General features: G+C 38.2%; 1 protein-coding gene across 2 annotated transcripts; it reads left to right on the top strand.

The window, feature by feature from the left end:
• Window positions 1–10,280: 10,280 nt before the first annotated feature.
• A1CF (APOBEC1 complementation factor) lies at window positions 10,281–97,794 on the top strand. 2 transcript variants are annotated; one of them, XM_012552519.3, is made up of 12 exons: window positions 10,281–10,367; window positions 40,244–40,387; window positions 64,913–65,047; window positions 67,653–67,783; window positions 68,509–68,747; window positions 76,827–76,991; window positions 80,762–80,859; window positions 82,147–82,420; window positions 84,951–85,159; window positions 90,011–90,147; window positions 90,823–90,965; window positions 94,479–97,794. In XM_012552519.3, exons 2-12 carry the CDS (start codon window positions 40,289–40,291, stop codon window positions 94,628–94,630), a joined length of 1,782 nt encoding a protein of 593 aa, XP_012407973.1. In that variant the 5' UTR covers window positions 10,281–10,367; window positions 40,244–40,288; the 3' UTR covers window positions 94,631–97,794. The 2 variants fall into 2 exon arrangements, with proteins under 2 accessions (XP_012407973.1, XP_012408010.1); XM_012552556.3 differs by having other exon boundaries at window positions 84,975–85,159.
• Window positions 97,795–123,914: the final 26,120 nt, after the last annotated feature.

The raw sequence follows: 123,914 nt of genomic DNA on the forward strand, positions 1-123,914 counted from the left end.
TAGAGAAAATAATTGTTTAAACAGCAGTTGTGACTGTGTAGGAAGAACATAGGACCTGGCTTTATAAAAATCTGGGTTTGAATTTTAGGCAGCATAGACAGAAAAATCAACTGAGAAAATACTAAAATCATAAAAGAAGATGAGTAATGTGGCATTTGAAAGATCACAAACAACTCTATATAAATGTAGTAAGACAAAGGAAATTAATCCCACATCTGATTGAACAGAGAATCTTGTAAATTCTCAAGACATGATGAAACTACAGCAGGATGTTCCAGAATAGTTCAAGAAACAAATTGGAATCTTGAGAAGAATTTATATGTGAACATATGGTAAAATGTATGGTCTGCACAACTGAAGCAATTTACAAAATTAAAAAAAAAATGAAGTTGTGTCAAGTCTTTCAAAGGAAGCAAAGAAAGAGCTATAGAGCTTTGGAATACAAATACACTGAACGTAAAACAATCTAGAAGGAAAGAAGTGGGAAAAAGCAATAATATTAAAAGAAGATATCTCTATATATGCAAAACACTTTTGAAGGTGGCATGTGAAGAGGCAACTTAAGAATCATAGGCCTCCACTACTAGGTCTCTAGCCCAAGGAAATCATAAAGGAGGGGAAAGGATCCACGTATCAAAAATGTTTGCAGCAGTTTTTTGTGGTAGCACAAAATTGAAAAATGAATAGATGCCCATCAGCTGGGAAATGGCTGAACCAGTTGTGGTATATGAAGGTAATGGAATATTATTGTTCTATTAAAAAAGATAAACAATTTGATTTTAGAAAGAGCTGGAAAATTTACATGAACTGATGCTGCTTGAAACAAGTAGAATCAAGAATACATTATACACAATAACAGAAAGATTGTGTGATGATTAACTATGAAAGACTTGGTTCTTCTCAGGGTTCAGTGATCCAAGATAATTCCAATAGCTTTGGATAGATAACTCTATCTAAATTCAGAAAGAGAACTATGGATATTGAATGTAAATGAACACATGCTATGTTTACTTCCTTTTGATCTCTGGCTTTTCCCTTTTGTTCTGATTTTTCTTTCCCAACATGATTCATAAAGAAATGTGTATTTAAAAAGTTAATATACATGTATAATCAGCAAAAATAAAACAATTAATAAAAAAGTATCATAGAACTCCTAGTGGAACCCAAGTCAAGAAACCTAAACTCTAATGCAATAAATCATGAGGAAAGGTGCCTAGAACTTCTGGGAACAGAAAACAAAGCACAGATCAAAAGAATCTACACATAATCTCCAGGGGAAAAAAATCCTATACGACAAACTCCAAGACAGTTATTAAATTTAACAATTTGAAAATCAGCAACAAATTCTGCAATCAGAAAAAAAAGCCTTAAAATATAAAGGAAGAATAATTCTAATAATGTAATACTATTCTGAGCCCACTTGAAATTGCAAAAAGAAAAAAAAAGTAATAACATTAACTAAAAATCAAAGGAACTCAAGATGCAAGCCAAAATGATATATCTTACCAACCTGAGTCTAATTATCCATGAAGAAAGATGAACATTCAATAAAAGAGAGGCATTTAAAGCATTCATACAAAATAAATCTAAGATATGAGCTCTGAGTCTGGAGTGCATCATATTTTCAGATGACAGGAAGCCGAGCAGGATAGCTAATACGATGAATGACAGAGTCAAGATCTAAAAGGTTTCTGCATTGGATTTAATCTAATAAGATGAAATTCACTAGCAATAAGTGTAAAATCTTGCTCTTAGCTGCCAAAAAAGTCAGTTTTATAAATAGAAAATAGCAGAAGTATGGATAGATCGCAGTTATTCTGAAAAAGATCTGTGGGTTTTAGTGGACTCAATTTAAATCTTCAGTATGTGAGATAGCCAAAATTTGAATGCAACTTTGTGCTGCATTGAGGGAATTTAACTCCTAGAAAGTGACAGATGATAATCTCTTTTTATTCTGACTGTGCCAGACTGATTTGACGTAAAGTATTCAATTCTTGGTGCCATAGCTAAAAAATGACATTGACTAAACTAGAGGATGTCTAGAAGGTTATCAGGATAATATAGGGTCTTATGTCCATGATAATATGAGAACTGATGGAAGAAACTGTCTGTATTAACATGGAGAAGAAAGATTCAAGGATGCTATAATAAATGTCTTCTGGGTGGCAGGTGAAAGATGAAGTAGCCGAAGAAATCAAGGTTTGACCATTACATTGAATTCCCAATCCCTATATTTATGCCCACATGCATTTTTTGATTTCCTTCACAAGCTAATTGTACAATATTTCAGAGTCTGATTCTTTTTGTACAGCAAAATAACATTTTGGTCATGTATACTTATTGTGTATCTAATTTATATTTTAATATATTTAACATCTACTGGTCATCCTGCCATCTGGGGGAGGGGGTGGGGGGGTAAGAGGTGAAAAATTGGAACAAGAGGTTTGGCAATTGTTAATGCTGTAAAGTTACCCATGTATATATCCTGTAAATAAAAGGTTATTAAATAAAAAAAAAAAGAAATCAAGGTTTGAGCTTCGGAGCATTTTGATTTATTAAACAATGCATATCAAATTCCAAACAAATCAAGACTTTCTCAGTCGAAACCCAGACTCTGAATACAGGAGGAAACAGACCATCGTACATTAAAAACAATCAAATAAGACCAATTAATTAAAAGAAAACAATACAATATTAGATAATTTGATTTTTAATTGGATGAAAGATTAGGAACTTTCCAAGTTGGGATGAGGAGAGCAACCAAGGGCAATTTTGTGTAATCAGAAAAAGAGAATGTGGTCTCAGCCACTTAACACTTCCTAGCTGTATGATCCTGGGCAAGTCACTTAATCTCAATTGCCTCAGCAAAAAAAGAAAGAAAGAAAGAAAGAAAGAAAGAAAGAAAGAAAGAAAGAAAGAAAGAAAGAAAGAAAGAAAGAGAGAAAGAAAGAAAGAAAGCCATCTTATTTTCCCATTTTCACATGTCTGTAAACATGGAATCAATAAAAGGACATGGAAACAACATTTGATTGATCAGTATGGGGCCAGTTTTCAGATAAGACATAAGTATTGTAAAGATTTATAACTGAGAAAACTCTTTACATCAGTCTTTGGATCTGACTGAGTTTCTGATAATTTGGGTCCTTCATCAAGAGTATCTAAGCTGTAGGAATAAGTGGTCCAGTTTCCCAACCACACAATGCAATGAAGTTTTCTCACAATTCTCATAATTCAATAAAGTTGTGGTTTTGGTCCACTTTCTGACTTGTGGGAAAATACTATTCCACAGGTGGACACCAAATGTGGCTAAACAGCACTTAAAAGGGCTCAGCAAATCCTCACACCAGAGGCACTCATTCTTTTTGAACACCCTCGATTCACTTTTGGTGAATCGTCACCCAAATCACATTCACAGGGGAATTCACAGGGGGGTCACAGCTTAGTTAAAATAAAGATCTTGGCAAATGGGCTAAACCAACAAGCCTCAAATCTGCTACCTGTGAAGCTGAGAAGACTTATCTTAGTGGAACAGACAGATGAGAACTATTTGTTCCAGTGGCCATGAAGATGGCTAAACCAGGTACCATGGAGAACATAGAACTTAATGAGACATCAAAGTTGCCAAGGTCATCCATCACCAATTGTCTCAAATTTAGTCCTGCCATTGGACTTCAGCAACTCTAGAAAAAAGAGGGAAGCTGATGAGTTTGTGGAACTCTGTCTCACTTAAATCCAATTCATGTGCAAGTCAAGACATCACCCATGATGTCATTGGTCCCCTTCAAAAATGAAGGATGAACAACAGAAAAAGAAGATAATCTCTTCATGTTGGAGCAGTTTAAATCTCCCTGGATTCAGAGAAATGGCTGGGATGATCAGAGAGTTCCAATTCTGACTTTGCAACTTTATTGGCCATCTGACTTTGAATAAATTCACCTAACTTATCTTCAGTTCTTCCCTTGTAAACTAAAGCAGAATGGTACAAGGGAGTCAGAGGATCTGACTTGCAATTCTATCTCTGGGTTTACTATTTGGGTGACCTATATCAAGACATTTAACTTACATGGTCTTCAGTTTCTCCATTTGTAAAATGAACAAATTGGGCAAAATAAACTTTGACATCCTATTTCAGCTCTAGAGCTATGATCCTGTGACTCTAAGACCTCCAAGCCTCTTTATGATGTGGTCCTGCCTTTTATTTTGAAGAGTGAATATGCTACTTCCAATTCTTATTACTAGATCATTTCCTGATCTCCCAAATTTCTTTGTAGACAATGACAACAGTTCTCATCCTTCTCTAAAGTCTACCTAAGAACGCCACTCAACTCTGTGTACTTTTTCCTTTAGCATAGCCCATCCCCAAAAACTTCTAATTGCTGATGGTTTAATTTGTGGGAACAATATTCCTCTAACACAAAGCTGTCACAGTGAAGACGTTCTTTCCTGTCTCATCACCACCACTAGCTAATATGAATGATTATAAGAGGCAGAAATAAGTCCAAAGAGTAAGTTTGGAAATTTAAAAAAAAAAAGTCAAATCAAATCAAAAAAGATGAGATTAGATTTGAACTGAATGACTTCTCCAGGTTTCTTCTAGCTCTAGCTACCATTGTATGATTTTTACAGGGTCAGATCAGGTTACCTTTAGAACCAAATCAGAATTTTGTCTGCATATTGTGGGTTTTTTTTTAAATCAACTTAACACTAGATGGCTCCAGTTACAAAATCAACACATTTTTAAAGTGCAGCAAGCCCTTCCTAGTTTTGTATGTAAGCTTAGACCTGAGCACATGGGGTCTGGGCTACTGAGTGTTGTCTGCCGCCAGGCTGCCAAGAAGTGATGGCTGATGGGAGCATTGTTACCTGCAGTGCCACCACAAAATAGCCTCGCCTTATAAACAATACAGCCCAGGCAGACACACAGTAGACTCTACAACACATCACTGAAGGTTGAAAAAGTTTTGCACCTGCTAAATCCCTCCCAATACAGGAGCAAGTGGCTACAATTATACATAAGCAGCTTTTATGGACTGACAGGTGACCAAATCTATGTACTACAAATATTTATCTATATTATCCCAGAGAACTCAGCCAATAAATAGTCCTAGAAATGGATCGTTATCACAGACCTAATTACTGCCCACAACCACCTAATGATTTCTAAAAATTTAAGAACATTCCTAATAGATTTACAGGAACTGATGCTGAGTGAAATGAGCAGAACCAGGAGATCATTATACACGGTAACAAGATTATACGATGATCAATTCTGATGGACGGGGCTCTCTTCAACAGTGAGATGATTCAAACCAGTTCCAGTTGTTCAGTGATAAAGAGAGCAATCTACACCCAGAGAGAGGACTGTGGGAACTAAATGTGGTTTACAACATAACATTTTCACTCTTTTCATTGTTGCTTGTTTGCATTTTATTCTGCTTCTTCCTTTTTATACCGGTTTGATTTGATTTTTCTTGTGCAGCACAATAATTGTATGATTGTGTATGCATATATTGGATTTCGCAAATTTTACCATGTTTAATATATATTGGATTACTTGCCCTCTAGGGGAGAGTGTGGAGGAAAGGAGGGAAAATTGGAATACAGAGTTTTGCAAAGAATTGTCCATGCATATGTTTTGAAAATTAAAAAGCTTTAATAAAAAAACTCATTTCTAATAAATATTACCCTAAAACATTTTAATCTCCTATCCATATTTTCTTCCTTCCTTTTTTTTCTTCTGCTTCTTTCTCTCCTTTTTTTCACTCATGATATATGGTGATATAAATATGGAGAGCTTGTAGAAGAGATCAAACATACATAGGAGCAAGACAAGTTGTAGATCTTTCCTTGTCCATTACTGGAATTGTTCCAAAGATACGTTCATGGCCCTACAAAGAAAAAGATGATATCCTAATACTTGATGATAAAAAGCAGTCATTTCATGCACCTGTGCAATAGTGTTAAACAGAAAAGAATAATAGTGGGACAAAGACTTGTCTTTGGACTATTACCAGCATGAGATGAAAGGAGATGGTGATTATGGATTACAGAGTTTGCCAGTTGAAAGGGATCTTGGTGACTATCTAGTCCAATCTAAATGAATGATAAATGTTCAATTTGAGGTCAGAGGTCCTGGGTTCAAGTTCTTGCTCTTCCCCTTGGTAGCGATGTGACCTTAGACGGCTCATTCTTCCATCATTCCAGCTGCCCTCCCCAAGCTTCATATTCCTAGTTTGTAGACTGGGAACCTTGTGCCAGAATGATCTCTAAGGTCCTTCTTAGATTATGGTTCTCATAATAATAGATGGAATTGTCAAAAAGTTTACAAAATTCTTTAGATGCATCAAATGCACATTTACCAGCTACACTGAGGCAAGATGGTGTCATTTAGCTTATTTCCACAAATGTTTATGAGGAGTTCATTCATGATAGCAGTAGCCCATATTGAATTTGCGATGCTTTAAAGTCTACATCTCACCCTGATCACTTTTGCCCTTCCCATATCCCTGTGAGGTAGGGACGAGGGATATTAGTTGTCCCCATTTCAAAAAGGAAGAAACAGCCCAGAGTGGTAGTTATTTGCTCAAGATCACACAATTAGTGTCAAAGGCAGGATCCAAACTCGGGTCTTTCTGACTCCTCCCTATCTACCATCCCAGCCTGCCTCCAACTTGAAATCATTTCTCTCCTGACTCTGCTTCTGACTCTCTGGATTTTACCATCATGCCTCATGTTGGAAGATCCCTATGCCCTTGCAGCTCCCTTCTCTCACTAACACATTCCTCCTGGGACACCCATTTTGTGGAAGGAGCCAAGCCAGCCATCCTTCATTACAGGCCAAGTTCTTCTGACTCTCCAGACTTTTCCACTGTGCCCCTGAAGTTTCCCCACCCTACTGCTGTCTATGGGTTGACTTCTCCCATTAGAGTGTAAGCTTCTTAAGAGTAGACATTGCCATTCTTCCTTAGTGTATTTGTATCCCCAGCACTTTGCACAGTGTCTGGCCTGTAACAAGTGCTTAATAAATGCTTTGACTATTTATAGGAAACCTTTCCCAAACTCTTATAATCCTAGGACCTTCCCTTTTCCAATGATTTCCTATTAATCTTGTATATAGCTTGCTTTATCAATATCTATTTGCATATTGTTTCTTTTATTAGACTGTAAGTTCCTCCAGAGCAGGGATGATCTTCTTTTGTTTCCTCAGTTACTTAGCACAGTGCCTGGCACACTGTTGGTGCTCAATAAATGTTTGTTAGTTGATCATTCTACTTGAATTAGCTTAGATCTCTTGTCCAACTTTCAGATTCTAGCATCTGGGGTGCTTTTTCTGGCTTTGTCGCTACAACCTGCCTGGAGGATGAGGATCATGTGCATGGAGAATAGCTGAGAAACCATATTGACCACATATTTCCATGAGCAAGGGCCTCCAGCCAAATCAGCACTCTTTAGCCTAGCGTACATGTACCAGGCAGTGCCTCAACAAACTGCACCATGATGATTCCCTCTGATATTTTAAAAAATTTATTAGGGGCAGCTAGATGGCAGAGTGGATAGAGAATCAGTCCTGAAGTCAGGAGGACCTGAGTTCAAATCTAGTCTCAGACACTTAACACTTCCTAGCTGTGAGACTCTGGGCAAGTCACTTAACCCCAAATGCCTCAGTTAAAATATATATATATATATATATATATATATATATATATATATATATATATATATATATATATATATATTATGTAATATAATATTATATATTTAATATTATATTGTATAATGTTATATATATATATATATATATTTTTTTTTTTTAGAGCAGGCTGACTCACCATGTGATCCCTCTCCCCAGGGAAGGAGACTTCCTTGAGGATTGGCTTACAGAGAATAAACTCTGACTCTTGAAAGGAAAATCATTCAAGGTAGGACTCGAACCCAAGTGGCACAGTCAGCCTGAGTGGGAACCTCAATTTTCTAGGAACTCTATCAGAAATTTCCAGAGATGATTAGGGGAAAAGGGGGAGAAAAAAATCTCTGTGTCCTAAAATGTTTATAACAATTCTCTTTGCTCGCCAGCTGGGGATTAGCTGAACAAGTTGTAGTGTATGATTATGATAGAATATCACTGTGCTTTAAGAAAGAATGAGCTCACTGATTTTAGAGAAGACTTGCGTGAAATAACGAATAGCAAAATGAACAAAAGTAAGAGAACATTTTAGACAGTAACAGCAATGTTGTTTCAAGAATGACTTTGAGCAAGTAAATTCTTTTGGCTATTAACTACAACAGACCTAGGAAGAAAAACACTCTCAATATCCAGAGAAAGAACTGATAAATAAAAGGATGTACAGAATGATAGTATCCCTACATAACTATTTGTATCTAGGGGTAGCCATCTCTAGGCAGGAGAAGAGGAAAGAAAAGAAAGTGGGAAAAAAAAAGAAATCTACATGATAATTGTGTTATATATTTGAAAGGAATAGGAAATTGTACAACAATAGTAAATTTGCAATTTAGTGTACAATCATCTTTTTTCTTCTACTGTGGTTTAGAAATGCTTATTTTATTCCATAAATTTTAAAAAGTAAGAAAAAGAAATGGGCTTTGTTTCACAGGGAGGCAAACTGAAGATATAGACTGGGGCTCAGATATCAAGGAGTTTAGAAACTGCAGCTTCCCTTCTTAACAATGGAATGGTTTTGTTTTGTTTTGTTTTCCTACAAGAGAGCAAACCTCTCCAGTCAAACTGGCTCCCTGGCTATTCCCCTAAATGTGACATTTGATCTCTGATTTCCTGCTTCTCTACTTTGGAAAAAGAAGAATTGAAGGTCCTTGAGAGAAGGGCTTGGTTTATTCTTCTCTGGGAATCTCTAGTGCCCAGCCTGACATTTTAATAACTATAGTTTTTGCATAGAAATGAATTGAAAGTGGGAAATAAACAGCTCTGGTTCAGTGAGAGAGATGCATTTTGGGAGAGAAGACATAAGTTCAAATTCTCACTTTGTCACTAACTCATTGTATGAGTCTGGATGTCAATTACCTTACCTATAATATTAGAGATGGGGCTAGGATGTTCCCTCTAGCTCTAGACCCTAGGACCAAATGGCCCCCTGTGCGTAAGTACTCTATATCCCCCCTCTCCTACATGATGGCTTTCCTGACTCCCTCTCCACCAATTATTAGCCCTCCCTTCTATCAACATTATTTGTATACCCTTCATATTTATGTATTTTTGTGATGCTGTATCTCCCACAATAGAAGTTTCTTGAGGGCAGAAGCTGTTTTATTTTGTCTTTCTATCCCCAGTGTTCACTTAGGTAATAGGCACATTGTAGGTCCTTAATTAATATTTGTTGATCATAATATCATAAAGCTAGAAGGGATTTTGGAGGCCATTATAATATAATCCTTTACTTTACATATAAAAAACTGAGGCAAAGAGCAATGGAATGACTTGTTCAGTGTCCAAATGAATTTTGAACTAAACACTTAGCACAGAGGTTTGGGGAAGTATTGAACGAGGGTCTCTGGTCTCACATCCTGACTTTCCCAGTAGGGAGTGGTCTGCTCTGTTCACACAGAGACCTCTCCAAGGATAAACATCATCCACTTCATAAGAAGGCAGAAAAAGGACGCCTTTCTTTGTTTGCAACTGGCCTCACAGATCACCTCACATTCACCCATGCGTCTTACCCCATCATCAGCTACATTTAGCACACTTTACTTAGAAAATGTTTAAGAAATGGGCAATCTGGACAAGACAAGGGTCCTTCTTGTTGTAAAATGTGTAAAAATTCAGTGCTTGGATTTAGAAAAGCCTGAGCTAAAATCCTGCCTCATCTTCAAGAGAGTTGTGTGATTTTAGATAATGCTGAACTCCTAGCCTCAGTTTCCCCTTATATAAAATAAGAGACTGGACTAGTTAGCATTGCAAATCCCTTTTGGCTCTCAATCTGTGATCCTCTATTAGTTTGTAGTAAGAAAGTTTGTTTGTAAGTATCGTTCCTCAAAGTTACCATGGATTCCCAAGAAGAAATTTAGGGTTCTCTGTGTTGAGACAGGTGGACTTCAAAATGATATTATTTGGGATGACTTGTTTTTTGAACAAAATTCAGCAGCTTCTGTAAACAATGGTGGCTTCGTAGCTTCTGTCTGGCTCTAGTGACCTGGTGAGCTGGTCAAAGGGCTGCCGGGCCAGGGGAGATAGGCCGGGTTAACGTTTAACTTCCTGAGATTCTAAACCAAACTCAGAGGCACTGAACCTTTGGAGTTTGATATGATGAATAGGGGATAAGCAGAGTGACACGTTGCTGCCAATTCTCCATAACCAAGGAACGAGTTTCCGGGTGGGGATCGCTGGAAGGGCTCAGGTATGGTACCTGGGCTTTACTTCTTGTATTTGAATTCTTTGAATCTAAAAAGTGGGTGAGCAGTGGGTGCTGGGTGAGGGCATCTCTGAACCTCATTTGGACTAAAAAGGGCCGTGGATCAAGCAATCATTGAGTCTTGCTTCTCCCTGAAGGAAAAGGAGACACTGGACATACTGTATCACTAGGTAATGGGATGACTGGCCCTTTAACTGAAAATGTGGAGCACATTTCTGAGAAGGGAAGATACGGTTGACTTGGCATTCTGGGATCTGGCCCACTCGTAGTGATGGACAGGAAGGTAGGACAGACTGGTTTTCTTGGAAGTATCAAACAAGTGAGGATTCAAGAGACTGGACATTGTAGATCCCCATAAGTCCCAGTTCCCATGCTCTGTCTCCAATTATCAGTAATCATTGGCTCCTTGATGCTTCCCTCCTCACTCTGGGGCATTCTTATTAACTTTACTGGCATCACAGAGTCAAGCACATGAGGTGCTTAATCAAGGGTTGGTGGTTAACAGATAGTACTAGATTTAAAGTCAAAAAAAACAAAACAAAAAAAAAAAAAAACCTGGGTTTGAATCCTGGCTCTGAGACTTCTTAGTTTTGTAACCTCTGGAAAATAATTTTATCATACCTCTAAGCCTCCATTTCTCCACCTGAAAATGGGATGTTAAAACCTATAGCACTTATACAATTATTGTGAGGCTGTTCTGTAGAGGCTTTGAAAACCCTGCGCATAAGCTTCTAGACATAAGTTGTTGTTGTTCTTATTGTTGTTGTTGTTCTATTACTTCTCATTGAGGTAAGGAGGTAGCAATTTTGTGAGGCAATTAGAATTGCTCCATTTTATAAATGAGAATACTAAAACCTAGGGAGATTTAATAACTTACCTAAAGTCACACAATCAATATGTGACAAAACCCAAACCTTGAATGAATCCGGTTCCCAGGTTGCCAAGCCAATTGTACCATGCTAAGTTGTTATTATTACTGACAATAATTATCATTTTATTATCATCATTATTATGAAAATGCTGCCAAAATCTCCTTTGCACAAGGGAGTGAACGTCCTTAAGTGAAACATTTTCTATTCACCCCCTGCCAAATGAATGAATTGGACAGTGGGGTGTGGTGGGAGAAAGTTTGCTCTGGACTTGTTTAAGCTTAGGTGGGTCAGGCTAATCATTAGATGGTCCTCTTCCAGAGTGACCTTGCTCGCGGTGTCATCCCAGAGAGCTTGCTTAGAATATTCTCCCTTTCCCTTTGCTCACTTGGGGAAAAAAAGGCTTAATTCACCAATGTCCTTGATGAAAGTCAGGTCATACTTTTAAAAATTGGCATTATTAGTATGAAAAAAGAGAGCCATCTATTTGGGCACCTTATTTCAGGAAGCACAGAAGTGCCCAGCTTGACAGTTGCTCATTGGGCAGCTTTGAGGCTGTTGATCATTCATAAACAGTTCACTTCCCTCTGGCCTAACAGGAAGTGAGCTTTCAAGCACAGGTTCATCAAACTTAAGGGGATCTACTAAGCATGTTGGAGGCCTGTCACTTCAAGGCTGAGTTAGAGTTTATGGGTATAATTAAAACACTTTAGCTGCCTAATTTATGAACACATTTCAGACATATTGAAGTTCCTTGAGCGTAGGAGTTGTTGTTTCATTCTTTGCATGTGTATCCCTGGAGACTTTCTCGTGGTAGAAAGTCAATAATTGATTGATTGATTAAAGTAATACAGAAAATATTTCTCCAAGTGTACAAGTTATTGTTCAATTGTTTCAGTCAGTAACAACCCAGCATGATCCAATTTGGTGTTTTTTTGCAAAGACATTGAAATGATTGACATTTCCTTCTCCGGCTCTTTTTATAGATAAGGAAACTGAGGCAAACAGGGTTAAGTAATTCGACCAGGGTCACACATTTTTTATGTTTCTGAGGCCAGAATTGAACTCGGGTCTTTCTACTCTAAATCCAGTGTTCATCAGTACCCACTGTGCCATCTCGTTACAAACCTCAGGTCTATTTTATAGGACTGTAATTTTTGGAGAGCTATCCATAATGTCTGGATATTACTAATGGGCTCCTCCCCCTGCTCATTATCCAGCAAGATGAGGAAGAAAGAAGGGATCTGGTAGATATAAAAACAAATGGGAACATTTTGCTCTTTGTAACGCTAACTCTTCATGGGGCAGTGTGGTTTAATGGATAGAAAAATCCTCTGGTAGTCAGGAAAAACTGAGTTCAAATCCTTTTTAAAAAATCTGTTTTATTTTTGGCTTTGTATCTTCAATGCCAAATACAGTGCTTGGCACATAGTAGGTACTTAATAAATGCTTGCTGGATTGATTGATTAGCTATACGGATAAGTCAATCTTCAGTGAGTAAATCAGCTCTCTAAGGTTATGAATTAGAGAAAAGTTTCTGATCTGCATCAGTGGAAGATTATACCTTAGTAGAATCTTTTAGGTTCCCACATCCACCCTACTCTCTCTGCCCCTCACTCATCCTGAACTCCCAAAACAATCCTTAAGCATTTGTTTAGGGGAATTATTTTTGTGATTCTTTTATTTTGTGTTGATTTCATTGGAATACATTATACACAAAAATGTGTGTGTGTGTGTGTGTGTGTGTGTGTGTGTGTGTGTGTGTATATATAAATAATATAGTCACATATATTCTTTTGTGTCTGGGTGTACTATCTCCCCCAATATAATTTAAGATTCTTGAGGATAAGGACTGTGTTACTTTGGTCTTTTTATCCTTGGCACTTATTAGAGAGGTGGACACATACTAAGATCTTAAATGTTGTTTATTGATTGCTCAATCAAGTGAGATAATATATGCAAAATGTTTTGTAAATTTAATGAATTATATAAATGTTAGCTATCGTTATTGACATGGTAACCTTATTTCTCTTAACTATTTGAATACAAGAAAAAATTATTTTCAAAGCAACTCAGATGTACATATATAGCATTTAACACAAAATGACATTGTTATGTAGGACTCCTGCTGAATCTCAGCACGGTGCAGTTGGCTTGGCATCCAGAGAACCATGTTCACTCAATTTGGGTTTTTCATATACTAGCTATGTGACTCTGGGCAAGTAACTTAACTTTCCTCCAGTGTTTTTCTGTAAAATGGGATAATAATATTTGACTCATAAAATTTTCTTAATCTTGCCTCAAGGAATTATTGTAAGGGAAGCATTTTGCAAACCAAAGGTACTATGGGAATATCATCTGCTATCCTGGTTGTTGCTTCTGAAGCAGTTTTTGTTGGTGTTCACACCCTTTTCACTAATGCAGATGGCAGTCCATTCATGGTTGAGAAGGGTGTCTTCTTCAGTTGCTTCAGCTCAAGAAATTTACATTATCCTTCAGAACTTCAGGTTTTCCCTTCCCTTAGTATACATTGGAAACTATCTATATTTTCTGATATAATTCTTAGTCACATTCTCCCTTTGATACTCCAAAGAAGATCCCTCCAAAATGGTAAAAATCTTCCTCTAGAAGTCCTCACATCCCATGGGAACCAGAGAACTACTCAGTTATCCTTCCATCATCATTCTCTCTTGTTACGTGACTGGATCATTTCCCTTTCTGGTCCATTTTTCTGGGTCATTATTTCCTCTCACAGGAGCCACCTGCCAGTGGCTTCTGGAGGTCTAACTCAGACCTGTAGAATGGATCTCTTCATGTGAGAGGATTATGATGATGATACAATGTTCTCTGACCTCTCCACTAAGAGGCAGTTGCATTGTCTGAGCTCCCTTCTCTTCCCCCTGCCTCTAATTTATTTCATTTCCAATCCACAAAGAACATGCATAAGTAAAGGCTGCTTTGCAACTCCTTCAAGTGTTTTGATCCACAACTAAGGAGGCTCTTGGAGAATTGACCTGCCCCTTCACTTAGACATGGTCCTAAACAAGTTCCTTTTTTCTGAGGCAATTGGGGTTCAGTGACTTGCCTAGGGTCACACAGCTAGGAAGTGTTAAGTGTCTGAGGTCACATTTGAACTCAGGTCCTCCTGACTTCAGGGCTAATGCTTTATCCACTGCACCAACTAGCTTTCCCTATATTAGCTCCTTTTTAACAGAATCATTTCATTTTTTTATCTTCTTACTCTAAACCAGGGCAGTACCAAGCACATTGTAGATACTTAATAAATGCTTATTTAAGGAACTAATGAGATAGACAATAATTAAATAGATGTAGAATAGATGTACAATTTTTTGTCTTAATACTCTAAGCACCAAGGACAGTACCAAGCACATTGTAGGTGCTTAATAACTGCTTATTTAAGAAACCAATAAATTAGATGAGAATTATATAGATGTAGAACAGATTAGCAATAAGTTGGACCAGAATTAAAAAGGAGGCAAAAAGTACATTGGATTGAATTTGGCAACCTGACCATTGCTTTCAATGATCCCTACCAGTTCCCTGGCACAAGGACCCATCTCTTTAACACACATATTCCCTTAATAAAACAGCACAGCTGCAAACCTTACAACACCTTAATCATCAAAGAATCAAAGTTAAAGGTGACCTATAGAGCAATGGTGATCTCACACCATTGGCATAGGATATAGCCAAAATACCCTTTGTCCTGATCAAAAAGAACCTTTATTGATATAGTCAGGTTATTCCCACATCTGGGCAATCAAAAGTGATCTCTTTCAAAAATTATCTAAATAAATTCAGATAGCATAACAGCCTATAATAACATCATAGCATGTACTAATAGTGAAGCATGTCTCCCAACTCTAAATAAAGATGATGGACTCTAGATATGAAATAACACAAATACTGTCAAGATATGGACAATATATTAGGGGTTTTTTTTTTTTAGCTTAACTCAGCTTCTTTGCTCCAAAAGTCCACTTAATACATTTTCCTCTGATGAAAGATATAGCAGACACAACCAGGCATCTTGTACAATGGATAAAGAACTAGCCTTAAAACCAGGAAGACCAAGTTCCAGTACCCATCTCTGACCCATACTGGTTGTATGCTACTTAATATCTCTGTTTTCTAGACTACTCTCTAAGACTATAAACTGGGGGGGAATGTATTGAACTGCACTGGTGAAGGAAATCTACCTAGAAGTTCTCTATGCTACTAAAATAATAGTTCAAGTCCCTCTACTTGTTTGTTGAGAAGTTTTCTGTTGAGTCAAGAAGTCATTGGGAAGTGACAATTATATGTAGTTTTTAAGGCATGAAAAAAAAAGTGTTTTCTTTAAGAAAAGATGAAATCAAAAAGTTATTGAAGTTTTAAAGAGAGGGAAGGAGACATTACTGTCCTTCCTGGAGATTAGCACTGTTGCCAAATGGTTTGCATTACCTTTTGTGTTTCTGAATAATCCCATCAGCTCAAACAAGGTAGTACTCATAGGCAAAGGATAATCATTTGTTATCTAATACATAGAAATAGTAACCAGTTTCCTGTAAAGAGTAGCTCTATTACTCATAAGTCTTCCCAGGAAAAGCAAACAGAAAGGGGGATCTTACTTTCCCTTCTCTATATTAAATCAAACTCTCATCTTCTCTTTAAAAGATGCTTTTACTCCAATATTAACTTTTCTGTCATGATGCAGAATAGAAAGGGAAATTGGTTAATCCAGGTAGAGGGTCTCAATCCCATAGAGCTTCTTGGTCCCTCTGGTAAAATTCTCTTAGAATGAGCTCTTTTCCAGACTTTAGGTAAATGTATTCTGTGAATAGGAGCCACACAGTTCAGAATTTTGCTGAATTTTAAAATGGGTAGATGCTATTGTTATCCAAGATTTTCCTTGTAATTTTGGATGGTACGGGAGAGATACTGTAGGATTTTCAATATTTGTTCATCCATTTCCCTAATCTGAATTAATGTTCCAAAATATACAAAGTTATTATAACTAAATTGAGAGATTTAGAGCTAAAAGGAACCTTAGAGATGATCTAGTTTAACACTTATAATTTATAAATGAGAAAACCAAAGTCCATAGCGAGGAAGGGTCTTATCCAAGATAATAATTGGTATTCCAATTCATGAGGTTCAATTTTTTAAAAACATCACTTTGTATAGTTGGGATGTTTTTACATTTTATCGGACCCACCACAAACTAATTTGAAAACCATTTGCCATCTTTAGTTTTTGCCACAACATAAATCAGCATGTGAATTAGACAGAATGGACAGAAACTAGTCTTCCCATCAGAAATCCAAGTCCAAAACTGTGTTCACTCATTATTTAATGTTTATTATGTGGCAACCATTGTGCTAAATGTTAGAGAGAAGACCAAGAACTCTTCGGTACTTGCCCCTCAAAATCCTGCCTTCTTTTGGGAGGGGAAAATATATATACCTATAATCCTGCATAGTATAAAAATATGAAGTCATTTGTGTAGAGGGCTGATAGAAATTGTGCTACCAAGGAAGGTTTCATATAGGAGGGGATGCTTGAATGATCTTGAAGAAAACAGAGGATGTTAAGAGCTAAAGGTAGAGAGCACCAGTTTTGGAGGACAGTGTTGGAAAAGCCTGGAGAAAGGAGATAGAATGCTAAGTATAGGGCACAGAAAGCTGTCCAATTTGACTGGGATGAAAGGAAGAATGGAGAGTAATGGGCAATATAACTGCAAGTTTTGAAAAACTTGAAATGTCAAACAGAGACTTCTGTACATTGTCCTTAAGGCAAAGGAGAGTCAGTAGAATTTTTGAGCAGAGAAGTGATATGACTGGGCCTTTATAAATACTATTTTGGAAGCTATGGGATTGAAGAGAAACATTAGGTATCAATAGATATTAGGAAGCTATTGCAATAATCCAAGTGAGAGATAAGGAAAGCCTGAACTAAGGTGGTGACCATGTGAATGAGAAGGGGATGGATTCAAGAGGGGTTATGGAGAGAGAATTTGCAAGAGTTATATATTGATTGACTATTGGGATGAATGCGTAGAAGGTTTAGTTGTCTCTGAGTCTATGAACATGAGAAACTAGAAACTCCTTGTCCATCTATCCCATATCTACATACTGAAATGCTAATTAATTCATTTAATAAGCATTTGTTGCTTATTTAATTAATAAGCATGCTTTCCCACATACTGAGGATTCAAAGCCAAAATATCATAAGAAAAGGGAAGTAGTAAGAGGAATGAGTTAAGAGGAAAAGGTGATGTATTCTGCTTTGAATATTTTGAAATGTCGGGGATATATGGTTAGGAAATCCCAATAAGCATTAAGTGATGCAGGATCAGAGCTCAAGAGAGATTGGAGCTGGATAAAAGGTGTCTGAGTCATGAGCGTTAAGATAATCATTGAAATCACAGAGCCTCAATGAAATGAGAGAGGAGGAAGAGGGAGGGAAAGGGGAAAAGACACGGGTCAGAGGGATGGAGAGAGAGGGGAAGGGAAGAGAAAGGCAGAGGGGGGGGGAGAAAGGGGAAAGGAGGATAAAGAGAGGGAAAAGGAAGAAAGAAAGAAGAAAAGAGGACAGGAGGAAAAGAAAGGGGAAAGGAATGGAGAGATAGAAGAGGGGGAGATGGTAGAAAGGAGAGGGAAAGGTAGAAGAGAGAAAGAGGAAGAGGAGAAGATAGAGCTTTAGGTAAGACCCGCAGTTGAGCGAGGGGAATCATCCAGCAAAGGAGACTGAGATGGAACGGTCAGATACAAAAGAAGAAAATCAAGAGAAAACAGTCTCATGAAAACCCATGGAGGTAAAGATTCAGAAGGAGAGTATGGAAACAAATTACCAGATAATATAGATTGGTCAAGAAGGATGACTAAGAAAATACTATCAGATTGGTGATCAAGAAATCATTGGTAATTTTGGAGAGCGATTTCAGTGAAAGGATAGAGACAGAAACCAGAAAGCCAAACAGACTTCTATTTGGACCCTAGTTTCTTCATCTAAAAAAATGGGAGAAAGGATTGACCCAAATGATCTAATTTTAGTAGCTTGAATGTTTTTTTTAATCTGTCAGAATTGAAAATATTTTCCTATTCTTATATTTGTTCAGAAAAAAATAGATAAGGCATTGATTGTGGAATTCTTTTAATGTAGCAAACATTACTGAAATATGGCTGCTAATTCTTGTTTCGATCATTCAAGTCAGCATCCCCAACTAAATTCTTTGCTTTGCTCCCAGTAAAAGGACTATAGTGTCTGTTACCACTAAATGAGAAAGCCATCAGGAAGGTTACTCATATTATTCTGCCCTCTGCAATGACTGTAGCAAGTTTTCTATCACCAAGAGAAAACTCTGCTAGAATTTTGTACAAGACAACATTCACTGGGGCTTAATCTTTCCAACTTGAAAAACAAAAGCAAGTCCATTTCCAGGTCCCTTGACAGATTTTGAAGATTATAGCTTGGGATAATAGAAATCAAAGAGCTAAATATCCAGATCCTGAGACAGGCTAGCCCAGAAACTTCTCACTAAAGCTAATTAGGAGGTATAGGGCCAGATAGCTAAATCAGGGGCTTCATCCTTTATTGGTGTACTTTCTGAGAGGTTTGCCAGATATTCCTGGAGTGAAGAGATATCCATGTGTTACTCCCTTAGTGTTTATTCTCCATGGTGAATGAATAAGAAAAAATGTGTTAACTATGGGAGTCTCATATATCCTTCTAATTTAATTCAACCTTTCTCCTTTCCCCTTATTTCCCAACACTTAACATTCATTCATTCAATAAGGATTTATTTAAAACTCACCATGTGCAAAATGAGAAGCTTTCTAAATGGAGAGGATGTCAGTCGCTAAATCAAAAAGACCTAAATTTAAGTCTCACCTCTAACACGTACTGAGTGTGTGACACAGGACAAATAATTTAATTGGCCTAGGCAACTCTCTCAGGCTATAAGTTTTTAGAGTAGGTATTGATTTTTCATTGAGAAAGGGAGTCAAAAGTTCTTCCAAATATTGTGATCGACATTGGCAAAAGTAAAAAGATAAATAAGACTATCCCCTGGCCCTGTTGGAGTTTATAATATATTAGGGATCCATTACACACATAGGAAGATGCATATGATACCAAAACTAGACAGAAATTCTAGTACAGGATAGAAGAGAAAAAAGAGCCCAAGATGACTGCAAAGCATTGTGTGAAACTGGAGGAAGAAAATATACTACCTGGAAGAATTCAGAAAGGTTCCTGCAGGAGGAGGTACTTAGAGGGATCTTGAAGATTGAAAAGGATTTGTAAAGGATGAGATCCTTTGAGCATCTTGTGTATGGAGAACAGCATTAGCAAAGGATGGAGACTGGACAAATGCAAGAAATGGTAAATACTTCAGTTTAGGTGGAAACAATGCAAATGAACTGCCATATTCTTAGGTAAGACTGCAAGGAAAGGCAGAGTGGTTCAAGGTTTTAGAATGTCTTATAAACTGGACTGAGAAGTAGACTTATTTACTAGTTAGTAGAGAAGCATTGAAGGGTCTGAACAGAGGAGTAGCTGCTCGATCCTGTTGATGGCAAAGAGGAAGTTGGTAGCTGTATATGTGGAGTCGAGAGAAATTGGAGGTGAGGAACCAATTGGAGATGGTTGCAAGAGTCTTGGGAGGTAAAGGACAATAAAGATGTAAGCAAAAGTCAAAGTGTAACATTCATTTTGGCGAAGACAAGCAACATGAAAGCAACTCAAACCCAATTTTAGAATTTAGGGAGTAAAAATAACGGACAAAGCAAATTTAGTTGCTCAAGAGCAGAAAATAATTTCTATAAAGACTCACAATGGATATTATTATTATTATCTAGTAGTTTCCTAATTTAACTATCCTTGCTAACCAAGTACTATAATAGAGAGAGGGCTGCTCTTGCAGGTAGAAAGACTGACATGGATTCCAATCCTACCTCAGAAAGCCAAAGTTATATAACTGTGGGCAAGAAGATTCACCTCTTAAGACTTAGATTAACGCTTCTTAAATAAACTCCATATGGGGTCATGTAACTGAATATGGGAGCTGTGAAATTGTGATTTAATATCAGTAAATATTTGATTTGTATACCTATTTTATATATCTATATATCTGGGATCATGTAAAAATTTCTCAAGTAAAAAGGGGTCACAAATGGAAAAAGTTTAAGAAGCCTTGAGACAACTGTCTAAGGTTATAAATTATAGGACATTACCATTCTGAATCTTAGATTTCCCCACACTGATGAAATTACATGGTCCTCTTATTTCTAAGGCCCACCTTTCCCCCATCAAACCTTGATAGTGCTTTAATATTATGGTAACCCATGAAATGGATAAAATCATTAATTGCAAAAAAACTGGTAGAGACTTAGATTCCCCAAAATGTCCACTTTCTAATAATAAAAATTAGGATTTTTATGGTTATTAAAATTAAATTGTTACCTTCAGACTAGCTTTCTGGAGGTACCTCAGACAAGCCTTGGTCTCAGCAGGATAGACACCACGAGAATGGTCAGGAATAGAGTCTAGTGTCTTTATTGTGGCCCAGTCTTGATCTTAGAGCAGGAGGCAGAAGAACGACCGGGAGGATGATCAAAAATGAAATGCTTCATTTCCAGTCCTCTCAGGCCTTAAATACCTTATTGTAATTACATCATTACAGCACACTGAGCTTGTGTGAACTAGAGAACTATTACATCACTATGCTAAATACTAAGTGTATGTGAACTAGAGAACCATCATCTCATCAGTTACACTAAGTTAACACCTTGTTGTAAGTATCCTTGTTTCAAGGATACTTCTCCAAAGTTCTGGCCCTCTACAAAATTGGAATAGGAGAATTAGATAAAATGGGGTCATTGAACTTTTATTTTCAATTAGTTTGACTTTCTGCTTCAGTTTTTATAAAGTTAATTCTTTGTAGCATCTTTATAGATCCCCCATGAATATGGACTGGTTGACATAGAACAATGGAAAATGGTAGAGCTAAGAACAGGAGGGAGAAAGGGTTGGAGAAGGAAACTTAGAAGCCAGGTCCAACCAGGATCCTTAAGAAGGAAGTTTCACAGAATCATGGTACCTCTGAGCTGTAATAAAGTCTAGAATGTATCTGGATCAATCTGTGACTGTTATTTAGACATATACAGGTTCACAGAATCTCACCATTGGATGGGACCTCAGAGGCTATCTGATTTAACTAGTACCTGTCTCAGCATCTCCTCTGCAATAGCCTCAACAAGTGCTCATTAGCCTTTGATTGGAGACCTCCCTAATGAAAAATTCACTCCCTTTGAATACAACTAATTTCACTTTGGGGCAGCTCTCCTTATTTGGAAGTTTTTCCTGATATCAATCCTAAGTTTGTCCCTTTGAAATATCCAATAATCAATAAACACTTGTTAAGTACCTACTATGTGCCAGAAACTGTGCTGAGCACTGTAAATATAATTAATTTTTTTAAAGACAGTTTTGTTCTCTGGGAGTTTACAATTGAAAGGGAAAGAACAGATACAGTAGGCCGGGAAATGGAAGTTGGATCCAAGGGGACCTGATATGTGGACATCTTATTCTGTGGAGTTGAAACCAGGCAGAAAATCAGGAGCAAAGTGGAGAGATCTGAGAATTCGATTCCTGCTGCCTACAAAAGAAGGCATCCCTCCTATCAAAAGGGAAAGGAGGCTGAGGGAGATGGTGTCAATCAAGGTTAAAGTTAATAGCATGGTGATGAATTGAGAAATGCTGAGATTCTGGGAGGGGCATCTTGTTCCTCGGAGTTGAAACAAGGCAGAGCAGAGATACAAAGTGTAATTTCTGTTCAGTTCTCCTGGTTCTGCTCTCTGGAGCTAAACTGAACAAGCCAATCCCTTCTTCACTTAGCATCACTTCTAATTCTTGAAAACTATTATGTGTTTCCTGAGTCTTTCCTTCTTCAGGTTAAGCATCCCCAGCTTTCTTAACTGTACCCCACAGGGCAGGGACAGGAGGCCTTTCACTGTGCTTTGATATTTGAGCTGATCCTAACCAGAGGAGTTTAAAAAAAAAAGTGGAGAGTGAGTGAATTAAATCATTGTTTTCTGAGGAATAGGAAGTCCTTTGGAGATAACCTCCCATTACACCTTGGAAGAATCCCCATGGCAAGCTAGAAAGTGAATGCTTTTAACCAGTGAACCACTTAGATTTGTCTTCTCTAACCAGCTTGTGAATTCCTCTAGCTTGCTTTTCTATCCATGGCATGTTTCTAAATGTATTTGTCTTTCATCAGAGGTCTTTCTCTTCAGAAGACATGAGCTTATTGGTCATTTTGTGTATGTGAAATGGGAGACAGAAAGACATTCTGCTGAGTCTGTAGAAGGAAACAGCTGCAATGATATTATTAGCCATAAGGACATGGGACAGGACTTGAATGGGACTTCCAACTTGTCTCATAGAACTTGCTAAGTCCTGAGAGAAGGAAGCCTCCCAGGGAGGGGAAATATCACCCTTTCCATCTCCCTTCAGGATTATTTTCCTGAATAATCATGGTTCTGGCCAGAATCCAAGAATAGCATTTCAAGGCTTCAAGGCCATCGAATCCCACCTGTAATGGAAGAAAACTCCCCTTAACAATATTCCCAGTGAGTCAGCATCTAGCTTTTGTTTGTCATCCTCTAATAAGCAGGACCCTATTACCTCCAGAGGTTACCCAGACCAATTTTAAGTGATTCAAAGAATTAAGAATTCTTTCCTCCCATCAAACTCATTTTCTTCTTTATTGTCTCCCCCTCATTCCTTCTAGGGTCAAGCAGGAAGAGCCTGATCCTTTTCCCATGTGAGATGGGAATTAAATTTTGAAAACAACTTTTATATATCACATCAATCTTTTCTTTTTCAGGCCAAACCACCCCTTTTCCTTCCATTGGTTCTCTACTATATGAACTTTAGCCACCCTATGTTCTATCAATAGCTTTCCAAGAAAGGTGTTGCCAAAACCAAACACAATGTGCTAGATGTGGCCTCCCCAGAGCAGGTTAAATTAAAACACTCATCTTTCTAGTCTTGCATGCAACGTTACTTTTAGCACAGCCCAAGATCATAGCTAGGATCATTAGCTATTTTTTAACTGCCATATTATACCTTTGGAGAAAGGGGACAAATACCTGCCTTAATAGTCAGGAAGATCTGGGCCCAAGTTCCAACTTTGATACCTACTGACTGTATGACCCTGAGAAAGTCCCTCACTTTTCAGTGTCCCAGGTTACTTCTAAAGCTACAAGTTGCAGAGGAGCTGCTGACCTGCATTGGGAAAGAGAGAATGTTCATGTAGAAATATCCAGGAAATCTCAAGTTCATTTGCTAAATCCCTAAGATCTTTTTTCTGACCCATTTCCACTTAGCCATAAGTTCCCCATCTTGTCAGTAGTAGCCAGAAAGTAAGCTGTCTTCTGGATGAAAGGAAATGTATTGTGGGACTCCAGACAGACTCCAGACTCCTGAATATATAAAATGTACATGGAGGCAATGTCTATTGAGGTGAAATGGACAATATATTGTCTGTGTAGCAGCAAATATCCATTGGTCAGGGGACCTGAATTCAGAGCAAGGCAGTAAATCAAGATATAAATTATAGGAAATTATCATCTCTCTGTAGAAAATTGGCTTTTCCCATAGTGAAAGGGCCAATCAGGCATATTAGTTCATTTCTGTGATATAACTATGTCTTCAGAAGTGTGATATGAGGCAAGTTCAAAGGTCTACCTGGATCCCTATTCAATTGACCCAATGCCCAGAATCCTACCCCCCCATTAGAGTCACTCCATTTGGCTAAGGCATTGTGTCTTTAAAAGCCCCCCCCCCATTAAAATGTTAATACTTAGGTAATGCATTAAATCATTATGGCCCATTGACAGCTCAGCACAACTCAGTTCCCCATAGGACCACAGATATGGTGCTGATCTTGCATGTAGCAACTGTGTCCTACTGTCTTTTGTTCTAATTCATGGTCAGAATGTCAATATTGACATCCTCCAGTTATTCCAGATATATACTGAATAAATGGTTGTTGGGAAAGGATCTTGCTTTGAAAGTACCAACTGCTAAAACAATGCTTAAGAGTAGTCTTAAAAAACCTCTGAAGTTTAGCCCCCTCTGCCACATTTTCCAAGATTTGATCATGGTCACTGCAGAAGAAGCAGGGGGCTGCCCAGAACTTGGGGCCATTTTGTATTGCTCAGACTTGGCTTCCACTAGCCTGGTCTTCAAGAACTCAGAGTTCCTGCCATGGCTTGAGGAGATAGAAGAAGAGGAGTTTGTACAAAGTTAATCTTATCTTTATTATGACTCTTATTCTGATCTGCCTGGAATATCTTAGGAAGTCTGGTTTCCTATATGAATCATGAAAAAAGGAACAGAACTTAAGGCACAAAGCTGAAGGAACATCCTTACCACATAATGAGGAGCACATATCCCATAAGCTCCCCAGCAACCTGAAAAGCTGACAAATATGATGAATACAGAGAAGCATAGGATGATCTACATCACTTGATGCAGAGTAAAGGAAGCAGAGCCTGAAAATAGGATTCACGATGACAATAGAAATTTAAATCAAACACCAAAAAAAAAATTTAAAAGACTATAAGAAAAATTATAAAGAACAAATATGGCTTAAGAGATAGGAGAAGACCTCTACACACTCACCCCATCCCTCTGCAGAGATGAAAAAGTCTATAATGTGGAACATAGCCTATATTTTCAGACTTTTTCAATGCTAATTAATTTTGCTCATTTCCTCTTTTCTTTTTTTTTTTTTGTCTTTAAAATTATTATCCATTATAAGGAATGGTTCTTTATAAGGGAATGGAAAAGGGAAACTGGGAGAAATTGTGGTGATATTTTAAAAAAGAAAATAATAAATACTTATTTAAAACAAAAGAAATTAATATAGCTCTTTAATGTGGCTGTGGTATACCATGAAGGTCACAATATGCAACTTCAAAGGATATAAGATATAAGATAAGAGAGCAGAAGATGGAGTACTATGATTTTATAATGACCATACTTGAACCTAAAAAATTACAAGGAAACACCTCTATCTGCTTGGACTATAGGTATACAACACTGCAGATAGTAACTCATTTTCAGTCTGTTGATGAGTTTTCCTGAATTCTTTTTTCCTCTTTTTTTTGATGTGAGAGATGGCTCTTGAGTAGAGAAATGGAGGGAGGAAAACACTGGAAAGTGTAAATGACATGAAAATTAAAATACATTTTTAAATAGACCTGGGAGTTAGCTATATCTGCCTAGACCAATACAAAGAGTTTCACATTTTTGGATGTCAAAGTAGAATCTGCTTTTCTTTTGGAACGTAATCCACAGCATATCATCTGAACTGCCTTGTATAGAAAAAAACACATGAAAGGCCATTTGGAAGAGATTCAAAAGAAAAGAATCTACCAAACTAAAAATTGGAGAGGGGAATCATTAGCATTTCCTTTGATGATACTATTATATGAAAGAAAGCTAATGTTTAAAAGTTCAATATGAAAAAGCGTATCACAATTGCTGAGGAACTGAAAGATTAAACAGACAGATAGATGCAGGGATTGACGGATGGATGGATGGATAGATAGATAGATGATAGATAGATGGATGGATAGATAGAGAGATAGAATATTTTTTCTGGTAAACTTCGGCAGCTCAAATTAATAGAAAATGCTAAGTTGTCAATTATTTGGATAATTAAATAACATTTCATGTAGCTATTTTTTAAGGAAATTCCTTTTCAAAGTGTCAGATTTAATGAATTATATCTCCATGGAGGTTTTCAAGAAAAGATTGCATGATGGCTTCCCAATTATGCTTTTGAACATGGTTTGAACTAAATATACCCAGAGGACCAACTCCAAAAAACTTCAATTCTACAATTCCATATCTTTCCATTAGTTTATCAAGTTGATATTGCCAAGAAAAGATTAGTACCAAGATCCCAAGAATCATGGTATTTATTTATGAATTCACTACCTGAAAAAAAAATGAGGTCATGGCCCAGAAATAAATTTTAGTGAAAATATACCAAGTGGTATTAGTAACAATTTTCTTTAGACCCTGGGAAGGTCATAGCATCAAATACACACTATGGCACCAAGATGCCTTGCCTGCACCTGCCTCCATAAATAGCTATTTCATTGTGTTCCAACCATTCCAAACATCCTCTCTGACTAACTAGAGTGCCACAAACTTTGCCTTGCTTGCTCCTGGGAATTCTCTATGGTCACTTTTCTCCATACTTTACTCTCTTGATCATATCCCATGACATTGGTCTCCTTGATTTTCCTTATACAAAACACTCCATGTTCTAATTGCAAGCATTTTCCTGGGCTTTCTTCCATGTCTGAAAATCTTTCTCCTCATCTCTGCCTTCTCACTTCCTTCCTTCATATTTCAGCTAAAATCCAATCTGTAGCCAGAATCCTTTCCAATCCCTCCTAAATTTTAGGTCTTACTTCTGACACTTCAATATATCTTGTTTATGTCTCATTTTTCATGGTAATTTGTATATGATATCCCCCAATAAACTGTCAGGGACAGCTAGGTGGTTCAGTGTTCTGAGCACTGGGCCTAGAGTCAAGACGAATCATCTCTCCAGCATCTCTACCAAGAAAACCTCAACTGAGATCAGAAGGAGTTTGACACAACTGAAACATTTGAACAACAATAACAAGAGCAAGCCATGATCTCTTTGAGAGTAAAGACTGTTCTTTGCCTTTCTTTATATTCCTTACATTTAGCACAGTATACTTAATAGGCATTTTAATAGGCTTAATAGGCACTTAATAGGCATTTTAAAATGTTAATTGTTCATCTGACTGACCTGAAGAAATACAGAAAATATTATTTATCTCTATCCATACTTTCTTTCTAGTGGAGGGATTTTTGATAATTTGTTTTAGATACTTGTGAAACAAATACTCTGGGCATTAGAACCAGTCTAATTCTTCCTATCATGATATCTTTAGGTCACATCAAATAAGATTTGAATGAAGGCACTGGGAATCCCTAGACTATCAAAGAGAAGATTCAGGGAGATGTAGGAGCTTTTGCCCCCCAGCATTTGAAGAGTGATTGTGTGGAGGAGAGGGTAGCTTTGCTCTGCTTGGACTCAGAAAAGAGTGGACACGATAGGGAAATTGCTAAGAAGCGAATTTAATTTTCTTGATGTAAAGGAAAACTTCTTAAAAATTCAAGCCATCCTCAAGTCTAGAGGGCTATGTCAAGAGATAGTTATTTCTACCTTACAAGAAGGCATCAAGAAAACCCAGGGTGGGGAAATATGGGATAGGGGATTCTTATTGAGTTGAATATAAATGAACATGTCTCCTATGACTCCCATTGATCCATAAGTGATCCGGTTCTTCTCAAAGGGTCTCAACTCTTAAACCCAGAAGCTCACTGGGATAGCATTAGGAGCATTAAGATTTACCATTTATCTGATCCTGGGGGAGACATTCAATAAGAAAAAGGGAGACCAAGTGGGAAGGAGAATCTAATGGGTTCTGAGGCACAATACTGGTTGCTCTGGCTAATGTGCAAAAGCATGTTCTTGATTAGAGAAATAGCTCTGAGACATTAGATATGTCCCAAAAATACGCTTTGAAGATATATATAGATATAATTGGAAATGAGAGAAGCAAATGTGTCCATCAGGAAATGACTGGAATACAATCTTGATAACTTACAAAATGACTCTACTCTTTGTCATAATTGATCCCAGGGCTATGGACAATATGTTGTCTATGAACAAGTTAAGATATTTGCATCATATGCGGCAATGCCCCCAGGAAACTACTAGCTAATACATTGAACATATTTGAGAAGTGTACATGCTTTCCTGCGTCATCACTCTAGCATTTCCTAATCCATTCCAGTTCTCCTCCCTGGAGGGTAGGAGGATGGGAAGATTGAGAAAGGATGGGCTATTTGTGTGCTCACTTCATTTCCTCATCTGTTTTTGAGTTCCTGGCATGGACTGGTGTGTGTGTGTGTCTGTGTGTGTGTGTGTGTTTTTTTTTTTTTTTTGGGGGGGGGGTTGTGGTAAAAGCTGTTCTTGAACCAGGGTACTTTTAGCTTATTTTGTTCTGTGCAGGAGTTAAGGACCTTATTACTTGATCTGAGAGAATCTAGACATGTGTTGGAACAAAGGTTTGTTTTATTTTAGAAATTTCTTGGAATAACACTCTGGCAACAAGTCAGAGAGAGAAATCAAACCTCACTGGGGTCAGGCCTCCAGGACTAAATTCAGGCCACGTGAGCTCAGAATCCTGGGAAGGCTTGGGTCCTTGCCTTAAAATTGATTTGTACTTAATTTGTATGTTTTTTTAATTGGCTTCTCTATATACATGTTGGCCCTTACTTTGGGGACAGGGACTCTATTTTGTTTTTACTAATACCCATATAGGGAGATATGGGTACTATATAGAGCTTGTAGTGTGTGTGTGTGTGTATATATATATATATATATATATATATATATATATCCACATACATACATACATATATATATAGAGAGAGATACCAAACCCTTGTGCCCCCCATACAGAATGTACTAACAAATGGTTGCTAGATTGATAGGATAGGATAGATTTGGGTTGGTCTATATAAAGTAGGTGGAATGGGCTTGTACTAGATGGAATGAGATGGGTTTGGGCTGAAGGACAATTTGACACAAACTTCCTCCAACTTGAATACATAATTGCTAATCTTATACCACAAATGCCAGGGCATATTTTCAATCAGACCAGCCTTACACACATTTCCATGTCTTCTTTGAAAATACTGTAGTCCTTCACGGTAGCTACATAGACTCATTTCTGCTTGATTTCAGACTATTTAATTCAATTTAAAATATTTATTAAGTGCCTCTTATATAGAAGTCAATTTAATAAGCAACAAAGACCAAGGCTGTGTTCTACATTTGGTTATAATCTACCAAAAAATGTATCCAAGAAAATATTCACAGTATTATGCCTGGTACTCATTGGATATCACTTATGATGAGATCACACTTGATTCCTCAGTTTACAAATTAATATTTAAATGTCCTCAAGAAGTTTCTTCTGTATATTCAAAATGTCCAAATTAAGCCAAAGAGAAGAGCCTTTTCTCTAATCTTTATTGCATTCGACAGGTAATTCTGGGTCTCAGTTTCTTCAAATATAATATTGAACTAGAAGCTTTTTAAGGTATTTTCAGGACCTATGATGGCTTGTGGAAAGTATCTTTGGTCTGTAAAATCTGGGTTAGGGACTATGAAAATCCAGAATGTCTCTTTGAGAAGACTGCATCTGGAGAGGGTTTCACACTCAACAAAGTCAGGCTACATCTGGACAATCACTAGGTGGAAAAGCCTTGTTGTTCTGGCCTAGGGTGGACTCAGTGATCTCTGAGATTTTTTTATGTCTAAGATTCTGTGATTTCAAATGCAGGACTCTTAATTATACCACAGTAATTATTGTCTGTGTTATTATTTGGTCTTACATTAGTCACAAATGCAAGGTTTTTCCAATACTGAGTCTATAGCACATCTCTTCCATCAGGTAAATCTTAAGTAAAATGATTGTCACATATTGATGTATATAAACAAAATTCTTAATGTAGATGGGCAAAGCTAGACCACAAAATCTGATGCTACAAGACAAGACTAGAGTCAGACATTGATCCAAAGGACTTCCCATAACCCTTGTCCGAGGCATGGGATCTCAGATAATGGGAGCTGCAGGCTTGTCAAGAAAGGGTACACTGGCTACTTGGAAAGTCAGAGAAAGATCAGCTCCTTGAAACTCTGCATATGTTCACTCTCAATTGCCACACAACCCCTGGTCGCTCGATGTAGATAATTCAACAAGTATTTATTGAGCTCCACAACCCATAACCCATAATCCATGCAACTGGCATTGGGTTAGACATTGGGTCCACAAGCACAAAAATAGAAGTCAGGCCCTGCTCTCAGAAAACTAAGATTCTGAGCAACTGGTGCTTTTGAAAGAGTAATTTTAACTATTTCCTTGAAACTCTCAATTCTGTTCTTTGATTTAAAAGAGAAAAAAATACATGTTACCCTGCCTTTTTATTGAGGCAGCCTGAAATCATAGAAATGCTCTGGATCTATAGTCAGAAGACCTGGGTTTGAATTCTGGACTAATGTGATCCTGAACCAATATGATCTTGGACACGTTATTTCAATTCAGTCTATGCTACTTCCCCTGTAAGATAACAGAGTTGAACTAGAGGACCTCTCAAGTCCATTCTAAGTTCCAAGAACACAGTAATCCCCTGTTTTCCCTCTTTCTCATAAATTAATGATAACTAATCTCTATGAAATATATTATCCCCTTTGATCTTGATAACATGCCTGAAAGGCATTGTTATGTGCATTATACAGATGCAGAAACTGAGACTCAAAGGAATAAAGTGGCTTGTTCTCAATCACAGATACTGTGGTGTGCATAGAGTCAAAGGAAAAATTCCTAGCTAGTCCCGTGACTGGTAGTTCAGAATATTTCATTGTTATTCTTTGTCCTGCATTCTCAAAGAGGGCCATGATGTCAGGGACGATGCCATGATAGTCAAGCAAATTAGATTGAAATGAGAAAGGGCTGTGCAAGGTCCCCTGCCTCGCTTTCCCCTCCAGAGACATCTGAGTCCAGTGGCCAGAGATAGTTCGAGACAACTGGAGATGGCTCTGGATGAAATGGGAAACCTTGGCCTTTGGTCTTCCACAGGTCTCAGTTTGCCTCAATTGCTACCTAGCCCAGTACTAGATGGAAGTGGGGTGGGCTCCATACTAATAATAGCAACCTAGCTCCCATTTCTCTAATGCTTCAAGGTTATACTTTCCTCACATGCATTTCCCAGTTGAGCAGAATACATGCTCTTTGAAGGCAGGAATTATTACTTTTATCTTTCTATCCTTAGCACCTAAATTCCTGCCTGGCAGTGGTGGGATAGGGGCTAGAAAACTAGCCTCAGAGCCAGGGAAAATACGGTTCTGGTTCTGCTTCTGATGTTTCTGTGACATTGAATGAGTTCCTTAACTTCCCATTATCCAGGAAACTCTTGAAGATGATCAATTGTAGAGAGGATGCTGACCTGAACTGGAAGAGGGAATTTCCTTTCCTGAAAGTTTCCTATCCCAGATCTAGTCCCCATCTCTATCCCCAGCATACAGTAGGCATTTAATAAATGTTTATTGATTGATGAGAAAACCAAAACTAATATGATTTAACAGACCAGTCTCAGTCTCAGGATTGGGCTGCAATCCTGCCTTCAAGAAATTTATATAGGAGACAATAAGTGGGATGTGGTTGAGAGAGAGAGAGAGAGAGAGAGAGAGAGAAAGAGAAAGAGAGAGAGAGAGAGAGAGAGAGAGAGAGAGAGAGAGAGAGAGAGAGAGCGCGTCTTGGTTCTGGAGGTAGCAGTGGCTTCCCAACTTCTTGGGTCTGTGAGAAACCTTAAATAGATATTCCAATAGATAGACCAAGAGCCATGTCTTTATCAGATGGTACGTTTTAACATGAAAATGGCCAAATAAAAAGAGATTCAAAATAAAAAAAAAATAATAATCTTCTGAAATCCAATAAAAATTACCTACTGTCTTTTTGAAGAGAACTTAGTGACTATCCAGCCCAACTCACCCATTTTACAAATAAATAAACTGCAGCCCTGAAAAGGGAAATAATTTACCTAAGGTCAACCAATCAGGAAACAGCAATCCAGAATTCAAACCTACACGTTCTCACTACGGCTCTTCCTTCTTTTGTAGTATCATGAGGAAAGTATTTTATAAACTGTAAAGTGTCCTGCACCCATGAACTAGCTGAAAAATGGATAGTGATTGCTAGACACCCCCCACCCCGATATTCCAACAGTTAACATTCTAATAGCACAATGTGCTTTTCATGGAAATATTTTCCAGCATTGATTAACCTTTATGCCTTTTATCAACAACTCTCAAATATTGTTGACTTAATACTATCAGGTAATGAACAAAGGTTGGCCATAAATTCCCCACAATATAACTATATACGATATGGCTCTTCTCCCTCAAAATTTAGAGGAGACTCCTTAGAGAAAATTGTTTGAAATACCAGATGCTCCAATTTGCCTTCTGCAGCTCCCCAGGGGAGGCAGTCATGGGAGGCCAGAAGGAGATGCCAACTTTTCTTGGCCCTCTCTGTACCAGACTTTAGGAAATGAGTTGTCCTATATCAAGAAGGTGCCAAGAGATATGGCACCCTCAGAAGAAAGCAAGATTTCTGGGAGTCAAGTCAACATGTATTTAGATTAGAGCTATAAGAGCCTTCGAGGCCCTTCTCTGAGTCCCATCTGGTCTAACTCCCACATCTTATAGATAAGAACTTTGAGGGTTAGAGGGGTCATGTGATTTTCTGATAGTTAAACAGGTAGTGAGAGGTAGGATTTGAACTCAGATCTTTTGGCACTGAGAGCAACAACTCTTGGTACTTAACTTCGTTGCCATGTATTTTATGTGTATGTAAACATGTACTCATATATTCTTAGACCTTTGTCACAATCCAGCAATCTTGCTTCTTTGAATAAATAATAGAAATAATTTCCTCATACAATGAAAATATAGTAGAGATCCTTCCCATGGGAACCTGATCCTTCCTTCTCCCCCAATTAACATAATGTCACTCAAAGAGGAGCTTTGCTCTCTGCTGCCCATGCCTTTATTGGCATCTCAGAGCACCAGGCCCTCCACTGTGCTGTTCTCATGGGGAACCATATAGTATCTTGATCATAACTTTCAGGGAATCCACCAATTCTTACATTGCCTTTTCTCAATCTGTTTTCCAGATCAGTTGTTTTTCTTTTTTATATAGAATAATAGATCTTTATTTTTCAAAATACATGCAAAGATAGTTTTCAACATTCACTCCTGAAAAGTCTTGTGTTGCATGTTTCTCCCTCTCTCCTCCCCTCTCCCCTTCCCCAGATAGCAAGTAATCCAATATAGGTTAAACATGTGCAGTTCATCTAAACATATTCCCACATGTGTCATGCTGAACAAAAAACAATCAGACCAAGAGGAAAAAATGAAAAAGAAAGAAAAGCAAACAAACAACAAAAAAGGTAAAATATATATATATATATATATATTCCACATTCAGTTCTCATAGTACTCTCTGGATGCAGATGGCTCTCTCCATCACAAGCCTATTGAAATTAGCCTAAATCACCTCATTGTTGAAAAGAGCCACATCCATTAGAGTTGATCATCATATAATCTTCTTGTTGAGTGTTCTCTTGGTTTTACTCATTTCACTTAACATCAATTCATGTAAGTCTCTCCAGGTCTTTCTGAAATCATCCTGATGATTGTTTCTTATAGAAAAATAATATTCCATTGTTTCCATGTATCAAAACTTATTCAGCCATTCCCCATATGATGGGCATCCACTCAGTACCCAGTTCCTTGCTATTTCAAAAAGGACTGCTATAAACATTTTTGCACTGTATGGGTTCTTTTCCCTTTTTTATTGTAGATCAGTTATTTTTCTCCTGAGATGTTTCATATTCTCTTCTATTTTTTCAAGTTTTATAATTTCTTGGTGTCTTATAATATCATTCAATTCTACTTGTCCAATTTTAGTTTTCAAGGAGTTGAAGTTCAAGGAGTTTTCAAGGAGTTGAAAAAAAATCTTATTTAAGATTTTATACCTCTTTTTCCAATTGGTTAGCTTTTCTTTTCACAAATTTATTGGATTGCTTTATTTTTTCCCTAACTTTTCCTAAACCTCTCTTATTTGGTTTTTGGATTCTTTTTTTAAAATTCTCCCAAGAGCTCTTTTTTGGACTTGTGGCCATTTGACATTTACTCATTTTTATTTTGTTTTAATTTTAGTTTAGCAGCTTTTTTCTAATCAATTTTTAATTCTGACTTGTGGTAACAGTATCCATCTCTAGGGCAGGGGAGGGAAGTGAAGAGAGGAGTAAAAAATAAAAGAAAAAAATTACATATTAACTTTATTATATATTTTAAAGGAACAGCAAGTTGTACATAATAGATTTGCACTTTCATAGGCAATCCTATTTTTATTATATGATGCTATAAAAATGCTTGTTTTGTTCCATAACTTAAAAATAAAATAAATAAACAAATGGGGGGGAGAGACACATGGTGCTTTAGATTTGACCATGACAACCTAATATTTGCATATATATATACTGGGAACTGCCCATTCCCATTGGTCAGATTTGGGGTTGGGGGAAGTAAGTTTAGCTTTTTAAAAGAAATTCTCGCTTGTGGGGAGGAGGGAGTTTTCCAGTGTAGAGGAAAGAAGGGAGTCTCATTTGGAGACAAAATCTGGGTCTGAAGTTCTCAAACTATCATAGATTTAAAGCTAAAGGAGATCAAACTCTTCTTTTTATAGAAAAGGGAAATGAGGCCCAAGTAAGTTAAGAGAACTGCCTAAAGTCACACAGCCAAGAAATATCAGAGGACTTGAACCCAAGTGCTCTGACTTCTAGGCCAGTGCTCTTCCTGAAATATTACCCTCAGATGTGACCTAAGAACCTCAACTGGGAGTGACTCCTTCATCCTCCGCCCTTGTCTCTAATGATTAACTGAAAGGAGAAGCAGATTTTGCAAACATGGACTTGTCACTTTAGCATCATCTGTTGTGACCTTATGATTGAAGGGTAGGCTTTAGCAAAAACAAAATAATCCCCAAAGGACATGTGCTGTTGCTTTTGGATCCAAACAGTCCTAAGGCAGTCACTGGTAATTTCCAAGGCTCTGATCCTTTCTACCTTCATCTCACTAATATTGGGAGGGGATCTTCTAGAAGGAGAATTGAGTCATTATACCCATCAACAAGAATATTCTTGAGGATCTTGGGGAAAAGCATAAGAATTAGCTTATTTCAGGCAGGTTTTCATAGCAACTATTTCTTACATCTCTTATAGCTTTTTGACACAATATCATTTTGTTTCTGATTGACTATTGGGCAGGGCAGCCCATGGTGCATAGATGTTGCATGGACACTGTAGTACATAAGTTTCATGAAGGCAAGGGCTATTGATGGTTTTGTCTTTGTAAATCTAGCACTGGGTACTCTGCATATACTAATAGCTTGATAATTGGTTATAGAATGTCATAACAATAGAAAATAAACTTATTACTGTCAAAGACACTACTCTACTTGATCCCCATCTACATTCTTTCTTCTATGCTTCTAAGCAAAGGGATGACATGATTAAAATAGGGCTTTTGATTAATGAGTCCAAGAATAGCCATGTCAAATGGATTAAAGAGACAGAAGTAGGAAAAACAGTTAAAAAGCAATTGCAAGTATTGGAGATAGCAATGTAGGATAAAAGGAGGTATGCAAATTGACAAGGTTTGGGCTTTAAGCTTTGGGGTTTGAAATAGAAAGCAAATCAAGGGGAATGGATGAAAAGTCTAGAGTACATAGAAGAAGCTCAAAAAATCAAAGTTGTTTGGAAAGGACCTGCTTTTGAAGCAGCTAGATAATGCAGTGGAAGGAGCCCTAATCTTAGGATCAAGAAAGATCTCAAACTCAACTTTAGATATAATAGCTGTGTGACCCTGAGCCAACCGTTTAACTACTTTCACCTTAATTCCTTATCTGTAAAATGTGGATAAGAGCATTTACCTCCTATGGCTGTCATGAGGATCATATGAGATAACTTGTGTAAAGTGCTTGATAAACCTTGAAGCTTTATGTAAATACACCATCATCATCATCATCATCATCGTTTATTATTAATCAACCAATCGAATCCATTATCCCATGGTTTCCATGTAAAAATCTCCACCAAGGGAAGAACAATTCCAATTTGGGATTTTCCACTCCCATCCATCATACTTGAATTTGCCTCTTAGCCACTTTGTCCTTTTGCTTGCAGTTCTGACCTTTGGGAACACAAGCCTGATCCCTCCTCCAGATGAGGGCCCTTCAAATAGCTATACCCCACCTCCAAGTTCTCCCTAAATCTTCCTATCTCCAGCGAAAAGTCCCAGTTCTTTTCATCTATTCTCATGCTATGACCTTGATGATCTTCACCATTTTTGTGCCCCTCCAGTTCACCAATCAATGCCCTTCCTAAAATGTCTCACTGGGTTTAAATACAATCCTCTTGACACGATCTGCCCTGGGGAATATCAGCCTCCTTTTCCTGGATGCTATACCAAAAGCTTATTGACTGAATTATTTCCAAATAATAGTATTGATAACGTTACTAATCATCTATTATGTGCTAAGCTTGGTGACCAGCTTCAAAGAATTTAATGGAAATAGTGCTAGACTGGGTATCACTTGAAATTCAGTCTTGATACTTTTTACTATGAGATTTTATGATGTCATTTATCTCAGTTTTCTCATCTATCAATTGGGGTTAATGATAGTGACACCTCCCAGGGTTGCTACAAGGTTTATATGAGATCATAAGGCCATAGGTTTAGAGCTGGAAGAGACTTTAGAGGGCATTGAACCTGTTTCCCTCCATTAGAAATCAAGGCCTTAAGAGACAGAGGGATTAAATTTTTATGGTAACAATATGGTGGAACACAAACCCAGCTTTTCTTGCCTGAAAGTCTGGTGCCAAATGTACTACAGCATTTTGCTTCTGAGCAAGACTCTTGTGAAGTGCTTTGTCTAAGGTTATATAGATAGAAGTGAGATAATATATTTCAGGTACTCTCTAAACTTTGAAATGCTATATAAATGTTATCTATCACTCCTTATCTTCATCACTTTCACTAATAACCTGGAAGAGAACACCAAAAATCATATATGAAAAGAACAGGAATTTGACATCTCTACATATGATTTCAGAACACAATACACATTTCTGGAGTACTTTGAGGAATAGAAAATTTTTTTCTGCCCACAATTCTGTAAAGTAAAAAAGAAAATTTCTTATGATTTGCTAGTGTGGTCATGTGAGACATAGTGCCTTGGGATCCCTGTAAGGGCCATACAAGTACAAAACTTTGCCTAATGGAAGCTATGGATGTCAACAAGAGTTAATTATTTGAAACCTTTCAAAATGCTCACAACACAGTATCATCCAAATGAAAATCATCAGGATCATGTTGATCCTTTATGTCATTACCTAAGCAATTCCAGGGCTGAGTGATCCTGTCTCTACCCTCTGTGTTCTGTTCTATTCTAAGGGAAAAGATAACATTTTCCTTTTTTATAGTTCAATGAGAACTTCCCTCTGTGATGCCGGGGAAAACATCCTTCTATGAGAAATGAGCAGACCTGTTCCTTTCTGGTTTTATAAGTTGCATTTTTTAAAAATTGTTTCTTAATAATTATCTTTTTTAGCTAAGGGTCTTTTCTTCCATATTTAAAAAAAAGTTTTTATATCTTAAAATTTTGACTTTTTGAAATTATAATCCCAATTAGAAGATTTTCCTCTGTTTATCAATCCCTGAAATCAATCTGAACCAATGAGAGAGACAGAATTGTGGCTAGAACACTAGATGCAAAATTGGACAATGGGGGTTAAGATGATCATTTTGTACTTAGCTTGTGATCCTGGGTCTCACAGTACTTCAGCTCTGTGTAAAAAAGAGAGAATCTGACCAGATGACCTCAAAAGTCTTTATAGTTCTAGATGCTATGTATTCTTTACCCATGGTTTCCACATTTCCACAGATCAATTCATTTAAACAATACCCCAACAGAGGTCTACAAAGTTTCATAAAGAACATAATCCTTTTCTGTCATTTCATGGTGTCATCTGTGTAACCTGGCATTCTTAATGGCTGCGTCATATAGAATGTAAACTTTGAGTTCTATTAATCCAATGACATCCAGTAAATAATTATTAAGTACCTACTATGTGTACAAATCTGTATGGGGAACCAGGGAACAAATCTGAAAAATGAAAGTCTCTGATCTTGACAAGGTTATATACTATCCAGGGAATAGAAAACATTAAAAGAAAAAATTCACTCAGAAAGCTAATCAAAAAAGCTTCTTCCTATGGGAGTTGGTACCTAATCTGAATTTTGAAAGGAGCTAAAGAATTTAAGAAGCCAAAGTGAGGGAGACAAACATACCAGGAATGGGGGACAGTCTAGGTAAAAGGGATGGGAGAAAAGATGGGGGAGGTGGGACGTAGAATTCAGGAAATAGAAAGTAAATCAGCTTGGTTGGAATATTACCAAAATGGAATGATTTCAATTATGGGCCTGGTGATGTGCTATTTGGATGCGAGGTCAACCTAGGTACTAGAGGCTCATCACAAAACTTTTGGCCTCTAGGTCATGACTTTTTTGGTCACAGTAAATCATGAATTGAGAAAGATAGTTGGAGTAAGAATAAAGAAAACAGACTGAAAGAACTTATTTTCTAAGGGAATTGTGTTTAAACCTTATCTTATGATGATATAAAGTCATAAAGAGAATGCCTAAGAAAAATCAGTTTTGTCTTTTGCAAAAAAAAATATATATATTCTTTTGTCTTTAAAAATATTAGAGAGGTTAGATAATTAGTTATTGTGTCTCAGTTGATATGTATCCTGAGATTCCCTTAATTTAAATCCTTTCAAAAATTAACTTTTGGTGTTTTGACATGGATTGAGATCAAATGCCAAAGGAAACAGAAGGAAGATGCTGAAAAAGCTTCTAACTGCTCTGGATGAATTCAACTCCTCCCAACAATGCTGTGGAGTAGGTAGCTATTATTATGCCCATTTTACAGATGGGGATTTTGAGGGTATGACTCATCCAAGATCACACAACTAGAAAGGGTCTGAGACAAAATTTGAACTGGGGTATTCTATCCACTTCAGCACTGAAGTTCTCATGGTATTCCTATGCAAAAGATAGAGGAGTGTGATTGAACGTAAGGCTAGATGAATTCTGAAGCGAATAAATAACTAGATTCAAAGTAATTACACTGATGGTTCCTTGGCCCTTCAGAAGTGAGTCTCCAGTAGAGATCTCAAGGATCTATGCTTGCTGCAGAGCTCTTTCACATTTTAACAGTGACTTCAAAGTGTAGATAGCATATTCATTAGATTTTCAGATGACCCAAAGCTGAGATGGGATAGTTAGCCCATTGAGTGACAGAATATGGGACTGAAATCATCTTGACAAGCTAGATATAGAAGATAAAATTTAATAATGTTCAGAGTGTACTGTGGGTTGAATTTTTTCACAAAAACAAAGCAGGTGTGATATTGGGGCAGCTCAGGGCAGCTGTAAGGCCATCCATCTATCCATCATTCAGAGAAGGGGCTCTCCATAAAATTAAACAGAATCTATGTGAAGTAATTTTAGGGGGCACTAGAGTTTAGAAAGCTCAGTAAAGTCCTCCTGCCAAAGAAGGGGCTAGAGCCTTGAAGGACATCAGTGGCTCTAAGAAGGAGACAAAAGGAGCAGGAAGGGAAGGTTAGGCAAAGCCACAAGAGACAGATCACCACCACTGAGGAAGCGGGAGCTGGCCAGTTGATCTGAAATGTTGGTGAAGGAGTAATTTGCAATAAGCCTTCAAAAGCAAGCAGGAGCCAGGTTGTAAAATCTACAAAAGGAAGTTTGCATTTGGTCCTAAGACAAAGAGAAGTCACAAAGGGGACTGACAAAGCCAGGCTGTGCTTCAGGAATATTCATTTGGCAGCTATGGGAAGGCTACCATTTGTGTGATTTGGGGCAAGTAATTTAGTTTCTGTGGGCCTCAGTTTTCTCTACCTTAGAATGGGAAGAGGGGACAGCGATAATATTCAGTTTTTAAATGATCAAAGATCTGTGAATCCAGTTTGCACCTAGGAAATGTTTCACAATGGTAATGGTGTGATGTTTAAAGGACTTTGTGCATTAGTTAATTAAACCATGAATGACTGATTTATTTTAAATGGTTGATTAAAAATACCCTCCACAAAAATATTTGTCACCTTGGCAATATTAATTTTCTTAATTTATCTTAAATTTGATTGCAGTGAGCACCCCTAATTAACCTGATTTTTTGCTGATAATCACTCTCAATGGAATCAAATCAAAAATCCGGGGATGGATTGAGCGGCACTCAGAAAGAAGCAGCCCTCCGTGCACTCATTCAGCGCACAGGATATAGCTTGGTCCAGGTAGGAACTCTCAGTGATGTGCTGCCGAGCTCTTGTCTCAGCAACCTTGCATGTTGTCTGGTCTTGGTGGGGTCATGGCCTCACGAGGTCAACATTCGCTTATCTGACTCCACAGAAGGGTGATCACCTTCAAGGTAAGAAGTCCCTGGTGGGAAAGGTACTAAGCTTTTTATCCTTCAGCTGGAAAGATGATTTTGTTTTCCTTGGGCAGAATTAGGTCACAGATTCTGAGATGGAAAGGAACCTGAAGAACTTCTGGCCCAGTTCCTCTATTTTACGGATGATTGGAGAATATATTCTCTAGTCAAGATTTGAACCCAGATCTCCTGAGTCCAAGGCTAGTTCTTTTTCTCCTATCCATCCACAGTGCTGCTCCTGGCCTGAGGAATCAGCCTTGCATAATTACAATTTCAATTCAACAACCATTTATTAAGCATCTACTAAGTACAAGTCACTGTATCAAAAGTTTGAGAGACAAAACTGAAATCAAATGCAATCACTGCTCTCATGGGGTTTACATTCTACAGGGATCTTTTTTTTTTTCTTTTTTGGAACAGACATGATTTCATCCACACAGGAAGCTCCCTGGTGAGAAAACTAGAACTGTCCTCAGAGCTAGGGTCACAGACCTCACCTGTCACATGCTGTCTATGTGACCTTGGTGGAGTCATATAACTTCCATTTCTGCTGACAACTCTCAGGGACTGTTAAGTTGCAAACTGCCAACATTGGTAGATTTGGGAGTATATAACATATGAACTCTTGTTGAATTAAATAGAACACATAAGCAGAAATGTAGATGCATTGTAATTTGATTCTATTGAATAAATGTCCTTGCAACACTATACTTGTTAGAGTTTTTAAGAAACATAAGGGGGGAAAGAAGGAAGGAAGGAAGGAAGGAAGGAAGGAAGGAAGGAAAGAGACAGAGAGAGGGGGGAGGAAGGGAGGGAGGGAGGGAGTGAGAGAGAGGGAGGGAGGAAGGAAGGAAGGAAGGAAGGAAGGAAGGAAGGAAGGAAGGAAGAAAGAAAGGAAGGAAGGAAGGAAGGAAGGAAGGAAGGAAGGAAGGAAGGAAGGAAGGAAGGAAGGAAGGAAGGAAGGAAGGAAGGAAGGAAGGAAGAAAAGATGAGGACTGGGTCTGGTTGAAGGCTATCTTCTTCATCTCTTGATGCAATCATGTGTATGCAAATGAAAAGAGCCCAGAAAGAGTTCCCTTTCACAAGAATTGGAAGGTTAGGGAGTGGGAAGAGAATTTAGAAATAAAGAAGAGATGGAGAAAGGAGGGAATATGGTGCAGTGATATGAACATAGGATCTGCAGTTAAAGGAAGTGGACTGGAATCTCAGTTCTGCCTCTTCTTTATTGGTGTCCATTTAAACACATCACTTAATCCCTCTAGGTCTATTTCCCCAGGCACAAAATGAGCACGTACGGGGTTGGACTATGTGACAAAGCTCATTCTTTCTCCAAGTCTATAAGATGATAGGTTAGGATATGAAATAAAAACACAAAAGGCAAAATAGATGATTTCAATTTCATAAAATTAAGAATTATTTCCATAAAAATGCAACTAGGATAAGAAAATAGCCATTGAATGGTGGGGAAGGGGCTATATTTGCAGCAAACACTTGTGATAAAAAGACACTCTCACCTCATGAGTCCTCCCAACTCTATTAGCATCTGATTTTGATTCATGACTACATATCTGGCTCCTCAAGCTTCTACAGGAAAGAACATTAGATGCTCAGCCTGGGAATCTTAGCATCAGAAAAGACATTGGGGACCATCTAATCCAATGTGTAACTAAGCAAACCCCACCCCCAACTAGCCTCCAACATGGTGGTAACTCTCATGTCTTTGCTTGGAGACCTCCAGTGACATAGAGCCCACCATTTTCAAAGCAGCTTGTAATATTCTGGGTTCATTCCAATTTTTAGGGACTTTTTGCTTACAGTGCAGAGCAGAAATCTGCCTCTCAGCAACCTCCATCATTATGTAACCTTGATTAAGACTGGGTAATAATGAAGACTTTCTTTTTAATAGGGCTTTCAGGGAAGTAAAGTACTCTCATTTGGTTTTCATAATCTGTGAGGTAGATGCTATTATTATCCCATTTTACAGGGGAGGAGACTGATTTATAGGTATTAAATGATTTTTACAAGATCACACAGCTGATAAGTGTCTGAGGAGGTATTTAAATTCACCTCTTTCTGACTCCAAGGACACCACACTCTCCACTACAACCTCTTGCCTCTTGTTTGGTCCTTAGTGGCAAAGCAGAACCAATCCAATCCCTCATGTGCAAGCTAACTTTTCAATCAATCAACATTTATTAAGCACTTACTATGTTCCAGACACTAACTACTTAAATAAATCAAACAAGCCTAAGAGATCCAATATAAGAGTACTAAATGACCTTAACAATACATGATAACCTCTCGGTGACTCAGTTTCTTCATTTGAGTTCCCTTCCACTTCCAAATTCTATGAAATCTATGAATCTCAGACATCCTGAGATCCTAGGGATCAAAAAAAATATTTCTGGGAATTGAATGAGGCTGTACCTCTTCTTTGGCTTCTGGTATAGCCATGGAACATCATCCACAACTGGGTACCCAACAGACCACCTCATGGGTGCACTCTTACTTCTCTTCCCCAGCCTATAAAATCAGGACCAAATGAACCCAGAGTAAGGGAGCAACTGCTTAGGAGAATGGCCAAGCCAAATGGCCTTAGTATTCACCACTTCATTTTTTTCAGGGGGTAAAGACTCTCCCACCTTAAATCTATATATCCCCAAATTCTAATCATTGTTTTTGCCATCAGCACCAGTATCATGCAGCTGTTAATCATCTCTTTGGAGGGTACACTGAAAAGAAGCACATTTAGATATAAATTAAACTAATTACTTGGTGAGCCAATGTTCCTGTTATTCTAACAAAAGAGCACTGTTCTTTAATTCACCAAGTGTCTTAATTCTCCCATGTGCTTTTCCAACTCCCGAGCCATAGTTCTAATCTTGCTATAAACTAATTCATGGGTAGTTAACAAACCTCCCAAATGTGTCTGTTTTCTTATCAGACATTTATTTGTTTCGGTTTCTCTTCACTGTTGACTTTCCAACCATTCTGAAGGTGCATTGGCCCTTGGAGAAAGAAATATAATAAATGGTTATAAAATCACCTCCAAGGGATCTCCAAGCTACTTAGTGCAATTTCTATTTGGGAAAGGAAGGGAATGCCCCTACTCCAATATATACAAATGGTGGTCCAGGGTCTGTTGGAAGAGACCAAAGGAAAGGGAGCCCGCTAGCTTCCAATGCATCTCATTCCATTAGGACGTATTGTTAGGCAATTTTTCCAGATATTAATCCTAAATCAGCTTTTGTATAACTTTCAATTATTGTATCTGGGTAGTCTGTCCTCTAAGTTTAAGAGTCTAAATCCCTCAGGTACCTGAAGACAGCTTATCATATCTCCCTTGAGTCTTCTCATAGATATAAATATAGATGTATACATAGGAATATATGCATGTACATATATGTATGTCTTATATATATATTGTATAACATGTATGCCTGTGTTGACACTATCAATTTGGCTTTTTAGGAAAATCCCCCTGGTCCCTTCAGAATATGAACTGGAGTGGGCTGAGACTCAAATGAACATGTCCAAAACAAAACAAATTTTCTTCCCCCTCCCTCTCAACCCACCCTGTCTTAAATCTCAGCCCACTCCATACTCTGAAGGGACCAAAGGGATTTTCCTAAGATAACAAAAACTGATAGTGTCAGCACCTATATTCAATAAACTCCAATGGCTCCCCATTACCTCTGGGGTCAAATATAATTTATGTGGCATTTAAAATCCCTTCATAACTTGACTCTAACCTACCTTTCTAACCTTACTCCATATTATTCTTCTCTACAAACTCTATATATCAGCCACTCTGGCTCACTATTGGGGGCATAGATGGTGCTCCATCTCTAAGCCATTATACTGACCATTCCTCAGGCCTAGAATATACCCCTCCTCACCTTTCTGCCTCAGGAAACTCTTCATTTCCTTCAAGGCTCAACTCAAGAATCATGTTATGTCTGAAGTCTTTCCTAGGGCCCCAACTAGTGGTGCTTCCTCTCCCCTGCCCACCCAAATCAGCATTTGCTTTGCCTCTGTTTTGCTTATCTTGCTGCATATGCACGCTCTGCCCCCTCTGCGATGTATTTAGGGTTAGTGTAGGTTCCTGAGGGCACTAATACTTTTGCTACTGATTAGAGCTCCCCAGATCCTAGCACAATTATCTGCCACATATAGGAAGTCTTTTTTTTTTTTTTAACTTAGATTTTCAAGGGTTTTTTTTTTTCCTTAATTTAGATTTTCAAGTGTTCATTTCAGCTAGGAGAGTTTGTGTTAATTTTTCAGTGCTATTTAAAATTTTAATACAGACCTTCAAGATGTTTTCAACTGAGGAGATACTGAATACAGAACATAGTCCCCACTCAGACAAGTAATCTATACAAGTCTCCAAAGTGATTGATGATAAAATTCTGCAAAGCTTCCCACTGAGAAAAGAAGAGGCACTTTTCCAGTTCTAGAGGGAAATTTAAAGTCATCAAATCCAGTTAGTAGAGAACCAAGACATTCAGCATAAGGAACACGTTTCTATGTGTGTGGGGATGGGAACTGCTGAATGGGGAGAAACTATTTTCTTTTTTGTTATTATTTGTAAGAAGGCTCTGAGGATTAAAAAATTAGGACTGAAAAAAATCAGTGTTCATTCTGTATATTTATCTTATTTTATTCCATTAAATGTTAATAATGCTGCAAAGTTGCTAGTATAACAACTATTACCATGAGAAGAGAAACACTGTGACAAAAGTTACTGTTACACCATAAAACCAAATAAGTCAAGTAAATATTAAGGTTTGTGACATTACAGATGTAACACATCACACTGTTGTTACAAGAGTAACAACTGTTGATGCTACAAGTGGCGCAAATGTCAACAAAGGAAGCTGAGGTTTACAAGTGTACATGACAGGACAGTCTCATTTCTTGTTCCATGCGTTGGAAGAGAAAGAAGGCAGAGTTGTGATCTTGATAGCAGCAGGTTTAGCTATTCGTGTGCTGAGATATAGCAAGAGAACATTTTACTTTGGGATTTCAGCTTAGTAACTATTTTTTTTTTCCTAGCACAGTATTATTTATTTATTTAAAACAAATACAAAATAGAAAAAAAAAAAAAAAAAACCATGTGCACAGCAGACCATAAGAGAGGTTTCAAAATAAAAAAACAATATTTTTTTTATTTCAAGAAAGCCTATATTATAAATACTACACATTGTATTCAGAGCTGTACATCTTTTCTTTGATCCCTTGTGAGTTTTCTTTTGTTCTCTGCTCTATGTCTATGTTTTTAGTTTATTCTTTTTTCTCTTCCCTTTCCCCAATTCCCTCAAGAAAGCTCTAATTAAGCAGAGAAATAGATAGATAGTAGATAGATATAGATAGGTATGCATGTATGTATCAATATACACACAGTGTATATTTAATTTGTATGCATATGGACATATATTTAGATATCTATAATCCTACACATGTATACATTCATAGACATCCATATAAGATTGTCTAAGCTTGCTTATCCTGTTTCCCTGAAGTGGATAACATTAGCCTTCATAAGTCTTAAGTCTTTCCATATTTTTTTCTAAATCTATCAAGTCACCTTTCCCTCCATCACAGCAATATTCCAACCTATCCAGTTATTTTAAATACTCTAAAACAATGTTAAGATGGCTTTCATGTCATGTAGTTTCCCTATTTTCTCTTTTAATTGAATCTGTTAGTTTTAATTTAGTCTGAGATCAATGATTACTACTCCTGGTTTTCCCCATAAATTCCATTCCTGCTCATTATTATATTTGTATGTATATCATTTCCTATCCCTGCTGACTCGTCTGCTTTACTTCTACCCATTACTTTCCCTTGCTACCCCCCTAGTCTTCTTCCCTTATCCTCTCCTCCATTCTTCTTCCTCTTTATTCCATTCCCATTGATCTATACATCCTTCTATAAACCCCTTATCCTCTTCCCTCCCCCTCTTATTTCTTTATAAATTTAGACTTTTATATCCTTCTAAATATATATGTATTGTTCTCTTTTTAACCCATTCCCAATGTGAGTGGGATTCTAGTACAACCATGCTTCCTCTCACACCTCATTTGTATAACATGATTATTCCTCTTACTTTTTCTTGTACAGTTTTGCTCTTTAGAATCACATCATATTCAGCTCTGTCCCAATCTTTCCTTTGAACTTCCCAATTACTAATGACAATCTTAGAGATATAGTTCACATTTTCACTTATAAAAAATAGTTTGTTGAGTCCCTTCAAAGTAGTTATTGATATTTACATAATTGGCATTAATTTTAGATGAGTTCTTTTTTCCTGATCTTCAAGTTCCTCATGCATAAATTAAAGGAATTATATGATGGTCCCTTTCCATTTTCAGTCCTGTAAATTTATGACACTTCTTTCTGGACTCAGTTTCCTTATCTTTAAATTGGAAGTTTGGGAGTGGCTATTGAGTGGCTATTGATATTTACCTTCTATTTCTCTTGATGGCACAGTGTTTTACAGGACTGATCTAATTCTTTATGCATCCTTTCAACTAATTGAAGTCCCAAGAAGCATAGAGAACTGTCACAGCAACTGGGATTCAGATTCAATGGACCTAAATTTGAATTTTAGCTCTGCTCCTTTACTTCCTGAATGATCTGACTTCCTTAGCTCTCAGTTTCACAGAGTAGTTGCCAGTTGGAAAGAACCAGAGACACTGTCTGGTCCAAGATATACCCAACTGGAATGATCCCAACAATTGAACCACAAGTCATGTCATCTTAGCCTGAAATCTTCCAATCAGGACAGACTCCCTCACTCCCAAAATGGTCCATTGCATTCTGGGATAGTTCTCATTGTTCCTAAACTGACCTTTTGGCTGTTTGTACCCATTGTTCTCAGTTCCCTCCTCTGGGGTTGAGCAGTATATTCTAAGCTATCTTCCACATGACAGTCAATGAAATACTTGAAGATGACCATCATGTTCTAGCACATGTAGGGGACAGATTGGCTCTGTAGTTAAATGATATTAACAACTCACAGGAAAAAACTCCCTCTACCAATGAAGAAGCCCAATTGTTTTGGCCCTTGCCTGAGCATTGAATTAAAAGTTGAATTAATTGTCCCAAAAACAATATGTCAGAATCAGCATTTGAAAGCAAGTCTTCCTGATGCAAGGCTGGCTCTCTATTCTATATGCCATGCTGCCTCTCACCTAACATAGCTAGCACTTGATTGATTGAAATAAATCCATCATGTGCTAGGAGCATTTCACTTTACTTATGGTTTAGAGTGGATGGTCTTCAGCCAGTGATCCAATGCTAGACTGAAAGAGAGGTCATTTGTGGGGTAAGGAGTTGTATGGTGAAAAGAGTTCTAGCATATATCAAAGAACCTGGGTTCAAATCCTGCTTTGCTTCTATCTACAAGCCACTTAAATCCTTGAACCTCCTCAGATTGCTCAACTAGAAAATGATTTGAACTTGATGGCCTCCAAGGACCCTTTCACCAGTAACTCTATGGCCCTAAAGTCATTGTCTTTCTGAGGTCAAGTTAAATAATTTAACATTGCACCAGGTCACTCTCACCCAGAGGGAAGATTGAAATTGGGACAAGGTTGGAGGAACCGTATTACCTGAATGTTTCTATTTCTGGGCTCCTTTTCTTATTACCTTGAAGGACAAACACAATTGTCTGTGATGGAGTGTTGTAGGTTATTTGATAACAATGACCAATCAGCTCTCCACCCACCAGCCAAGCCAAGTGCCCACAGGAGTTTCAAGAAACTCTGTTGTATGATGTTGTTTTTACCTTGGAATGCTGATTCTAAAAAATCCAAGGAGATACTGGGAGAAATGCCTGAAACAAATAGCACACCTGTGTTTTGTGGGCATTTCATTCCTGTGGGTTAATTGGGACCTGAGTTTTGAGCATGAGTAAAAAAACTTGTTTAAGTAGTATTAACCCAATTGAGAAGAAATTGAATCCCTTATAGAGATCAGTTTCATCAGAGGAAGGCTAGAGCCCAGAAACACTCTAGAATAGGCTTCTACTTTTATTTGAGGCATGGTAGGTTGAGTGTAGACATAGAGGCAGAATAATGGGCTTGGATCCTGTTTCTAATACGGATTAACTCTGGGAAAGACCCTTAAGCTCTCTCAGTTTTGGTTTGTTCACCATAAAATGGGTATAATAACAATGATACATTTATAGCATGGTGGAATACTATATGAAGCAAAAGATGCAGCAAGGCAGCATAGTGTGTGGAGTGCTGGACTTAGATTCAAGAAGAGTTGGGTTCAAATGTTGCTTTGGATAAGTATTATCTGTGTCCAGTCATTTAACATCTCTGAATCTCAGTTTCCTCATATGTAAAGTGAGAGTGCTGGTCTTGAAGGCCTCAAAAGTCCTCTCCAGCTCTTACTCTTTCATTCTAGTAGCACAGGAAGAATTTCAATTTGAAGTATATGAGTTAAATTCCAGCTCTGCTTCTTATCATTGGCATAATTTTAGATGAGTTCTTTTTTCCTGATCTTCAAGTTCCTCATGCATAAATTAAAGGAATTATATGATGGTCCCTTTCCATTTTCAGTCCTGTAAATTTATGACACTTCTTTCTGGACTCAGTTTCCTTATCTTTAAATTGGAAGTTTGGGAGTGGCTAGCCTATATAATCTCTGGAGTCTCTTGCAGCTCCAAACTTTTGAATCCAAGTCAGCTTGGTGGTAAAGTAGATAGAGCACCAAATCTAGAATCAGGAAAATCTGAGTTCAAATCCAGATTCAGACACTTTCTAGCTATGTGACCCTGGCCGGGTCACTTAATTCTGTTTGTCTCAATTTCCCTAACTGTAAAATGAACTGGAGAAGGAAAGGGCAAACCACTCCCTTCTGTTTGCCAAGAAAAATGCAAATGGGATTATGAAGAGTCAAACATGGCTGAAATGACTAAACATTTCTTCTCATTGTGACTCAGCTTTTTCCACTGAAAGAGGACCTTCTATCTAGGGTTATTTCTAACTTTAAATCATTTAGCCTGTTTGACTATACAGAGAGAGAAAAATAGAGAGACAGAGAGACAGACAGAGAAAGACAGAGACAGAGACAAAGAGAGAGACAGAGAGAGTAAATGGGAAGTGATCTCAGAACAATGGAGGTTGAGGTAAAGGGAAATGTCTCTTGCATAAGGTGAGATTAGAACAGAGTCTCTAAGGAAGACAGGGAAGTCATGAAGAGAAGGTGAGGAGAACAAGCATTCTCAGCATGGCGGCAGCCAGCACAAATGCACAGAACTGGGGTATGGGGTATCATATTTGAGTCCAAGCAAGGAGGTCAGCATCACTGGATCATAGAGTGCATGCAGGGAACTGGGATATAAGTAGACTAGAAAGCTAGGAGGGGACCAAGTTTGTGAAGACTTTAAGAACTAAGAGGTTTTTCTATTGGATCCTGGAAGTAAGAAGTTTCTAGAGAGTCTTCAGTGATGAGGTGACATGGTAGGCCCTGCACTTTGGTAGATGAGTGAGTAGGATAGACGAGCACTGTGACTTGGTGAATAATGAAAGTTGAAGCCTGCAGAGGGCTCTGATTGCCACACTAAGGAGCCTGAATGTTTCTGGGGAGCTGTTCTACTTTTTGACTTGAGGGATGGAGTTAGATGTGGAATATATGAGAAATAATCAGGATCATGGATGATATTATAGAAATCCAGAAATTTTTAAACTATGAAGAGACCTTATTTGTGATCTACTTTAATCCCAAAAAGAATCCCACAGAAAGTCTGCAGTGGATCTGTTGAAGCCTGCCCATGAGAGACTGCCCATTAATGAATAAGACAGAGCACACAAATGTCTGAAATGGAGCCCAGTTTACTTTTTGGTAACTGAGTTTTAGAAAGTTTATCAAGCCCAAATTTGCCTCTTTACAATTTTGATGTTTTCAGATAATAGGGCCAGGTGTAAATTCTATTGATTAGCATTTAAACCTCTTCCAGTCTGATCCCTTCATATCATTTCCCACTTTAACAACTCCCACCCCAATATACCCACACCGCTCCCTGCACTCTATGACCCAGCTATTCTGGTCTGCTTATTCCTCACACAGGACATTATCTCCCACTTCCATGCCTTTGTACTGGTTGTCCTCCAACTTGCAATGTTCTCTCTCTCTCCATTTCCTAGATCCTTTGATGTATTTCAGGCTTCAGGTCTAATGTCAACTTCTACAACATATTTTCCCCAGTCCCTTCCCTTACAGGAATAAATCTTGAGATAAATCATCTGATTCCTGGCTTATATTTATCTATATATTGTATTCCCCATTAGAATATAAACTCCTAAAGAACAGAGATACATTTTGCCTTAGAGAGCATCTCATCTAAAAAAAAAGTGAGGGAGGCTTGGAAAGATGAAATGGTCACACATCTAGTTCAAAGAAGATCCCAAGTCTTAGGGAAGCATAGAGCTGAAATGAATGTCATTGAAGGTCACTTAGTCCAATGCCCATAAATGAGGAGTCCCAGAGAAATTAATTGAGTTAGTTAAGAGCCCAGAGGTTGAACATTTTCTACTGTAAAATGAACTGATTACTAGCCTATTTCTCTGTCAGCCAGGAATCAGATGATTTATCCCAAGACATATTCTTTTTTAAGGAAATCTCTTAACAATGGATTTCACATCCCTTGAGAAGGAGTAGGCCTACCGTGGGATATAGTCAGAAATTCCCCTCTAACTCTAGGATTCTGTGAGATGATAATTGACTTGCCTAAGGCAAATAGAAACTAGAGGAGCCAAGATTTGAACTCAGCTTTTCTAACTGCAAATCGCAGGTTCTTTTGACCAGACCATCTCTGTCCCTACACTGACTTCTTCCCCAAGAAACAATCGCGAACTCACTGTAATCAGTTGGTTGTTGTCCTTCATTCTCGAAGAGGATCAATTAGTACCACTATGTTAGAATAGAGTTATGGGGTGCCCTACTGTGGCTGATCAGACCAATAGGAGCTCAGAACACTCTGCCACAGGTTGGACACAAAGAGTCCCCATGACCATGTGGGACGGCTTCTCTAATTTGGCACAACTCACATTGCCTTTGGGCTAATTCACTTCTGCTGTGCTTGGAGCATGGAACCTTTTCTGATGAGGGCATGCCATGTTGGGTGGTCCTGTGCCAGGGTCTCCCATGTCAAATAATCGATTCTAAAGTTCTTAAGAGAGGCCTTAATAGTGTCTTTGTATTGCTTTTTCTAATCACATTTTGAGAGCTTGCCCTGTGTGAGTTCTCCATAAATAGCTCCTTTGGCAAATGTACATTTGGTTTTTGAGCAATGTGGCCAACCCAATGGAGTTGTGCACTCTGCAGTAGAGGCTTCCCTGAACATTCCACACACACACACACACACACACACACACAGAGAGAGAGAGAGAGAGAGAGAGAGAGAGAGAGAGAGAGAGAGCCCTGATTCATTATAATTACAGCTTTTTAAAAGCAGATTTTGCAAAGTATAAATGAAGGGATGAGTTAGCAAGGACTTTGATAAGTCATCAATTGAAAAATCTAGTAAAAACCTTAGGGGAGGAGGGGAGAAAACAATTCCTTTATCTTCCTGGGAAGCAATGCAACATGGTGGAAAGAGTTTGATTTGGAGCCAGAAGTCTCAGATTGGGATCTTTATTATGACCAGTGTGACCTTGGTCTTGTTACATAACCTCTTACTAGAAAGGATCTCAGCAGCCATCTAGTCCCACCCAAATCTGAAGGAATTATCACTTTCACAAAGTCAACAAGGGGTTCACCAGCTTTTGCTTGAAGACTTCCATGGAGAGAGATCTCTGTAGAGAGCACCAATCACTTCCAGAGGCAACTTATTCCGCTTAAAATTAGTTGTAATGGTTAGCAGGTTTCATTTCTGTTTTTGCTTTCCTTACTGCAAGCCTCTGTTCTGTCCCTTGCTCTTGTTTTAGTTTTAGTTATTCCTGAGAAAAGTTAAGAAAGTGCTTTCAGATAAAAGTTAAAAGGAAATAAAAAACTTAGATTTTGTGGGAAAGTTCACCTTACTTTAAATTATATAAAATTGCACAGAATCGTTCCTTGCCAGGGGATAAAGACCTCTGGAGTCCTCTTCCACTGGCAGCCCTTTTAAGAAGTGAGTATGGATATCTTGCACCTTCCCCAGGATTTATCTTTTCTAAGGTAAATAGCCCATTTTTTTCAAGTAATGATGGCCTTTCTCTGGATGCTTTTCAGCTTATCCATGCTTCTCCCTGAATCCAGGTTTCCAGAACTGCCCAACAAACTGAACATAGTTCCCCATGTGAAGTCTAATGAAAAGGGGACAATGAAGTTTCTCGGTCCTGGAAGCTAACTAACTGTGTGACCTTGAACAGATCATACTCTCCCAATTATGGCTGTTTCATCTGTATGGGGATTAGAGGGACTATAGTGCCCCCTTCATGGGGTTGTGATAAGGCTCCAACTGAGTCCTCTGTCAACTTGAAAATCCTATAATAATGTCAATCATTGCTATCTTTTTATTTGGGACAGAACCAGACTTGGGGTTGTACTTGGTATAAGATCTGACAGCTGACAGCTCCGGAACCTAGAGAGTCAACTAGAATACTGAAAGATCGTGCCCATTGTCACATGCTCAGGATTTTTTCAAAGATAAGATTAAATTCCTGTCTCCCTGACTTGAGGATTGGTCCCCTATACCCTACACCAGGCTGCCTCTCCCTTATTATTTCCATTAATTTCTATTATTTCCATTAATATTCCAATATTTTGATGGATCCATTATATCTTCAATACGAGTGGTCCCTCTAATGATGCAGATTTCAGCTCTTTTTTGCTTGTCCACCCTGTGCAACTTTGTCCTCATCCTTCCATTTACACTGTGTATAGTTTGTTTATACTTGATCGATCTGTATTTTGTCTCCCCACTAGAATGTGAGCTCTTGAGGGGAAAGAGCTCCACTGTTTAGCACAGTGTTCAGCAAATAGAAGGCACTTAATAAATGCTTGATGATATTGTAGTTGAGGATGATGATATGATCATGATGACACCTTTCTATAAGATCACCCCAATGGTAGTAGATAGAGCATTAGCCCTGAATTCAAGAGGACTTGAGTTCAAATGTGATCTCAGACACTTAACACTTCCTAGCTGTGTGACCCTTAACCCCAATACCCTCAGTAAAAAAAAAAATCACCCCAATGGGTACTCCATCACCACCACCATACCATTTGTGTCTAGAAATGACCAAATAAAAATTCCCAAAACCCAGATGAGAATCGTGGACCTAGATTTGTCTCCTCCACAATAGAGTGAGCAGAAAAATACTTTGGTATTTATACTCATCCCCAACCACTGGGCAAAACTGCCAGTGACCAAAATAGTCATCTTCCTGGAAGATAAGATCGAAGCCCTAAGACTTCCTTCTTCACTTGATTGTCAGTTGCTTCCCATCTCAGGACATTAGCTCATGTATACAATGTATGCCCATCGATGTCTTAAATAGGTAGCAAAAGTCTTAGAGGCCAGATTGGGCAGCGGAGCACTAAGACACCCCCTCAGCCCACATGTTTCCCTAAGCTCTTGTGTCCCAGCCGCCCACACCCCTGGGCTATTTTCAGGCTCAGAAGAATCCCTGTGTCCATTGGCCGGACATGCCAGAGCGTGATGTGGATGTGTCTAAATGGGTGAGCAATTTAAAGTCATTAAAATAGGTAGACGGCATGTACACAGCCTGATGAAGCAAGGAGCTCACACAAGGGAAATATATCCATGAGGTTATTTTCACATACTAATAATATTAAGTCACTAACCATTCCTGGCCTCCTCTAGGTGACCTTTAAGGGCTGGCTCTGAAACTTCATGAACTAGGGGTCCTTGTGGCCCTCAGAAAAAAAAAAGAGAAAGATCTTTGCTGTTTGTTCTGATTTGACTTACCTGAATTCCATGGCCTCCAGGATTGGGGAGCAGAGAGACCATTAGGGCCAGTGCGCTGCTCACTGGAAGCTTCTGGATTTTTAGAAAGGAAAAAAAAAGCAGCAAATGATCCTGTGTACTTGTTAATTATGGATCAGTCAAAAATAAGCTCCACCCCACCCTTAAGTCTTAATAGCTTCTTGGTGCTAATATGTAACAAGATGGACTGAGGGGAGAAAGAGAGAATAAAAGTTTAAAGTCAGGAACTTATTTGAATGAGAAAAGGTTAGATCCAGAGAAGCCCTTAGAACGTAGAAAATTAAGGTTGAGAGGAGCCCCAGAACCTAGAACACAGAATATTGGACTCAGGAGTAAGGTCAGAAAATAGATTGTCAGAGATGGGCAGAGCTTCAGAACTTGGTATAGCAGAACGGGGAGGGATGGGGAAGTCAGCATGTCAGATCTGGGAGGGATTTTAGAACAGAAAATGGAAAATGGCAGAGAAGGGAGGCACATGTGAACATAGAATATAGAAATCTGAAGGGACTTTAGAACATGGGATATCAGAGGTGGAAAAGGTTCTAGAATGGAGAAGATGGAACTTGAGAGTTTGGAGGACCTACAGAACCCTGGACATGAAATGTCAGAACCAGCAGAGCAACAGAACATAGAACGTGGACATTAGAAAGCAGAGGAACTTAGAGTGCATAGACTGTTAGAGCTAAGGCAACACGCTCCCCTCAGTTATATACCAATGCTTTCTCTTCCAAGGTTACTTTGCTACCCATAGCTGTCTAGGGGATTATAAACACACGTGTGTGTATACATGTAAACATATTCATGTGTGTATGTTTGCTCACAAACCTATGCTTATATATGCATAGTGGATGTGTTTCCTTCCCCTTTAGAAGTCAACTCTTTGAGGACAGTTGATTTTTTTGTCTTTGTCACTCTAAAACTTAGCCCACAGTAAGTATTTAATAAATACTTGATTGATTTGAGAAGATACAGAACATAAAACATAAAAAGTCAGAGTGATAAGGAATTCTAAAGAGCATGTGAGTTATAGATAAGAAATTGGCTCAGAGGGGCAATGATTTGCCCAAATTCACATAATTATTTACCAAAAAATCAGTGACAGAAGGCAGATGAGAGCTTTACAATAGCTCTGTAACATGTAACTGAGGGATGCTACATTATCCCCATTTTATAGATGAAGAAACTAAGAGTGAAGGGGACAGCAAGTCACCCAAGTGGCTTAAGTATGAGTGTTTATCTGTTAAGTGCAGAGGCAGGATTTATCTCAACCCTTGTTAACCTCAAGTTCTGGGCCCTTTCTATTCTGTCCCTCAGGTTTTCAGCAAAACTTAGAATTTATTCATGCTCCACTTTCACTGAGAGCTCATTCTCAAAATGTGAAAGGTGGTCCTTGACCTATTAGCTCACTCAGGAATGAGCCCAAGCCTAGCAAGCTCCAATCAGGCCAAAACCAACATTTTCCCCCAGAGTACGTCACACTGTGACCTTCTGTTGCAAAGTAAAGAGAGCCTTGGTCCTGAGTTGGTATCATTCCAATTATTGATCAACCAAGAACAGTATCCTGGAGTCCTTTATGTTTGGGAGACTCCCTACTGAAAACAACAAACCCAACTAACAATCCCTAGAATATGGCCATAAATTTCAGCTGTAGGAAGGTTTTGCTAGTTGTAAAGGTCAAGAACATATCCATTCTGACCCCTGGAAGTCTTCAACAATGAGAGTAAATGATTATTTAATGGAGCTTTTGCAATAATGCAACAAACAATAGTGAAGAAAAATACCAAAAGTCCATGCTGATGAACACATCGGTTCAACACCAGAATCGCCAAGACCCAAAAACCAGCACAGTTGATGCTGATGAAAATATCCCAGAGGAAGAGCAGGAAGGTAACTACTCAGTCCCCCATCAATTCAGCCACTGATAAATGACATTCATTGTAGGGCAAGAACATTTCTGAACATGCCCTTCTCATTTTGCCCAAGTTCACATAGTTAGTTTTTAAAAAGCAGTGATAGAAGGCACTTTATACATACAAGCTTTATAATAGCTCTGTAATATGTAACTGAGGAAGACTCCATTATCCCCATTTTATAGATGAAGAAACTGAGACTGGGGGAGTGAAGGGGACAGCATCTCCTACTGGATAGTGCTTAGTCTGGTGTCCTGAACATCTGGGTCCATTCCTCACCTCTGAAAAGTAAAGAGATGTGTGATCATGCTTCATCTCTCTGAAGGATTCTGATCCCCATTTTACAGATGAGTTAATTGAGGCTTAATGCAGGGGATTGCCTCCTGTCCTACAGGTCAGTAAGTGGCAAAGTTGGAATGCTGGCTGGATATTCTGCATGCTAATAAAACACTCTTTTTACTATTTCTGATTTCAAAGCCAATTTGAGTTACCATCTTAGCACTTCAGATGAAGGGAAAAGGTCTAAAACAGTGAGCCTTTTTAAATGTAAAATAATCCTAATGATTCATTTTCCTCATGCTCTTCTTCATCACAGAACCATAGCAAGGGTTAAATGATTTTCCCTGGGATTTCAAACTAGAAGGGAGCTTAGTTGATGTTCCTAAAACCTAAATCTGAAACTGGCCATCCCCTTTCCCCAAATCTGCAATGACTCTATTGCCTCTAAGATACAATATTGAATTCTCACTCTGGCTTCTAAATCTCTCCAAAACCTAGTTCCAACTAACCTTTCCAGGCTAATGTCCATGTTGCTTCTCCTCGGTTGATTGACTCCTTAGTTGTTTCCTGTACCTATCTCATTTCTCGCCCAAGTAGCTCCCATACCTAGAATAATTGCCTTCCTTGGATCCACCTAAAAATCTCCTTTGTCTTTTTCAAAATATGGCTCTAAGATCTCCCCCAAATGCCTCCCCCAGTCTCTAGTGTTCTTCCCCTCTTGAAATCACTTTGCATCTAATGACTTTTGTCCATTTTGTTTCCCCAGTAAAATATAAGTTCTTTGAGGACAGGGATCATTTTGTGTTTGTGTCCATCTCTACCACTGAGCACAGTACCTGGAACATAGTAGGAATATCACAATCCTCTGTTGAATTTAGTCCAGTTCCTTCATTTTACTTATGAGAAGGTTGAGGTCCGGTGATAAGAAGGGACAAAAGGGCAAGATGGCCTAGAAGAGCTAGAGAAGTGGTTAGGAATGCCTGGATTCAAAACTCACTTCAGACTCTTTGTAGCTTTTTGCAAACAATCCATCTGAGCCTCTGTTTTCCCCACTTTGAAATGGGGGAGGTGATAAAAGCACCTCTATGAAAAGATGGCCATGAAAATAAAATATTACTAGTTTTTGTAACATCTTACAATTTGCAAAGTACTTGACAGATGTTACTTCATTTGATTTTCACAGTAATTCTGTGAAATAAAAGCCATTTTACAAAGAAGGAAACTTGAAGTTACCCAAGGTCACACAGCTAGTGTCTGAGACAGGATTTGAACTCAGATCTCTCTGCTTCCAAATCCAGTGTTCCATCTACTGCAGCAGTTCCATGAAATGACTGTATATATGTAAGGTACTTAAAAAAAATAAAAACAACCTTCCATTCCATTATAAATATCATGCAATCTTGTTATTCTAGTTCATTAGAGGTGAATTCTAGGTCATTAGAGGAGTCCTTAGTGAGGATCTTGTCTAACACCATTAGAAACTGAGATCCAGAGAGAGGAAGGAATTAATATAATAGGATATTATCGACTTGGAACTGGTAAGGACCTTAGAAACTGGCTAGCCCAATCTCCTCATGGGAAAGATGTTAAAACACAGCTTGCCTTAGCTTGCTCTTGGGTAGTAAGTGTCCAAATCAAATTTGAACCCCATTCAGTGACTCAAGATACTCTACCACGTTTGATCCTGGGATGTTAGGTTGTCTGTCCATCTCAAACTATCAGACAAAGAAGCTAAAAGGGGCCAGGAGGTGGCTGGAAATTTACCTAGATTTCCAGGGCCAGCTAAATGACAAAGCCAGGGCTAATGTCCACATACCTTGACTTCCTTACCCATGTGCCTTCTATTGCACTATGTGAGATTCAGTATGAAGACTTTATAGAACATAGATCCAGCTAAAACGTGTTCCTGTTTGATCTGTGTAGAGTTATAGATTTGGAGGTGGAAGGGACCTGAGAGATAATTAAGTCCACCTTTTGATTGTGCAGATGAAGTAACTGAAGTCACCTAAGTCCAAATTTCTTTCACAAGATCCCACAAATGAGGGGTCAGAAGCAGACATCAGAATGCTACAGAAGTCCAGGCTCTTCTACTTCACCAGACTGCCCCTTAGAGGTCATAATCAACTGCATCTCTCTTAGCCCTTTAATACTCCCAAAGCTTCCTAGTCAAATCAGCCAACATGATAGCTCATGACTTCTGCCTTCCTCACCAGTCTCTGTCTCCTTCCATCCTTGCCTTTATTCTTAAATCCCTGAATTCCACTTTTCTTTTTATGCTTCAATTCATCTGCCTCTCCTTTTTTGGAAAGTCATGGATGCCATTTATACCATACATTCAAGGCTCCAGTCCCACTGGTACCTATGCTCTTGCCAATATGGATGATTCCTGCAGTGAGGATGATTATATCCCACCTCTGCAATTCTCATCCCTGCTCTCTCTCCACTTCACCATAAGGGGTGCACCCAACTTTCTGTGATCTTCTTCACTTCCTCTTTGCAGGAATGCCAGGGAAGCATGAGCATTGTCTTACTGGTTATCTCATGCTAGGACCACAGCTCTTTTAGTTTTCATTTTACATCTCTTTTCTAATTAAGATCATCACCATCCCAAGTATTTATGCACCACAGAATTTGTATTTTGTAGAATATCACAATCTTCAGAGAAGACAATCCTAAGAGTCACAGAAGGTAACAGAAAGGCATAAGATGTCTGTAGTCTACAATGGATTAGAAAAAAATGACATGAATAATATACAAAAATTATCACAGGCATAAAGGGGAAGAAAAGGAAAAAGGGACAGAAAACCTTCATCAAGGGAGAAGTTACTGGTTACTGGACCCAGAGCTATACTGGTTTCCCAAAAACATAAAAAGAATAAGAGAGAGACTTCCCATGTATTGAAAGCCTGTGGAAGAAATTTTTTAAAAGATACCTACATAATTTTTTTCACAACATGACCAAAACGAAAATATGTTTAAATCATTGTATGGATAACCTATATCAGGTTGCTTGCTATCTTGGTGGCGAAGAGGGAGAAAAAATTTTGGAACTCACAATCTTACAAAAGTGAATGGTGGAAGCTATCTTTACATGTATTTGGAAAAAACAAAATAATATTCAATGAAAAAAAGACAAAATACATAATTTCATAAGATCACAGAATTTCAGAGCTGAAATGTACTTTGTATATGATTTGTATGAATTTATCCATGACAATTTTGTTTCACCATCCCCTTCTAGAATGTAAATCTCAAGGGTAAGCACTTTCTCCTTTCTTCACTGCATATCGACAGTGTCTCTGACACACAGTATCTTGCCAATAGTCACTGCACAGCAAATACTATTGAATGAGGGCGTGTACTATAGACAATACCTGGGGGAAAAAACTCCTCTAAAAGAACATAGGGACAAATCAGAGGATGGTGGGAAGAGTCCTTGCTGGCTTCCAGACCAGAGGACCTATTACTTGCTAATCTTAGAGGGCTATATAAATTCTGTTAATATTGTTACCAGTATTATTATTATTCTCTAACATCTAAACCATTTCCTAATAAGTTGAACATTTCAATTTTATTTAGAAAGAATCTCTAATTTTAAAGATAGCAGACGCTTGAGGGTGTGGTGAGGAACATTGAGAGGGAGCCTCGGATTTTTGATGTTTAACCCATTTGGAGAAAAAGAGCTTACTGTCGCTTATTTGACTGGAGAGGTCCAAGGCTTTCTTGGACCCATCAGAGTGCTCAATGAACATTCCTGCCTTAAAAACAAGATATCTGTTTTTCTTTGAGCACTGCTAGGCTCTCCTGACCTGGGACTATGTTATCCGAGAAGGACTTTAACTAGTAAAAAGTAGTTTTAAACTGCCTTTGGCTATTTCCATCTCCTGGCTTATAAAAATAGGGCCCAAAGATCCAAAGTTCCTGGCCCCATCTGTCACTAATGGGCAATGGAAGGCTATTCTCTGTCCTCGTGTGACTCACTTTCTACACCTGTCTTCCGTAGGCCTTGGCAAATTCCAAATGGCAGGGAGGGCAGGGTCCACGTGGCACAGCGCTCCCTCCATGTATTGAGTTAACAGCATCTCTGGGCCTGCCAGGGGCTTTACCGACCTCAAAGGATCCCCTGGTCTTTTCCTGGTGGCAAAAGAAGTCACATCAAGACTTAATGGGGAGGAGACAGCAGGAGGCTTCCCATCCAATCATTTCTTTTCTTAAGGAAACCAAGCCTTCTATGTCCATGTACTGGGCTGGCAGGGGCCCAGCAAGGGCAAGGGACTTTCCCAGACGTGCATGACACCATTTTGGTAATGCAGTTTTTAGCAGTTGGGGCAAGTTGAGAACGGCCCAGCTTGTTGATTGCCTCTCTATTTTAGACAATCAGAAGAAATAAATCAAGTTAGATGACAATTCTGGAAAATCAATGTTACCTACCAGGGGATGGAATGCTGGTATCTAGGCTGAAGAAAGGCAGAGGACAGTGGGGGAGGAGGGAGATTGAGAGAATGGAAAGAAGAAAAAGGATAGGAAAAGGAAAGTTTTTTTAAAAAATTTTCCAAACCCATACTCAATTTATCTCAATACTTCAATGAACACCCAAATTCAACTCAATTCTTCCTCCACTTATTAAGTCCCTACTATATGTTCTCAGGCACTATGTTAGATTTAGGGAATACAAGGACAAAAAAAGAAACAATTCTTGTACCAAAGGAACATATATTCCACTGGAGTGGGAGGTGGGAGAGTTGAAGATTCAACATAGCTGAGTCTAATAACAAAAGAAGAAAGTGAAAAGGAAGAAAATATTAAGTTTTGGGGAATCAGGAAAGATTTCATTGACAAAGCCATGCTTTTACTGAGCCTGGAAATACTGAAGGAATGCACAAGGAATACAAGGACAAAAAAAACAGTTCTTGTACCTAAAGAACATAGATTTCACTGGAGTGAGGGGTAGGAGGGTTGAAGATTCAACATGGCAAAGTCTAATACAAAAAAAAAAGAATATGAATTTTGGGGGAATCAGGAAAGATTTCATAGACAAAGCAATGTTTTTGCTGTGCTTTGACAAATGATTTGTAAAACAATGTGTTCAGAAGGAAAGATTATTCTCTGAATTAAGAGAAATGTTTGTTGAGTATATGTGTGTGCTTCAATTGTGCACCCTGAGTACATGTATTGCCCCAAAAGTCTGTGACTATCACAGAATAAATTGATGTGACTTTGGGCTTGCTTCCCTTTCCTTACATGTAAATTGAGGAGGCGAAGACCCAGAGTAGAGAACCCCTGAGATCTTTTCTAAGTCATGATTTACATAGATCCAATTTAAAATGTCCTAAGAGGCTGATAACTTTAAGAAATATGTGCTGTTTCATAAAGTAGACAGATCTTTCGTAACATAAACATGCTAACTCTATCTCTGCTTCTTCATGTAAATATTAGGGATACATGTGGACTGTATCTAGAAATGTCAAATAGATGTGAAAATCCTTTAAAGAGAAGATGTTTGGGGCTAGAGGAATAACATAGTGGATGAGGCATTGGGCTTGCAGTCAGGAAGGTCTGGATTCAAATATTGCTTCTTCTATTTACTAATTATGATCCTGAACAAATGACTTCATTTTCGGAATTTCAGTTTCTTCTTCTGTAAAATGGGGTATCAGCATCTATAACCTGCCTCGCAAGGTTGTGGAACTCACATGAGATCACCCTAATGTGAATTTTAAAGCACTCTGGAAACATCATTTGTGATTAATTATCATACAAGTCTAGGTTTTTAAACACCAGGAGTGTTCTGTTATCATAAAATAAATCACTTCTCCTAATACCAAAAGGGAGATTTGTAATTAGGCCCAAATATAAAGAACGAATGAAAGCCTAGAATTCTGCAAGCAAACTTAAATATTTGATGTAGCAGAAATAAATCCAGCTTCATCGAAGTCAAAAGTTAAAATTAAAACATGAGAAACACTTCCATCTCCGTTTCCCACTATATTTGAAATAATTACATCATAGGATATTTTAAAATCATAATTAGTTCTCACCATTAGCATCATTCAAACCACATTAACCCACTATTTCATAAAGCATCAATCTGAATAAGAAAACTGGGCAAGTCAATAGAATGAAAACAAGTCCTAGAATGATTTAGGAGCTAGAGGACCTTGGTTTGTAAGTTTCATACAGTCATCATGGCAGAATGGTAGGATATTAACCTTAGATTCAGGAAGACTGGCTTTCAAAAAGCCCAGAGTCTGAGGGTTGGGGAGGAGCACTATGGTCCAACCCAGGTCTGAAAGGAATGACCCCTGTAAGACCCCTGGCCAATGGTTAAATAGTCTTAACTTAAAGATCCCCAAAGACAAGCTCAAATTCAAATGCTGTTTTTGACATCCACTACTCACATAACACTGGAAAAGTCCATTTTTTCTCTAAAGACTTTAGAAACTTTCAGTGTCATTTAGATGACCTCAGAGATCTTTTCTAGGTCCAAATTTATAATCTATAGATGCTATTTTAAATGTCCTAGGAGGCTAGTAGTTTTAAGAAATGGATTGAGATCAGTCAGAGATGGACTGAGATCTCCCTGGAGGAAGTTCTCGTGCTGGAAGATTACCCCACTGATGAAATCACAGATGAAAAACTTAAAAAATAACTAATAATGGGAGTCAACTGTGATTTTCAAAAGGAAAATTTAACCATTCAGCACCCTACTTTTGTTTTAAAGAATCCAGAAGGGTCTAGAGTATATTTAGTCCAACCTCCACATTTTATAATTGAGAAAATTGAGGTCCACAGCACAGAAATGGCTTGGTCAAAATTACTCAGGCATTAAGTGGCAGGGTTTGCATTAAAAACTCAATCTCTCTCACTCACTACAGTTGCAATGGACTACACATATTGTGAGTCCATGGTTCAACTCTGGGGGAATCTGGGACATGGAAGCAAGATTGTTGTTAGGGAAGTTGCTATGAGGAAATTGGGCATCGAAAGAGCTTCATCTTTCTACTTTTCCTGTGAATGCCATCTTTAAATGTATTTGCTGCCTCTCTAAATGTATTTGTTTCTATACTTCAGAACTGAAGTTGCAGGAAGAAGCCTTTAAAGTATCAGTCAATTTCTGTCTTGGGATAGTGTCCAGTTACTCCCCTCTAGTTATATCCCTACTTATTTCTAATATAGAAAAATTGAAAGGGGAGATGTTTTTTCCCCTGTATTAGCCTATAAATCATATGAGGGCAGGAACTTTACTGCAATAAAACTTTACATTTGGCTGAACACCTAATGCAGATACTTTTTAAATGTTTGTTGATTAACTGAATAAATATTACATAATAGCTCTTTCTGCGGTGGCAAAGAATGGGAAACTTAATGCCCACCTATCAAAGGGAGAATGGCTTTAAGAAATATATAGATGTGATGGAATACCATTTTATCATAAGAAAGATTGAAGGTGATGGTTTCAGAGAATCCTGGGAAGACTTTTATAGACTGACATAGAAGTGATCAGAACCAGGAGAATAATTTACACAAAAACAATAGTAATTCCAGTCAACACAATGACCCGTCACAATTCCAGAGGACTCAACATGAAGCACATTGCCTAGCACTCTGAGGGCAGACTCAGATATATGGAGAGGGAGCAAGGGAAATAGGGCCAGTATAGGAATTTGTTTTCCTTGACAGTACATGTTTATAATTGGGGCAATTTTTTTTCTTCTTATCCTTCTTGTTTTTATTTCTCAGTGGGCAGTAAAGGTAGCGGCAGAAAGAAAAAGTGGAACTTTGTGAAAAATAAAATAAAATATAATTTTAAAAGTTGCAATAGCAAAAAAATAGCAAGATACATTGGAAAGAACACCAAATATAGAACTGGAAGATTTAAATTCAAATCTGACTTCTGCCATTTACTCCCTGAGAGACATTAAAGAAGTCACTTAACATCTCTAGGACTTTGTTTCCATATCTAAAAAATGAAGTGATGGTGCCCATATCCCAGCTAACTCTAAATCTATTTTCTTGTAATCCTAAAATCCTAAATATCAAACATGCTGAAGTCTCCATTAAAATGCCTTCACATATCTAGAAACCAAAGCTCAAAGAATAAGTATTACTATTATTACTATATCATTTATATGGAATTTTAAAGTTTAAAATAGTATAGCAAATGGTTTTATCATCTCATTTTATCGGCAAAACTCCTATGGGACATGAAGTGTCTTATAGTATCTTTCTTTTCTCTTCCTCCCTCCCCTTGCAGGAAAATGGACAAAGAAAATATGGCGGACCTCCCCCTGGCTGGGATGCTGCACCCCCCGAACGAGGCTGTGAAATTTTTATTGGAAAACTCCCCCGAGACCTTTTTGAGGATGAACTCATTCCACTTTGTGAAAAAGTGAGTAGTGGTCCCTCTTATAATCTACCCAAGCTCATCTAACTTCTGAGCCAACCAGTTTCCTCAAAGCCCTTCTCTGGCCCATTCTAAGTCTATTGCTTTTCCAATCACCCTCTATACAGCAAGCAGAGTGATCTTCCTGATTCATAGATGTGACTGTGTCACTGTCCTACTAAGGAAACTCCTGTGGTTTTCTATTAGTTCTAGAATAAAATACAAACTTCCTAGTTTGGTCTTTCTCCATTGGAAGGTAAGCTCCTTAGGATTAGAGATTTCTTTCCTTTCTTTGTATTTCTATAGGTTAGCAAACAAGGCCAGCACACACAAAAAATTAAAAATTTGTAAATTTTCCTTTTTTAATGTACCATATTATAGAAATGCGTGTTTTATTACATACATCCAATAAATTAATTTTAATTTTAAAAGAGAATAAAATGAACAAAACCAGAAAAATAAACAAATGGTTTTTGATTGAATGAATGCTTTGAAAAGAAATTTTTATTAAACAAATAGGACAACAGAAAGAACAAATTATATGGAACATAAAGACAAATCAAAGGTTTGGGGAAATATCTGTGGCAATCATAAGAGCAAATTTGACATTAAATTATGCAAAGAATCAATCTTATTTCAGGAAAACACAAAATGACTAGTTCAAAGGTATAAAAGGCAATTAACAAAATAATAAATTATAAAGATTTATAAAACTCTTCAAGCTCCCTAATAAAAAATGCAGGTTCAAAGCATTTCAAATATCAGCTCATACCAATCAAATTGATTCCCTCTGTCCCCTCCTCCTACAATAGCTAAATCCAATGTAGGCAGGGCTGAGGAAAAACACAGTAGAGTGGAATAGAAAGATCACTGGGTTGCAGTCTGGGAACCCTGGGCTCTAAGTTCTTACCCATGTGATCTGGAAAAACCATTTAATTTCTCTAAGATTTAGTTTTGTGATTAGCAAATTTTGGATTTTTACCTAATGATCTCTATGACTCTTTCTATTTCTAATATTCCATGAATTTGTACATTCAAAGTATATATTTATACTTTATTTATTTATTATATTTATAATTTCTGGTAAAATTTCAAATTGGTGGAATTGTTCTGGAGAATAATCTGCTTAAGCCTCCAAATGGTTACCTTTTGATCTAATAATCTTATTCAGAGAAAACATACCCTTAAAAATTGTCCAAATTATCCAAAAGAGCCTTCAATTCTAATATGTTTATTAATATTATTTGTAACTGGGGGAAATGAATTTTGGGAGGTTTATTTATTTTGAACTTAAGAAATGAGACAATTATTATTTGTGGAATGGCTAAACAATCTAGTTTTTCAATATATTCAACTACTACTACGACAACGACGACGACTATGACTATGACTAGTACCTAAAGACATGGGAAACATACAAAATAATATGAAGAAAGCAAACTTGAATCAGTATATGGATCATTTGAATTTATGTAAAAGGAAATATACATATATATTTATATACATTTAGGTATTCATGCAAATTGGTTGGAATGTAAGTTTAATTTAGTTTGTTGTTTAAAGTTACATTCATATAACATTGCTTTAAAAAAAAGATGACAGTGTCTTATTCCCAGCTGTTTCTCTGACAGCTGTCTTCATCAAGTAGCAACTTCACTTTATATGGAAATGAGGATAGAAATAGGTCAGAGAAAGAAGTCACCACAACTATAACTAAGAATGCTTGTGCGTGGGGCAAGTGCCACAGACTGACTGTTGTGAGGGTGCTGGGATCAAGAGACTTAGAAGAGGCAGACACAAAGAAATATCAACATAGGAGGGCTGCTATAGAGAGCTGAAGTTGAGATAGGGAGATGCTCACTTTGTAGGACCTCAAATGTCTGTAAGGATCATTAACAATTTCAAAATTTGGCAATCTCTGGTTAAGTCCTGATAGCACTACCCCAGTTCCATTTCTGGTTGGTATGCTCAAAATTGGTGTCTCTTTCTCTAAGTTTATGGTTAGTTAATACTTTCTATTCATTATTACCTTTCACAGAGGAGAAAATTATAGGATCACAAGATTTAGACCTGGGAGGAACCTTTGAGGTAGTCTAATCCAAACTATTTTCCCGCTGAGGAAATTGAAGTCCCAAGCAGTGCTGTGACTTACCAGTCATACAGGTCATTAGTGACATTGCAAGGATCTGAGTCTAGAAGTTCTAACTCTGAAATCCAGTGCTTTTTTTCTGAAAAAAAAAAAAAAAGGAAAAAGTGAGTCAATGTCTCCAGAGATTCAAATTCTGTCTTTAAGGGGAAGGACTCAGTCATTTCCTGGAAGCAGGACTTTTGTTGCTGATGAATACTTTTTTGGATCCATACAGCATTCTGAAAATGTATCTGGGTCCTCCCTCCACCCCACCTTCACCCCCATTCCCACCATCTCCTGATAAAAAATGCTTCAGCCCAGGTATAGAAGGAATGAGGAACCAGGGAGAAAGCAGAACTGAACCCAGAACTAATCCCCCTGGAACAGGGATGCCAAGTTGAAAATGGAAAATTTGGGGGATCCCACGGGATCCCATTCCACTATTGAAAGATTAAGGCTTCTGTCTGTTTTGTATTTTTATAGTTTGGTAAAATCTACGAAATGCGGATGATGATGGACTTTAATGGAAATAACCGAGGCTACGCTTTTGTCACATTCTCCAACAAGCAGGAGGCCAAAAATGCCATCAAGCAACTGAATAACTATGAGATTAGGTAAGACTGCTCTTGATGCACATCATCATAACCACATCCTCAGGGGTTTCCATCGATTTACCTTCTTTTGGACATTCTTCAGCCCAACATTGGTCTTTCAAAAATGTAGCTTCCAGAAATGTACACAAATCACTCCCTTATTCCTGAAAAATGTGTATCTCTTAAAGCAACCTAAGATCACACTGGGGAGGTTTGACCTTTATATTATTCTATTGCTAGGCAATGGGCAAATAGAGCTGGGCTTAAAGTCAGAAAAATCTGGATTCAAGTCCTTTCCTGAGTGATTAGCAAGTCATTTATCATCTTACTGCCTCGAGAAACTCACTAAGATCATGCATTGCTGAGGAGGTGCTGACCTGCTCTGGTAGAGAGAGTTACCTCTCTTGGGAGTTACCTATTTCAATGAAATTCCAGGTCTAATTCCTCTTAGCTTTTGAAACTAGAATTGCCTGGGACTGTCTGCCTTTCATATGGAAACAGTGATGGTAATGAAATAAACTCTATATGAGGGACCAGAATCCCAGAGTCTAAGCCTGTGTTCACCACATCATTCAATAAATCATCATCCAATCTCACCCAAAATATGAAGAGGTTTCAATGTCAGTGTCTCCAAGGAGCCTCCCTCCTTCACCGGGGTATAGATGAGTAGGGATCTGGCAAAGGTTCTGGAGGGTGTTTAAAACTTGGAAGAGTCGAGCTTCTCACCAACAACCGTTTTCTTGCAGGAACGGACGTCTCCTTGGGGTTTGTCCCAGTGTAGACAACTGTCGATTATTTGTGGGGGGAATCCCCAAGACCAAAAAGAGGGAAGAGATCTTGTCAGAGATGAAAAAGGTCACAGAAGGAGTGGTGGATGTCATCGTCTACCCCAGTGCTGCAGACAAAACCAAGAACCGGGGCTTTGCTTTTGTGGAGTACGAAAGTCACCGAGCTGCAGCCATGGGCAGGAGAAAACTACTCCCAGGTTTGCAGCTTTCCCCAGCCCTCCCCCCACCAAGGGAAAGAATTAACTGTTCCCTTCTCTACAGCTGTCACTGAGAATGTGAGAAATCAGGTTTTGTTCCTTTCCCATTCAAAATCCAATATTCTCTCCTTTCGGCCTTCTTGTGCCTTAAACACCCAATAAATGGGGTGTGTAAGAAAAAAATATGGAATCAGAAGACATTGGCTTAAGGTCCTTGATCTGCTTGTGATACTTTAGGCAAGGTCTTCCTCTCCTCCTACCCAAGAAAAAGGTAGAATTGATCTCTGTGATCCCTGGACTCTCTTCTAGCTTCAGGTCCCAGGATCTTAAAATGGATGCATCATCTAGCTTTTCTATCATAAGTTATACTTAGAAACAGAAACATATTAAATTGATCTGGTAACAATTTCCAAATAGACACACACATATGTGTTTCTGTGTATATGTATGCATGAATTTATGTATACATATGGGTATTCTATAAGTATAGCCATACATGCATGTATGTATATGTATACATGTGTGTATACATATGTACACATGTATGTAACTAAATGTTGCCCAACAAAGACTTTAAGTTTCTCAGTCCTTTCTTGGAAATGGATCATTTTGAAATTCCTGCTAACAATAATCAGGACATTCCTCATTTCAAATCAAGTTATACTGCTGCTCATCTGAGTATGGGATGATGATGATGATGATGATGATGATGATGATGATGATGATATTCTTAAACCTTTACAGATCTTACAAATTAGAGACAAGGGCTTCAAACTGCTTTTTGTCAATGGTACTTTCGGCTCTAAATCACACAACGATGAATTACAGACCTCTAAGAGCAATCATAAAATATTATTTCCTTCCTAGGCCTGTGGTAGTTGAAATAAGAGTATAGTGTGAACACACTTAAATCAAAAGAGGGAAAAGCACAGAAGCTGAAAGCATTGAAACACAACATTAACTCCCCCAATTCCACCTTGACAAAAAAGAATCCTGCTGTCTGAAGGTATTTTGAAGAGGAGATGGAAATACTTAAACTCATATCTCAAGAAAGCCTTTTGGGAGTTTATTGGCACCCATCTGACCAGTAGAAAGAATAACCAGACCAAAACAGCCATTGAATGTAGCTGTAATCTGTAATAACGTTCATAAACAAGCACAGCTTCCCAAATATTTGACTAAAGTGTAAAAATAGTTTGGAAGCTACACACAAAATTTGGTGCATGACTTCTTAGTAGCGAGCACTTATATAGTCCTTGAAGGTGCTCTACAATCATCATCTCATTTGATCTTCACAAAACCATGAGAATTAGATAGATATTATTATTATACCTATTTTACAGATAAGGAAACTGAGGTATTCAAGATTACATAACTTAGTCCTAATGATTGGGTTCTTATCAACCATTACCCATTATTTTTAAGTGTACCACTTTGGTAGAATTAACTCTAGAGGTGGCTACCAAAGATATGTGAAAAGATTTTATCAAAAACTATCCAGTATTCACGGTAGAAAACTTGAATTCCATTTGTCTCAATTAAAGGAAAGAGAAAAAGAAAGAGACAGGAGGGATAGAGGAAGAGGGGGGAAGACAGGGAAGAGAGGAAGGGAGGAAGGGAGGAAGGGAGGAAGGAAGGAAGAGAGGGAGGGAGGGAGGAAGGAAGGAAGGAAGGGAAAGGGAAAGAGGGAAAGGGAAAGGAAAAGGGAAGGAAGGAAAGGGAAAGGGATGGAGGAAAAGAGAAAGGGAAGGAGGAAAAGAGAAAGGGAAGGAGGAAAAGAGAAAGGGAAGGAGGAAGGAAAAGAAGAAAGGAAGGAAACATTTAGAAAACAAAAGTACATCAAAAACTCCAAATTCTCTTTCTCAGCAACTAAAAGCAAACATCTAAATGTTGAGGTGTTGCAATATGTTGCAGGAAACAAAATAAACAATTCATATCTGATCACAAACTCTACTAGAACAACAATTAAAGGAGACAGAGAATCTCTGGAGATTGGGGCATGAGGGCTCTCTACAAGATCACAAAACATCCCAAATGACAAAATGACTCAAAGGAGATATGGAAAGCTAGACCAGCATTAATAATGATAGTGCTATTATATTACAAGAAGTGGCTGAAACTCCAAATCCTCTGCATAACTAAAAAGAATAAAATAATACACCAAAGAGACCCAGGAATAGGAGGATATAAGTTTTGTAATCAATGAATTAACTGCCTAAATTATGACATTTATTAATTACCATGACTTTTGAATCTGTTTGCTATTCATTGTTTGCTTATGTACTAAAATAATATAAAATAGAACCAAAGATAGTTAAAATGTCAGGGGATTTAATATCTTCATGGAAAGCATCTCTATTTAAAGTATGCCATCCTTGGGCAATAGGAATGGCAACATAAAGTAGGAATGAACATTTAAAATTATCTAGGGCAATTTCCTCTTATTATACTTGAAGTAACTAGAACTGAAAGTACTTGGCTCAGTCACACGTATAATAAGAGAAAGAGTCAGAGCTTGAATTTTAGTTCCATTCAAAAAATCAAGAACAACTGATATATATACACAATATTTTTCAAGGAAATCATTAAGCCCATTGCGGTTCTTCCCACCTTTCACTTGTCAAAAACAAAACCAGAGTGTGGCTTCCATGTTAAAAAGCCTCCCCTGAAGCTCCTGAAGAGTCTCACCTCAAAAACAAAATGAAGAACAATATAGATAATAATGACCGTGACCAGAGCTGACCTCAAAAAGTACTTTAAGATTGACAAGACTTTTCAATTTGAATCTCACAATGACCCTTTGAAGCAGAGACTACCAGGCATTGCCCCACAATAACATTACCCAACAGGCGTCTGTTCTCAGAGGAGGAAGCTTGGGCTCAGAGAGCTAAAGGATCTCTCCCAGGATCATATAGCCAAGAAATATCAGACAATGGTATTTGAACTCAGCTCTCCCTGTTTCCAAGTTCACTCAGAAGTAATTTCTGTGAAGGATTTAGGCAAGCTGCAGTCTCAGTCAGACCAAGTTGCAAGAAGTCAAAGTCCACTCCATCACTGAGTTCAGGAAAGGAGGATGAAATGAATTCTTCCTGTAAGGTTTCATGGAGAACAGATTAAACTAATCAGAAGTAACTAACCACAACTGAGGCTTCAAGTATAATATGGTAGATAGAGCACTGGACTTGGAATCAGGAGGATCTGAATTTGAATTCTGCCCAGATATTTACTACCTGTGTGACCCTGGGCAAGTCACAGTTTTTCTAGTCTCAGTTTCATTACCTATAAAATAGAATATCAGTAACACCCACATTACAAAGTTGTTGTAAGAAATATAAAATTATAGCACTTTGTAAGTCTTAAAAAACAATAAAATGGAGGCCATTATGCTCTCAGAGTTTCATTTTCACTGAAACTTGGGAATAGTCATAACACTAGAAATTCTGTTCTCTGCCTAGTTAAGAAACAGAGAGAAGATACAGGCTTCTGCACCCCTCACCCCAGCAACAGGGTCAGAGCACTTTGCTTGAGTTCTCACGCCATCCCTGCAATGATCAGACATTCTCAGATGAGGATGACTAAGGCTGCCTCACGAAGTCTTTGGAATCACAGACATGAGCTGAGAAGCTACAGGAGACGAGTGGAGAAGGACCAAAAACAGCCACGGCACATGTGGCCATCCAGGAGAGGCAAAACACATGAGGTCCTGCTGCCCTGACCACTCTCCATATGCCACACAAGATGGGGACAAATTAGCACATGACTTCATTACAAATGAGCATCCCACTAAGGTCGAGAGAGACATAGCCAGAGCAGGGAAATCTGGGAGCCTGCAAAGTGCAGTCCCAAGTTATCTCAACCAAAAAGGCTGACCTGGGTCTGAAACACTCTGCATGCAACCTCAAGGCTTCATAATAGCAACAGCAATTAAAATAGAATCAATCACAGGATCCCAATGTGGGAGGCAGCCATGGGATCCATCTTGTCCACCTCACCCATGAATAAGAATTTTCTCTAGAACATATTCTTAAAGCTTTTCCTGAACATCTCCAACTACTCCCTGAGAGATCCCACTCCATATTTAGATATTTCTTGATGTCAACTATTTTTCTTTCTTTGACCTCAAGCCTAAACTCTCTAATTTCTACCCATTGCTCCTACTTCTGTTCTGGAGCCAAACACAGTTGGTCAAATCTCTTCCCTCCTTCAATACTTGAAGACAAACATCTTTTTAAGACCCCTTTAAACCCTCCACTACATTTCATCCTCCTCCCTTTTCCATAATGTTCCTGTGGCAAAACTGATGGCTGTCTAGAAACACTGTTTGCCAGGATGCTGACTCAGATCCCCCCCTCAGGTTTGTCACTGTCCCTGGCCAGGGTGCTGATACAGCTAGAAATGGAACTCTGTGGCTACAAAGTACAAAGTTGGCACGGGATGCATTTTTCTTAGGTCAAGGCTGTTTTCTTACTTGAAAGGTAGAAGGGGAAGAAGAACAAAATCCTCCAGCTCCCCTTTGGATGACTGGGGGTATATTTGGCTTTCTCTTCTCCTTTTGTTATACTCTCATCTTGGCAAATCATGGATACTTTGAAGCTAACTTATGCTAGTCCTGAACTTCTATTTGCAATGAATCTGACCCTGACAGAATGAGGATAAATGTGATCCCCTAAGCAGAGGTGCTCAGGAAAAAGCATTTATTAAAAGAGTTTAACTTGGCCAAAGTAAAATCATACCAGTATACCTCACATAGGTATTATCCATAATAAAAGAAGAAACTCAATCTTATCTATATTTACATCCTTGTGATAAATGAAATAACAGACAAATAGAGCTTGCAGCTAAGTGGAATGATTACTCAAAAGTATTCATAGAGAAACAACATGGAAGAATTAATTTTTATGCTGCTTTTTAGAAAAATAATGAAGATGGGTGGTTCGATGGATAGAGTACCAGGCCTAGAGTCAAGAAAATCTGAGTTTGAATCCAATCTTAGACACTTACTAGCTGTGTTACCTGGGACAAGTTACTTAATTCTGCTGGCCTGAGTTACCTCATCTATAAAATGAACTGGAGAAAGAAATGGCAAATGATTCCAGTAACTGCTAAGAAAATCCTAAATGGGGTCATGGACAGTCAGACACAACTATACAACAACAACAAGGAAAATGACAAAATTTTTAGTAGTTTACATGTTCTTCTCATGGTATAACAATTGTAAAAAAAAAAAAAAAGAAAGAAAGAAAAGAAAAGAAGAAGAAAAAAAAAAGGTCACCATGAGGATAGTTGTGGAATCTATGTCAAAAATGAAAATGTAGAGATATTCTATTGAAAACTCAATAATTCCCTGCAAATCAGATCAATACATAATATTTTTTGAATTCAATGCAAGCTGGACATAAAGGGTGGCTTAAAAGAAAATATGATAGAAAATATGGTTTAGGATTAAGAAACGAAAGAGGCCCCAAAGTTTCTAGATTATGTGAATAAATTAGGCCTATGTATTATGAAATCTTTAATGGAAAAAGTTATCAGGTGGCACCGGATGTGAAAGTATTCAAATGGCATCACAAAAATGAAATTGCTTCTAATTTAACAGACAGGAAATGACTAGCAACTGAGGCAGTGACCACTTTCAAAACATTATCTTTGTACACTCAGACAAATGGTTTTTCAGAGTAATGATCAAACGAATGTTAAATGAGAGAAAAAAATTAAACCAAAAAGAAATCACAGAGAGAATAATAAGTTTATAGTCAGATTGATATATTTTTTAAAAGGCTCAATTAAGACAAATCAACAGGAATATGGAAAGTTCATATTGGAAAGACAATAAATGGACAAAAACGGTAAAGTTCTGTCAAGATTTCTCTCACAGTTTCTCCTTTGGCGATTGTGAAACCCCAACACGCAGCAGTGGGCTGCATGAAAATGTAGAATTCCAACTAGGGGGCCCAGTCATCTATGACTATGACAGTGAGAAACAAGTAACCAGTTTTCCAGATGTTTTAGATAAACTACACATGGAAAAAAAAGAGGATTCTCTGTAGAAAGAAGTTGTCCATTTTTCCTTCCTTCCATGTCCAGAAAGCTTCTGCCATTTTCCAAAACAAACAAAAATAGTTTTTGAATGGAGATCATAGTTTCCCATATGTTTTAATTAAGCAATCCCAAAATTTACATCTAGATCTGTTACATTTACTTTGACATGTTATTTCTTGCTTGTGAAATACATCCTGTTTTACAATCATAACAGCTGAAATGTACCTAGTCTTCTTACAAAGACAAAACGGTTCATATATGTTGCCTAATGTAAATCTCACAACACCGTGGTAAGGGCAATTTTTTAGAAGATTTGTTGTTCATTGGGAACTTTTTTGTAAGGAAACTTCCTCTACAGATTCAGAAAAGCACTGATACTATAACTTATTGTCTAAGAAAGTTTCCCAGAGTGTTGAATAAATAAAGGAATTGATGAATGGGTGAGTAAATGAAAAAGAATTAATAAGCAGAGTTCCAAATGCTGTAGTAATCTTGAGGATGCAAATGCAAAAGGGAAAGTAATGATTGCCTCCCAAAGGGAGGGACAACACATTTAATGATATGGTTGACAGCAAGGGATAGTCTGGTTTAGAAAATTACTGGAAACATCAAAGGAGCCCCTGAGGTAGACACTGATAATATTTTTACCTAAAGCCAGGATAAAGCAGATTTCATACTGGTTCCATAGTTGGAGAGGTCATGAAGGTTTTGAGGACCTGTGAACAGCTAACAAGGTAGCTGGCAAGAAGATGATTGGGGGAGGGCAGAGAGAGAGGTGAGGCAAGGTAATCAGGTTTCCACAGCTGTAGAACTAAGGTCTTCTTCACTTTGAGGTCAGATCCCAATGCCATGTTTTCCTTTCCTGTAACACACTCTACCATGCTACTGTTATCATCTCCATTTTATGGGTGAAGAAGCAAGAGTTGGAGAGCAGTTTTGAGTCTTGCCCAGGGCCACATAGCCAGCCATTGCCAGATGCAGGTTTAAAACCCAGGTCATCTTAATTCCAGCATTCTATCGATTACTTCACCTGCCTGGGAAAAAGAAACTAATGCTCTCTTAATCTTTTTTTTTCTTCAAATGACCTGCCTCTCTTTCTTTCAATAGAAGTGTGCCCTATATCCAACATGTGAATGGAGATGTGAGACCATGTTTAGCCATGAACGCTAAGTTCATATATGTTGCATTTTAGCCAAGAACACTAAGTCCCTCACAGACATCTCCCTTCTGTTACATAATCCCATACTGTGAGCATCTTTTCTATTATCAAGGGAGATCAGAGTCCCAAGGACACAGATCATAAACTAGGACTTTGCAGACAACTGTGTATATCTTTGGCTGAGCACCCATTGATCAATTTGGTAATAAGCATCTCCAAACTCAGCAAAGTGAATCTAATGGGATATAATATATTATTGGATAATAAATAATATATTTATATATATTATATATATAAATAATAAATAATATATTATTTTCATTTTTTCAGCAAAATTAGATATATTAGACTTTGTGCTTTATTCCAACCCTATCTTCTCTGCTCACCTCTAGTCTCACATCTCCAACTGCCTCTTAAATATCTCAAATTGGCTTAAGATTGGACATCTTAAGTCTAACATGTCCAAAATTGAACTCATCTTTTCCTGGCCTCCAAACCCTCTGCATCTTAGACAATTCATTTTTACCTTACTTCAGTTTCTACATCTGTAAAATGTAGGAGCTGAACTGGACGATTACTAATTTTTCCTTGAGACCTAAATTCCTGACCCTATAATTAGCAACAATATAAAATGAAAGAATTGATGAATAAATGAGTAAATGAAAAAGCATTAACAAGCGGAGATTAAGTTCTAAATACTGTATTAATCTTGAGGTTGCATATATAAAAGGGGAAGCAATAATTGCCTTCCAAAGGTAGGGATAACACATTTAAGGATATAATTGGCAGCAAGGGATACTCTGATTTAGAGTCCTATCAAGGACCAATCTGCTATCTCAATTACTACTTTTCTTAATCATTCTTCTGCTCTTTCTTACCAGGGAGAATTCAGTTGTGGGGACATCCCATTGCAGTAGACTGGGCAGAACCAGAAGTAGAAGTTGATGAAGACACAATGTCTTCTGTGAAAATCCTTTATGTGAGAAACCTAATGCTGTCTACCTCTGAAGAAACCATCGAAAAGGAATTCGACAGTATCAAACCAGGTAGGGACTTCGTGGGAGATGACTTCCATTTTGAGAGTGGGAGGTTCATGCATTTGGCCTTGATACAAGTCTTTAAAGCATTGCTTAGGGCTACCTTTATTTAGATAGTTCTATAGTTGAATATTTAGTGAGCGAATTAAAAGGTGAAATAATCTTTACATAGTTAAACTCGGTCTTGGAATTAAGGCAAAGAGGAATTCATCAGAAAAAGATCTATGGGATAGGGGGACTGTAATCTCAATGAGTCAACAGGGAGATGTGGAGTCCTATCTTATAACTGATTAGTGGCTGCAGTAAGAGTTCCCAATGTGCAGAACTAGCAAGGTGATAACATCCTGCATTTCCTCCTGGGCAGATCAGTCTAGAATATTATGTTCAGGTCAGGGCATGACAGTTCAAAAATGTCATTGGCAACCAAGATGGTGAAACTGCTGGAGAGCATGCCATATAAGGACTGATTGAAGAAGGATACTTAGTATAAATAAAAGAACTAGGGCAATATGGCAGTAATACTTAGGTTGTGTTAGGAAAGGCCCCAGAAAAAAAGAAAGAGGAACCATGGGTGGGAAGCTAACGATTTAAACTGCTCCCAATCAGAATGGCTGCTTAGAACTGAATCAACCCATATAATAACAATAATAATAATCACAAAACAAAAAGCAAAAGCAACTAATAGAGCAACCACATCTGGCAGTGTTACAACATTGTGCCCCCATAGTCTACCACCTTTCCACTGAGAGGAACGAGGAATAGGATCTTCTCCAGGGTCATTCTATTGACTCAGAATTTGGCTTTTCTTTTGTGCTCAAGCCATTTTTTTCCTCTATTCCCGACTATTATACCACCCACCAGGAGTGAGCGATACTTATAATGTTTAATGGTTACAACTGAACTTTTGAAGAACATTAACAAGAACAAGAGGACATTCCAAAGACAATATTGAAAGGCTAGTCATTTATCAGCACTTCCTCCCAACCTGTCCTGGTAAGCCAGGGCTGAATCTAGGCCCCATTAGTTGGAACAAGAATGATAAAAAAAAAATTAAAAAAAAATAAAAATAAATCACCAATTCACTTTTCTCTATACTTCTGCTCTGGACTAATATTGTGTATGTGTTCCTTAATTTGTTGCCTAGACTCCTAAATTCCCTAGTGATGCCCATGATACTTATTCTTTTTCATGCTCTGGGAGAGAATAAATAGTAAAGTGTTAATGGAAGGGAATGAAAGTCTGTATAGAAGGGGAAGTATGGCTTCCAAAGAAAAGATCCCAAAGCACCACAAGGTCCTATCAAGGAGCTAAGTTCTACTCTATTAGGACTTCACTTTTCTTACAGTCTAAAAAAGGAAATGAACAGCAAAGACAGATTAAGGAAACTTTCAACTTTATTTTCAATTCTCAGTTCCTGGCAGACATCTAAAACCTCATAGCTCTCTAACAATAACACCTTGAAAATATTGCCAAAACCTCCTAGAGGAAATATTGTTATCATTATAGGAACTAATAATTTTAATCCCTTTTTAAACTGGTTCTTCTTTACTTACCTAATGCTCACCTGAATACACAGGTGTGTTTTGTTTTTTTCAACCATAGTTTTCCTAAAAAGGTAGTTAGAAGCCAAAAAAGGAGGCAGCATAGGGCAATTGAAAAAAGGATAGAATTGGAGGGAGATGGTCCCATTTGAAATCCCAGCTCTGCTACCATATTACCTGTGAAATCTTAGGCAATTGAAGAATCTCCTTAGACTTCAATTCCTTATCTATAAAAGGAAGAATGTGGCCAAAGATTTCAACAATCAGAATAAGGACTCACTATCGGACAAGAACTGCCTGGAAAATTGAAAAGGTTTCTGGCAAAAACTAAGTATAGAAAGTATATCATAATACATATCAAGATGAGCTTCAAAGAAATCTATAACTTAGACATAAAAGGTCGTGCTATAAACAAATTAGAGGAACAAGGAGAAAAATACTCTTCTGAACAGAAGAGCAGGGGAAACACCAAACAAGGGATGCAGGAGGTCATACAACATAAAATAGGCTCCTGATTATAAAGTTTTCATGCAAACAAACCAATAAAATTCAAATTAGAAGAGAAATATATAACTATCAGGAAAATCTTTGCAATAAATTTCTGAATAATCTCTGATATGCAAAATGTATAGGGAACTGATTCAAACTTTTAAGAATAAAAGCCATTCTCCAGTTTAATATATATATATATAAACATATGTTTTTCAAAGGAAGAAATCCAAAAAACTATATGAAAGGTGCTCCAAATTATTAACAATTAGAGAAAGATGAATTAAAGTAACTCTGGCTTTCTACTTCATATTCATCAGAGTGATTAAAAAAACAACAACAATAAATGATTGTAAGTGGGAGAAGCACATTAACTAATCAATAGTTGACAGAGCTATAAATTGGTCCAGCAATTCGGGAAAGAAATTTGGAACTCTGTCTACAAAGTCACACAACTATATGTATATATGTGTATCTATATGCATTTATACATATAAATACACATATAGATACATATAGATACACATGTATATACATATATATGCAAAAAAGATCAAATAAAGAAGAAAAGGACTCATGTAGCAGTAAATTAGTATATGGTATATGAGTATAATGGAATATTAATATTTCCTCAGAGATGAAAGGGATAGAAAATCTGAAAAAAAAACTTGAACTGAAACCATGAGAACAACCAAACAACAATAATGACTGGAGAAAAACTTTGGAAGACTGAAGAAGGCTTATCAATAAAATAACCAACTTCATATCTAGAGCTTGAATTATAAACGCATATGCCTCGTTTTCTTATAAAGATATGAGGAATTCAAGTTATAGCATGAGAAAAACATGAGAATATATATAATGTATGTAAATATATGTGCATTGCCTGGATATATTCATGTGATGATTAGAAACATATATTAATTTTATATATTTAAAACCTTCCAAAAATATTGATAGCTAAGTAAAACAAACAATGACTGCATCATATGTAAATATCTATATCTGTATATCTATTCAGATAGCTATAGATATCTATAAATATCTAAATAAGCATCAGATACAAATATCTAAATAAATAAGTAGATAAATATATACATATCTATGTATGATATTATTTCATTGTATAAAGAAACTGGACCTGGAGGTCCTTCCATTGTTATACCACCCATCACTAACATACCCCTGAACAACCTTTCAATATTCAATTATCACTAGTAGGTAGATAAATAGGTAAGCAGATATCTAGAAAAACACAAATACATATACATGTATATGTACATTACATATTAATAGTCTATATAACAATACTACATATAATATCATCTATGCATATTTAATATATACACACTATCAATATTTCAGATTTTTGTTTTCATTTCAAATGGGCAGGAGAGAAGAACAGGGCAGGGTATGCTCCCCTTGCTCCTTTCCAAACAGGAAACAGAAAGAACATCAGAAGAAAACCTAGATAAGCAAGATTGCTTTGAAATTACCATGTTTTATTTATTGTCACATAAAAGGTCTATGTAGTAGGGATTTGCAGTTTCGAATGCCATCCTTTCCTACAGGACTATAATGTGTATCAAAATGCCATTTGGTTTGGTATTTGTTAATATAAGAAAAATTTTAAAAGCACATTCTAAAATAACATAAAAAGAGAATATTGTTCTGTTATTCAAGTTGCCCAAGAAGTTACTTGTGAAATCAGCCTGGTAATAGCCTCATTTCCCCCTAATTCCTTTGTAGGTTCTGTGGAGAGAGTGAAGAAAATTCGAGACTACGCTTTTGTGCACTTCAATAACCGTGAAGATGCAGTGAATGCCATGAAGGCTTTAAATGGGAAGGTAATGCAACAATGCGAGCCAACAAGTGGCTCCCAAACATAGGGAGGGAAAAGAGCCACCTGTCTACGAAATGACCAGAATCCAATTTTGGAGTTTGATATGGATACTTAGTTGGCCCCATGATGTCAAGGTTTCATATGTAGAACTAGAATTGGGGGAGACCTTCAAAGATATCTAGTCCAGGAACCTCTCTTGATGGATGAAGAAGCTGAGATCTGTAGGGGTTAAATTCCTTACCCAACATCACCCAGGAAGTAAGCCAACGATCAGGATTTGAAACCAGGGCCTTTGATTTCCAAAGTAGCCCATTTTTCACTGTACTTCACTAACAGTCTTTTGGCTCTTTCCCTTTCTCCTCCTTATCATTTCTATATTGCAGAGGCAAACATGAAGTAATTAAGATGATTTCTACATATTGCTTCTGGGAACATTTTCATTATATTTTGGTCCCATGTCAACAATCAGTTGATCATGGAGTTACACCTACCTTGCTTTGGCAGTGGGCTGAAGAGGACGAAAACCCCACTCATCCCACGTCTAGGATGGGAGCTTCTGATTCTCCATCCAAATCCGCCTTAGGGAAAAAGGCAAATTTTAAGCTAATTCTGCACTGCCTTTGGGGCTGGTGTGCATACCACTGTCAGACTGGCCCATGTCCTTTAAGAGTCACGTGTAATGTCCATGTAAATGGGGACATGAACTAAAAGGGAAGAAAAGAAGTAAGGTTTCATTGGAAGAGAAGTTTCTATCTCACGCAGGAGACTATGTTACCTATTATTCTGACATGTCTAGATAAAGAAGTAGAGATCCTTGAGGGGATTTGTATAGAGTCCAAATAAGGATGGGAGCATTTGGAAGTCCATAAGCTAGGTTGGCACAGGATTTGTTCAGATGTAACATTTTATTCAAAATATTGAGATGACAGGTTCAGAATTATGGGTTTAGAGCTATGTGAACTCAAGAAACTGATTTTCAGCCCATAGAATGGGCTACAGATGAGGAAGCAAGAGTATGGGGGGAGGCTTGTTTTTTTCTTACTCAACCCATTTCCCCAAAGGTTTGGCCTTTTATTGGAGTTACACATCTTTTTTGCCATCTCCTCAAGCTGCCATATTGTTGTTCCCACCATTTTCCCCCTGCTCTTGACTTAGTGACTATGTAAGGTCACGGGACAAACAGTATGTTAAACCTAGAAAGTGAGAGCAAACAATAGGTAGGACAGACATTATCTGAACTGAGTAGCCTTTCTTGTCCCTCACTTTGTTTTTCCTTTTTTTATTATAAAAGGTATTGGATGGGTCTCCTATTGAAGTGACGTTGGCCAAGCCAGTAGATAAAGACAGCTACGTGAGATACACTCGAGGTACAGGAGGCCGGGGTGCCGTCCTGCAAGGGGAACACCCTTACCCACTGGGACATGTTTATGAGCCAGCCACAGCGTATCTGGGAGCACCCGTCTTCTACGCCCCGCAAGCCTACACAGCCATTCCAAACCTCCACTTTCCAGTGGCCAAGGGACACCTGAGCAACAGAACCATCATCCGGCCCCCTTCTATTAGAGGTAACAGCCGCTAGTTAGAAATGTCAAAGATTTCAAATGATTTGTTTTCAATAGCCTTAGATGCATTAGAAGGGAGATGTTATAGCTACAGAGAGTAGAAATTGTTCATTGAAAATCACAATTGTACACTCTATTAAGCAAGGAATTTTTTCTTTAGTCACATTACAATTGGGGAAAGTTTTTACATTTTCACTAGAGATTTAGAGATGTAGAAAATCAATTAAATATGGATAAATTACTTGTTCTGAGCCGAGTCATTTGGTTACAGCATGGTGGAAAGCTCAAATCCCAGTCTGGATCCTAATCCCAACAGTAATTGTCATTATTATTAAAAGCATCAAGCATCTGTGGTTTCATCAGGATAGATTGCAGGTTACAATTCTCTTCTTTCCTCCTAACCCCCATCACCATGCTAATGGACAGTTTTTATGAGTTTCTAAATAGAGATAGAAGCTCACAAAGGCACTTCCTTTGTCAATGGAGATAGGAATCATCTGAAGTTGAGGTTTGGCAGGGATGATAGGGAAATGGGCAAAATACTAATTAAAAAGGACATTGTAGAGTTGACTTGACTCATTAAGGTGTCAAGATGGGAAAGGGAAGAGAGTAGAGCTGCTTCAGGAGTGATGGCCTGGGAAAGAGCAGAGGTGAAAGAATTGGAGTTCCCAATGAGGGCCAAGAATAGGGTTTGGGAGTTGTAGGGCAGAGGGGAAGGCAAAATGACAATAGATTATGAACAGAAAAGGGAATTTCAGGGTTCCAGCCATGTAAGTGGAAAATTACAGGTATTCTACTTGAGAGTAAAGGCACGATCAAGGTTATGATTAAGAGCATTTCTGTATATAACTGAAGGGAGAGATGGAGTAATAAATATATGCCATGAAGTATAAGGGAACCTTGCTATTTTTTTTACCCATGAGACCCTGCTTCAGCCACTTCCTCTCTCTTGGCCCTAGTTTTTTCCTCTGTAAAAATAAGAAGATAGGACTAGAATCCATCTTCTTCGATCCAATAAACATTTATTAAGTGCCTAATATATGTGAGGCATTGTGCTAAGTGCTATGGTTACAAATCCTTCCCTGTTCGACATCCTATGACCCAAAGAGACTGAATTTGAACATGAATAGCTCAGCATAATCCACTCACCACTAATGGAGAAACAATTCAGAATACGCTTTCTGTGGATAGTGGGTTAAAGTATCATCTTTGTCCCCGAACAGCATATTGTTATTAATCTGATAACACCTAATATAGTGGGATGCTCTCATCTTCCGTCCATTTAGAAATACAGTTTGCATATTCTCGTGAGGATGTGAGTAAGGAAATTAACTTGTTTCTGATTGATATTAGAGAAGGAGGAATTAAATTTCAATCAGAAAAGGAAACAATCAGTCTGGCTGCCAGATAATTTCTATTTCCTGTTATAAAACATCTAATGAAGACGGAGGGAAAAAACCACACATCTGTAGATTTCCAGGTCCTGGATCTTTTGAGCAGAGAGGACGACTACTAAGATACTAATTCAAGATACTAATTGTATCTTGAATCAAACATCGCAAAGAGCCACAGTCTCAGAATGGAAAGGGACCTCAGAGCTAAATACTGTCCAACTACCCTCCCCCTAACCTCCTTTCCAGTGTAACTGATGTGGTCATACAGCCTTTGTTTAACGACCTCCTTTGTCTCCAGAAGCAGCCCTCTACACTTTTCTGTGGGGAATCATGTCAATGAAGAATCAAAAATCCGTAGTTTTAAAATTAACCATTTGTAATGCATGCATGCGGGAAGAGGAAGAAAGTGGGAATGTTCTGTGCTGTAAGCAAGGGGGGAGAATCTCTGTTTTCTGACTATTCAGGAACTAATGATACTGATTGAAGAAAGAGTAATTGACACAATTGGTTTTTTCCCATCCCTTTTTGCCATCGATAGTAAATCGAATCAGCAATATGGCGCACACACACAAAATAGTAAAGTGAAAATCAAAAATAATCCATGCATGAACTCAATGAAAAGTTGAACCTCACATTAGCAAAAAAGAAGCAAATGTGAGAAATGTAACTGAAATGGCTGTTTGCTTTCTAGTCCAGTACCCCAATGTGCTGGCAGTGACTTTGATTTTGCTGATAAAGGAGAGTCCAAAAGCAAGACAGAATATTATAAGCGGGGTAGTGATTTGGCTTTGGGATGCTTTAATAAAGCATTCCACCATCTTGCATCTCTGGCTAAATCTCTCCAAGTGCTAAGTTAAATTACCAGCCAGAATTGAAAATGTCACTTCTAGCTTGGAGATCCAATTTACCATAGATACTAAAGGCAAATCTCCATGATCCTCTTGTCCTTCAAAGGTCACTCACTCATTTTTCCCTTGTGAATTATACTTTCCATTGAGTTTCATTCCATTAGAATCCCACATCATGACTCATCTTCAGGGGCGTAATCAATGTGATGGGGGCTAACTTTTCCATTACAGTAAGAATCAGGGTGATTTTCTGGTGGTTTGATTCAGTTTAATACCTTCTTACATTCCTAGAAATTTACATGAATGTCCCTGTAGGGGCTGCGGGAGTTAGAGGACTGGGCGGTCGTGGATATTTGGCCTACCCGGGCCGGGGGCATGGCTATCAGGTCAAAGGAGAGAAGAGGGGAGAAGACAAACTCTACGACATTTTACCCGGGATGGAGCTCACTCCCATGAATCCAGTTACCTTAAAGCCTCAAGGGATTAAACTCGCTCCTCAGGTGGGTAGTAGGAAATGGACGAAGCACCAAGTCTTGTTTTCTCTAGATGCTTAAACAATAAAATTAATAACTAAATTCATAGACAAACTAAATAAGGAATAAAGTCATATGGAAACTACCACCTCTAAACTATTTTAGTTTGTTCAAAGGAAGCCAAATGGATGTAAATTTCAATAGAATCGTGGAACTGGAAAGTTGGAAGGGACCCCAGAAGCTACCTAGTCCAGAAAATATACGAAATTGAAAACTCCCCTAGTAATATAATGGAAAGTAGCTTTCTGGCATCTGATTGGAGACCTTCCAGGTAGAGGCAGCCAACACCTAGTGAGGTAGCCTAATCCATTTTTGGAAGGCTATAATTGTTAATATGCAATCTAAATTGGCTTCTTCACAAACTCCCACCTATTGCTCCACATTCTATCCTCTAGGGCCAAAAAGAATAAAACTGATTTTCCCCCTCATGAGAGCCCTTCAAATACTTGAAGAAAGACATCATATCTCCCTGAGTCTTCTTGCCAAACTAAACCTATTTCCTTCAATGATTCCTCATGTGCCATGGCCTCAATCTCTTTTACCAAGCTGGTTACCTTCCTCAACATTAGAGTTTTTCCATTGCCCTCCTTAAACTTACACTGAAAACAATCCTTCAGATGAAGTCCTATGAAGATAGATTATGATGGAACAATCATTTCTCTGTTTCTCAATGCTCTACTTTTTTTGCGGCAATCCAAGATAACATTAAGCTGACTTACAGTAAGTCTCAAAACTGCTGAAATCCCAAGATCATCTTGAAACTCCTGGCCACTCAAGCTTTGCCCATTTTTTACTGGTGGTGTGTTTATTTTTTGAACTTAAGTGTAAGACTTTATCCTTGTTTAATTCTAGCCACAGCCTCACAGGATGTATTTCGGATGCTAATTTCAGCACGTTGATTATTCCTCTCTGCTTTATGCTATTGGCAACATTTTTGATCAAGCTATTTATGCCTTTTTTCTAGTCTGATAAAAAAATATTAAAAAGTATAGCCCCAAGCCCAGATCCCTAGGATCTCCTTAGAGAAACCTCCTGTCATTTTGACGTTGAACTATGATCAACTACTTTTTGAGTCTAGATATCCCACCAGAATCCAACTATATTAGTTTAATCTATCTCTCTACATTCTCCATAAAAATGTTATGAGACATTTTGTCAAAAACTTTGGCCAAAAAAAATCTAGGTAAATGGGAATCCATAGAATTCTCTCATCAACTACCTTCAGAATCCATCAAAAAAAAAAAATCACAATAGCATTGAATTTGCCTATGACTTCTTCCAGTTAATCTTTCCCCTTGGGGTGTGCCTAAGATTTTGTTACTGATTTGGTTTTTCTCTGTACATTATCATTTCCATTGTTCTCTCTTATATAGAAATATTTTCACATTTCTTTATCATTTCTTGAGCACCTATATGTGTTCCTGGGGAGAGGTGGAAGCTTACAGGAGTGGAAGAAGGACTGTCTTGACTGTATATTAACACAAGTACAAATCTGCATTTTGTTGCAAGAAATAAAACCTATTTCATAACATATATTATTAACCCAATCACTTGCTTGAGAGCTGAGGAATCATCATAGCAGTAAAAATATGGAAGTTAACTACTCCAACCTCTTCATTTTACTAATAAGGAAACCAAGGCCTAATGAGGCAAGATGATTTATATTTGGACTGTCATTTTTCAATTTACAAAACACACTGGGCCCAATCCCAAATTAACCAGAGGGATATTTTTTTTCAGTATAGGATTGTATCAGGCCCCTATTGGGGTATATGGTACACCATTCTATCCATCAAAATCCATTCTGCTCTCGAGTCTACTTAGTCTAGTGAAGAGAATACCCAAAGAAGAGCCAAAGAGATTTATGTTTGAATCCTGCCTCAAACATCTGCTAATTATGTGACTTTGGAAAGATACTTAAACTTTGAGAGCCTCAAATGCCCATCTGTAAAATGGGGGATAGCAGCACCACAAGGGTATCGTAGGGATCAAATCAGACAATATAGGTAAAGTCCAATGCCTAAATTATATAATTATAATATAATATAATAATAATATAAATAAATTATAGGATATTATAAATACATAATTATATATTATATAAGTATATAAATATGTTATTATATGTAACAGTTTAAGAATTGCCCAATATTATTACAATGATTATGTTTTCTTTTTCTTTTTCAATGGCAAGGGATGGGACTTTAAAAAGTTATTTTTGTACATCGAAAAAAAATATTTTTAAAAAATAAAGACTTGCTTCCTTCAAGTTGATCAGAAATTGGCCCATATGTCTTCTCTCCCCTAACAGATAAGGAACTAGCCTTAACCATTTAAAGGTTCTTCAGGTCTGACCCCAAACAGTAACCTTCCAAGGGCCCATCTCACTCGATGACAGCAAAATCATCTCATTCCTTTGGGCCTCGTGTTAAGGCACAAATGACCTGAGAGAATTAAATCTTATCACTGATACCTTAGCAGTCAGTCAATTGAACAAGATCCCACAGACAGGCAAGTAATGATCTGAGGCTTGGGGTGTGCATACCCTGAGAAGCAATGAGCAGGAGGAAAGGACCTGCTGATGGTGGGGATGAGGAGCTCCAAGAGAAAACTTCCCCAACCTCATACTTGTAGGGGATCTCTGATCAATGATGTTCCCAAGTACAGAGGGGATAACATGATACCTGTTGAAATCTCTGTCTGAAACATAGCATAAATAGTTATATCTAGAGTGGTAGCTGAATATGGTACCTACACACTAGATTAGAAGGAGAGAGATCTGAAAAGCCAAATGGGAATTCAGATGGTCTTTAGGATGGATCACGTTTGGAGCACTGTAAGACTATACTGGGACCATATCTGGAATATAAAGGGCTAAGAGAACACTCTTCCTGGAACACCAGAGGGACCACATCCAAAGTTGTACAGGAGTAGTATATGGGATTATCTCAGGAGTATTCTGTTCCCTTCTGGACCACATTAAAAAAAGACCTTAAGACTGCTTACCATCTTTGGGGAGAGGGTGGAGGGAGGGAGGGGAAAAATCGGAACAGAAGTGAGTACAAGGGATAATGTTGTAAAAAATTACCCTGGCATAGGTTCTGTCAATAAAAAGTTATTTAATTAAAGAAAAAAAAGGACCTTAAAAAGCTTGGAAGTACCTAGAATGAAGCAACTGAGATGATAAAGGATTTTTTTTTAAATCATATGATATGAGAATCTGTTGAATAAACTAGGGATGCTTAGTTTGGAAAAAAGAAGATTGAGGTAGGGATTTGATCATTACCTTCAAAAATATGAAACAGCATCCAAAGATAAATGGATTGTTTTGAGAGGTTGAGGGTACCCCCTTCCTAGGAAATTTTCAAGAAGAGGCTGGATATCCAATTGCTGTTATAGTGGTATTCCTTCATTGATGGATTGGACTAGATGGCCGTTGAAGTCTCTTCCAACTCAAGTTCTGTGATTCTACATAAAAGAGAGCTAGTCTTTCTGTGCTTGGCCCTAAAGAGCAGAATTATAAATAATGGAGGGAAGGTGAAGAGAGGTAAATTTTAGGCAAATATCAGGGATTAAAACATTCTACAGTTAGAGATACCCAGATGAATGGGCTTCCTCAATGGAGCTGATGGAGCAAAGACTGGATGACCATTAATTTACATATCTTACATTAAAATATGTATTATATATTATATATAATACTATATATAAACATTAAATATGTTAAAGAGATAATTCCAGTTCAAATCTGAACTAGACTAGGTGGCCACTACGGTCCCTTCTACTGCTAAAGTTCTGTGATTCTGCAAAATAATTCCAAAAGGATTACTGAAGTCACATCCCATAATAGACTTGGAAGTTGTCTACTCCAATCTCTTCATTTTACTAATAAGTAAACTGAGGCCTAATGAGGCAAGATGATTTATATTTGGACTGTTATTTTTCTATTTACAAAACAGACTGGATCCAATCCCAAATTAACTAGGGGATATTTTTTTCCAGTATAGGATTGTATTGAAGACCCTATTGGGGTAGAAGAATTATTTGAAGAATTATTCCCACACATTTGGACCCTTGGTTCTTTCCTCTGTCCTGTACCTTGTCGACTCTTCTAGAAACATGTTGCTTGCATGGGCACTGGTCTACTGCAATCCACCCTAGGCATTGGTCATCATCCAATTTAGCTTTAGTATGGAAAAAAGACTGAGACAGTTATTATGATTAAGTCAGTATGTCTGGGGCCAAAATACTTAGGAAAAAAAGTGAAGGAAATTGAAATTAAGTAGAAAGGATTCCACAGGTCAATATGATTTGTCAGAGAAATCAAAGGGACCAGATGAAGGAATATAGGACTGTCCCTTTGAAATTTTTTCCTTGGATAAACAATAGCACATTTCTTCCATAAAGGTCACCTTTGATGGCTGTGCCCCAGTGAATTGAAAAGAGAGTTTATTTATATCCTGTGCTCTATGCATAAGTTAAAGGTGATCAGAGGAAAGAAAAGTTGATTCAGCAGCAATCAAAATGCAAACAAAATTGAAGTTCAATCTAGAAATCACAAGTTTAGGCACTTGGGACAAAGTTAAATAGCTAACATCTACGCAGAAAACACATTGGAGTAATTGGTGGGAAAATCATCTTTATTAATTAATGGTAATCCAATTTTCAATTGAGTTCAAATTGAGTTCAACTCAAGGTTTATGAGTCATTAAGCCATGGAGCATTTTCTGCCTTTCTTATATTAGCATAAATGCAGAAGTATGACATTTGTTTTTAAAAATGACAGAGTAAAAGGGTTTTTTTTTTCCATTCTCCTAGGTCTTAGAAGAAATCTGCCAGAAAAATAACTGGGGGCAGCCAGTGTACCAACTCCATTCAGCCATTGGTCAAGACCAAAGACAACTTTTCCTTTACAAAATCTCCATTCCAGCTCTTGCCAACCAGAACCCAGCAATGTGGGTAGTTTTGCATTTTTTTCCTGTTTACTCAAGATGGTGGTTTCTCTCTGTTCAATTCAATTCAACAAGCATTTATTTAAGCCCCCAAATGAATACAAGTTTCCTGAGAATAGGGGCTATCTAGAGGGTCAAGAAAAGCTTGTCATTTTTGTATGTCGGATACTTTGCTGGATGATAAAACAAGGAAAACAAAGTCAAAACTGTCCTTTCCCTCAAAAAAGATTATATTCTACTGGGGTGAGGGGAGGAAACAATAGGTGCACAGATAAATTAATATAAATTGCATAAAGAGTGATTATAAAGACATTTGGGGTGGGAAGGAGTACTGGGGAGAATGGGAAAGGTCTTGAGTTGAATACATGAAGTCATTGCCTTCTGACAGTTTCATTAGTAGTCAAAAATTAGAGAGCAAAATTAAGATGATTTGTATACAAAAATATGAGCCAATCTAGGAGCAAGAGATGCTAAAAAGGATCCTCTTCACCATGATCATCATCATCATATATTTTGAATAGTCAATAATTTCATGTCTCTTCCAGTTCTCAATTTCCTGTCCTATGATTCAATAAATGTTTTTCACTTTATTATAGTAATACTATGTAAGTGATGATTTCTATTTGGCCAAGAAGTTTGGAAAACGATCCCAAATCTAACCTGATCTCTGTTTTACAGTCATCCCTTCACTCCTCCAAAACTCAGTGCTTTTGTTGATGAAGCTAAGACATATGCAGCTGAGTATACCCTTCAAACTTTGGGCATTCCCATGGAGGGAACTGAGGCTCTGCCAGCTGCTGCTGCTGCTGCTGCTTTTCCAGGTGGGTGAAAGCTGTCACTAATTTGTGTTCCACAAAGGAAGTCCCATTTCAAATAGCCTTAGCGTGGAATTGAATATTCCCAGTCCCTAAAACTTAAACAAGTGACTTGCCCTCTCTAATCCCTGGCTACTTTAGACCAGAATATCTGTGAGGTTCCTTTGACTTATAATTCCATTCTTTTTAGAACCACCAAAATATATTTGAACTATGCTCATGGAAAGTTTGCCTTTGCAAGATATATAAACACAAGGGTTTGCCAAGGAAATTCACAACATATTCTCATGAAAAAAGGACTGGACCAAGACTCAAGACTTTGGGTTTTACTCTACAACTCATTTTGAACTTGTCACTTCACCTCTAGACCTCAATTTATTCATGTACAATGGCAGGAGGAAAATTAAACTTCATTAACCAATCAGTAAATCAGAACCTGATCTGTGACAGGCAAATTGTAATCTTCTGAGAATCCAAAATTAAATGAAAGATCCCCTGGTTCTCCAGGAATCTGCATTTTATAGGAGAAATCATAGAATCCTAGATCTAGAGGTGGAAGTTTCCTCAGAGGTCAATGAGTCCAACCCCTTCATTTTACAGAGGAAACTGAGGGTCAAGAAAATAAGCTGGTAAAGATTGGAGGTGGGGTTCATATCCAAGTTTATAAATCTACTTCTCCCATATAATCTCATTTCATCCTCTCAATAAACCTGTAAGTTAAATGCTATAGGCACTATTATCACCTTTTTACAGATGAGAAATTTGATCAGGATCATACAGCCTATAAGTGTCTTTGGCAGTATTTGAATTCAGCTAAGATATTCTTAGTCATATCTACTACATCACCTTATGGCCTAATATTACAACAGACAGACATACAGATAGATATATAGATAAAGAGATAGATAGACAGGCAGACACATACATAGATGGATGGGATAGATAAACAGATGGATAGATAGATAAATAGACAGACAGATAAGATGATAGATAGATAGATAGATAGACAGACAGACAGACATTCAGATGGATAGTCTTATTTAATCAACAGCCAGAAAGGTTGGACTCCTTTCCATGTATAAGAAAACTTTTCACCAAGAAAGATTTTTGGTTTTCATTGACTTGTCCCTATTTCCATTTCCTGAAGTCAAAAGACAAAAATATGTAGGGCTTGAGAGCTGCCCCATCACCTCGGGAATAACAGGAATATATTTGTATGTCATAGCTCCCTGTGGGATCAGCAAAGGCAAGGAAGGCTTCTTTCCAAATACTGCAAAGACTTGAGTCCTCAGCCCAATGTGAAAAGAAAAAAATCAGAAGCCCTGAGATGTAAACTTCCCTAGACTGTATATTTATATTGTTTCTCTTAGGAGGATCCTGGGTATGAAAGTTGTTCTCAGTGAACTTCTCAGGGGCACAAAACAGACTCAGCTGCTTAAGAAATGTGGATTAGTGAGCATTAAAATGCAGTGAAGAAGAGTTAAGGAGTGGTTTCAATTTTAGAAAAAAATGACAATGATGGGTTCCAGCCAGTTTCCTGCCACAGAGATTTGCAAAAGCCATACACACACACATGCATAAAATCAATTTGTCTGGAGTTGGGCAGACTTACATAGCACATCAGCCAAATGGATTCATTGTTTGAAACTGGTCCTTACTTTTCCCTCAGTTTTAAGTATCCCTTTCACTCTCTGTCTCCAACTCTATCTGTCTATCTATCTATATTCTTATTCTCTTCTCTCTCTCTCTCTCTCTCTCTCTCTCTCTCTCTCTCTCTCTCTCTCTCTCTCTCTCTCTGTTTCTCTCCCTGTTTCTCTGTCTCTGTCTCTCTGAGTCTGTCTCTCTCAGCTCTCTGTCTGTCTGTCCCCTTCGCCTTAAGTAGCAGGAGAAAATATACTCACAATCAGCATATTAATGGCAAAAACACAATTTAGTATCAAACATCTTTGATAGGGGCTTAATAGCCAAGATTTATAAACAATCAATAGAAACATACGTCCAAAAGCCATCTCCGATATATGAGTAGCCAAAACATATGAAGGAATAATTTTTAAAAGAATCATGATTAATGACCCAAATTAGAGAGGGCTGCGAATTGGTCCAACCATTCTGGAAAGCAATGTGGAGTTAGGCAAATCAAGTAGCTAAAATGCCCATGGGCTTTAACCCAGAGATTCCACACTATGATTCCAGGAGACAGTGAGGCTGACAACTTTGTACAAGCCTAATTCACTTTAAGCTAACTCATGCACATTTCATGATAGCCTGTCATGATGTCATTGGTCCTTTCTGAAAATGAAAGACGAGCAACAACTGTTAGGAGATTTTTTTTGGCAAAAATAAAGATTTCATATATGTAAAAATAGAGTCACCATTTTCCTGTTAGCAAAGAACTAGAAACGAATTCGATGCCCATCTATTGGGGACTGACGAAACCATAATGAACTACCATTATTCTGCAAGAATTGACAAACATTATAAACACAGAGAAGCACAAAAAAAGCCTTCAATGGATTGATGCAGAGCCAAGAAAATAATATCCACAATGACTACAAAAGTTTAAATAAAAAGGGCAACCACAAAAGAATCAAAAGTGAACTTTTTAAAACTATAAAGACCAAATGTGGCTCCAAATAAGAAACACAAGGTCCTTCCTTCCTCTGCTTCTTTACAAGGGTGGGGATCCATTGGAACATTGCCTATCATGTCATATTTTTTCCTCCATGTGTTGCTTGATTTTGTTGATTTCTTCTCTTCATCCTGGAAGAAAGGAAAGAAGAAAGGAAGAAAGGAAGGAAGGAAAGAATTATATATAATATATTATACAATATAATTATATATTATACAATATATTATGTATCATATAATATATAATTATATAACAATGTAATATTATATATTATATAATATGTAATAATATATTACATAATTATATGTTATATATTATGATTATATAATATATTATAATTATATATTATATAATAGATATTTATAAATAGAAAATACTACTCTATTGAGTAAGGAGGTGACATGGTCTTTAGGAAGTTCAATTTAATTTTGAATAGAAGATGGATTCAAATGGGAAGAGACTCTGGGAGTTACTTCATTTCACTGACCTCAGTTTCCTCTTCTGTAAAATGGAGGCAGTGGATAAGAGATGGCCTCTTGGGTCCATTCCAGAATGTGCTTATTGGGTCATAGACTCAGAGTTGGACTCTTGATGCTCTCTGCCTCCCTCAGCTCATCTAAAATTAGCCTACGGGTCTTCTGAACAAAGCTGAAATTAAGGTAAAGTAGGACTAGTGTCTAGAGTGCCAGTTATTATTTATTATTATTTGCAAAGGATTCAAGAACTCCCATGGAGGAAACTCTCCCCACCATGCAGATTGAGGTACTCTGAAGCTTAGCCTCGTCCGGGGTGTATCAGAGAGAGCACTTGAGCTCAGGTCCAACAACTATGGGAACCAGAAAGTTGCAAACAGGCCTTGTAACTGGCATTTCCTTTGCATCCCTCCCTAGGCTACGCCATCGCAAACGCGGCTGCCACTGTGACTGCGGCCCAGCTGAAGCAAGCGGTGACCCTGGGCCAGGACCTGGCCACCTATGCGGCCTACGAAGCCTATCCTGCTTTTGCCGTGGCCGCACGTGGGGATGGCTATGGGACCTTTTGAGGACTGCTTTTTGTACATTCATTTTTTATTTAAAAACAGACACAAAGCTCACTGTAGACAAAGCCTCCCTCAATTCTCCGAATTGTTTCAAATAATTTCCAACTTTCTCACTCATTAGCCAGTGGATTTTTTTTTAGCATGGGTATTTCCAAAATTAAATCAAAAGTTATGAATCTGTTTTCTAAAGTAGAAAGGAAAGGAACTCTGACCCCAAAAAGTATTCTATTATTCCTGGAGACCGTAGGTGTCCATTTGGTATGTTTATAAAGGAAAATATAGAATGGAGTCAGATATTTCAGCCCATGGGAAGCATGGCCGAGGTCATTTATAGAGATGAGTGACAACAAAGGGGGACCAGAAGCTCAGACACCTCCCCGGCCCCCAAAGGGCTAACATTTAGCCCAGTAGGCCCTATCTCCATCTTGGGCTCTGTTTACAGGCCTGGCCTGGATAAAGGCCAGGAGAGATTCCCTTAGTAATCACTGATGGATCTTTCCATTCCGTCTATCTAAGACATATACTTAAAACTCAGGACCTTGTTAGGTTCTCTAAACCTTCTCTAAAGCCATTAAAAGTAGTCCATGACCCCCACTGGAAGTCAACATATGGTTCTACCTCTGGCCTGTTGCCTCCATTTTCAACTCATTTCCAATAGATGGACCAGTAGATTTCTTTTAAATCCATTTTGGTTAGGATCTATACATCAGTAAAGGGGTGAGATCCCAAACAGTCCCTGAAGGCTCTGACTTAGTCGTTCTTGGCTGAGTGCAAACTCCTCAAGAATTTGTCTTTTTTCTTCATCTTTGTATCTCCTTGCCCCTAATTCAGTTCCCTGTCCAAATGTTTTTTACTCAGACCTACTGTCTAACTGGTATGGGAGATTCTGGAATGATAAAGCCCTCCACTGAACTAAATAGCTATTCTTATATATACTTATATCTAAAAAAGTTGTCTAAGACTCAGGTTAAATTTTCCCACTTCTGGTGTCAGAGGTGGAATATGAACTCAGATATTCCTTATTTCAAGGCCAATGTTCTAGTCATCATATGATTAATAAGGAGATTAATTCACATCTGAATTGAATTGCCAGTTACAGAGAAACAGGTGAAAATGTCACTTTACAGCAGGAAGATACAGGAAAAAGGAGCTGTTCCCTTTTTTTCTGTATCTTATGGGCCTTCAAGTTCTCTTGGGTTTGTCCTTGCCCTTCTTTCAAATCTAAGCATATGACAAATAACATGAGAGCTCTCTACCTTAACTTTCTTCCTGTTCCCATAAACATCAAACAACTTTGCTAAATCAGAGTTATTTTTTCATGCTGCCTCTCTGGGAAAGTCTTCTCCCTCGTCCTCCCAACAATCACAAGCTGTTTCTCCAGAGACTAGATTCCCTACCCCTGTTCCAAAAAGCAGAGTATACCCCCTTCCCCAGATACACTGATGGGGAACAAGAGAGCCGAGAAATAAAGAAAAGGAGCCTCGATCCCCACATTTGCCAGAATGATGGTTTGTGAATCAGACCAGGCAGCCTGTGTGCTTTGGGCCCACTCAGGCACCTATTTCCTGGATAAGCCCCCCCCCTTCTAGTTTCATTAATGGAAAATCAATAAAACATACTCAAATTCCCATTCAGAAATCCCTGGACCCCCATAAAGATTTATAAGACTCAAATCAAAAGACTGGCTGAAAATGATGTCAGATGCCGAAAGGGATAATGGGATCCGAAAGCAGAGCAGGGCTGACCTTGTCCCGATGAGCCCCCTGTCTTGCCCAGCAGCAAAAACACTGTAAAACCACTGGCAACATGCACCTTTAAAGCCTCCAAGTGTTCTGCTCTCTGTCTCTCCTTCTGCCTCTATCTCACTAAGACATTTTGCTTCTCAAATCCCTGGGAAATAGGATTCCAATTTGCATCTATTTTCCTCCCCGTGAAAATCCTATTTGCTTTAAGGTCATAATTCCTTCTCTTTTCATCAATTTAATCTGACAAACATTTGTTAAGCACCTACTATGTGCCAAGTGCTATCCAAAGCACTAGAACTAAATGCATTGGACAATTCAGTAAGACTAGAGGAAGTTTTGACATTCAAAAAGGAAGAAAAATACAGAATACATGGGGGATGGAAATAGCCAAAGGTAAATTTCAATCCATAAGTGTAAATGAGGCTGTCGAACTTGTGCTATCTTGTGTCCCATCTTTCCATTGTTCTGACCTTGTTTCATTACTTGCCACTAGAAGGAAGCCAGAATTCAATAATTAAATCACCCTCTTGGATGTGAATCCCAGTCCAATATCATCCCAAATGATTTGATATTTAGGGAATGGTTTAGTTAGCAAGGCTCCCAGGTAACCAGGAAGTTACCTCAAGTCAAGAAAATGTTGGGGTAAGAGGGTTTCTCATCAGAGAAAGCAAATGCTTTTCAATCTATATTTCAGGTATTCCTTTGCACTGAGATAGATTGAGATTCTATGTTATTTACTAACATTAACCATATAGAAATATTTTCTTGGATATTATTTTACTTATATGGAAGCACTTACCCTCATGTTCTTCCCAGCTTAGAAGAGTTCAGCTTTTCATCAAAATGATATCCATCTAAATTTCGATTTATATTGAGTGTCACAAGGCTTTCAACTAGTTCCATTTTATAATTCTATTTGGAGTTATTGAGCTCCAAATTATTATTATTGTTGTTGTTGTTGTTGTTGTTATTATTGGCTTGGGGATAGGAATAGTCTGCACTGAGTCATTTGTTGGGTTAGAAATATACTTTAAAAGTTGGGGGTTCCTTTCCATATCTTTGGTAGTTGGGAGTCATGGGAACAGTAGTAGATCCTGTTGAATATCAACATCTATCCTTGGCCTTGGCTTCCATATAGAGCCATTGAACCCCATTCTTCCCAAGCTATTCTAATCCATGATTATTCTGTGTTCACAGACTAAAGTGAATGTAAGATTTAAAGTTCTTAAAGGTAGGTCACAAAATTGTTTTTAAGAAGTGAGATTTTTATTTTCTATAGTTTGTATTCCAGAGTACCTGGTTAATGAAGGTATCTTTATATACTCTTTTTAATCCTGTTACCTAAATATGTGAGCCCAATATATGTCCAGTAATGAATGGACAAGAGGAATACTAAAAATAAACGTAAAAAGAGACTCGTCATTTTTTGGATTTTGTAAATACACTTTTTGTATATTGTAAATACATGCTAGAGAAACTAATTAGTCCTCCATTTCACACTTGGCACTATTAATGAATTCTGTGATCAGACTTTTTAAAAAACCAAATTATAATCTAGAGCCCTTAAGATACTTTTCAAATAAATGAGTCAAATTCCCTCACAATGTTTTCAGTATTATGTTGGATGTGAACGACTAATGCTCATCTGTAAATACAATAACCAGTCAAAGAAAGTAGTAGCCAACTTTGGATCCTGTGGAACCTATTTTTGAAGATCTGGCTCAAGGTTTAGCTTTACTCTAAAAGCATTAAGAGGATGTGCTGCATATCCCCAGTACATAATAATAGGAAGTGAAATGATGTCTGCGTTTTGTCTTCTTTAGATGAAAAGTAAATCATAAATATAAAATCATTACAGAAATAGGATCTTTTGATCCCAAACCCTGCTTTTATCTGATTGCAGTTAATCACACAAAATAAGAAATAAAATGTGGCCCAAAAAAGCATATAAACGTAGTATAATATTATTTTGTTCAGAAATGTGTTTGATTAAAATAACCAACTTTTTCTAGCAGCAATTAGAAAGAAAATAGAATGTTAATGTACAGCTGGTGGCCTTCTTTGTGTAATGTTTATTATTAGAGAAAGCAACTCATGGACATTTCAGTCTATATATGAGTATTTCCATCATTCCCTGAGGTTGTAAAGGAGATATGGAATAGCAACAGCATGATTATTAAAGTCTCCATTTCTGCCTTCCTTTTGCTTTTTATTTAAGTGATCCAGGGAACAAAACAAATATACTGAAAATAAGCCCTTATTATGGCTCTGATGACCACCAGTATCATAGATCTAAAAGTAGCTGGGACCTCATCTACTATACCTCCCTCATCTTGCAGATGAGGAAACTGAGGCCAAAGAAAAGTGAACTTTCCAAATACAACTTTAAAATCAATTTATAAAGTTTTTCCTCTCGCTCTCCTTCCCTCCTTCTCTCTTTCTCGCTCTCTGTTCCCTCTCCTCCTTCTTTCCTTCCCAATATCTTTTTTTTCAAACATCAGATTGGCAAATACAGACATCTTTAATTCCTTTGTGATTTATCAACTTTGACCTTTTGCACTATAGATATTCACATAAATCCCAACCCTCCCATATTTTAAAATAAAAATATCAGAGATAGGGATAGGATAGAAGATGGATTGTGAGAATTACCACACAATACATACTTTTAAAAATTGATTTCTCATCTTCCTCATCTTCCTTCCTCTACTCCTATTGTAGAAGACCATAAGTATTAGACACTGTGTATTCTCCCAGAGGCTACAGAAACATCTGTTCTTTAGTGAATATTCTTTTCATGGCAAGTTCCTTTTTATATCTTTGGCCATTAAAAAAAACATAATTATACTCGATTTCAATCCATCAATCACCAAGAGTTTTAAAACTTTGAGGAAGTATATTATACTTTAGGTCTCAGAGAAATTTGCTTTTTTCTGTTTCTTGATTGGATGGCCTAATTTGGATTAATTTAATGCTGGATCTTCTTTTTTTTTCCTCCCTTAAGTTAAAATGATCTTCCAAATATTTTGATGGAGTGGTGTGTGTGTGTGTGTGTGTGTGTGTGTGTGTGTGTGTGTGTAGGGGGTAGGGTACCAAATAAATGACTAAGAAAAAAAAAAGTCATTACAAAATAAGGAAATACTTTTTAAAAATAATTTTAAGCCAAATACAGACTCCAGAATTGCCCAAGTGTATTAATTAATGGAGAGCCAAGGCTTTTTATCAGGCTGAAATCATTGGGTTCATTATTCTTTTAATTTCACAAGTGCATTCCTGGGCTAAAAAACCCAGGATGTAGTTCACAAAGCAGATCTGGCCTGTGGGAGAGGAGGGAAGTGAATGAAAACACTCTTTTCTATTTTTAGATTTCCTCACAAATGTGAATTTTACTCAGAAACTTGGCCTTCACTGCCCTAATTCCTGGAGAAGTTTTATTTTTGCAGACTGCAGAGAAGGCTATTTAAACCAAATCATGAGGATCAAAGGCCTGAATGTTTCATTCAGTGATTGGATTTAATTTTGATTTAATTTTGGTCATATCTCCCTCTATCAAACTCTGTCTTTTGGGGGGAAGGTTGTATTACTAGTGGCAATACTGTCTAAAAGAACGAAGTCGACCCACTCACCCCCACCTTTAAAAAAAAATGCAGTTGGACAAATACATTTCTTGCTTGAATCCCATGTTGTTAGTCCCCGTTGGCATTATTACTTTATTGTGTACAGGAGGAGGTTCTTTCACTGGGGCCACAAAGCCAAGTGGGCATAAACAGTATTAAGTGTGTGTGTGTGAGAAGCGCTTATTTTGTCCTTTCAGTAAAATGTTTGTATAGAATTCTCACTATAAACTCCCAGAATGGAGTGAGTCAGAATGACATCATCTACGTGTTCGGGGAAACAATCATTGGTTTGGAATAAATAAACATAATGGATACCTTGGAATAGTCAATTAAATGGAACCATAAACTTCCAAGTACTGTAATATGTTGTACAATTCTAAGCTGATCAGATGCTTTTAATTGATTTGTGAGTTATTATTAAATATCTAAATCAACCTATGAGTTCTGGATTTGTTCTTTCCTTATCAGATTCACTATTTCAACCAGGAGAGTAGTTAATGTTTTGTTTTGTTTGGTTTTTTGAGGAGAGAAGTCAATCATTCATTCAACAAGCACTAATTAAATACCTGGCAAAAGTCAGTTGCTGTGCTGAGTTGGGGGAGAAGATTACAAATTCAAAAAATGAAATAGATTTTACCCTCAGGGAATATACATGTTCATAGAGAATCTAACATGGGGGCGGGGAGAGAAAGAGAGATAAAGAGATAGAGATAGAGGCAGAAAGATAGATGAAGAGATAGATAATAAATAGAAATAGAAAAAGATGTTAAATAGAGAGAAGATAGTCAGACAAATAGAATTTATATGATTTAATGAAAAAGAAGCATTTATTAAGGGCTTGCTCTGCCCAACCAAAGCAAAACAGTCCTTGTCATCAAAAAGTTGACATTCTAACACATGACAAACCCAGTATAAATGATGTCTCAGAATCTGCCTTTTTCAAGAAGTACAAGTGACTTCTACACCATAGGGGTTAAGGGTAACCAACAAAGGGTTATAGAGATCTAGAAAATTCACTGAAAAAAATTGGGGCCTCTCTTTGCATCAGAAGTCTGATGTCTTTCTTTTTTATGTTGGGGAGTTTACAGTGCTTTGTTGTAAAATGTGGGTTGATATTATACATGTATTTATACTATACATAAATTGTATACATATATGTTACGTATTCCTGCGTTTCTAAACTTTTTCTGAGTTGTCTGTTGGCCTTTACATGTCATCTGCACCTTCTGCAAAACTCCCCCAAAAATCACATTTAATTTCTTATGCTAATCTATGACATATCACAGTAGGAAAAATAGCGATATGGAAGGGACAATCATAGAGGCTCACAATAGTAAGATCTTTGGTTTCCCATTCATGCTTTGTTCATAATATTTTAAATCTGCCATCTAGTGGAGGAAAATATTTCTAATTAACTTAATTTTTTTCAAATGGATTCTACAAATCTCTACCCAGAAGACATTCCACCTGATTACTTAGAATTTTAAAATAAAAGTTTTTTTTTTTAAGGAAAAAAGTATTTTGTTCACTGGAGATAGATTTGCCTGGTGCATCGTGCTTTTTTCTGAGTACAGTTATTTTATGGTAAGAACTTCACAGAATCTCAAGGTTTGGAAGAAATCTCTGAGACTGACTAGTCCAGAAGATCAGAAGAGGAAATCCATCAGCAAAACCTTCAACAAGTAGTCTTGGCTTAGACATTTCTCATGAGGATGAATCTACAAACTCCCATGGCAGCCCATAGGATAACTTTTCAGATGTCTTGGCCATTTCCTTCAATGGAAAAATGAAAGGGCTGGAACCAGATGAGCTCTGATATCCTTTCCAGCTCTCGACCAATGGTCCCACTAAGTCCTCCCTTTTCCAGGATAAACATCTGTGGGAGACAGGAAATTTGTAGATGTTTTAAAGGAAGCAAAAGGATTTAGCTTAATCCGCTCCTTCCCCTCAAAAAAAAAAGTGTTGGTGGTGTGAGCCCAGGTAACAGAATGATGTACTATGATTACTCAGTCAAATAGTGGTGAGGCCTCTGGTCAGGTGAACTCCCTCATCTCTAACTGTCTAGAGCAGTGGTTCTCAAAGTATGGTCTAGAGAATCCTGGGGATCTCTGAAACCCTTTTAGAGGGTCTACAAATTCAAAAATAGTTTCTATTTCCAATATGGTAAATGTCTCTAAATATAATCCAGATAAACAAAAACTCTTTGGAGAGATCCTCAATCATTTTTAATAGGATAAAAATACTGACAACAAAAGTTTGAGAAACACTGGTAGAGTCTCACCAGGACTATTTACTTGCTTACCCAGCAGCACTCTGGTATAGGGAAGACTCTTATTCAGCTATCTCTAGATTGGGTCAGTGCTGGGGAAGATTTCCCTAAAGATTGATGCTCCACAGACTCTCTAAGGGGGGTTTCCTCAAGGCTAAAAATGTGAGCTTATCTCTATTCAATAAAGGTCTTTTTGTAAACATTCTGTTAAATTTCCTATCCTGGAGTTCCCTCTATTAAAATCCAAGCACCCCGTGGCTACAATATCCCCAGTTGTTTCAGTCTCTCTTCACACGGCATAATTTTGAGGTGACCCTCTACTGAACACTCTCCAGTTTGTCAACATAAGCATAGATTTTCTTTAAAATATACACAAGGCATGAGGCATAAAGCAGAATAACCCCTTCCTTTTAGGTGAGAAAACCAAGGTCCTTAGTGGAGGAAGTAAATTTCCCCAAGTAACAGCTCATTGTTATTATCTGCCAAGTATTATTGGGTTCCTAGCAGGTGACCACCATGATGTTAGATCTTAAAAGGGAAAGGAAAAGAGACTAAACCCCAAGACACAGTTTGCCCTCAAGGGATCTTATAAATCATTGAAATATATATATATATACATATATAGTATTACATATATATATATATTACAATATGCATGTACCTTACATTATACACGTTATAAATAATATTCAATCATTCCTATCATCCTTAACTCCCCCGAGCCTCAGTTTCTTTATCTATAAAATGAGCAAGTTGAACCTAAAGGATTATAACATGTCTTTCAACTCTAGATCTAGGCTCCTGGGAGGTGGGAAATGACTGCAGAAAATGAAACATAAATGGAAACAAATTATTGAGATCCAAAGTTTTTTGAAGAATAATTAGCAATTATGTAAAAGCATTACTATTTATATCTGTATTACTGAAGGGTAATAGCTAGTTTGGGCATGATGGTGCCATGTTAAGGATATATGCACATGAAAATATTTGCTAAACTATCTCCCTGGTATGAACTCCAAGTTACGTGAAAATCTCTCCATAGTTATGGAAAAGTACTTACAAAAGACACTTACAAAAGACATAATTCATTTTATAGATATATATCCATAGATAGATAGATAGAGATGTAGATATAGATAGATAGATGATAGATGGATGAATGGATGGATGGATAGAGAAAATAGAAGTATCAAATACTGCAATTCATAAGGAGAATGCCATCATTGTTATTTGCCTGAGTTCCCTGGCAAAGCTCGGGCTAATTGTAATGTTTAGATAGGAGACTTTCTGGAAATACATGAAAAATCTAACATTTTGAAAGGTAGAGAATTTTCCTCCCTGCCTTCATGCTGATACCCCGAAAACACAAACCGTGAAACGAATGTACACGGCTGTCCACAATTATTATTGTTCAGTCCTTCAGTTGTGTTCAACTCTGCCCAACAATACCAATATTGTCCATGGAGTTTTCTTGGCAAAAATATCAGAGCGATTTGCCATTTCCTTCTCCAAGGGAGAAGATTTGCATAGTCACTTGCCTACAGCATGTCTACAATACAAAGCCAAGCTGTCTACAATAGTTATGCTTTAAGTTACAAAGACTTTTGGGTCCCTATGGACAACATTACTGTATCTACAGTAAAGATTGACCAGACCAATAATTCAAAACAGAATGTAATCATTTCCTGAGCTCAAATACTCAAGGCCACAGGAAGCCGAAATGATGTCTCTACAAGATGTATTTCAAGCTATAAACATAAGCATAAAATGGTGGGAAAGTTACAGGAAGTCCTGCCAAGTTTCAGGTCTGGGTAACATCAGAAATATCGAGTGTTTGTTTTACTCCAGAGATGCATCCAAAAGCAAAGAAAGACTTCTTCTAGTCATCTAAACCCTGGGGCTGAGTCAAGGAAGCTGCCTAAGAAGCCAAGTCAAGTCAACAAGTATTGATGACACACTTATTACGTGTCAGTCATTGTGCTAAGTATTAAGGATGCAAATACAAGCAGGAAAAAAAAATTGAGACATAAGCCAAGGACTTTGAATGGTTTGGTCTAAATTCATACAGTTTGCAAGTGGCCAAACCAAAGTTTGAACCCTGGTCTCCTGATTTTAAAACTGATGTTCTTCCCCTTATTCCAGAATTATGGATTTTTGATGTTTACATACTCAAGTCAACATGTCCCTCTCATTACCACATAACTAGGAGAGGTTTAATTAGTGCTTGTAGAGTTGAATTGTTGAATCTTTGGTCTTGAAAGGGCTCTCTTTCAATAGTTTTCCATTTACACTCCACCACTACCACCACACACACACACAACACCAAAGTCATTCACTGTCTCCCAGGCCCTCACCTTGACATTGGTCCTGACACTGGATTTCTATGACTCTAAAACAGAGTAAGACTGACAATTTTATGCAGCACTACCCCATTTAAATCCCATTCACCCAAGAGTCAAGCCGTCACCCATGATGTTGTTGGACCTCTTTGAAAACAAAGGGTAAACAACAAACCAGCGACTTGTGCCTTATTGGGATTCTAAATAAAACGTGGCCATTCAGTAAGGTCCAGCTCTGGCTATCTGGGTCCTGGAATAGATGGAGTGAGCAGGATAAGAGTTCTAATCCTGCCTCAGATACTTTAAACCTCTTTTGTCCTGGGCAGGTCACATAAGCTGGTTGTGAGAACCAAATGAGATAGCATTTAAACCTTAAAGAATAATATGAGTGCTGGCTCTTCATATTACTATCTCAATCAACAGTCAATAGCTTCTGCACCCCACTAGTGGTCAAAACTGCCACCAGTCCTTGATCCAGAATGAGCCAGCAATGGGACATTGGACAACACCCACATGAGCTCCCTTAGTGTAAGAATTAATTCTTACACTGAACTACACACATTGCCCCAAAGACAAGGGAGTGTGATAGGTTGGACCTCACTCCCTGGTGTTTGAACATGGGAACTTTCAAATTGAACCTTGGCAGGTCTCGATAGGATGCTAGAAAATGTCATCTGCCTCCACAACGGTACAACAAGATCCAGGAGCCTCTGCTGTGCAAAATCATTTAGGGACTAAGCTCACCTAGGTCTCAGAGCTTTCAGCACCAAGAAGGTAGAAAACTAGGCTGGGCCCCTCATCTCAGCTCTGCCAGGATACCAGGGTATGGATGACTTTAAAAGTCAAATGAAGGATCTCCTGTTGATCCTAGAGGTGATGAGCCTGAGATTCAAGGCAGCTGTGTCTTGCCCTAAGTCATAACCTCCTGGATTTAAAGCTAGAAAAGATCTTCTGATCCACCTCCCTCATTTGACAAAAAGCTAACTGAGGCTCATTACGTTGAAATGACTGGTCCAGGATCTCATAGGTGTCAAGAGGCAGAGATGGCATTAAAATCTTGAAGAACCTTGAAGTCCTCCTCCCACCTGCCTGACCTTCTTTCTCCTGTGCTGCATCATCCCCCTTCTCTTGCCCATAAAACCCTGCATCACTGATAGCTTCCCCCTCTTTGCAGGGTTTCTCCTCTCCCAACAGTTGGCCATTGGATCCAGATGGCTCTGCAAGGGAAAGTGAGGTGGGTAACTTTGCACAGCCCTCCCCCACTTCAGTCCAACTCACTTGCATGTCACGGGATCATCTCCCTGATGTCATGAAGGACAAACAGTGACAGTTGAGGTGGGTTAAATTGTGATCTCTGCACAAATCAAACCCTAATCTCTTGCTGAGTCCCAGACTCACACTCTCAGATCCCTGGAGGCTGTGTCCTTCTTAATGTCCCATGTCCCTTCAAACTCAATATTCACTCTGACTCCAAGGCAAGCATTCTGTTAACTCTACCTCACCATGGAAGTGCTATTCTGTATAATGTGCTCTTTCCTCTTCCCTCCACCTACTTACACACTTCCTCATGATCTGCTGTTTCCCTTTCTCAAGCCTGAACAGTTTTCTGAAAATGTTCCCAAGGTCCTGCAGCTGCTACTGAAGTTTACAGGGACAATGCTTTCAGGTCTTTAGAAAGATCTGGGCTTCCACATTAATAATCACTAGTTAAAATAGAAATCCATCAGATGGGGGTTTCCTCTCCTGCCCAGCCTTCCCCTCAACTATACATATACCCTTGGTGGCAAATCCCCAGCAGAAGCTTTGAATAGTCTTGGAACTCTCTGCCCCTCATCCCATGGGCCAGCAAGTGACTCAGTAGACAGACAGACAGCCTTAGAATCAAGGACACTGAATTCTTTTTTTTTTTTTATTTAATAGCCTTTTATTTACAGGATATATACATGGGTAACTTTACAGCATGAACAATTGCCAAACCTCTTGTTCCAATTTTTCACCTCTTACCCCCCCCACCCCCTCCCCTAGATGGCAGGATGACCAGTAGATGTTAAATATATTAAAATATAAATTAGATACACAATAAGTCTACATGACCAAAACTTTATTTTGCTGTACAAAAAGAATCAGACTCTGAAATATTGTACAATTAGCTTGTGAAGGAAATCAAAAATGCAGGTGGGCATAAATATAGGGATTGGGAATTCAATGTAATTGGTTTTAGTCATCTCCCAGAGTTCTTTTTCTGGGCATAGCTGGTTCAGTTCATTACTGCTCCATTAGAAATGATTTGGTTGATCTCGTTGCTGAGGATGGCCTGATCCATCAGAAACTGGTCATCATCTAGTATTGTTGTTGAAGTATATAATGATCTCCTGGTCCTGCTCATTTCACTCAGCATCAGTTCGTGTAAGTCTCTCCAGGCCTTTCTGAAATCATCCTGTTGGTCATTTCTTACAGAACAGTAATATTCCATAATTTTCATATACCACAATTTATTCAGCCATTCTCCAACTGATGGACATCCATTCAGTTTCCAGTTTCTAGCCACTACAAAAGGCTGCCACAAACATTCGTGCACATACAGGTCCCTTTCCCTTCTTTATAATCTCTTTGGGATATAATCCCAGTAGTAACACTGCTGGATCAAAGGGTATGCACAGTTTGATAACTTTTTGAGCATAGTTCCAAACTACTCTCCAAAATGGTTGGATTCGTTCACAACTCCACCAACAATGCATCAATGTCCCAGTTTTCCCGCATCCCCTCCAACAATCATCATTATTTTTTCCTGTCATCTTAGCCAATCTGACAGGTGTGTAGTGGTATCTTAGAGTTGTCTTAATTTGCATTTCTCTGATTAATAATGACTTGGAGCATCTTTTCATATGACTAGAAATAGTTTCAATTTCTTCATCTGAGAATTGAAGGACACTGAATTCAAATCCTGCCTTCAGTGACTCATTCAGAGGCAAATCACCCAATGGCTTTTATTCTCAGTATCCTCATTTATAAAATGGACATCATAAATAGCATCCACTTCATAGCACTATTGTGAGGATGATCAAATGAGGTAAAAAAAATGAAATACTTTATAAACCTTTGTCATTCAGTAGTTTTTCAGAAAACCCCAACATGGGGTTTTCTTTAAAAAGATAATGGAGTTTTGTGTCATTTCCTTTTCCAGCTCATTTTACAGATAAGGAAACTGAGGCAAACAATTAAGCGATTTGCCCAGGATTACAAAGGTAGGCAGTGTCGGAGACTGAATCTGAATTCAACTCTTCCCAACTGCAAGCTGGGCATTCTATCCATTGTACCACCTGGCTGCCTCCTTGCAGAACCTTAAAGGTTTCTATTAAGGTGGTTGTTATTATTAACTCAGACAAATGACTAGTCATCACTCCTTCTCTGTCACTGGCTTTCTTCATTGATGGTTTGCTTTTTCTTTGTACCTGCAATGCTGAGCACAGAGTTGGCACTTAATAAAAGGGGACTTGCCCCTCACCAGCCCCAGATGCTGCTTTGAAAGCCTGGAGCTGCCTCTCCCTTTTTCTCTCCCCACGAGCCTCCCTCTTCCTCTCTCCCCCTTTTCTCTCTTCTGCCTCACCTGTTTTTTGCAGATTCCTCCTGCCCTTCCTGGCCTCCTGGGGGAGGCTGCCCTCCCCGACCTCATCCTCTGGAGCAGTCACAGTGTGCTTACCCTCTGAGCTGGGGAAGAGCCCCATCCAATGAATACGGGGGCTTCTCCAGGGCTTTGACTCAGATCTTTCTTATATCCAAGTTCAGGATCATTACTGACACTAGAGGGTGCCAGAGTCTGGTCTCTGAGCGACCAAATTTTTACTGATAGGAAAGTTTGATTTTATTGCTGTAAAACTTAGTGTTACCTTTAAAAATGTAAGTCCCCATTACCATCATTACTCTTGTTTTTGTTATTATTATCATCCAATCAGCTCTTAATTCAATGCCAGGAGAGTTCCAGTTGTGGTAAGAACAACCCTATTGTTACAGCTCCAGAAGGGACTTGGCAGCCTACTATGTGTTTCTCATCACAGGACCAGACTAGCTGAACATAGTGGGTCCTCCTGAGACTAGCCCACAGAATGATACTGCTCAAATGCTGGTAGTTAAATTACTGGCGAAGGGGAGGGTTGGGCGGCAGATGGGATAGTGAAGCTATTCTGAAACTCAAGAGAAGTAATGTATTCAGGTTTGGGACTTATTCTGCCAAGCCCCACTTGCACTTGTAAGTAGAAAGCCTAAAGAAGAGCTACTAGGTCTCCCCTTAGATTTTAGAGGTAGCGCATAAGAGATAATGTCTTTTCTTTTTTTCTTTTTAATTAAAGCTTTGTATTTTCAAAATGCATACATGGATAATTTTTAAGTCACCCTTACAAAATCTTGTGTTCTCATTTTTTCCCTCCTTTGCCCTCACCCCCTCCCCTAGATGGCAAGTGATCCTATATATGTTAAACACGTGTAACACCTCTATACATATTTCCACAATTATCTTGCTATACAAGAAAAAGGGAAAAAATGAGAAATAAAATTAAAATGCAAGCAAACAACAACAAAAAGAATAGAAGTACTATGTTGTGTTCCACATTCAGTTCCCACTGTCCTCTCTCTGGATGCAGATGGCTTTCTTCATCACTGGAACTGGCCTAAAGAGATGGTGTAATTTCTAGTGCTATTGTTCCTGGTGTGCATCACTTCTAATTATCAATGATATAAATTAGTCAGCTAAATTTAATTAGCTTTTAGATGTATGCATTTAGGGGCAGCTACATGGTTCAGTGGATAGATGAATTCAAATCTGGCCTCAGACACTTAACACTTCCTCGTTGTGTGACCCTGGGTAAGTCACTTAACCCCAATTGCCTCAGCAAAATAAGAGTATGCATTTATCATGGTCCTATAGTTCTTATAAAACATGTCTTCTCCTCCCCCCAAAAAAAATTTAAAATAGGAGAAAATCCTACCATCGAAACATGCAAGAAAAGCAGACTCGGGCCTAGACATATGATGAAGCAAAAGAGTAACATCCAGTCATGATCCACTAGGAGTCCTTTTCCCCCTTTGAGAATACTTATTAAATTCCACTTAGACATGCTATAGATTATTTTGCGGTGTTCCTAATAGAGTCCTCAATCACCCATTCATTATCACATCCAGGCGGTTCTCTGCTCCCAATGCATAAACTGCCAACCACAGCTGTCCCAGAGGTGATGCTAGGATGCTGATGGGGAAAGGAGAATAAATCCTCCAGAGATTTCAGGGCTCAGAAGGCTCTCCTCCAGAGAAAGAGGGAAGGAAGGATGAGGAGGAGGTGATCCTCTCCCCTCCCATAAGTTACTCATCTCAGGGGCTTAGCTGGAGATGTCCATTATGGTGTCCCTAGATACTTTAATCTTTGGGTTCCAAGCTAATTTACTATTTTATAGATAACCCAAGGCTTGACCAACCAATCCAAACACACCGTCTGAGTAATGTCATACTAGTTCTGCCAATGACATTCAAGGTTAATCTTAACTTAATGTAGTCTTTGAGATGTGTTTTCAACTGGTTAAGAGATCCAAGAGTGACATCTTTTCACTTCCTTTTAAGGAGCAGAGGTTGTCATTGATCCACTGAATCAATATGTCTCCATCCTTACATATGTACATTTTGCATTTGGCAAACTCGGATGCGCCCTTGCTTGGTTATTATTAGACAGAACGACACAGCGAAAGACTGTGATTCACTGATAAGGGCGCATCCAAGGAGTAGTGAGACACGGGAGAAAGAAATATTGGAAGTCTGCTGAAAGTCATCAGCTCTAAGTAACTTCTAACAAATGAAGGTGAAATGCTCTAGCTCTTTGCCAGCAGCTGTCAACCTGTTTCTAATAGAGAAGAGTCCAAGCCTGAAGCCATTTCATGAATGATGACTTGAAAAACCTACACATGGCACATCTTATGCTCGCCCAACTGGCAGAAAGTGCCAGAGATTCCAAGCACAGAGGGCTTTTACCTTTTCCTTTAACTAGGTAACCCCTGCCCTAAAGTACCAGCAAGGTGCCCTGCTCCTGCATGAGACTCATGATGCAGAAAGGGGATTGCATCCAAATTGGCTCACAATTTGTACAAACTTGAGATGATGTCTTCCATCTCTATGACTTTGTTTGATCTCTCCCTCACATCTGGAATATATTCTCTCCCTAGTTCTCTGAGAACTTCCGTTTTTTCCAAGGCTCCTCTCAGTTGACACTCTACAGGAACCTTTTCCTGATCCTATTAGGATATAAACTGTTGGATGACTAGAGATTGCTATTATCTTACATGTGCACATGCAAACACAAATACATACACACCCACACACATGCACACACACACCTGAAATCATGTCTAACACATTGTAAGTACTCAAAAAAATTTGTCAATTATTGATTGAACCCGCTAGCTCTTAAAGTTCTATATCTGTCTGTCTCTCTCTCTCTCTCTCTCTCTCTCTCTCTCTCTCTCTCTATATATATATATATATATATATATATATATATATACACATATATATATTTGTCTCTCTGTCTTTGTATTTGTCCCCATCTGTCTCTGTCTTTTACTGTCTCTATCTGTGTGTGTATACCCCTCTCTCTTCTCTCCCTCTCCCTTTCCCCCTCCTTTTCCCTCCATCTCCCTCTCCCTCTCTCTGTCCCTCTCCTTCTCCCTCTCTCATCTCTCCCCCTCCTCTTTCTCTCTTCCTCTCTGTCTCCCTCTCCATCTCCCTCTCTGTCTCTCTCTCTCACCTCGAATTATCTTTATAAGAGTTTGGAATTCAAATGACAAGGGACATAGAGTTCAATTTATTCTGTCCCCTCATTTGAAATATGGGTAAATAGAGACCCAGAAAAATGAAGTGAGTGGCCAAGATGGCCCAGATTATAAGTAGAACTGAGGTCCTTGAATCCCAAATACAGGGCTCATTGACACCAATGGGGTAGACTTCTTTATGGACATGTTGCATCTTCCAAGTAGAATATAAGCTCCTTGAGGGCAGAGAGTGTTTCATTTTGTTTTTGTATTCCCAACACCTTGCTCAGTAATTGACATACAATAGGAAATTAGAAAAAATTTATTGAATTGGAGAGAGTTGTTAAATCAGAGAAGAGAAGAAGATACAGGAGGGGGCTGGTGTGAAGATTCAGCCAGAAAAGAAGCTCCATATGAGCAGGAGAGCCTTTGAGTAGCCTCTGAAGGCACTCATTAATGAAGCCCTGGGTGCCATCCTACAATCAACCCTTCAAGCTGTCTGATTTTGATGAATTCTCTTACCAAATACCAGGTAGTTTAACGTTTCCTATAAGGACAGTTGCCTAGGTAACTATAGATTTTAATAAGATTGACTGTTCTGTGAAAGGTCTTGCCACAAAATAAACATGCAGTTTTCTTACCAATGGCAAAATGCCTTTATTTGAAAGACAAACACAGAAACACTAGGAGCTGGGTCGTTACCCAGTCTTGTCTCTCACAGCTAATATTTTCACAGCTAATTCTTATTAGCTGACAGGAGTTCAGATCATCCCAAAGTAGATCCCATGAGTAAACTGCCTTCCACACATCAAAAGATCCATGATTTCATCCTCATAGTTTAATCATGATCAGATTAGAGATTTGACCCAGAAGGGACGTTAGAGCTCCTTGAGTCTAATCTCCTCATTTTATAGCAAAGGAAACGGAGTCCAGTGAGAAATACTGGCCCCGGATAACACAGAAAATGGCAGGATTTAACAAGGGTACTCTTAACTCCAAAAGCAATATTCATGGATGGTCTCTCTCTTCTCTGGGGATGATCCATTCGCTGGCTCACATTTCCCTGAGCCTAAAACAGTAGACAGTCTTCGTGAATTACTGTGTCCAGTACAAATCATCACCTGATCCTCCACCTTCTAACCATCAGCTCCTCTGAACCAACCTGATTAGTTCTGGGACAGATGATCTCAGATTCAACAATTCAATTCAATAAATACTATTGAAGAGTTATTGTGAACAAGACCTTGGTTCTCAAGATCTTTTTTTAGTCCATACCTGAGAGTTATTCAGGGCAAAAAAGTTCCAGTATAGAAATCCTCTCCATTGGATCATTAGATTCTTTAATAGAGGCTAGAAGATTGGTCCTAGCACTGGTTGGTTAAGTACCCATGGTCCCACAGTTTGAATGTGCCCAGAATCTCCCTGTCTCCAAAATTGGCCCTCCAACTATAACCCTTTAGAGATGAAGAAACAAATATGAAATACTTCTTGCCTTCAGAGAGAGAACATTTTTTTCTAGCAGAAACAGTATGGACATAGACCATGGAAACACAGATTTAGTGCCAGAAACAGTCTTAGAGGCTATCAAGTCCAATCCTTCCATGTTGCAGAGAAGGGACTGAGGCCCAGTGATATGAAGTGAATTGGCCAAAGTGACACAGGCCATAAGTTTCAGAACCTGGATTTAAAGTCAAGTTTTTTGACTTCAAAGCCAGTGGCTGGTGCATTGTAGCACACTGCCGCTTGTAAAGCAACAGAACCTAAATGCAAAATATCTTTAAGACAGAAGCTGCAGTGACAACTGGGAGGATAAAAGGCTTCATGGAGAAAAGGGCATCTGAAATGGACTCTAAAGTTCCTTCTCTATCTATTTTTGTTCACTGAAAGCCACGGCCCATGGAGCAGAGCACCTTAATCTATGCTGCCAGAAATCATGCTTCATGGTCTCACCTAGAACTTCTCTTCCTTCCTGCCTCTTCCTCCTCCTCCTCCTCTTCCTCTTCTTCCTTCTCCTTCTCTCTCTCTCTCTCTCTCTCTCTCTCTCTCTCTCTCTCTCTCTCTCTCTCCTTTCTTCCCTCCCTCTTTGTCTCTCTCCCTCTCTTCTTCTCTCTCTCCCTCTGTGTGTGTTTCTCCCTTCTCCCTCCCTTCTCCCTCTCTGTTTCTCTCTGTCTCTCTCTGTCTCTTTGTCTCTGTTTCTCTTTCTGTCTCTGTCTCTTTGTCTCCCACATATATACATTTCTACTTACACACACACACACACACACACACACACACACACACACACACACACACACACACACACCACTGCGTAGGAGGCCAGAATACAGAAAACACTCAGCATGTAGAAAATGAGATCCGATTCCCATTCCCCCTTATCTTTACAGTCACTTCTGAGTCCTCCAGTCGCACAGACAAAATCAGAGAAATTGCTCCCAGCTTCCATCCTGAGCATCCGAGCAAGAGAACTTGAACAGAGGAGATAATGATGAGCTGAGGCCGGTCGTACCCCAGTGAGGTTAGGCAGCAAGCAGAGAGCACTTAGCCAGAGGACCATTATTAGGAGGAGCTGGCCTGAATTCTCCACACAGCATTTAAAGCTGCTTAGTTACTCAGCACTGATGGCCCTGGGAGTGTGGAGCTCTTCCTGCACAGATTAGCCCCCATTAAGGGAAGCTGCCCGAGATGCTCTTTTTTCCCAGAAAAAAACAGTGAGTTTGCTATTGGCAAGATGTACCCCTGGATGCCTGACAAGGTTTTGTGAGAATAGACGGGATCATAACTCAAAATAGCACGGAAAGATGACAGTTGGAGGTAATGAGGGCATAGGCCTTGGGGGAGACTGAAGAGCAACCGCTGGATAACCTTACTGATCTGTGATAGCCACAAAATACTGGGAGACCCAGAAGGCCTTCAGTGAGCCAGGGAGATCCTTATAAGGAGACTTGGGAAATATGGATGAGAATATCATTGAATGAGGAGGGAATAAATCATGGTATATACCATGGTATATACCACATGGTATTCAAATTGATGAGATCATGAGGCTATTGAACTTTTAAAGTATAAGAATAGTTTTTAAGACAAGTCTGAGACCCTCTCAGTCATGGTCCCCCTGAAAATTACTCACTCTGCAATTTATATCAGAATTCACTCAAAACCACAGCTCACAAACCCTCACTGATATTTCTGGTTGCAGTCCAATTAGGAATGCTTTAGTCAACGCAAAAACATTTACTTGAACCTCATAAGAAAATAAATGAAAATTTTCCATCTCCAAACAAATATGGATGCATGCTCCCACAGAATCTCACCCTACTAACCCTTCTGCACCACAAATTACAGACACCCAAAAAATCATTAAACTACATATTCTTTGACCCCATGCGGCCGTTATATCAAAGAGATTATTTTGAAAAGAAGAAAAAAAACTACATATTCAAAAATGTTTATGGTAGCAAGTTATGCTAGAATAAAGAACTGGGGAAAATGAAGGGATCTCTAAGAACTGATTAAACAAATTATACTGTGTGAAAATAAAATTATTGTGCAGAGAAATGATGAAAAAAATAGGTTCAAAGAAAATTGAAAAAACATATTAATTGATACAAAGTGAAACAATCAGAACCAATAGAACAATGTATACAATAACCAGGACATTGTAAAAAGAAGAGACTTAAGAACTTTGATTAATGCAAAGACCACTACTCCAAAGGACTTATGATAGAATATGATGTCAACCCTTTGACAGAGAGGTGGGGGAAATCAAAGGAGCAAAATGAGATACACATTTCCAGATATGACCAAGATATGGGTTTGATGATTATTTGTTAACAGAGGAAAAAGGTAAAGAATTTGTTAGTAAAACCTTGGATAAAAATGCCAAAAATAAAGAAAAAAAGGGGGGTCCATTTTTCAGTATATAGAAGAGAACAGGAGATACAAACAGGATGGGTTGGTAATTAACATGCTGGATTTATTATATATATAATATGTGGGTGTGGGTGTGTAAGCTGTACATAATAGATTCAGAGTTTCAAATATAATGCTCGCTTCCCTTTCTTTTATACACATGACATGTTAGCAAGTGATAATTGTCAGGTACAGAACAATAAAAATAATCAAAATGTATTTTTAAACTAAGAATCTCAATCCACTGACAGGAGAGAGAAAGCACAAAGAAACTGTCACAGTCAGGAGCGTTGTACCTCCTAGCATTAAATCCCAGTTGTGACTTGTGATGCACCTTTGCTTTCCCACGAAGCGGCTAATGTCACCTGTTGATTTGATGATGTCATAATTATCCATTATCTGTTCCAGAGAAACTGGCCTTTTGAGTGCTCCCCAAGCATGACATGGCTTCTCGTCTTTTTGTACCTCTCCCATAACCTCTTCAACTCTTAGAACCTCAAGTCTCTTCTTGAATATCATCTTCAACAAAGGGACTTCCCTGTTTTCCCCAGTTCACAGGACTCACCATATTATTTACTATAATTTATATATATAGATATTGTGCTACACACACACACACACACACACACACACTATTGTGCTACACACACACACATACACACACACTCAGAGAAAAGCACATCCCTACTAGGGCTTCACAAGAGCAGAGAATTATTGTCCATCTTTGTATGTATATATGTCTATACATACTGACACATAATAGATGCTTTAAAAACACTGGCATGAGATAGTGCTTTGCAAACCTTAAGGTGCTATACAAATACTAACTAATGTTGATGGTGGCACTGGTACTGGTACCGGTGCTGGTGCTAGTGGTGCCAGTGGTTAATAAAATAGAATTTGACTTCTCCAGGTAGCGGTCCATGCCCCCTCCTCAGCTGGCACTCGGCCCTTGAGTCAAAACAAATGTTGAGTCCTTCCCTATCAGGTTTTGATTTCTTCCCTGCCTTTAAATTCCCAGCAGTCGGAACCATAGACAGCAGCTTGGATACCTGGCCCAAGCTTCATAAAACATTCCCTAAAACCAGTTTTTTAAGGACAAGTTCAGTTGATAGAGTCCGGAGGCATTTAGGGTCAGGGTTAGAATCAGGAGTCAGGAGGATGAGACCCCAAGATACTTCTCTAAGTCAGGGAGACGGAAACCCCTAAATGTAGGCTATTTTTGGCAAGGAGTGCAAGATACTGTGAAACTGATGCTGGGAAATCACTACCAGGACTGGAGGAAGAAGGAATAGGAAGCTTCAGGAGCTGTTCCTTTCAAGCCTAGGAGATGTCTCCTTGGAGTAGCCCACTGAGGGCCAGAAAGCCTACCTATTGTTAATGCTAACCAGGGGCCAAGTTCAGCTGTTTTTATACATCTGGAAGATTCTAGGTATTATAAGCATCCTCTAATTTTCCACACATTAAGGCAGAGTTATAGTCACCTCACCTTAGTTATAACTAGATTTCATAATGGGGACTATCCCAGAAATTCTCAGATCAACATTCAGCTCAGATGAAGACTTTAGACAAATATTAACCTCTCCTTTCTCTCCTCCTGCCTTCTGATCAATACCCCTCTCTCCGATGGGCCACTTTCAGTGCCCCACCACCTCTGAGCACTGCCTGCTGGGATTTCTCACATATCCTTGTAGCAGGAAGCCAGGGGATTCAATGTCTCTCCAGCCAAAGTCACTATGGGGAAGCCATAGTATTTCTAGAGAGGACGGGGGCTGGGTTAGATCAAGCCTGACATCCAGTGGCCTGTTTTGTTAATGACACTGAACTTCCAAAAGCCTGAGGAACTTTGTCCTCTGCCCTTGCAATAAATAAACCATAGAGTTTTCCAGCCAGAAGAGCATCGTAGCAGCCAGTCAACCCAATCTTTCCACGTCATGGCTGAGAAAAGTGAGAATCACAGAGAAGAAGCAATGTGACCAAAATCACAAAGCAATCTACCGTCAGTGTTATGTCTTGAAGAAGATTCACTTGCTCTTACATCTTCAGATCCAATCTAGATTCAAAGATCCTGCTTCTTTTGCTTTTCTTCTCAAGTGTTTTACCTTCATTCTGGATCTGATTTTTCTTGTGCAGCAAGATAACTATATAAATATGTATACATATATTGGATTTAACATATACTTTAACATATTTAGCATGTATGGGACTACCTGCCATCTAGGGGAAGGGGTGGAGGGAAGGAGGGGAATGGAAAAGTTGGAACCGAAGGTTTTGCAAGGGTCAGTGTTGAAAAATTACCCATGCATATGTTTTGTAAATAAAAAGCTATAGTAAAAAAAACAAAAAACAAAAAACAAAACAAAACAAAGATCATGCTTCACTCATTCTCCTAGATCCTTAAGATATTTCCTAATCATTGATGACAGCTTAGGGCAGAAATGTCCCTCAGTTACTTAGTTAAGAATTTCTTTATACCTTCAAGGAACATTGACTAAGCAACTAGCACTGAGTATGAGGAATGGTCACACTGGGGTCACAAAGATCAATATAGCGTAGACTTTGTCCTTGTGGAGTTTACAAGCTGAAAAAGGAAGAAAAATGACTAGCTGTGAGACAGATTTTTGTGGTTAAATTTTTGTGATTTGTGATTTCTGATTTTTAAAAAAAGATGTGATGGATGTGCAAAGGAAAGACTGGGACAAAATGCTAGGAGAAATTGAGGAGATAGGTCACGGGGTAGATCAGGGGAAATGCCATACAGAAGCTGGTCACCAAGTTGGATTTTGAGGAAAGGGAGCAAAGCTTCCCCAGAGCGCCTGGGTCAGGAAAGTCTACTCTAAACATGTGGCACAGCATAAGCAAATGCACAGAGATCATGGGATCATAGATTTCTACCTTAAGAAGACCTTAGAAGCCATTAAATTCAAATCCCTGGTTTACAAGTAAGGAAACTGAGGCACACAAAGACTAAATGACTAGACCAAGGTTCTATAGACTAGACCAAGGCTCTATAGACATTAAGTACTTCAGTCAGGATTCGAATCCAGTTCTTCCTGATCCCAAATCCAGTGTCTTATTCATTATTCCAGGTTGCCTCCTTCCTCATCATCCCCTCATGGCTTCTTTCAAAACTTAAATCATGACCTACAGTCTGCAAAAGGACATTCCCAGACTCCCCCTCCCCTGCCACTCCCACTGCTAATGCCTTCTTTCTGAGAACCTTTGTTTATCCAGAATGCATCTTGTACATAAATTGTTGTTTGCATGCCGTCTCTCACATTAGAATGTGAAATCCTGGAAGTCATGAATAGTTTCTGCCCCAGCACCTTAGCACAATACTTTGCATATAGTTAACACTTAATAAATGCTGACTGACTCTCTAAGAAACAGGGATGTTGGATTGCATTTGAGAAATTATGAACAGTGTTGCATTTCATTAACCAACTTTCCTTCTAAAATAAAAGACAATCGTTGAACCATAATATTATTATGGTGATGGATCATACAAGGTCCTAATCTGCATGGAATGAAAATTGTGGATCACTCAAAGGGCCTGCAGCCAATTCCAGATATGGGCAAGAAAAGCACCTCACAGAGATGTATGATCATAAAGCAGAAGAGGGGAAGTGGGTTAGTTACATAATAAGGACATACCCACAAGGGATGGCACAATATTCCATTGCAAACTAAGCAATGGCAAGAGTCTCTACAAGACCTTGAAGACAATCCCCCAATTGTGGTCTGACCAGGGCAGAGCCTAGCAGGTTTCTGAACTCTCTAGTCCTATATGTTATGCCTTCTTAGCGCATCCTATAATCACCTTCAATTTCTTGGCTGCCATATTACTTGATGGCTTCCCATTTAGTTTGAAATCCCCTAAATCCCAAGATGACGAGCTTTCATCAGGTCACATGAATCTCATGTCTGTGAAGGTTATTTTTATCTAAATAGAAGACCTTATATGTATTCATTTTAAGTTTTCTCTTTCTAGAATCAGCCCAAAGTTCTTACCAGTCAAAAATGATTAGATCCCGATTGAATCATCTGGCGTAGTAGCTCTCGCTCAGAACTTTGTATCATGTGTGGGCTTGATAACCCTGTTATCTATATCCAAGTCAATGATACAGATGTTAAACAGCCCAGATTTAACCACAGATTATTGTCACACTCCACTGAAGATCTCTTTCCAAGCAGACACTGAACCATTAATGACTTCAGTTTGGACTACAGAGTTCGTCTTAAATGAAACATCATCTAGTCCATATTTCTCTATCTTGTTCACAAGTGTAGTTTAAGAAGTTTTATCATATGGTTACTAAAATCTAAATAAGTGACATATATGCAAATACAAATCATTTATACATGTATTATATGTGTGTATGTATATATTGTGTATATGTAATACATACGTGTATACGTATATATTGTGTATACGTAATGCATACGTGTATACGTATATATTGTGTATACGTAATGCATACGTGTATATGTATATATTGTGTATATGTAATGCATACGTGATAAAACATTTCTATGATCTACCCAATTGAATAATATGCTTGTTTTTAAAAGATATGGAGTAAATTCAACATGTCCTATTCCTGATGAAGCCATTCCAGCTTTTATAATTATCCTTTTCATTTTCAATCTCGTTAATAATACATACAGAATTTGGTCCAAAATAATAGTCATGTTCACCAGACTGTAGCCTGCAGAATCAATTCTCTTTCCTGTTCTGAAAATGTAGACATTTGCCCTTCACCAGTTCTATGGCACCTTTCCCTATACTTCATGATTATCATGTCTTCTGATAGGAGCCAACAATCACAACTCCTATTTTCTTGAGATCCTGGAACGTATTTATTCTGGCTCCTGCTTGAATCTACAAAAGGCAGCAAGCTATTGTGACTATTTCCCAAATTGTCTTGGGAGTTCAACCCCCATTAACCACTTTATTCTCTCCTTTTCTTTGCAAAAATCATTCCCTTGGGAGAGGAAAGAGTGACATCAAAGGGGTTGTCTACCCAGCCATCAAAATGAGAGTGATTCACTGAACAAAGAAGTTGAAGAGCCATAGGTTTTCTGAACCAAAATGTAAAACTGCATTTATTTTTATTAAAATTTCATCTTATTTGATTTGGCCCGATGTTATAATCTGCTAAATTTGGGGGGATTTTGACTCTATAATCTAATGTGTTAGCTAGCCATCCTAACTTTGTGCCACGTGATGAATAAACTAAGGATTCTTCCATTTTCTCCAGGTCACTGAGAAAAACATAAAACAGCTCAGGACCAAAGCACAGATCCCAGGGAATCTCCCACTGAAGACCTCTTGCCATGTTGACATTGATCATTTGTCAAGTGCTGGACTTTCTGAGTTCAGTCAACTACCCCAATTTGAATCCATACTATTGCATTATCATCTTTCCCACCTTTTCCCCTCTCTTCCACAAGGATAACATGGAATCCTTAATCAAACAGAGTAAGGAATAGGGACTAAACCTGTGACTAATTTCATTATTAGGGGAGACTTTCTATTGATTTAAGTTGTTACTGATGTACAAGACACTGAGAATTGTAGTCACTTGCCCAGGATCGCAAAAGCACATGTCATAGGTGAAACTGGAACTCAGTTCATAATCATTTCCAGGTTAGTCTTTCATCCACCTAACCCTAACCCCATTGCCTCTCATTTTAGCAGATGTTTTGCTAAACAAGCAAATTTCTTTATTTCTTTAATATTTCTTTAAACTTATTTCTTTAAGATTTCTTGAAATTTTTCTTTATATTTCTTTAAACTTAAGAACCATGTCCAAAAAAAGAAATCAAATTAGTCTGGAATGATTTGTTCTTAATAAAACCACAAAGGCTTTTTGGAATCAATGCTTCCTTTTCCAGTTATTTAGTCACCATCTCTTTATGAATATGCCCCAGAATTCTGTCAAGAATCAAAGTCAAGCCCACTTCCCTATAGTTGATAGACTCTATATATTTCATCCTTACCCAATCCAATGGGAATCCTCCCCATTCTCACTGGCAGTGGCTCAGCGATCAAACTGTCCAATCCTCTCCCCACTCAAGGAAGTAGTCCATCGGTGACTCTTGCTATTGATCTGTATTTTGGTTATCAACTTCCCCTGAGTCATCTTTGTTTTGTATTTTCAAAGCCAAATGGCATTTTCCTCGGCAGAGAAAATAGAATTAGAACGAAACAGATCTGCCTTCTCTCCATCCGGTGATCATCATGGCTTTTACTCCCAAGTAGCAGTACCATGCTTTCTTGGAGACTTCTCTTTTCTCCAGGATAGCTAAGAAATAGGACTAGGAACCAGATGTGTGATCCTACTGATAGAGAGAATTTCTGGCTCTACCAATGAAGACTGGCATTTTATCTGCGACTTATCATCTAGAGGTAACCTTGGAAAGGTTCATTGCTGTGTTGCATAAGCATTATGTGTCAGAGGAGGGATTTTAACCAAGAACTTCCAATTTCTTTTTTTTTTGTTGTTCTTTAAAAAATTGGATACATTTTGTTTTGACACAATCATTACTTTCCATTATTCCCTTTTATATAGAATCTTTTTTTTAATTTTAATAGCTTTTTTATTTACAAGTTATACGCATGGGTAATTTTGCAGTATTGACAATTGCCAAACCTTTTGAAGAACTTCCAATTTCTCAGCTAGCTCTCGATCTACTAGGCCATAGTCACTCTCCAAAATTTAAAAAAGTAAATTGAAAAATTTTTAAATTCCCAGAATCCTAGATCTAGAGCAGGTTGAAAGCATGAAGTCTATGTCATCCAACTCTTTTATTTCTTATTAAAAACCCCTCTGACTACTTCTCCAACCTATGCTCAAACTCCTAGGCTGGCTCTCCAGAGGGTAATTGCTATTCTTGCGTTCTAAGAGTAATCCTGTGGTTGGCTATTCCTGCTTCTCAGAAGCCCCCACAGGTGTGCTTCCTATTAATAAGCGTGCAAGATACTTAATTTGCCTTTAGCAAAGACATTTACTAGACTGGTATATTAAGAAGAGTTAATACAAAGCTTTCCCTCTACAGCCTGAGCATACCGTCTTTCAAATTCACATAGATGAGTAAGCCCAAACTTAGGATACATGAAGAGAATAACTCACAATTCCTGAATAAAGTCTTTCTGTAGAGTCTTCATGAATTTCCCCTTAGATCTAGTATCAGCTCTTCTGTTCCAGCCACTCAGCAGGACTCCCAGATCTGTTCCTTTCTTGACCAACACACCTCTGCTTCAAGGGGACACATTCCTGTAAGCCAGCTTCTCCCTTGGGTGACCAGACTTTCACATCTGTGAATTTTGTGTTTCAATTGTAATTCTCGGCTCCCAGCTGGATTCCTAGTCTCCTCTGCTCATGATTTGGATTTGGAAAAGAAAAAGTCCCTTCCCCCAGTGTGCTGCCCTCTAAAATACCCCTCAGCCCGGACTCCTCAATCGCTGAACAAATAGCTGCTCCTAAACATAGACCTAAAAGACAAGCGTGATTTTCTTAGACAATCCCAAGCTGCTTCCTATGTGGAATCAATTACCTTCATTCATTGGCTGAAGCCTCCAGTCTTCTCAAGTGGATCGAGTTCTTATCCACGTCTTGCTGTAGAGTTGCAGGAAATTACTTCACAGCTGCTCACACTTTGTGATTTAGCTCCCAAACCAGCACAATTGTGTCACCTGAATTGGGGCGGGGAATTTCCTCTCACTTCCAGAAAGGGGGAAACTGAGTCTAGGATGGTGAAGCATCCAAGCTTACAAGGATAATGATGCTCAGGTCTGGGATCTGAATAATACATCCTTCAACTCTAGATTTAATCCTCTTTCCACTAGAAACCAATTGCTTCCTATGTGACCCAACTCCACATTTCAGGACCCTGCATTTGGATTCCACCTCTGAGGCTTCCTGCTTGTGTGACATCAAGCAAACCACTTATCCTTTAGGAGCCTCAGTTTCCCCCTCCGTAAAATGAAAGTTTTGGACTCATCTGAGACCTCATTCACCTGGACTGAACCAGATGAAAATATAATTGGGAAATCTTTCATAAAATAAATAAAAATGCAATAGAACATAAGTGTGTGCTTTTCTAATTCAACATGTACAAGCAGGAAACGTTGTGTGTGGTTTAGTTACTATTTGAGTTTGGGCAGATAGTCCACAAGGTTCCTTTTAGTTCTAGACCTACGGAGGGAGAGAAGGGAATAAGCATTTAGTGCCTACTTGGTGCCAGGCTCTGTTCTAAGTGCTTTACAAATACTGTACTATCTTACTTTATCATCTTTGTCATCTCAACAAACCTGGGAAGGAAGTACCATTATTGTGGTTTTTTCTTGTTTTTGTTTTAGTTTTGTTTTGTTTTGTTTTTGCTGAGGCAATTGGGGTTAAGTGACTTGACCAGGGTCACACAGCCAGGAAGTGTTAAGTGTCTGAGACCAGATTTTAACTCAGGTCCTCTTGTCTTGAGGGCTGGTTGCCACCTAGCTGCCCCTATTATAGCTTTTTATAGTTATTGTAATATTGTATAGCTATTATATATATTATTTATAGCTATATTATTATGCCATTTTATAGCTGAGGAAACTGAGGCAAACAGGTTAAGT

Source organism: Sarcophilus harrisii, chromosome 2 (assembly GCF_902635505.1).
Source record: "Sarcophilus harrisii chromosome 2, mSarHar1.11, whole genome shotgun sequence".
In the NCBI taxonomy this organism is placed as follows: Eukaryota; Metazoa; Chordata; class Mammalia; order Dasyuromorphia; family Dasyuridae; genus Sarcophilus; species Sarcophilus harrisii.

Coding starts and splice junctions, on each gene's coding strand:
- A1CF (XM_012552519.3), top strand. CDS start 40,289: ATGGAATCAAATCAAAAATCCGGGGATGGATTGAGCGGCACTCAGAAA. Junction 68,748..76,826: donor CAGGAGAAAACTACTCCCAG/GTTTGCAGCTTT, acceptor CTTTCTTACCAG/GGAGAATTCAGTTGTGGGGA. Junction 90,148..90,822: donor GCCAACCAGAACCCAGCAAT/GTGGGTAGTTTT, acceptor TCTGTTTTACAG/TCATCCCTTCACTCCTCCAA.